Source organism: Medicago sativa, chromosome 1 (genome assembly GCF_051527215.1).
Source record: "Medicago sativa cultivar Bolivia chromosome 1, Bolivia_mono, whole genome shotgun sequence".
Taxonomy (NCBI): Eukaryota; Viridiplantae; Streptophyta; class Magnoliopsida; order Fabales; family Fabaceae; genus Medicago; species Medicago sativa.
In genome coordinates this window covers 24,708,640-24,829,788 of record NC_140749.1, presented here as the reverse complement: position 1 = coordinate 24,829,788, position 121,149 = coordinate 24,708,640, and the positions used below count along the sequence as shown (strand labels likewise).

Genomic DNA, 121,149 nt, shown 5'->3' with positions numbered 1-121,149 from the left:
TCCCTCAAGATCTTTTATCACTTGGAGGCTTATTCACAATAAACTCCCAACATATGACAACCTTAGAAAAAGGGGTTGCTATATTGTCTCTGTTTGTTGTTTCTGTATGCAAAATGCTGAAACTACCCATCATATCTTCTTTGCGTGTCCTGTTACTATGAATCTTTGGGACTGGCTGAGTAAAGGTACAGGTACTGCACTGGACTGTTCTAGTGGTTTACATTTGATTCTGGGCACAGTGACATCTGGAGGTAAAATGGTTCACCAGATCTTAAACTCTGCTATCATTCACACAATATGGACCATATGGATTGAAAGAAATCAAAGACGCTTTCATGATAAAAAGCAGGCTATGTCATCTCTTTTCAACTTTATCCTTGCAGAAGTCAAACTCAGTCATAGCTTAAATCTAGTAAAGGGAAACTCCACTATGATTGATTATAGAGTTGCCAGGTTATTCAACATACCTTTCAAAATCAAAGTCATCACTCCTACACAAATTGTCTCTTGGAAGCCTCCCACAAATGGAGCTATTAAACTCAACTGTGATGGCTCCTCTATTGGAACTCATCCCTGTGGTTCCATTGGGGTGGTGATTAGAGACTCCAATGCTAACTTTCTAGGGGCTATATCCAGCAACATAGGCCATGATTCTCCCCTAGAAGCTGAATTTTCTGCTTGTATGTTGGCCATTGAGAAGGCTCAAGCATTGCACCTGAATAATATCTGCTTGGAAACTGACTCTATAGGAGTGGTCAAGGCGTACAACAAAGATGTTGGGGTACCTTGGCAAATGAGGGCCAGATGGCACAATTGTATGAGGTTTTGTAAGAGCATTACTTGCTCTTTTGTTCACACTCTCAGAGAAGGAAACATGGTGGCAGATGCTTTGGCAAAGAATGGGCAGGGCCTCTCTCTATACTCTACTCAATGGTGGCCCTCACCACCATATTTTATTGCCCCTCTGCTTCTAAGAGACCAACTTAGTTTGCCTTTCTATAGATTGGATATGACTTGACTGCCTCCTCTCCCTTATGTTGTGGGAGGTTTTAGCCTGTTTGGTTTTCCTTTTTGTTTGCCCTCAGTATTGTTTGTTGTTATGGTTTTGCTGTTCTTGTCTTTCTCTAGGACTTTCTCTAGGTAGCTCTCGGTTTTATGTGTTTGTTTTGTTTTGATGGATTGGTGTTTGTAATAGGTTCAGGCCTCTCCTGGTTATCAATATATTCCTAGCTTTATCAAAAAAAAAAAATAGAATAAGTTTTTTTTGAAAGAAGAAAATAGAATAAGTTGTCAAGGATAATTCAATTTTTTTATTTTCATATCATCAATAGTTTTTTTTAAATAAAAAAATAAAGATGAATTGTAAATGTCTGCAATAAGATTGGTAAATGTTGTACATACAAAGTAAATGTCATGTGCAGTTTGTACATTTGTAAATAGACGATGAATGTTACTGTACTCTAAGGCCTTTTTTGAAGAATTTTCAAGAAAAAACAGATCCTGGATTTTGAATTCTTTATATTTGACCCTCGCTTTGTTAAAAATATATTTTGGTGATGTATGGAAATGTCTGAAAATAACCCTTGTAAATAGTTAAAATTTATGAAAACAGCTTTGTAAAGAGTTTTTTTTTTTATTTTTTAGGAAACTTTGTAAAGAGTTAAAATATGCATAATCCAAAATTACAAGGAATCTATAAATTTTTTACAAAAATCATTTTTAGAGCACACGCCAAATTACATGGACTATTTGCGGTATTGACCCAAAATAAAAAATTTAAGTTGGAATATGTTTGTGGTACCTGTGATCTGGTGAGTCTGAAAACCATGGTTGAATAAGGGGGAGAGTTAGAGAAAGACAGAGTTCTATGTTTTTTTATTTTACAAATTTTTATGAATAACAATGTGCCATACACTTAACAATGACATGTTAGATGAATGACCATTGACCATGTAAGAACTTTTCATATGAAGAATAACATTAATACTTAAATTAAAGGAAAGTACTTGGTTGGTTACAAGTATTTTTAAATAATAAACATTTTATTTAAAAACTAAATAACATATATTTTAATAATGGTGTGTCCAAATTATATATCTAAATATTTGTGACTATGTAAGACTTCCTCGTAAACAAATATCACAATGTCACATGATGTCCGTCCAAATGATAAGTTTAATGAGAATTTTAGATCAATTAAAAAAAATAAAGGCTAAAAGAAAATGGGATTCGGATCGTCTCCCATCAGTTTTCTCTCCCACTGCCTCTCCTGCCCAGTTATAAGCCGTTGGATTAATCATTTTTTGGTTACTGCTGTTAGATTAATCCACTGGTTGATAAACAAAGAGTGAAATAAAAGGTATTAGAAAAAGAATAAAGAGGGAGATCAGTTTGCACAGTGACGACTGACGACAGCATGCCAAATGAAGCTGCTTTGACGTCTGTTCACCATGACGACGTTTACCGGTGGGCGGCGGTGATGGGGCTGAGACACCGACCATTTCTCTATGTTTCTCCAATCTTATTTTCCTTTTCTGATTTTGTGAATAGGGAAAATGTTGCAATTTGCAAATGTATCTTTCAAGTTTTTGCTGATAGAGATGAAGGTAGATTCCATATGTTTGTATCCTGGGTGGCTGAAATTGATGTTCTTGTTGACAGTGATGAAGATTAAAGATGGATCTCATTTGTTTGTCTTTTGAAAATGGAACAAAATCCTAATTACAACTTTGTTTTATGTTATATTATAATTTTTAATTGGCTCAACAAATTATACAAACTAAATTTCTTCAATGCTCATACAACATTCACGGCACATAGGTATGATATTTGAGGCAAAAACAACAATGAAGTTATTCTGTAAAATTGAAGAATATGAAGTGGAATCAGGTTTCTCTCTCCTCTAATTAACACTCTACCGTTAGATTAATCAAATGGTCGAGAACCGCACAGGAGAGGCAGCTGGAGAGAATATGGCAGGAGTGGATCCATTTCCAAGAAAATGGGCAAACATTTCCATAAAATAAAAAAAAATAAAAAATAAAAACAACAACAACAAAAACCTGTGAGGATTCATTTTGGTCTCGTTAATTTTTTATGGCTAAAATTAGATCCTGACAAAATTTAAAACTCAAATTAATATCTAACATTTTTATACTATACTATAGATGATGACGGAACATCATAAGGTATTTTAGGCTATTTTTTAGTTATTTTCTTTGCATTTGAAAGCAAATGAGAAGTCATTTAGAGCAGTAGTAAATGGTTTGAGGGGATTTTTGTATTGTCTTTATTTGAGTCGTTATAATTCAATTTTATCCTAAATCATGCAACTTCATATGTGTTTTTAGTGAAAAATCATGTAAATCTGCAAAACAAGACATTACGTGAAGGATCGAGGATATGAAGATTAAAGATCAATGGTTCTTAAAAGGTATTTGAAGATAGGGTTGGGAATAAGGCAGGCCAGGCTAGGCTTTGATAGGCCTGAGCCTGGCCTACGAAAATTTTTGCAAGCCTAAGTCAGGCCTATGGCCTTTCATAGGCCTATTTTTTTGGCCTGGTATGGCCTCATTAAAAGTCTGGCCTGGCCTGGAAGCCTATTTACAGGCATACTTCATATTAAAATCATTAAATATTCAATTTTCTCTATTTTTAAATAGACCTAATTGGCCTTAAAGCCTATATCATTGTAAGGCCTCTTTATCACTCTAAGGCCTTAAAAGCCTATTTCATTATAAAGCCTTAAAGCCTATTTAAAAAGTCAATTATTTGAGTTTTTTTCTTGATTTTTATGTTTAATATAAATTATATTTTAATATAAATAAATAAATTATAATAATATGCATAAATAGACCGGCCTATCAAGCTTCGTAGGCTTTTTTTTATGCTCTAAGCCTGGCCTATTTACTCAAATAGGCTTTTTCAAAAGCCTATGCCAAGCCTTTTACATAAACAGGTCAGGACAGGCCAAGCTTAAACAGGCGGTCGTAGGCCCCTGTTGGCTAGCCTGGCCTATTCCCAACCCTATTTGAAGACAATACAAAGTGAAGAAAATTCATTTCAATTTCCAAAGCATTGAAAGACGGAAGAACGTTTGAAAAGGGGACGTAAACTGCAAAATTCGTAAAGGAGATGCAGCCAAAAGGCACCAACATCCAGTCCATGCGCCACTGTGCATGAGACGGCATTTTCTATTGCCTCATGCCCCCCTACACCTCACTCCATGCGCCCTGCACATGTGCACAGTCAATGAGTACTGGTTGCTTGGTTTTTGAGTTATTTTTAGTGGAAAACCCTAGTTTTTCTCTCTTAACCCCTAAGTAATTATGTACCATAAGTAAAGACTCTTGCACACTCTTATTAATTCAGAAAGCTAGTAGTACAAGGAAAGGTTAAAGCATCAGAGCTTCAAGGCAGATGATCTTCATCCTCTTCTTGTTCTCTCTATGATATGTTTTTCTATTGTTTTGTAATGATGTTAGTTGTCATGTGCAACTAAACCTCTTTGATTAGGGTTCCAAGATGAACCTCTTCTTATTTGTTGGATTCCATTAAAAAAAATATTTAGTTTATGATATAAAGTCTGATTTAATTCTTATATGTTCATTTCTATACGACATATTAGATGGAGCTTAATAGGATTGACAACTCTAATTATGTCTGACCCCAACAATAGTAAATTGTTTTGTTTCTAAATTAAATTCTTTTAACCAAATCTAAGTATGAGTTTAGGGTTATAAGTCATCTTAAGAAAACACTGCAATTGTAACTGGTTGAATTGCGACGATGTTAAAATAAATTTTCACTGATTTATCACGGGGTCATGTTATACTTTCTTAAATCCAAAAAAAAACAATTCATAAACTAATAAATCGAGTTAATTTCAAAAAAGATGAGGGGGTTCAAGGATTCCTTAATCGTTATTATACCTCTGAATCACAAAACCTAATCTCTTATTTTATTTTATTTTATTTTAATAATAAATTCCTCTAATTATGAGTTGAACGACAATCCGTGTAGATATTTGAAGACAATTTGGTGCACTTGTCAATCATACACCATCAATAGACAAATTAGTTCTTTTAATATTATAAATCAAAAACTAGTTTTTCTCGATATAAAATAAAGATTAAATTATATTTTATTTTCATCAAAGAAAGACAGAATTGGATTGTCAAATAATCGTGAGAATCAAAATATATCTAATTAAAAATAAAAAAAATAGACATCCACAAATTCATATTTTTTGAAATAATCCACAAATTCATATTATATTCAAAAAAAAAATAATAACACCTAGAAATAGAATTCTTTCAAAAAAAAAACACCTAGAAATAGAAGATGAGGATAGGAAAGAAGCACGTCAACAAGAATCACATGGAAAGGGTTAAAAGCAAAACACTGTCCCAAAAAAATCATAGCAACCAATGAAATGAAGAACCTCAGATCATGGATTGTCCACGTTGTACCTAATCCATCCTTTTCATAAGAAAATCCACGTCACTCATGTGTCTTTGTTTAGTTTCTTCTTCTTCTGTCCATACAACAACAAAAAAAGGAATCAAAAGATTCATTCACTTTCCTTCCTCACCTCAAATCCACCACTTTGCTGTTCATATTCAAAGCCAATAGAAAATTAAATCCCTAAGACTTCTAGACCATAATTTAATTTGTTTAATAGATTAAATCGTATATTTTTTGTACATAATTCAGACACAATTGAACTAACTGATAAATAATTTAATAAAATAAAAATAATAGACACAAAAATAAAATAAAAACCGATTAAACCATTGAGATTCCGTTCAGATTAACAGATCAACTTCAACCCATTTAAGATTCAATTGGTAATGATTTAGTCATCAACGTTGCTGATTCGAAGACATTCGATGACTTTAGTTTTGTAACTTTTGTAGTCATTCTTCCATTTAATATTATTGAAGTGGATGTTATGAGTTTGTAAATAGATTCATCGTTTTCTATTTTAACGACATGAAATTGTATTGTTTTGATTTACCGATTTGAATACTTTACTTTGAGGAGAAAAATACTAACATGTTAATATTTGTGTAAAGAAACAATCGATCAAGTGATAGATTCTCAACAAAATACTACATACTAACATTTGTTGGACTGATTGGGTTCGATACTATGAAACACGGACACCGACCCGTCGACACGGATAATAATTTGAGAAAATGGTATAAATCAGTGTAATCTTATATGTTCCGTATGATTTTTATCTAATAATTAAAAATCTCAAAAATATTAGTCAAAATTCCTTCTTTGTCAACAACATCCTCCATGAACAAAAAAAATCTAAAAAAATCCATGCTTATATACTTAACCACTATTGAATAACAAAAACTGAATAGTGCTTCATATTCTTTCCAAAAAAAATTCAGTAATGGAAGCAACATCAACTTGCTTCTTCTGTGGTAGAATCCCATCAAAATCCAAACTAGCTTCATCATCTTCATTTGGATCATTTTGTTTATTAACACGCAACAATATTACTACAATCATGTGCAAAACATCATTGAAAACACACAACCGTGTAGTTCAAAACATCACAAACAGCAATGAAACAAAGGCTCCAAGCACCACAAAAAGAAGAAGAAGGAGAAGAAAAAACGATGCAGCAGCAATAGAAATTCAACTACCCTTTGAGAATATGAACAAGAATCTTCACGTGCATGAGAATATAGGTGACCCTATTGGATGGAAAGATGTTGGAAAAAGTGTGGTGAGTTGGATACGTGAGAGTATGAAATCTATGGCTTTTGAGATTGCTTCTGCTGAGTTACTTGAAGATTTGGAGTTTTCTGAAATGAAACAAAGAATGGGACCAGGTCTTACGTTTGTTATTCAAGCACAACCTTATTTGAATGCTGTTCCTATGCCACTTGGTCTTGAAGTTACTTGTTTGAAAGCTTGTACTCATTATCCTACTCTTTTTGATCATTTTCAAAGAGAGTTGCGTGATGTTCTTCAAGATATGCAGAGTAAAGGTTTGGTTGAAGATTGGCGTCAAACTCAGTCTTGGAAGTTGCTTAAGGAGCTTGCCAATTCAGGTTTTTTCTTTCTCTGTGAGCCTATTAGCTTATTAGAGATTATCTGTTGACATAATCACTTGTAAGATTGTTTAGGAGAGCTTATAGAAAGATAGAAACAGCTTCTGACATGTCTATAAATTGTTTTCAACTTAGATGATAAGCTCTATAGCTTGACTTAATTTATCTTTTGTTACAGAAATAGCTTGTACATAAGCACTTATATGATAAGCGCTTATCTATTTATCTAAACATGGTCTTTGTCATGACATAAACATGTTTTATTGTTCAAAATATCTGACTTGCTTTGACATACTGTTAGTGCATGTACTAAAACAACATGAATAAGATTAAGGACTAATGATATGTTTGGAAGAGGTTATTTTGAGTTTATTTGGACTTATGCTATTAGTTCTTGTGTATTTCTTTGGAAGATGTTACAAAGTAGTTTTTGATATTTATATAAGGGTCTTCAAGGTTATGAACTTACACTACCAGAAAACCGGTGATTAGCCACGGTCAAAGGCGTGGCTAAACTATTGTATAACCGTGGTTAAGGAATGTTACCACGCAGACCACAACCGTGGCAAACAAGGGCGTCGCTAAACTTTAGCCACGGCTATTCCATGTGTTAGCCACGGCTAATTTTGTCGTGGTAACCTTGTGTTAGCTACGGATTTGAGCTCTTATAGCCACGGTTAACTCGTGGATAAAGAAATGAAGAAGGTCTGTTATACATACAGTTTGCCACAGGCCTATCCGTGGCTAAAGTGTTTTTTTTTTTTTTAATAATTGCTAATTTTTCAGCTTCAGCATACTAGCCAAAATGCAGTACAGTATATAAAGACAATAGTAGCAATACTCCTGCTTGGGATATAAGTAGACATTAAACTAACAAGGTCAAGAGCCAATTTCTTAAAGCAATATGTAGGGATCAAAATACAAGTTGCAGTCATATAAAATGTAGTGGAATCAAAATTACATTCTTAACATATTATAGCATGACTAATATACTAACAAGGCCAAAAGCTAATATACTAACACATTCACTACTGAAGCTAAAAACACAAACAGAGTCCTTCATTTAGCAGTCCAAAAAACAGCATGTTCCTTATTGGTTTAATTACTAGAACTGGTACCTGTCAAGTAAAGAAAATTGAAAGGAAGAATTGGTTAATTAAAGATCAACAATTGTATAATGCTAATTATAATGTAAACTAGAAACACAAGATATGATTATTATGAAGAAATACCTTGGTTGAAACTTGGTAATTCATCGCCAAATTTTTCTTGCAAAAAATTGGTGAGAAATGCCAAGTGACTTTGAGCTTGTGTAAGCTGCTCCTTAGTCTCTTCATATCCAGTTAACTTTTCCCCTAAAGTGTGTACTTGCTTCTTCAAATCCTCAATATTTTGGCTAGAGCTACCAACATTAACAAATTCAGAGAAACGCTTGCGTGTTCCAAATACCTTAGAGGGGCAAACACCAACACCTAATCCACGCACTCGACCTGAATGCTCAGCTCCATACACTTTTCCGACAACATCATCTGGATAGGCATTAATCTTTAAGGGAACACCTAAAGTAGCAACACGCTCTTGATCTTTGAGCAAATTCTCTGATATCTTATCCTATTAAAAACAGGTAATTAGCTACCATGAAATATCCAAATAGCAGGCTATATACATCAAGAGTGATGTTATATCTCGCGACCCAACTAGATGCAATTTCATATGCTCTGATAATTAAATAATGCAATTTCAGCATTACTCTTAAATTAAATATTGTGTCACATAGAAAAGAAAGCAATGACTCATTCAAATTAAATAGTATCCAGACAATAAATATAGAACCAATGCCCACCCAAAAAAACATGAAAAAACTGCTAGTGTCATAGCAACATGTTCTACCAACACCCACCCCAAAGATGACAAAACATAAACATAACACGTCATTATCAAATTCAACTATAACTGAAACTGAAGCCCTCACACACAAGATCAAGGGGAACCTGGAAATTTTGCAGAAAATACATTTGACATCTCCAAACAACTTATTTGAATCTATGTCCCGTCTAATCTAAGTCTTTAGAACACATTCATTAAACTAAAACAAAATTATAGAAAAATGAAAAGGAAATGCAATCAATTTACTTACAGCAATAACTTTTCCTTCGTCACTCACAAATTTTCCGTGCTTATTTATTAATGTTGACAAAATAACCTCACTGCGACATACTGGTCGTTTTAATCGTAGCTCCTAATAAAATCAATACAATAAAAGTTAACCATTAATTATCATATATCATATAACATACTTAAACTTTACTATGATAAAGTAATATAGAACGCTCTAAACAACTTACCATCTGACGACCCCTTCTTGCATTGCTCTTACTACCTCCAGCATGTGAAACTTTCAGCTTCTTGCGGTTTCTTGTATTTTGCTCACTTATTTTCTATAATTGTTAAATATATTAGTCATTTTATACCTTCAAAGTGAAAATATAAATATCTTTTACATATTTTGTTAAAAAATATACAATGAACATCTATACCTTCATTTTGTCACTAGTATAGTAACTCACAAAAGTTGCCCATTGAACAGGAGGAACACTAGAAGGACGATTAGCAAGTATCTCTTCTTTACTTTTCCTGGGATAAAAGTGATCACACCTTAACTTGTATTTATAGGCCCTCCATCTTTCCCCTAGTGCACTCCATATCCAATTGATTCCAGCAGCATAATCAAATTCAAAACGATCCTTTAAATATTATATTCATCAATCAATCAGTAATAACAAGAAATACAATAAAACAATTAAAGTAATGGTAATTTTAGATAACAACCTCGATAGACTTCCATTGTGCCCGACCATTCTCGATTGGCATCAGATCCCATGTTTCAATAGATACAGGACAGAATGCTGACTTTGTAGCAAGTTTACCTAAATATCTCACAAGTAGATTTGAACCATCATCAATGCCTGGTCCGTCACCACCGATCTCCACCATAACTTTCTTTGTCTTTTCCAAATGCCAAACTTGGTTTGCTACCATTCTTCGAATTGTAATTTCATTGGTAATAGTATCTAAAATTATGTACATGAAGTGAAGTAAATAAACTTAATTAGAGAATAAACTTAATAGTGCAACTAACAAATTAGAGAATAAACTTAATAGTACATTTTTCGTGCAACCAACTAATTAGAGGATAAACGTAATAATGTTACTTTTACCTCTAACTTTGACAAGTAAGGGCTCCTCTTTTAGCTGCGGGACTGTTTCATTTGGGCATGAAGAAGAGTCAAATATGTCATTCTCAATTGAGTTATCTGTCATGTCCACATTGGTAAATTGGTCATCCAGTTGATCGTCGATATTTTGTTGGGGCTGGTCTTGTAAAGTCTCCCTGTCATTTTGATTTTCTTGTCCTTGTAACCTTTCTAACAATTCGTGTCCTGAAGTATTCTTGCGTCTTCTACCCATATCAAATCAATACCTATGTATACATGGTTACAATTCATGTCTTGAATTACTCATTTCAGCAACAAAAAAAAGTATAAAATTGTGAATAAATACTAAAACTAAATGAAGCACATTATCAACCACAATTGAAGAAGTATGTTCATAAGATTAATCGCTACCTACCACTAATACAGCACAAAAAGTCTCATATAAAATTCAAATTTATACTAACAAAAAGTCTCATATAAAATTCAGAACTGGTGTAAGGACTTTGTTCCATTGGTTTTAGTTTAGAAATAAGTTATGCAGTGCAGGAGAACATTCATTGTGACAGTCCAACAATAAAATGCAACTTAAATAAGTTATGCAGTGCAGTCCCCTGAACTTTCCTCCACCACAACCAAACCAAAAAACTTTCCCTCTTTATTATAACACAACCAACAAAGGGTAAAACTCGACTACGCCGCAATTTGAGAATAAGTAATAGCTTATCCTTTACTTCAGAAACAACATTAACAATTTAAGGGTTTCAAATCTAAGTTTAAAATATTGAATAACACAAAAAGATCAAACCTAATAAGTTTAAATCATCAAATAATAGCAACGATCGAACTTAATAATTTCAAGTCATACAAATTCAACTTCTCAGTGAAGAAAATATAAACTGAAGTAATACCAATGCTAAATACAACTTTTCACAGAATAATAATCACAAAAAAAATGCTAAATACAACTTTTCACAGAATAATAATCACAAAAACTAAACGAACAAGAGAAAGATAAGAAATCCTTACCTTGAGCAAGATCAAAGTGAAACCAGAAATTTAATAACCTGTGTTAAAAAACATGAAAAAGAAAGAACAAGTTAAAATCAAAAGAAACATGGGCAAAAATCAAAGAATCAAATAAAAAGACAGAGAACCTAGAAATGGGTTAGAATGGGTTAGTGGGTTAAGGAATGAAATGAAATAAAAACACAGAGAACCTAAAAATTTCATGCTCCAAACGATGAATACAGATTGAAAATCAAACTTGAAATAGCAAAACAGAGATAGATGAATACAAATTGGAAATTACAAAGGTAAGAAAATTGAGATTTGAAGAAAACTAAAGTTAGGGTTCGGCTGGAAGGAAGAAGAGAGAAAAATGATTCACCTTGATTCCTTATGTGAGAATGCTGGATGGACGGCGCTTAGTAGGTGGAAGGAGGTTAGGGTTTCATGTTTGGGGAAAATGAATTTTGTCTCTCTGTTTCACGTTTTTGAGGGAAATGAAATGAAAAAAAAATAATAAATGAATGAAGGAGGGAGAATGAAAAAAATAGGCGCGGAGACAATTTTAGTAGAGGGGGAAACCTGAATTGGGATTGTTGACTTAGCCACAACTTTGACCGTGGAAAATGAAAATTTAACCCGTGGCAAAATGAAATGTTAGCCACGTTCACCATACTGTGGCTAAATAACCGTGGCTAATAGCCGGTTTTTTGGTAGTGTTATTAGTAAGCAACATGAAATACTTAAAGAAACGGTTTATCCGAGGTGTATTAACCTATCAGTTTGCCCTCTTCAATCAATTTCAAACCAAATTCTATTTTAATTTGAAAACAGATTCTGTTTTTTAGAACTTTGACATTAGACTTTATATGATAAGTGCTTAATTAAACTGTTGAAATGTTTTCTAATGTGACCAACAAAAATATAAGATGTGCGTAGAAAATTATTTATGATACTAGTAAGTCTATTGCTTTGACAACGCGATAAGATTGAGAATGGTTCAATTGCAGCTCAGCACAGGGCAGTTGCAAGGAATGTAACACAGCCTAAGAGTGTCCAAGGAGTTTTAGGAATGGACAGAGAAAGGGTCAAAGTGTTACAGCAAAGGATCGATGAATTCACCCAAAACATGTCAGAACTTCTCAATATTGAAAGGGATGTTGAATTGGAGTTTACTCAGGAGGAATTAGATGCTGTTCCTAAACAAGATGATGCTTCCGATCCGTCGAAACCGATTGAGTTCTTGGTTAGCCATAGCCAGCCTCAGCAAGAGCTATGTGACACCATTTGTAATTTAAATGCCATCAGTACCTCTACAGGTATTCTCTTTTACATGTAATGATAATTATAAATGTGATCCAGTGGATGTATATGTTCTAATCATACTTGTGTAAATAAATAAGCTATAGATCAAACATCTATTCAATGATGCATGAATATTTTTTTAGCTTAACTAATGTGATGCATGCATAATTTGCTATTCTTACCAATTGTGTGTAACTTAAAAGGCCTCTATGATCATTTATGAACTTTTTAAACAGGATTGGGAGGAATGCATCTGGTGTTATTCAAGATTGAAGGAAACCACCGATTGCCACCTACCACTCTTTCACCCGGAGAAATGGTTTGTGTGAGAACATGTGACAGCAAGGGTGCAGTTACAACTTCTTGCATGCAAGGAGTTGTGGAAAATCTAGGTGACGATGGCTATAGCATTACCGTTGCTTTAGAGTCACGCCATGGTGATCCTACTTTCTCTAAACTATTTGGAAAGAATGTGCGCATTGATCGTATTCAAGGATTGGCTGATACACTTACCTATGAGGTACTGATTTCTATCATGTGATTTTTTTGCATACAGCCAAAACATTTTGTTGCTGTAATAAATATTTGTGAAAGAATGTCACAAATTTTATGTAAGTTGAAATTAAGAGGTTTTCTCTAGTCAAATGAGGGTATATTCCCTTGCCGCTTCTGTTCATCATTATCGTTCATATTTGCAAAACCATCAATATAACTTCACCTATTTGGCATAAATTTAGTTTCCCATATGAGCTAATTATTTTTCTCTTATTTCGTTCATTCTTGATCATATACGCCATGTATTGCAGTTCAAATAAGTATCTTCTTTCTTATTTTGTTCATTTTTATCATATGCAAAATGTATTACAGTCCAAATAAGATTCATGTTCGTATATATAATATGTACTTAAGAAGATTCGTTTGATGTGTTTCCAGCGCAACTGTGAAGCCCTAATGCTGCTTCAGAAAAATGGTTTGCAAAAGAAAAATCCATCAATTTCTGTTGTTGCAACTCTATTCGGCGAAGGGGAAGATGCTGCATGGCTTGAGAAGAATAGTTTGGTAGATTGGGAAGAAGAAAAAACAAATGGAGTATTAGGAAGTGAATCCTTTGATAAATCTCAGCAGAGAGCAATTGCGTTAGGTTTGAATAAGAAGAGGCCACTATTGGTTATCCAAGGACCTCCCGGTACAGGCAAGACCGGTTTACTCAAGCAAATAATAACATGCGCCGTGGAACAAGGTGAAAGGGTTCTTGTCACAGCACCTACCAATGCAGCTGTTGATAATATGGTTGAAAAGCTTTCAAATGTTGGAATAAATATTGTTCGAGTTGGAAATCCCGCTCGTATATCAAAAACAGTAGCATCAAAGTCCTTAGGAGAAATTGTAAATGCGAAGCTTGCAAGTTTTCGCGAAGAGTGTGAGAGGAAGAAATCTGATCTAAGGAAAGATCTAAGACAATGTTTGAGGGATGATTCATTAGCTGCAGGCATACGCCAACTTCTGAAACAGTTGGGAAAGTCGCTAAAGAAAAAGGAAAAGCAGACTATTATTGAAGTTCTATCTAGTGCTCAGGTTGTGCTTGCCACCAATACCGGAGCAGCCGATCCCATGATTCGAAAGCTAAATGCTTTTGACTTGGTTGTCATAGATGAAGCTGGACAGGCAATTGAACCGTCTTGCTGGATTCCTATATTGCAGGCGAAACGATGCATTCTTGTTGGTGATCAATGCCAACTAGCTCCTGTGATATTTTCTAGAAAGGCATTAGAAGGTGGTTTAGGAATATCGCTACTCGAGAGAGCTGCAACTCTGCATGAAGGGATTCTCACCACTAGGTTAACGACACAATACCGTATGAATGATGCCATTGCAAGTTGGGCTTCGAAGGAGATGTATGGAGGATTATTGAAGTCCTCCAAGACTGTCTTTTCTCATCTTCTTGTAGACTCTCCTTTTGTTAAGGTATTAAACTCCTAATTGATATCTCCATTCTCTTTGTGAAGTGAAGGCTGCTATTTACATCTTGGGCCTTGTTTGGATAAGCAGCTTAATTACGCACTTATCATATATGTGCTAAGTAATTTCAATAACAAAATATAAAATTAAGTCAAATTGTTTTCATATTATTATAAGTTGTTTCCGTAAGTTCTCCTAAATAGTCTCACAGGTGCTTATACTAATAGATAAGATCAAATAAATCAATCCTAATAGGTCCTTGCTCTAACTATAGGAGTTTAGAGATGTAACTCAAAATGGTTTGAGTTATTTGAGAAAGTTATATGAAAACAATTTTCTAAGTCAATATTATCTCTGTCCATATACTACATGTACTTTTTGTATTGCTTATTTTTATTACATGAATGGAAAGTCTGACCTTGATGTTGTTGCAGCCTACATGGATAACACAGTGTCCTCTACTACTTCTTGACACTCGAATGCCGTATGGAAGTCTTTCAATTGGTTGCGAAGAGCATCTAGATCAGGCTGGAACAGGCTCGTTGTATAATGAAGGAGAAGCTGATATAGTTTTGCAGCATGTATTTTCCTTAATTTATGCTGGTAATGATATTTGACTCTGTTGATAGTAGTTGATATTTCTATTATCGTTTTCTTTCCTTTTATTCTTTGATCCAAGAAAAAGAGATTTTCGCATTCCATTTGACATTTCTGTTTTCTGACATTAGAATTTTCTTGCCAATTTGAATCTGAAATTCAGGTGTTAGCCCAAATGCTATTGTAGTTCAGTCCCCATATGTTGCTCAAGTTCAACTTTTGAGGGACATGCTTGACGGGGTTCCTGAAGCTGCCGGTACTGAAGTTTCCACAATTGATAGTTTTCAAGGTCGGGAAGCTGATGCTGTAATTTTATCAATGGTATGATCTGAATCCAAACTCTACAACCACGGTTTCAACAAATTTTTTACTTGGTGAAAAAAATAAAATGGGAAGAGACGATACATAATTCCCTATACTTGATTTTCTTTGTTTCATAAGTGTTGCTGGTATTTATCTCGTAAAAATATTCATCATTGTTTGGTCTTGCTAGTGAACTAACATAATTGGACATGTTTTTTCATCTTTTTCAAAAAATATAATAAAATAGGTACGATCAAACACATTGGGAGCTGTCGGATTCCTTGGCGATAGCAGAAGAATCAACGTTGCCATCACAAGAGCGCGCAAGCATTTAGCTGTAGTCTGTGACAGCTCAACTATATGCCACAACACGTTCCTAGCAAGACTTATGCGCCATATTCGACACTTTGGTAGGGTGAAGCACGTAGAACCAGATAGTTTTGGAGGAGGGTTTGGACTTGGCATGAATCCAATGTTACCTTCTATGGATTAGTGTTGCAAGTGTGACAGTGCCTTGAAACACATTTAGAAATGCCTATAAGCAATTGTTTGAGGGGATTTATATTTTTATTTTTTTGGGGGGTATTCATAAACTGGTTTTATACTTAATCAATACTTGTATAGCAATTTATAAAGTCAAAATTTGTGTATCAAGAAATACTCATGCATGAAAATTATGGAAGAAAACTTCCACAATAATTGTAACATGAGACAATGTATATTTTTCATCATTCTATATGAATTGAACCATAGATGCAAGTGTTATGCATGATACTATGGGGTAAAAATTGTTTGATGGACCTGAACTCATGACACCAGTTGTAGATAAGGGCAGTGATTCAAAGGAAAATTTAATTCAATCAATATGAATTGTTGAACGTACCTACTTTGGACATGAATGTTTCATGAATCTCTATTATAATATTAATCATACAACTTACAGCAATGGTCAGCATTAGACTCAAGTTAGTCATATCACGGCCACCATAAGTAAATGGTAAAGTTTTTTCTTTCTTTGAAAGGTAAATGGTATTTCAGGCATTATTACTGACGGCTACAAATTCACCATATGTTGATTTTTCCTTTCTATCACATGTAGAGATTGAGTTACAATGGCATTCTAAAAGATGATGAAAATGACATTTTAGTATTTTCAAATTTTCAAAAATTATTCATTTGAAATTCACAATGAGGAGAATTAAACAAACGCGCTATTTCTGTCATTTATTTTAGAAATGAAAACATAATGGAGAAGTAAATGGGATGTAGAAAGTATAAACAAACCGCAGAACATTGCTGGATAATGTTTGACAAATTAATAAATTGTCAATTGTGTTGTTTGGCAAATTAATGACTTTCGCAACTCCCAGAAAGTGAATTGGAATACTGATGTCTTGCATGTGAACACATTGCAATGGCAGTTTAAGCTTAGAATTCACTGCAAGACAACAGCAATACAAAAATATATTAAGAGTAAGATCACTTCTAGTTCATTGTACGTAAGGTTCTTATTGTCTTTTATCATTTCCCGGCGGCTGCTTCAGCAGGAGTTTTGGTCGTCATCTGATCAACTGCATGAACTGCACTCTGAAGCTCCTCCCATATGGCTTTATAGACCATCCTTTGCCTATTCACGGCTGATTGTCCCTCAAAGGCTGTCGATATAACATCAATGCTGCAAAACGAAACCACAAATCAGAGCTATCAATCAAGCAATAAAATCTGGTGTGCCAAACACAGCTATCAATGTAAAACGCCTCAAGGATAACTTTTATCAATGAGGATGTCAAATGTGTTCAAAAATATTTCAATTTCCAGTTGAGATTTGGATTTTTATTTTGTGCTACTCGATTTCATCCTCAAACTTTGGAGAAGTGTGTATGTAGCTGAATGGTGAGTAATAAACAGCCGCAGATGCGCCAGCCTTATTGTCATGTTATTTCATTAGAGGATACACCGAGCTTATTATCTAGTTGGTTATTTAATACCAAACATTAAGTCTCATACAACATCATGTCTTATTGTCAACTGTGCAGCAAAACTTTCCCAAAATTTTTAATGAAACTTTTCTATCACAAAAATATTTAAAAAAATAAAAAAAATTGAAGCAGCCTTTAAATGTTATATATCTACAGATATTTCAATGGCTGAGACTTGTGATGAGATTATGAAATTGCCTTTAATTTGGTGCAAAACAAAGGTCTTTCAAAAAGGGTTTCCTTAATAAATATGCAAATGGATTGACATAGTTGCCATTTGTTCTATCACACCAAAATGCCACTATTCCTTGTACATCACATCACACTTGCGACTTCAGGTAGTCGAGACCACCTTTCAAGCCTAGATATGGAAATCAAATCGTTTGTGAGTACGGCTTTGAGGGTCAATAAGAACCCTCTTTTGCACCTATTATTATTATTAGATCAATACATACTTGCTTTGGGAAGAAAGATGAGATCCTGTCTAGTTGTCCCACTTTTATGAGAGAGAACTATCAAAACCTTATTCAGGCAAAATGTACTTACAAGAAGCAAAAGCTATTAGCACGATGTTGGTCCTAAATTCTTTTTCCAGATAGTGTGATTTGAATCCACTCTTAATTTTTCTACATAAGCATGTTATTGTGAATTCCATGTTTGTCAAAAAGTGGTGTTTAGGTTAACTTATGCACGACATTTCCAAAGGCAATTTTTACATTAACCAATTATTCCAGAGCAAGTAGTACTTTTTTCCACAAAAAAAAGTGTGCTTTTGCTTTTACTTCCCACAAGGGGTGTCACTATCTGTTCATTTCAACGCTAGAAATGGTATGTCTGCAGAGGAGATTTTCCATCAATCATCATGTGCTAACTACCATCAACAAAACAAGCAGCTGAAATGAAAACTGCCATCTATATAAGACTTCTTGCTCCATGATCAAAATATTTCACTTAGGTTTTGGGAAACTGCCATCTATATTGCATTTATGGATTTTCTAGTTCTCTGCATTATCTGTTTTAAGGTAGTTAATAATTTTTATGAACAAATTAGATAGATTTTTTAGTTTATTGAACAATAGCCTCATATCACTCTGCTGTTTCAGTTTCACTGTTTGGAGGATACTTCATCCTCCAACCAATGGTTGCTTTCTCTCTTTACTCTTACAAAGTTTATTCTTTAAGTGATACGATATTTTCATCAAAGTATCAAACTCTAGGTACAAATCTAAAAGTATACGACTACGTAAATTATACTTTGAATGTCACAACTAGTGTTTTGCCATGTTATAGAAATTAGATAAACTTAAAGTTTCACCTACAGTCATCCATGGAAAGTTGCCCTGAAATTAACCAGTACATTAACCTTTTGTAGAATGTACGTTTAACCAATCCAACCATTGAATCATATTATATTATCTTGACGATCATGTATACAAAACTTCAGACATTCATAGGTATATAAGATGTAATTTAATAATAGATATTTCAAATTTACTAAGGTTGTAACTATCATAGTTCGTAGTGTACATGGAATCTCAAACAGTTTTTGAATTATATGAAATTTTGTAGATTATCTACTTATAGTGAACTTTCAATTCAACCATTTAACTATCAAAATCAACAGATACCAACTCTCTTTTTGCATGTATATACAATGGTAACCACAAAGTTAGTTAACAAAAAAACAGAGACTGCATACCTAACATGCCGTCCATCACCATAAGCATCCTTTACAGAGACTGCTTCTGCATTGAGTTGTTCCTTTATCTTTTGGAGCAAGCAGCAAATTGACATTGAAAGAATAAGAATGAAATTAGACCCCAAAAAAGAGATAACAATTAAGTTCTACGTTATTGTAAGTAAGTATAAGAAATAGTAAATCACAATATTTTAATTCAAAATTGTAGGACGATTTGGTTGCAAATTCACGAGACAGTAAAGACCATCAATCAATTTAGAATTTATCTTAGAATTTGATGATTGTACCTAGATAGTAAAATAAAGATATAGAGGCCCTAAATAAATTTCTGGCAAAATAAATTTCTTCCTGTGTTTCTGCTCTTCTCCTCTTCTTATAACACTGCTTCATTAGGGAAATCTAAAGAAGCACTTCTTTAGGGAAATCTAAAGAAGCAATGATATAAGAAGAGAAGAAGAGCAGTTTAATTCCAGTTTGGGAGATTGGAGGGATGGGGATTAAAGGGAAAGAGAGATAAATATTCCATATCTTTTAAAAGATTGAGTTTGTAGAGAATGATAAATGAAAGTTTATAATGATATTAGTTTTAAGAGTATTATAACAATATATATTAATCTTGTCTGTGTTAGTTTTGTTATGCATAGCCGGTCCCAAGCCCAGGTAAAAGGAGAGGGTTGTATTAGACCTTGACAGTCAACATAAAACTTTGTGGAATCTCTAGTGTTGTTTGATTCATGTAGCCGACCTCCACTTAGTGGGATAAGGCTTGGTCGTTGTTGTATAACAATATATATTGGGTTTGAAGAATTTATTTAAGCCCTCCAAAATTCCCCCTTAAATACATATTTTGAGTTCTCCAAATTAGGGGGATTTTGTTTTATGAAGAAAAACGAAACCCCCAAAGCCCTCCCATCCAAAAATCCTCTATTCCTTCCGCTTCTTCCTTTTTTCTCCAAGCACTCTATATACTTCTTAAACTCCCAAACAGACCCTAAATAGTAACTGGATTAGAATCCATATTTACACTTTCATTTTAATCCCATTGTGTCTCCGTATACTTTCTCTTGGTACACTAGGTGTGTTTGCGTGTGAATTGAAAAAATCCTAGAGGTCCCGCATAGGAGAGTTTACACACAACACCACAAGTATTTATATAGTGGAGGTAGGACTCCCAAAGGGTGTGGCACACACTTTCGTTAACGGGACATGACACAATCAACATGAGCAGCACACGTGCGCCATTCAAGCTTGGGATATTAATTTTTAATGACCCAGAACCTTAAGTTAATAAATTTTTGTATTTTTCAGTACACGTAAGCATGCGTTTCGCACACGCCTGCGCGAGCCCTCCATTAGTCAACTGCTGGCCGCGTTGCTCCTTAAAAAGGTGAAATCACATCGTTGATTTTCTAATGATCAAATTATCTCAGGCATCGGTTTTGTATAGCTCTTCGCCTATATAAAGAGATCGTGAAATTAACAACAACTAGCAAGTTTTCTCTTTTCTTACTCTTTATGCTCGACGCACTTCCAAGCCACCTTCTCCCTCTTTCTTTTTGTCCCCTCTGAAAAAGTTAGAGTGGTCTTGTACCATATTGAGTGGTCTAAATAACATTGAGGATGTATTTATATTTTCTAGAATGGATACTACAGTGAATACAATGAAGTAGGAAACCGATACAGTTGTAACTGTGTTTATTTAGCTTGGGGACGTCGTGGTTGATAGTTAGCTTGCACGAAATGTCTTAAAAGAGTGCCATAGTCCGCAACTCATCCATTAATTTCTTCTTTTTGAACTTTGTTTAAATAGTGTTCCATTACTTTCAAATTTCAGTATATTGGTAGATTTTCGTATTATTCATTTTGCATCAATATCCCAACCCCAGCCCTTACAGATTAACAATTTCACTATTTTTGATAATATTGTTAATAAAGGAGACTAAGTCTTAGAATTTCAGAAAGTAATTGAGAGACAATTCATCGAACATGTAGGGGGCAACGAATGAAACGAAATGAAAGAAACAATACCTTTTGCTGCATGGATTGAATGAGAGGCAAATCAATAGAACCAGCATCGTTTACATTAGTAGCGCGTGAAGTAAACTTGCGAATAGAAGCAACAGAGGTGAACAATAATTTCTCATCATGTTTAGGAATATCGCGAAAGAGAGTAGTAGTTTGTGAAGTGGATCTGAGGAACGAGATATGATTACGAAAGAGAACGGTGGATTTGTTGTTACTGTAAGGTCGAACCAAAACGGGAAGAGCTTTGCGGAGTAAAGTGGTGGGTGCTGAAAGTGAGAAAACGTGTGCCCGCATTTTTATTGATTTCTACGCTGTGTTGCTGCTGGGAGGGGATTACTGTTCTGTTTTGTTTTGTTTTCAGACGATTTCTTTCTTTCTTTCTTTGTTTACCAACTTGTTGGAGATTCAATTCAATGCTCGATCGATAGATAGGGTCATCCTATGGTGCTCAGTGTGCACCACCGGATAGATATTTTTTGTTTTATTCCATTTTCAAATAAATAAATTGTCATTTCTTCTTTCAAAATAAAAAATTGTCATTTCGTTCTCCTATGGTTCTTCTTTCAAAATAAAAAAGAGTAAATTACACTTCCCTCTCCTAAGAGAAGCTTGAATTACACTCCCCTCCCCTCTTATGTTAAAATATACACTCTCCTCCCTTAAAAAATAAATTTTATACCCCCCTCCCCTATAAGATGCTTGAATTACAATTGTCTCCCTTAATAATTAAATATGCACTACACTTTAATTTATTTTAACATAAATAAATATTTTTATGATATATACTAATATTGAACCATCAATTAAGAAAAATAAATTCATTTCTTTATAATTTAAATGTCAATGATAATTAAATTTGAATATTTCGCTATTAACTTTATAATTTAGAGTATAAAATTAACTTCTAAATAACCATATTTTATTGTCTTTGGTAATTTACACATATTTTAATTTTATTTTGGTTTGTTTCATAATTTATAATATGGTTTAAAAATATATGTTAATAAAATTGTGAATAAAAAATAGCAAAAAATATGTATTCAAATTTTGATTTTATTAAAATAGATCTGCAATACTATTTTTTTTAAATGTGTTAGATTATTATTATTTTGCTAGATTATTAGAAATAAAAAAAAAATTATTGAGAGAGTAAAGTGTAGATTTTAACATAAGAGGGGGGGGAGATGTAATTCAAGCTTCTCTTAGGGGAGGGGAGTGAAATATTTTCTAATATGTTTTGAATAAGAGGGGAGGGGAGTGTATATTTTAACATAAGAGGGGATAAGAGTGTAATTCAAGTATCTTTGAGGGGAGGAGAGTGTAATTTACTCAATAAAAAATTGTCATTTCGTTCTCCTAGTGTTTAGACTTTAGACAGATTGTATATCTGTTTTTTTTATTGTGTTAATTCATATAAATTAAGAATAATATTTTATTTTTGGAGGAGACAACAATAGTTTTTATAAAATTTTAATTAATTTATTACATAGATTGCTATTCTCATCATCATCTTTATCATAGATTCTTACAAAGCATTTTAATTAATCCCTTCGCATAAATAAGGTCAGTTTAGTATCAAATTATTTTGTTTTTTAACAATGTTGTTACATTTCTTAATTTATTTTGAATAACATTAGGGTTAATTGTTTAAAAATGATCCTGTAAAATAAAAAATACATATTTTAATACTGTAATTTGATATTCTTCTTATTTTTGACTCTATAATGTACGTGTGGTTCAAAAAAGTGATTTAGAAATTGAATTTTTTTCATGATTTTTTGTAGGCATCTTTAGGATGTTAAAACATGACTTTACACAAAAAGTTAGATTTTTTCGACTAGGGATGAATTTTTATTCTCCGTTATTATGAGTTTCTTAAATAATTCATAATTAATTCGTATCTCGTTTAAAAACTCCAAAATTTCATGGTGAAAGTTCTTATGATGTTTTAATCATGCCTACAAAATTAAAGAATGGAATTTGACCCGTGAGTATACGTTTACTCGGAACGAAATTGCAATTTCACACATTTTGGTTGAAAAATAAAAATAAATTGAAACATCTTTGAAATACTACGAAAAATTTACAGATCCTTTTATGTATTTCTATAGATGTCTCTGCAAACAACCAACTCAAAATTAAATTTTTTTAAGTTGGGGTTTTCGTTGTTTTGTTTTTTGAGTTTTTGGCGCTTTAAAAATTCATAATTAATTTGTTTTTGGTTGAAAAATAAAAATAAATTGAAACATCTTTGAAATACTACGAAAAATTTACAGATCCTTTTATGTATATCTGTAGATGTCTCTGCAAACAACCAACTCAAAATTAAATATTTTAAGTTGGGGTTTTCGTTGTTTTGTTTTTGAGTTTTTGACGCTTTAAAAATTCATAATTAATCTGTCTTTAGTTGAAAACTTTAATTTTTTTACGTAATGTCATATTTTAACATCCTAAACATGTCTGAAAAAAATCATGAAACATTTCAACCTCTAAGTAGCTTTTTTGAACTTCAACTATATTACAAGGTCAAAAATAATAAGAATCTCAAATTACAATGTTATAATATGTGTTTTTTATTTTACATGGTCATTTTTCAGACTTCGCATATATTACAAGGTCAATTTCAATAATTAACCCAAAATATTATACCCTTTAACAACCATCGTTATATTTATCCTTTCAAAAAAACATCGTTATATTTATGATGATGGAAACTTTTAAATCGACATTTGTTTTAAAAGAGAGGGCAATTAAATTAAGAGACATGCTAACCATTTCAATTAATGAGAATGTTACATAGTGTCTACGGAACATTGGTTAAGCAATCAAAACAAGTAGTAACTTTTTTGTAAAAAGTAATATAATTATTACTTAATCATAAGTCAAAACATATATTTTTAAAACAAAGTTTTTATTTATATCTACTTTAATAATTGCTTTTAAAGCACCGGTTAGAAAACCTTTGGTTTCTGACCAAGAAAAACCTTTGGTTTTTTATTTTTACAAACCCTTTGGTTTAATACTCAAGTTCATACAAAATCTCATATACATATATTAAATTTAAAATGAATCGTACGTCTTCTCACCTACCCTAGATACGAAAGGTGTGCAAAGCACTACGTTATTGTTTTTGTCCATTTTCAATTTCACCAATGATCCTAAAATTTAAAGGGAAATGTTAACATTATTGTATTATATATTTTGACTAGAACATTATTATACATTTTATCATTAAAAATTTTATAGATTTCACTGAATAATATAAACTAACATTTTCTTAATACTGGTTGATATAAAATTGCAGTTTATATTGAAAAAAAAGCAAAAGAAATGTAAAAAAGTACCCCCTATATTATTAACACATGTTAGTTGGCTTTTTCTTCACAAAATCAATGAATTTACAAGGACCACAATCAACACTGGGCAAATACACGATCACCAACTTCTGTCTACTAAAACCACCAACCATGGCATGCAAGTAATTGGCCCAGCACTAAGGCCCTACCAACCAAAAACCACCAACCAATTAATGACTATATATAAATATCATACTATTTAGGACCTAAATATATGATGCATTTAAAAATTTGATGTTTGTTATTTGATCGATCATTTATAAATATACAAAGAAAATTAGATGTTGACACGAAAATTAAAATAATAGAGAAAGAAAATAAAAATATAATATGAGTATGAAAAAGAAAGTTGTCACAAAAGTTCTTACAAAATAATGGTACAACTATCATTTTTTTTCTTCAAAGTATATAATTAGAGCGCCCTTCAGAAAATAGAATATTAGAGCGAGTATTCCACTTCTCAGTCAAGTTTTCCATCTAATAAATATTTTTTGGGGAATATTTTTCAATCTAATAAATATCTTTTTCTTTTGTTAAATAGTCTTGGACCTAAAATTTCATCTTTTTTATAACGAATAAGTGAAAAATATGGAGTTCAAACCATGATCCTATCTATATACTACAATATCTCTGTCAAATGAGCTATACACACGGAATTGATTTTCTTAAGTGATCCTTGTTCATACAAAGTACAAACACCGTCTCATTAAAACCATAAAAATGATTTTTCCACCCGTTTCTCCCATTTATAAGGAAATATTGGTCTTCCCTACAAAAAAGAGAGGAAATATTGGCCTCAGCCCTGAAAAAAAAAATCGTCGAGCAAGAAAAACGTAGTCCACTGCTGTCTCAAAACAAAATAGTGTCGTTTTTTTTTAAAAAAAATAAAAAAATAGTGTCGGTTGGGTGTCATATTATATTACAAAAGAAAAATATCTCAAAACATTATTTCATCCCTACTTAATTTATTTTTTGAAGAAGATCCCTACTTAATTTATAATTTCTCCATTAAGAAAATAGCGTGGTATTTGACATATACTAAAATATACTAGGGACGAAGAAAAATATAGCTTTATTATGTTGTTAACAAAAGGCAAATGCATCCTTAATATTTGTATTAGATTAGTTTTTTAATTTTTTTAGTTTTAAATTGGTCTTTTATGTCAATAAAAAATAATAAGTCAGTCCTGTAATATTTATTTTTTTAGTAAAGTGCTCCGTTTTTTCATCCAACTTTGTCAAAAATCAGTTACATGATCAGTTAACATTGATGTGGAAGATCTAAAAAGTGTTTATCACACCAAACATGATTACTTACATACTTTTTATTCTTATTGTTTCCCTTCAATCCTAAAATTACATATGAACATTTCAACAATAAGTTTATAAATCAAGTAATCGATCGATTTTGTTTTGAAACTAAGAATTAATAATACCCTTATGAACCTTAGTTTTGAGAGTGTTGAACTTGGACCTACCAACTTGGCAATAAACACCTACATAAGCACTTTTTATGACTAGGTGCACACTTTCACTTACATAAAGGACCAATTGAAAACTGAAAAAACAAAAAGGACTAATTCGATACAAATGTTCAACTTAAAAGACTTAATACATTTGACCCTAAAAAAATTATTCTAACTTTAACTCTTAGAATAAATTCTCTCTCAGTCTCTCAAAAAAAAAAAACTCTTGGGTGAAATTCTAGTTTTAACTATTTGTTTTTTTTTTTTAAGAAACTAAATCTAAAAGGACTAATTCAATACAAATTTTAAACTTAAAAGACTCCATAATACGTTTGACTCTAAAAAAATTATTCTAACTTTAACTCTTAGAATAAATTTCTCTCTCAGTCTCTCAAAAAAAAAAAAAACTCTTGGTGAAATTATAGTTTTAACTATAATTTAATATCACGTGGATTATTCTAAAATTCAAAGTACTCTATTCTATTTTCTATTCTATATATCATGTGACTATTTTTAGTTAATTTTCCGTTTTTATTGACAGGGAATAATAAAATAGTCAAAAATAATGAAGCGAAAGGTAAAATTGAAAGAAAAAATGTTACACCAACACAAAATATTTTTTTATAGAAGTTCGAAATAATTTTTTTAAAGTGCCCAATATTGTTCATATTTTTGTGGATTGTTCCTATTTTAAAGAGATTTAACTATTTTTTTAATTGATAATTTAAATCTATTATATACTTATATATAAAAAGGGATATCAAATTTTTGGATGATTTGTTCACTTCTAGTTATACCTTAAACAAATTTATCTATAAAAATGTTATATTGTTCGTGTCTTTGAAAAAGATAAGCATATACATTATATTTGCTATATTTTTTGTGTCATTGAAAAAGATAATAATGAGTTCTTACAATTTGAAAGGCATAAACATTTAGAGTTATAATTTTAATCAAAATAAAAATTTCATAAAGTGTATTGTTGATAATTTACACGTGTAGCGAGGTAAAAAAGCCGACATACATGCATAGAGAGACCGACTGGACGATAGTAATGTTATAAAAAAGTTAAATAGTTTAAATGAATGATTAAAATAGAAGAAAACAAGTCAGCACAAATAAATCTTTGATCCCAAGTTCTAGTTGGTATTGACTTTATTTCCTCAAATTTTACTCTTTATGAAATTTTTCCATATTTTTATTATTTTACACAATCAAATAAATCATTGTTTTCAAATAAACTAATAATTGTAACTTGACTCATTTTTGCATAGAAAAATCAAACATTTGTGCTTGTATGCACCCTTAGAAGTTGGAATGACAATGAATAGTGTTATGGAGCAGTGGCGGAGCCAGGAATTTCATAGAGTCTGGGCGAAAAATATATGCAAAAAAATTTAAAAGAGAGGTTCGTCTTTTTTTGAACAAAATTACAATTTGAATTAAGAGGGATGAAATATTACCTGCCAAGCTAGATAAAATTAGGAGGTAAATGACCTTTCCGAGATTTCTTTGCGGTGAATGTTCGAATAATATCAATGTCATCAAGTGATTTGAATATCTCCCGCTCGGTGTAACATATCATCAAGTCATTTAACCACTCATTGTTGATCTTGTTGCGCAATTTAGTCTTGATAATCTTCATTGCTGAAAAAGCTCTTTCAACGGATGTTGTCGACACCGGCAATATCAAAGCCAACTCAATGAGTTTGTAGACCAATGGAAATACCAAATGTTTCTCAGTTTGAACCATCTTCATAGCCAAACTTTGAACATCTTCACAAGAAGAAAGGGAAGCATGCCTTTTCACTTGAAGTACATAAGTGTCAAGTTGCTCCCTTATTGTTACACGGTCATCATCAGAAAAGTCAGCATGATAAATATCAGCAAGACGAGCAAGCTTATCAACATCAAACTTGGAGAAAGAGTTCTTGGGGTCAAGACATGGGAAGAAATCAAGGACAATGTTACTTCCTTCACTAAAGCGATGATCCATCTCCACACATATTTTGTCAATATCAATATCAATAACAGTTCCTTAACAATTATCTTTTGAAATCAATATCAATAAGGATAATTTGAAATCAATCAATATCACTAGCTTTTCCTTACCAACTATTAATCAAATTTTCAATTCACATAACAACTACTAATCTCAATTCACATAACAACTACTACTAATCTTTTACTGTAGTAGTCATTCTAAGTTCATTCAAACTTCAATTGCAAATAATCATTCACAATTTCCCATTCGAACTTCATAGCTTTTCCCATTCAAACTTCACATATTTTTCAATTCACCTAACAACTTCTACTAATTTTTCAATTCACATAACAACTACTAAATTTGTCCTTCAAATGATCAATTTTTCAATTGCACAACCAATTTTACAATATTTCTAAAACCCTATAACAAGGAAAGAAAGGAAGGAGAAGAAGAGATTACCTTTAGAGAATTAGAGTGAATGAGAAGAAGAGATTAGCAACCGAGAGAGAGATGAGAGAAGAGATTAGCCGAGAGAGAGAGAGAGAGAGAGATGACCCAGGGGCGGTTTCACGCGTGCCAGAGAAGCCGAGAGATTAGCCGAGTGAGTACTACCGAGAGAGAGAGCCAGAGAAGAGTTTGTGTTGTGTTGTCACGCGTGGTGTGATGTATTTGCCCAATTTGCCCAAATTTTTTTTTTGAAGTGTGTAAATGGGCCTATAGGTTGGGCCTAATGTGAGGAAATTACGGATCGAGCCCGGGCGACCGCCCGGGGTCGCCGGGCGCTAAATCCGCCCCTGTTATGGAGTGATAAAAAATGGTGGCTTGTGTTGAGCAGCAACCCATTCATATGCAAAGTAGAGGTACTTACAAACAATCTGACGCTTAAGTCATCAAAGGAGATTTAGATTGAAGGCATCATTAACTTGAATGCTTGTTTGAGGATGTTCTACTAAAGTAAAATGTTGTTTGAACTTCAATGCCTTAATAAACTCCTGAAACTTGTTGTCTATGAATTGTGTCTCGTTGTCTGTGACCATGACGGTAGGGATACCAAATTTGGCTAGCATGTTTCTTTTGAAGGATTAAAATTATGTTCTTGGCAGTTATTTTGGAAAGTGCTTCGACCTAGATCCAGTTTGTGTAGCCAATGCTTCTTGCATCACAAATTTATTACCTTATTTCATTCGGGTGCTTTCTATTTTCAAAAGAATGTTTACACATGTGTTTTGTTTACGTGAACAAGTTGCACTTCCTGAGCCCGATCAAAAATGCTTCATACTTCTATTGATTAATCAATGTTGGGAATGATAGAGCCAATGAGACTTCCACAATTAATCCTTATTACTTTTCGAGGATCACGCATGTGCCACTTCATTTGGAGTTGGAGAACCCATCCACACAAACAACCCATATGTATTTCTTGTCCTCGAGGGTTGTTGTCATTTTGGTAATAAAATCAGCAAGCACTCGAGCTTTGAATGATTTGCACGCTTCAAACTTCATGTTGAATTTTGAGTGTTCGAGTGATCACCTCATCATTTTTTCGGCCATGTCTCGTCCTAAAATCACATGTCTAATTGGTTGATATGTCTTTACAACACCACTTATTTAGAGTGATATGAAATGATGACTTGTGTCGTGCAACAATTTTTCAAGATGCAAATTGGAGTATCTGCAAGCACTCTAACACTCAAGTTAGTGTAAAATAAAAAAAGTGAGCGGTATTGAAAGGATAAAAGTTGTGTACCATATGTTGGTGGTGAAAGGTGCCTTTTATAGACAAGGGATATGTGTTGTTGTGAATTATATGAAAGGTTGTTACGATCAGTGCTCCATCAATGAAGGATTCTGGCGTCAAATAGGAGTCGTTCATGTGTTACAATTTTGTGGAATTTGAAGCTAGTCCTTAAGGTTGTTACTGTATGAACTGAATTCAAACCTTATTGGGTCAGATCTCAATCTATTTAGAAATTTCATCTAGAAAATTGCTTTTTTGACATGAAATACTTCCTATTGACACAAGCAATTTACCAAAAAGCCCCCAACGGTTGTTAACTACCGCTGAATTCTGTATCTTAAGAACGCAGAAAACTTCCAGTAAGTTACAAGCAGTAAGTTACAATTTCAAAACAACACAAACTCAACTTCACCCCACCTTCAATTGCACGGATTTGAGGCAAATTTCTTCAAGTAATTAACAAGTAAGTACCTTTCTTCCTATTTACATGTAATGTAGGTTGTTTAGGTTGTTAGTTTTCATAATTTTAGCAAAATGTTTAGGGTTTAGGTTAGGTTTAGGTTAGGTTTAAAAATTGCAAATTATGATAGAATTAGATGTTGTTTAGCCTTGTTTATGCTGACATTGTTGTTTAGAGTATGTTTAGGTACAATGTAGTTGAATTTTATGTTGAATTAACATTAATTGTGCTAGTATTTTAAAATGCACTTAAGGTGTTTGATGAAATGCCTAAGTGAAATAATCTTGCTTTTTTGTGATTTTTTTCAAATATGTTAAATTTAATAATGTATATATGTTATAATTATTATAATTTGTGATTTTTTTTCTTCCAAATATGTTAAATTTAATAATGTATATATGTTATGTTGGATTTTGACAACATTATACTTTATAAAGAACTTAAAACTACTGTGAGTAATACATGTATCTGCACAATGTTCTGTTACGGATTCAATATATTATTAACTAGTGGGAAGGTGATTAAAATGCTCATGACTGATAGTAACATTTGTAAATATGAGATGTTTTAAAATATGTGTATGTGTACTTCTAAATTTTCTTTGGTAAATGAATGTAATGAATTGAGTTAATACATAGAATTGAGTTATGCCGTCTAAAGTTAAAAATTATATGAGTATAGTTATGCTGATATGTAGACTGATACAACTGGTAGTGAATTTTTCAGGTGGAGGTATATAATGTGAATATGTGATATGCCTCTCAAACATATATTAATATGGTTTTTTTTTATGAATATGTGAAATGTCTAAGTTGAATGATTCTAAGTTTGAATTTTTATGAATGCCCAAGCAAAATTTGTTACATGTTAAATGCCTTAAGAGTATATAGTTTTTAAGGAAATGCTTAGATACATTCAACTTAGGGATATGCCTAAGTAAAATTTCGTACATGTTACATGCCTTAAAAATATATATTTTTTGGCAACTTATTTGTGTTTTTTAAATTTGTTTTGAACAAATATGGCTAGGGATGAGGATGAGCGGCAACGGGTTATTAGAGAGGATAAGATGCGCAAAGGTAAAGAGGCGAGTACCGCTAGCGCTCGGAGAGAGAAGAGGGATCAAAACCCCTATGTCCCTAAGACTCGGAAGCGCAGGGACCCGAGGATAGATGGAGAGGGCTCACAGGCACAGATGGATTACTCCTCCCAGGTGGTTGATCCGACACCAGCGCATGATTATGCTGGGTATGCGGATGAGAGTTTTGTTGGATATGATCGGATGGAGGAGAAAAGAATGCTTTTTCAGCCGCTGCAGGACGAGGCAGAGGATGAGGGGGTGCCACAGGATGTTGTGGAGGATTATCTTGAGGCAGATAATGTAGTTCATAATGGTGAGCCTGAGGCGGCGACTCAGCCACGACGTCGTCGTGTTCCGTTGATACCGCCGTATCCTGCTGGAGAGCCTCCCTTTCCTGGAGGACCTGAGACCACGACACTGTTGTCCGACTACGCGAGGCACGTGGCAAACCCTCTTTGGGTGAACCATAATAATGTAAGTGTTTAAATTGTTTAAAATTCTTTAAATGCTTTAAAGTGATTATTTAAAATAATGTAGCGTAAGTGTTTTAATTATTAAATAATATGTAGCGTAAGTGATTTAGTTATTTAAAATAATGTAGCGTAAGTGTTTGAAATATTAAATATTATGTAGCGTAAGTGATTTAGTTATTTAAAATAATGTAGTGTAAGTGTTTGAATTATTTAAAATAGTGACAATGTCTTAATTAATTTGAATTTCAGATGTGGTATGATGAAGTGGGTTACAAGAGTATAAATGCAGGGAAAAGGATGAAAGAGCTTGATAAGCCGGAGGCGGGTTTGAGGTGGTTTTTGGAGCCTGTGGAGGGGTCTGGCCTCCATGGTTTGATATACACTGGGTATTCGACTGTGACCCATGCCATGATACGTGCTATGTGCGAGAGGTGGCACACGGAGACCAGTAGTTTTCATCTACCTGTGGGGGAGATGACGATCACTTTGGACGATGTACATAATCTCCTACACATTCCTATTCACAGCCGCATGCTGGACCACGAGGAGGCAATGGATCGGGACCGTTTGATTGATTTGATGACCAGGTTGTTGGGCATGTTAGATGATGATGCCAGGGCTGAGGTTAGGAATGAATCTGCTGGTCATATCAGTTATCTCGCACTGAAGTGGGTTTATGAGGAGCACCTGACAGAGGCTAGACGTCTTGAGGAGCCACAGACGAGGGAGGAGCTGCAGGAGAGAACCAGGAGGAGGGCGAGGTGTGTGAGGAGTTTCCTTCTATATCTCGTCTGTTGTGCGCTGTTCACTAACAAAATAAACAGACACATCGACTTGATATATCTTGATTGCATGGCGGACTTGGGGGCGATTGGGAAGTGGTCATGGGGAGGGATGACCTTAGCCAACCTGTACGATTATCTGGATGATTCTGTTATCTTGAATAACAGAATGATGGCTGGTTGTACGACTCTTTTTATGGTAATAATTTAATATTTATCTTAATTTCTTTATGAATTTATTTTATAAATTTTATTATCATGTTATATTATTTTATAATGTTTTAGATTTATTGAATATTTAACTCGAATAATTATTTGTGTGTATTATTTATTTTGTTGCATGGATAGATTTTGGAGCATTTGCCAGGTCCTTACGCAAGGAAGCCTAACCCGGAGTGGAAGCCGGGTAGACCATGTGTTGGGAGATGGCTTACTAGCAAAGGGCACAAAGATGTGCACCATTACCGCTTACGCCTGGATCGCTTGGAGGTGGATGACGTCAGGTTTTCTACTTATGGTGATCACAGAGACGTGCACCCATTTCAGCTCCTGTGCACTTACTCAGGATGGCTCATGTGCGGGAAGGAGAGGGTGTACCGTCATTTACCTGAGCGGGTAAAGAGGCAGTTATCGTTTGTGCAGGACGTTCCCAGACATCCGTCGGATGTCCCTCCGGTGCCTACGCTGTTGCTGGAAAATGAAAATGGGTTTCTGGAAAATGATCAAGACACGTAGCGGCAGTTAACAACCGCTAGCTTCAGCTTCAACGGTAGTTAACAACCGCTGAGTTCCAGCGGCTGTTAACTGTCGGCGTATCATGGAGCGGTTGTTAACTACCGCTGGGGGTAAAAGCGTCATTTACTAGTGTCAGTAGGAAGTATTCTATGTCAGAAAAGCAATTTTCTTTCATCTATTTAGACTTGCGTGTTCAGACCCAATATAAAAAAATTGGCTTGGGCCGTCCAAAACAAACATGCTCCAATCTAGAAAATTATTGTTCACACTTGTCATAAGGCTAAAAAAGACCACAAAATAACCAAAATGACCCTCGGAAGTTAATTGTTGTCGGTTTCTTATTCATCGGCAATTAACTGCCGTCGGTTTTAAAATCTTCGGCAGTTAACTGTCGATACACTGTTCCATCAGCTGATAACAGGCAACTACTCCCCCAACTCACTATTTCATCATCAACTTTCTTACCTCTTCGATCTATACCCCAAAATCCAATTTTTTCCCCCAATCTTGCTCCAAAATCATTGAAGCATCAATCATAGGAGGTTTCAACACACTTTTGACGTAAAAAAAATAGGTATTGGTCATTTTAATCCGTTTATTTTTGTTGATTTTGCTGTCAGTTTTGGCAAAAACACTAACATGCACGTATCGCACTTAAGTGCCGAAGTATGGGAGCATCGGCAGTTAACTACTGATGGAATTCAGTAGTTAACTACCGATGCGATGACTAAAAAAATGGTAGCTACTACCAATTTTTTTGGATTTTTTGTTCTTTTTTTTGTTTTAATTCATTATGTTATTGATGTTTATGCATTAGTTGGTTGTTAATTGATAGTTATGTGTTGTTTATTTATAGTTATGGTTGAGAACGTGTATAATGATCCGGGAGAGACAAAACCAATTTTTGTCGAAAATTCCGAAGATGTCAAATCGCCTAAGGCTGAAATAATTATGTGGGGGTATATGCGGGTGAGGATCGTTATAAATGCATCTTAAATGGCTTGTATCCTCACACAAATAGTGGTGGTATTGCACTTGTTGATAAGTGGTTGACGCTTCCGGACATGGACACATCGTTGTAAATTATTACAATAGGGTTGTGGTCTTTGTTGACAAATCATGAAATTGGAACTTCAGAATCTTTTTTCCCACTAAGAGGGCTACCACCGGCTAAGCAAAAAAACTCCATCATGTACCTTGGCTTAATTCCCAATCTTTTGTGGTTGTTTTTTTTTTTTTTTTTTATGGTTGTTCGCTACCTCCATCATCTACAGAGTGGAACAATCACAAGAGTAACGATGCATCGACTTGAGAATTGGAGTATTTGGATCAAAAAGCTAGGTTCTGAGATCTCATGAAGATTGAAAAGGAAGAGAAACCGCCCCCACCAAAAAAGGAGTCAAACCAAGCCAAACCTATTTTGTGTGACACTCCTGAAAAAGCAAAGCAAGAATTTAAAGTTATTGGGGAAGATGAAGAAGATTCAATTTCACTTGATGCGATATGACTGATTTTTTGTCGGTGTTCATCCTTTTTTTTTGTCGATATTACACCGGCATATTTTTGGGATCGATATTGTAACACCAATTTTTTGTGGCAAATATATAACTAACATTATATAATTTATATAAATATATGAGTTTTATGTGGTGGAACTAGTGCAATACTTTTTTATTTGTTATTAATGTTTACACATTTGATATATATGTCTATGTTTCCGTCAATTTATTGCTTATTACGTTTCGTTTAATTTCATTCTAATGTATGATTTTTTTCATAATGCTTTTGTAAAGTTAAACATGTCCGAGGTTGCACAAATGGAAGACCGTGTTCGATACTCTGCTTTTAAAAAGACGATTAAGGTTATGATAACTCCGACCGACACTATCGATGATTAGAAGGCACAACTTAACAAATATTTTGAGTATCTTGGTGAAAATCAGTATACACGTCACATATTTGCTCTGATGCCTTGCATGGACTTGGGAGAAGATAAAGATGAAGACATGTGGAAAACAACGATCTATGTGCCTTGACTTATTCGTGACGATAGTGGAAAACAACGATCTATGTGCCTTGACTTATTCGTAAGAAAGCGGCCTGTTCGCAACTCAACCCAGTAATATATTCGGTGGTGATTTCCTTTTTATTTAAAGGTACTTCTCTAAACTCGAAAAGAACACGATTTCCCCTGTTCCCTTTCCACTTGTTTCACGTAAACAAACACATGAGTTAAACTAAAAATAACATTATGGTTTTGGGTCTCTTTCAAATTCGATTTTGAAGTTATCTTAAATTAAGACAATTTGAATAATTTTGCCTAATTTATAATAATAAGTCAAAAAAATGTAAATACGATGACAACATATGTGACATGAAAAATTTGAAAATAAAGATAAAATAGTAGTATTATAGTAACCGGTAAGGCAGTGCCACCAACTACACAAATCCTAATTCACACAGATCTATCTATAAATAACCAACTAACACTTCCTCTCATTCCGCGCTCTGCCCTCCCCTTCCTCCGTAACCATAAGGTGCGATTCACTTCTTTCTCTCCCTCTGTTTCGTTATTCTCTCTAATCCAATTATCATTCTCGTTAATCCTTATTAATCCCGCATTTACCATTAATCTACTCTTTCTAATCTTCATATACCTGATCCACAACACTATCAATTTTCTGCTTAATTTACTCTTTCTAATCTTCTTTTTATTTCTTCTTAGATCTGTAAGCTAAAACAAAATTACCATTTCAGATACTTATAATTTTGCTAATCAAATTACTTAGTTAATTGTAAGATCTACCTGATCTAATCATTGATTAATTTATCAGTTAATCAATTAATTACTTTTTGATTTTAGTTTTGGTTTTGATTTTGTCGGTTACTGATTCAGGAGAATTATTAAGTAAGTAAGTAAACAAAAAGAGAAGAAAATGAAGGTGATAGACAAAATTCGATCAGCTAACTCGGATCCAAACAAAGTAGTATTTTCATTCGAGTTTTTTCCACCGAAAACCGAAGATGGAGTGGACAATCTATTCGAAAGAATGGACAGAATGGTTGCACACAATCCGTCATTTTGCGATATTACATGGGGAGCTGGAGGAACAACTGCTGATCTGACGTTGGAGATTGCGAATAAGATGCAGAATATTATCTGTGTTGAGACTATGATGCATCTTACTTGTACTAATATGCCGGTGGATAAGATTGATCATGCTCTTGAGACGATTAAGAGTAATGGGATTCAGAATGTGCTTGCGCTTAGAGGTGATCCGCCTCATGGACAGGAGAAGTTTGTTCAGACTGAAGGAGGGTTTGCGTGTGCGCGTGATTTGGTATGGTTGGTTTTAACTCTAGCAATTTTTGTTAATTAATCATGATTTTTGAGATAATATATATTGAAATGATATTAGTATTGTTTAGATGTCTTTTACTGTTTTTTGTTATTGTTTTTAGTGTGGTTTTAGATGCATGGTCGAGATATGAAAAGGGATTTAGTATACTTGGATACTTTGTAACTGAATTGATTTTGCCTTTAAAACTTGATTTGATTAGATGAAATAAATAAAATTATATTTTTTTGGTAGGTTGGAAAACTAGTACAACTTTTACAGAAAAGTTGTTTCTAGAATGAAAAACATCCAAATATTTATGACTTTACTTAAATTTCAATTTTAACTGAATCAATTTTGTGAAATATAGTTTATTTAAAATCAGGTATGTGAAATGCTCGCCCAAATCTGGACTTTATCTGTCTTGATGTTTCAAGTGATTGTTCCTTTAGGCACTGTGCGAAGATTTAAGAATCATATTTAGTTGAAACACTCTTTCATTTGTAGTTCAAGTTTTTTGAATAATTTGTGTATCGGTTACTATTATAACATTTCTATTTTTGCCATGGATGGCTGCATATTATTGTGTGATTTCAGGCCTTAGCTTATGCTCAACTTTACCCATTGGACTTGATTTATTTTGTGGAGAATAGCATGTGTTCAGTAAATAGATTTTTGTTTAAGCTATTTTCTGAGAAAATATTTTCATGAAACTCTTCAATATGAAAAGCTTCTTAGTTGTGAACAGACATACTTTTTATATAACACTGCTTGATCCATCTTGGGAGATGACTTCTGAAAATACGATGCTATTTTTTTCGTACTCAGAAGATTCTTTATGCATTGATATTTTCAAATATTATTGCTCCCAACATAGAAACTAATAAAGAACCTAAAAATGAAAAGAAACACCTTTTAGAAAACATAGTTTCAAATATATAGACAACAGTTTCCAATAAGTTATGGAACATTATATTCCATTCATACTGATGATAAAACCCGAAGCTTACTTTCATGAAATTTGACATACATGTCGGGTCTTGAGTCTTGATTTTGTGGATGCTGATACTTTTGTAGGTTCAACATATCAGAAGCAAATATGGTGACTACTTTGGCATTACCATTGCTGGTTATCCAGGTTTGTTGCTTATGTTATCATTTGTTCAACTTTATTATCGCTTTCTTCTTCGTGCTTTTCTGCTCCTCTTCTCACCATCATTTGCTCTCATTAATATTGTCTTTCTCTTCAGAGGCACATCCGGATGTTATCGGAGCTGATGGGTTGGCTACAGCGGAAGGTTATCAAAGTGATCTTGCTTACTTGAAGAGCAAGGTCAGAATGCACCCTTTTGATTGATCAAAAGTTATATATTTTTTTAGCAGTTCTAGAATAGAATTTTTAAGAATTGTTTAAATCTATGACTAGCATGCTTAAATATGTAAGATAAGAAAAAGATAAATCAGAAAAGTTGTATTCATTTATGAATAAAAGTTGCTAGTTTCTTCCTTTTAAAAAAGAAAATGAAAATGCAAAACTAAAGAGGCAGGGGTGAGCTGCAGCCAAGGGGGTATTGCAGGGAATTTTTGTTCATCTTTCTGTCTTATTTCTGGCATCCTTTTCTGAGCTTATGTTCCTTTTATAGGTTGATGCTGGAGCAGATTTGATTGTCACCCAGTTATTTTATGACACTGATATATTCCTCAAGTTTGTGAATGATTGTCGCCAAATTGGGATAACTTGTCCTATTGTGCCTGGAATTATGCCCATTAACAATTACAAGGGATTTATCCGCATGACTGGTTTTTGTAAAACAAGGGTAAGCAAAAAAATGTTATATAGATCTTCCAGCATTATGTTTTCTAAAAATTCTATTATCTCAGGGATCATGCGTGCCTCAAATAAGGCATGAAAAGTAACTTGATAGTTAAAGATTTGTTAGATGTTTTCTTTTTACTCATGTATTTTGTCAGTCAATGTAATGGATTGTAATTACTAATTATAATATATTGTTTCATTTTTTAACGAATCTAGATACCTGCTGAGATAATGGCTGCTTTAGAGCCTATCAAGGACAATGAAGAAGCTGTCAAGGCTTATGGAATACACCTGGGAACTGAAATGTGCAAAAAGATTATGGCTCATGGAATTAAGACACTGCATCTTTACACGCTAAATATGGAGAAATCTGCATTGGCGATTCTAATGGTTTTCTCCTAATTCATGCAACTTCTAGCTTGTGTTATTGCATATTGTCAATTTGTCATTAACCAATTTTTATTTAAGATTGAACTGTTTGTTTAAAGCACATGACTGGTTTTATATCTAAAATGCCCCCTTCCCGCAATGCAAGAGCCCTTTGGGCTTGAAGTGTGGCAATGCGCACATACACTTACCTTGTGCAGAAATGCAATTTTTTATAGTATGGATGAAACAAGGATCAAGCTCCATCCCACGTAGTTATAGATATTCTAATCTAGTGTTATATCCCAAATGCTCGAGCTGATGGCTGTGAAAACATTTGAATAACTGTATATGTAACATTTTTTTCTTCATATTATTTTGGCTAGACTTTACTCAAGTGGATATTGATTTTATTGCTTGCAGAGCCTGGGCTTAATTGAAGAATCCAAAATTTCTAGATCCTTACCTTGGAGACGCCCGACAAATGTTTTCCGTGTGAAAGAAGATGTTCGCCCAATCTTTTGGTATACTATTGTTGCAGTTATTGTTTTGTTACCAAGTATAAGAGGCATGTTTGTATTTGTTTGAAGCATTTCTCACATTTCTATCCAACAATTGTAGGGCAAATCGCCCAAAAAGCTACATATCAAGGACCATAGGATGGGAACAATACCCACATGGGCGTTGGAGTGATTCCGGTAACCCGTCATATGGCGCATTAACTGACTATCAGGTGCAGATGGCACTTCATGATTTTAATATGTTGATGTTACACTTTTATTTTCTTTCACTGTTCATATAAATTTCTTTACAATGTGCAGTTCATGCGACCACGTGCAAAGGACAAGAAGCTTATTGAAGAATGGGCAGTTCCCTTGAAAAGCGTTGAAGATATTTATGAGGTAGAATTACTGTAGTTGGTATGTTGCTATGTAGCATTCTTACCAACAGTTCAAGATCAACTAAATTTTGTTTCATTGTTACATATCAGAGATTCAGATTGTTTTGCCTGGGAAAGTTGAGAACCAATCCTTGGTCAGAACTTGATGGTCTTCAGCCAGAGACAAAGATCATAAATGAGCACCTGGAGAAGATCAACACAAAGGGCTTCCTCACCATCAATAGCCAGCCCGCAGTCAATGGGGAAAAGTCAGATTCTCCTATTGTAGGTGGGTGGAAAAATGTTCTGTGTCCATGCATGATTTTTTCTGAATAAAATTATGACAATTCCTGATTATAATGCCTAGTGAAATATTGAGGGTATTAATGTCATCCGTATTATTGAATTTGGTAACATGAGCTAGACTAACTTTTTTTTCTTTTTTTTTTTTGACATATTTACTAGGCTGGGGTGGACCTGGTGGTTATGTTTACCAGAAGGCGTACTTAGAGTTCTTCTGCTCCAAGGAAAAGCTGGATACACTTGTTGAGAAATCCAAGGATAGACCATTCCTAACTTATATGGCTGTTAATAAAGAAGGGATCTGGAAGTCTAATGTAGGCCAAACCGATGTCAATGCTGTGACATGGGGGGTCTTCCCAGCTAAGGAAATAATACAACCAACCATTGTAGATCCTGTCAGCTTTAACGTGTGGAAGGATGAGGCTTTTGAAATTTGGTCAAGAGGATGGGCGAGCTTATACCCTGAGGCTGATGCATCCAGGAAACTGGTCGAAGAGGTTAGTTTTTAGACCAACAAATCCTTTAAAGCTTGAACATAACTTTCTTATAAATAATATAGGATCTGTTTGATTCCCAGAGGGCCGATCGATTCACTTCATAAAATCTGTTTCTCAGTATTTTAAAAATGAAATGTGAAAAACGTGTTGTTTTTGTAAAACTGTTTTTATTTTATTGGTTTTAAAATAAAAAGTCAAACAATATGATACTTGTTTTAGAAAACTAAAACAACCAATTTTTTAAAAATTCAACCATACACTGAATTGACTAGACCTTTGCGTCATGGTTCAACTTTTTTGTACTGTTCTAACTGCGATGAAACCATGATCCAACTGTTCAAATAACTGAACCATAGAGAGTTCCAGTTCATGGTTAATCAATTGAACCATTTGGTTCAAATTTTGAAACATTGAATCAAACAACCCCATATATTTCATGTCAGCATTGTATTTTGTTTTTGGCTGTAGAGGCTTCAGAGTTTTGATAATTCTTTGTAATCATGTCACAGGTTGGCCGCAGCTACTTCTTGGTCAGCTTGGTCGACAATGATTATGCCAATGGCGATCTTTTTGGTGTGTTGGCTGATTTCTGACACGAGCTTCTTAATTAGTCCTTTAAACGAAGCCAGTTCTGTTGCTCGTCAAGTTTTTCCTTTCTTTTCTTTTTTTCCATTGAACGTGATTATTCATATTATATAGATGATTTTATGTTGGATTGTCAAATTAATTGTTTGGAATATATGGCAAACATCATAATGTTGTCATGTTTCAGACTCATGAGTAATCTGTAATTTCATAAATCACATTGACTTGAAAACAAGTCGCTCATTCCTTTGAATTTCATTCCTTTGAATTTCATGGTTGTATGTGACTGAATTTTTATTTATAAATATATATGTGAATGGAAGTAGAAGAAGAAAATTGAAGTCGTATGTTTTGCAAGGAGAATCTCTTTTTTCTTTATATCTTTCTCTATTTCTGCCCTCAATTAACGAGATGCGAGATGTTTGAAATAGCTAATCCAGAAATTATTGTGGATTTATCACTTGATACAACTTATGTTGATATATTTTTTAGTTTATTTTATGCCAAGTACATCATACGGTCTTTTAAGCATATGTTTTTAGCAAGTTAGTTTTTCAGTTTTGTTTCCAACAAATTTATTTTTAAGTCATAAAACGGCTGCGTGATTACCCTTTTTTCCCATCAAACTCTGTTTAAAAAGTGTTTATTTGATCATTTAATTCTAGAGGGGCAGGTCCATAGGGTGTTTATTGACACATTTCTGCACATTTTCTTCTTCTGTCTAAATTCAAACCTAATCTAACAAATAAAGATTTCATCAACATTTTAAATCAACTAATTAATTGATTTCGTTTCAAACAAAAATGGGATAATACACATGAAACCTAGTTTTGAAAGGAATGAATTTGAGCTTGCCACTAAATCTTTGACAGCCATGAGATAAATTGTTAATAGAGTTGGGTAAAAGGGTAATGGTGTTATATTCCCTCCGTTTCAAAATACATGTCAAAGTCAATCATTTCACATATGCCAATGCATAATTTTGACCGTTAATATCTTTAATTATCTAAAGTAAAAAATTATAAAAATTTAATCTTTTGAAAATATTTGTCGAGACAAATCAAACAACATCTTATATGCTAATATTTGTATTTATACATTAGTGAAAAAGTATGGTCAAAGTAAGTCAAGTGAATAGTGCACATTGCAAAAATTGGACATGTATTTTAAAACGGAGGGAGTATTTCACAACTTAATGGCCATTTATTATTTTTGAAATAATTAACTTGTTATAAACAACTAACTTAAAAGACCGCAAAATTTGTCAACAATACCATGTAAATCAGTGCTTAATTTTACTTCGTTGTCAGTTTGTTTAAAATAAAAGTTGTTATCACGATGAAAATAGTTTATATAAGTGCTTAATTTTACTACATTGGAATCTTTTCTTTTGTGTGTGATCAAAACACGAAAATTGCGCAACACAAAGAGATTCCTTTAAAACAAATCCCATAATAAAAATTCTTCAAAAGTTAAAGTTTGTCCATGGACCAACATTTTTGCTTTCCAAAAATATTTTGAAAAACAGAAACCAACTTATAAATTCTTCTGTTGAAACTATAATATATAGTACTTATAAATTTTTTCCTAAATTTCAGCAAAACGAAACTCAATAGCAAGGTAATGAGCAAAGATACCAACCATAAAAAATAATAATTGAAAACTTGAATTGGTGGGGTGTGTCAAGCCAATGTTATAGTGCAACACATTAGCGACACAGGAGAGGACTAGCAGCAAGCAACTAAAGTTGCCCCCTAAAAAAGTAATTTAATATCATGTGAACCATTGGTCCACATATTAGATATTAAACTGATAAGAACAGATACTACACTTGATCTTAGTCAAAAGGCCGAGAAAGGTATGAGTTGAAAGATGAACTTGGTGCTGCTTTTATATCTGACATGTTCTCAGTTGCTTTCTTGATTGCTCGATGTGGGACTATTTCTCATTCTACGCATGTGTTGCCAACAAAGAGCAATTTCCAAGCAGAGCATACGCAACATAGAGCCCACCAACGCATTTCACCAATTCATCCACTAGAATAATTAAAATGCAGATTAAATCCTACGGAACAGTGCAGAAAATTTGAAGCAAATGCTGTTCAATCTCAATATTCATTCAACATGAACATCATAGATCAGTATAGGCACCATTTGATCATTTAAGCTTCAACCATATTTAAAACTTGTTTTCTTAACCATCATTGTTTATTAAATTCATTTGGCCTAAAAATTCTTTAACATATGTTTTTGCTGCAGGTTAATAAATTCATTTCATGTATATATTTAGTGGCTGATCCCCCCAACAGAGATAGAAATTCTGCTAGAAGGTCCAAATAAAAATTGTTGTTCAACTTAATTTAGTTGAATCATTGTATTTACATTTTAGATTTAAACTGAATGGACTAATAGTATAGGATTATTTATAGTTCAAACCGCATTCACAAGCTAAATGATTTTATTTTATTTTCACAATGAAAAGCTTATAGCATTTCATTAATTAGAATATCGCGAATAGAAGTACGAATATCGATGAAAATGCGGAAACTAGCTAAAAATAAGGCCGTTTTCACTAACACATGAGCAACCTCATTGACTTGTCTCCTAAGAAACTCTACGTTAGATTATATCTATAGTCTTGTATAATATAACTAAGATCGGACAACCCTAGACGTTTATTGTGGAATTTATCAACCACACACTTTGAATCCAATTCAAAATCACCTTCTCTGGCTGCAATTCGTTAATACATTTGATTGTCATTAGCTAGAGCAAAATTTCCTTGAGATTGATGTTGATGTGTTTGGGTTATAAACGATTTCACAAATCAAAGGTTAAAGAGGAACAATAAATGAATCTTTGATAGCTCAATGATGAAGATGAAGAGAAGAAAGTGAGGATTTTAGAGAGGGTTCAAATTGAGATTGAAGAGAACGGAGAATGATCAATCCAAGATAATGAACAAAATTGGATTCCCCTACTTTTTGCATACGTGAGATACAAGGTCGCATACATGAAAGTATGATTCCACACTGATATTTTCGACGACAACACATTGATTGTGCATACGTGAAATCTTTTCTTGTGTGTACGACCACGAAAAGTGTTTGTGTTCAAAGAGTTTCCATTAAAACAAATATAATGACAAAAAATCTTCAAAAGATAAAGTTGGTAATGGGCCCTTACATTTTTTCTTTCCAAAAATAATTATTTAAGAAAAAACTTTTTCCAAATAAATCTTTTTTTTGGAACTATCAAATAAGTTCTAAGATAGCATATGAATCAACGTGGGACACAGTAGCCATGTGCCAAATTTGAACCAGAATAAAAATTTAAACTTGGATTGGTGGGGTGCGCCAAGCCAATGCTATAGTGCAACGCATTGGCGACACACGAGAGGACCAGTAGCAAGCTACTAAAGTTGCCTCACCCCCTCAAAAAAGTAATTTAATATCATGTGGACCAATGGTCCACATATCAGATATTAAACTGATAAGAACAGATACTACACTTGATCTTAGCCAAAAGGCCGAGAAAGGTATGAGTTGAAAGTAGGACTAGCTGCTGCTTTTATATCTGACATGTTCTCAGTTGCTTTCTTGACTGCTCGATGTGGGACTATTTCTCAATGTACGCATGTGTTGCCAACAAAGAGCAATTACCAAGCAGAGGAAATGCCAACATAGAGCCCGCTAAAGCATTTCACCGATTCATCCATTAAAAGTTGCACCAGCTTGGTAATGGTAGTGGTCATTGATGCATAAGTAAAACTAAAGTTGAAGAATTAAAGATCAAAGTTAGAACAACAACTGGTTTCAAAAGAGAAAAGAATCAATAATAATCGCAAACAGTAGACAAAACATGTCCGGTAACGAAGTTCGGGCTAGTGTCATACCCAACAACTAAGATCCTTGGACCTTGGAAAGGAGAGGGATTCACCGAGTGATTTCTCTTCTCACAATTCTGATATCTATTGGTTCTCTTACTGATCTATACACATTCCAACTATCCTGAGAAACACTAAGATAGATATTGATGAAAGAATCACCACTAACATAAACCATAGACAAAGGACTGCTCCATCGGATTAGTCAGTCCTTAGACTAGTTACCGAGTTTCCAAAAAAATAATTGGGTTGGGAAGAATTGGTTGTGACCTTGAAGACGGTATAATTTCGTAAGAGTCATAAAATTAAAATTAGAGGTACCAAATATTTGAAGATGAATATTAACTTCAGAGTACCGAGTTCAATTTCCGTGTTCCATAAAATAGGCATTAGTGTCACTTTAATTAATAAAAATGTCTTTCTTGCCTAATTTTATTAGATTTTTTTAACACGTTTCGTAATTAAACTCAAACTGAAAACAAAAGAAAATATAACTTGACTGGATGTCATGTCACATGTCTTGGAGCTTTTCCTAAGCAGATGACTTCTAATGGTCTTCCTTTTCATATCCACCCGCCAAAACATTTTCAAATTCCGTTTTTTTACTTTCAGATTCTTCTTTTTAGTCTCACTTTCCTCACGAACACATGTCTTGTCACCAAATCTCAGCACTCCCTTATTATTATATGCTTCAAACTCTTATGATCGTTAAACACCGTGAACTTGACACAATATAGATCATGCTTCCAAATCTTCAAAGAAAAAGAATTGCAGCCAACCCTACGTCATGGGTAGCGTAATTCCTCTCATGGATCGTCAATTGTCTCAAACAATTGGCTACTACGCAGCCTCCCTGCATCAAGGCACATCCCAAACTAAGGAAACTAAATAACCTGCATACTGTCTTAGGGATTTCCTTACTTCTGCTTCGACTTTAGAAACATTCACTAATATCCCAACTCTATTTATCACATGCCCCAAGAATTGAAATTCACTAAAACATATTATAGATCGATTTACTCGAAAAACTTTTAGAAAACTATGGTTTCTGGAATTAGGAGTCTATATTGACTCTAAAAAATTTCAACACATACAATTATGATACCTCTAAAATAACCAACTTTAACAAATGAGTTGTTGAAGTAGGAGACTATGGTTTCAAACAACATCTTCTATATCTATATCATCAGTAAATCCACTTCCTAGACTGGTATGAGTTGAAGAATCCCTCCTATTATCAATGTCATTCTCATTGGAAACATGTGATGCCAACTCAAGATGGAGAGCCTCTTCTAGTTGACATAATACATAACCCATTGGTGGTCTGTCCTCCCGACGCTCCTCCAAGCACTTCCATGCCAACTCTAAAACCTTGTTTAGAGAATCCATATTCACTTTGCCAATCAAATATGGGTCCATCATTTCATGAAAGATACCCTTTTTATCGCAGCTTAATGCCCACAATGCCAAATTCATCTGTTGCGTTGGAAGGGCATCATCTAAAGCAGGTTTTCCACATAACACTTCAATCAACACCACTCCAAAAGAGAAAACATCTGATTTCTTAGTTAGAAATTTAGTCCTAAAATATTCGGGATCAACATAGCCAAAACTACCCTTTACATTAGTTGTAATGTGACTCTTATCAAGAATAGGACCCTTTTTCGATAGGGAAATGTTAACTAGTGCCCCCGGGCACTGGTTAAGGACCTTAAATAGTAACTTTTTATAAAAGTTTGTGTAATCAGTGCATTGGAAATTGAAAACTTTTAAGTTTTGAAAAAATAATTTCTTAATTTAGCATGCTTAACGAGTGCCCCGGGGGCACTCGTTAACAAGACCCTTTTCGATATGCCAAAATCAGCAACTTTTGGCACAAGATTTTCGTCCAAGAGAATGTTTGTTGTCTTCACATCACGGTGAATTATGCTTTGTTTAGCTCCAGTGTGAAGATATAAAAGTCCCTTTGCAGCCCCTAAGCATATCACTAGGCGTTGCTTCCAAGATAGAGGAACAAAGTCTCTCCCATATAGATGACTGCTGAGAGATCCATTTGCCATGTAATTGTACACAAGAATCAGTTCCGAGTCTTTGTTACAACAACCTACAAGAGAGACAAGGTTTGAATGACTAAGACCAGACAACAACTCAATCTCGTTGTGGAATTCACCGAGACCTTGTCTAGATTCAGGATTTGCTACTTTGATAGCTACTACTTCCCCATTTTCAAGTGTTCCTTTATACACTTTGCCAAATCCTCCTTTTCCAATTATTAGCTCAGCGTCAAAACAATTCGTTGCTTGTTTCATCTCATGCAAGGTAAAATGTCTCGGAAGCACAAAATTAGTTACTGATTTCTTCTTCCTCCTGCGAGCTTTCAAGTAATAAAATGATAGTCCACCAAATGCTAAAAACGCGAAAACACACACACTGCAACCGGTTAAAATGATGATCCACCAAATCCCTAGCTTTCTACTTGTTTGCAAACTTATTTTTGGTGAATGCGAAACACTAGAAGGAAAACTTTGAAAAGAAGAAAACTCATTCAAGCCACTTGCGTTGTTGCTAATCTTCAATATCTCGACACCACTCATGATTGCATTTAACGTTTCTTTCATTGTATCGGGATTAACACTCACACTCAGTTTCAAAGTGTTTCCTGAGGCGTGCGAGATGAAGTCGTAGTAATATGGCATAGCAAGTCCCTTGGTTTTTGATGAGAGAGTGAGATTTCTAACAGCAAATGCTTCGTTTATAAATAAATCGAAAGCCATATTGTTGTTTAGTGAATTGCTAATAATGTCACAGAAATGAACCCGAACAAAGTACATGAAGTTCAGATCTACGATGAAGACCCAGCTTAAATCGGTTCGCTGTGACTGTGATGCAATTTTCAAGGTTCTGGCTGTAGCATAAAGCAATGGTGGAGCACCAATAGAGTATTTTATTGCAGCAGGGTTAGTAGAAACAACAAGATCAGAACTAGTGGAGCTGTTTAAGGGGTGGTAGAAGTAATATTCGTCATTCTCCCAAATCCTTCCAAGGGTGTCACTGAAAGATGCACCACCAATACTGACTCTGTACACCGTTTCAACGATAGATTTTGAAAAATGTTCAAAAAAGCCTGATGGATTTAGAGTTACTACAATTTGGTCAGGGAAGAGCTCATCTGGTATAGAGATAACTTCGATGGCATTAATAAAGCCGAGTGAATTGTATTGAGGGACGAAAGTAAGTGATAACTTGTCTGATGTAATGTTGATTGAATACTCCTTCATCAAATGAGAGCTATTATAGTTCGTGAAAGTAAAATTATTGAGAAGCACAATACTATCAGCGGTTACTGTTATCGTGGCAAAGGTCATGTTCGGGTTGGAATCAGGAAAAGGGTGAAAATAGAGACGGATCCAATGTCTCCCTTGTTGTTGAATTTTAAATGTATATGATGTCGTATCAAAGAAGAGTCGAGCTGAGTTATAGAGTGGTGAAAGGGTACTGTTGAGTTTCGAAGTAATGGCTAAAGATTTGTTGGCTATTATTTGAAGGTTTGAATGTTCGAATTCAATATCAGGTGTAAAAGTTCGACCCTGAAACGTGATATTTTGGGAAGAACCACAAGCGATCAAATAATTATCGATGGGATTGATTGATGCAAATGATTCCCGGCATGCAATGTAAAGTAAAAGAATTAGAACAAAAGGTGTATACTTAGGAACTTCTGGCATTGCCATATTTGTTCCTTTTATGGAATATATATTGATTGTAGTAAATCACTACTGAAGCTCTTGTTATATAGACTTTGTTTGAACAATTCCTATAAGAGCATCTCCAATGGGGGGTCCTTACTTAACAAGGACCACTCCCCGTTAAGGACCCTCCATTGGAGGAAGAAAAATTGAGTCCCCGTTAAGGAATGGGCAACTATATAAGGACTCTCTCTCTCCTGGGTAACTAATGGGTCCCACGTTTAAAAAAGTAATAAAATGTGTACTACTTGGTCCCACTTGCATAAAGAAGTAATAAAATATGTACTACTTGGTCCCACTTGCATAAAGAAGTAATAAAATGTGTACTACTTGGTCCCACTTGTAAAAATTAGTAATAGATAAATTATTTTTGTTTAATATGAAAAGATAGTGGGACATATTTAAGTATTTTTCATTGGAGTCCTTATTAGTGTATTGTCGTTGGAGTCATTGAGTCCTTAATAGGTACTTTTATTAAAAAATTATAAATAAGTGATGTGTCACGTGGGGTCCATTTAAGGAGTCCTTGTTAAGGAACTACCATTGTGGATGCTCTAAGGCTCTGAAGACATATTAAAGAGTAGTTTATTATAGCTGTAAAGCACAAAAGAGGATGGTTCTAAATTGTGATTAGGCCTGAGATTATAGTATAATAATTTATTTAAACCCCAATTTCCATGTATTTGGAAGATTTGAAAACCAATGCAAACAAATTATTATTATACTACACACGTTATATATCTCATTATTTTTACTTATTTAATCACAGGTAGTCTTATTTTGACTTTAAACCCCATGTTCAAGTATTTCCAAGATTTGAAAACCAATGCAAACAAAATACATATATATACACACACGTTAGTGTTATTTAATTGCAGTTAGTCTTATTTTTACTTTTCTCATTACCAACAGTATTTGGAAGATTGCTTATGTGAAACAGACATTTTGTTTTTTTAATAAAAAAATTCACGAAATTAGCTGGAACAAATTGATTTCCATTAGAAGCCCAATTGATTCTTCAATATCCACGTCAACAAATGGTAGCATGAACAAAACTTCCTTGATCATCTCGAATACATATGTCAGTACCAACCTTGTTGTGAAACTCCGAAAAGGCTGCATCCACATTGCATTTGTAGCGTCGACCAAGACGAGGTTTTGTCCATGACAGAATTTGCAGCAATCTTATGACGCCTTACTGTTTAAGTCCTGGACCAATTGGTGAGTAGAGTAGCAGCATGTGCACTCACAGTAGCCGATGCCTCTACTTCATTATACCAAATTTTGTTGTTCCTTTATTTCCTGATTGAAATTCTGCTCCAGTCTGAGAGTGTGAAGTATGGTGTTGAATGAAATTCCAAAGACCAGCTCTACGCCAACAAAGCTCACTGTAATGAAATTTGAAAAAACTCATGATCAATATCTTCGATACCATTTTCGCATAGCGCACAGTTCGGAAGGTAAACTAGCTGTCAACGTAACAAAAATACAATAAAGTTTAGACATAAATGAACAAGGAAAAAAAAACTAATGGCAATAGCTTGCCTTATTCAACTGGACTATTGTTATACTAATACATAACTAGCTTAAAATATATGATCATATATCAGTCGTCACTAAAGAATGAACTAGCTTGCCTTATTCACTATGAGTTGATTCTTTGTTCTCCAAGAAATCAGTATTCATATATGGCTTTGGTTTTAGAATTACAACTACACAGAGTCTTGTCTTGGTTTTCCAAACCAAAGGTCATGAGTTATAGGACAGAGACAACCTGACAATGTGGTAAGAATGATTGACGACCTTCCTCTTGTAAGATCTGATCCATATGTTAGTCATAGAGGTGAAGACTTATAACTACTATAAAACTGAATTTGCAACCTTATTTGCAACACTGAATTTGCAACCTTATTTATTGAATACCATATGAAACAAATAAACTTAGGCATCATCAAGTAATTGCTAGTAGCAACCAATCAAACAAATATTTCATTACTTATATAACCCAATGCCTCTTCACAAAGCCAAGCCAATACATACTACGTGCCATATAGGGATAGATTTGAACCACAATAAAAATTTAAACTTGAATTGGTGGGGTGCGCCAAGCCAATGCTATAGTGCAACGCATTGGCAACACTCGAGAAGCCTAGTAGCAAGCTACTAAAATGGCTTCTCCCCCTCAAAAAAGTAATTTAATATCGTGTGAACCATTGGTCCACATATCAGATATTAAACTGATAAGAACAGATACTACACTTGATCTTAGCCAAAAGGCCGAGAAAGGTATGAGTTGAAAGATGGGCTTGGTGCTGCTTTTATATCAGACAACTTCTCCGTTGCTTTCTTGACTGCTCGATGTGGGACTATTTCTCAATGTACGCATATGTTACTACTAGGCCAACAAAGAGCAGTTACCAATCAGAGTAGTATATTACAGTATATGCCAACATAGAGCCCACTAAAGCATTTCACTAATTCATCCATTAGAACTTGCATCAGCTAGAAACAATCAATGGTAATGGTAGCTGTCATTAAAGCATAAGTAAAGCTACACACCAATCCTTAATTTGTTCAGTAACTTTCATTAGGCCAGCTTAAGCATCTTGAATTTCTTGGCCTCAGTAACCACACCTCTACCGATCCTTTCAAGTATATTTCATATATGGCTTTGGTTTCAATTTCAAATATGACAACTACACACAAAGAGTCTTGTCTTGGTTCCCAAAGGTAATGTGATGAGTTATAACTACTGTTAAACCAAATACACAGCAAAGAAGTTGCAACCTTATTTATAGAATACCATTTGAAACAAATAAATTTAAGCATCATCTTAACAAGCAAGTAATTGCTATTAGCAACTAATCAAACAAATATTTCATTTCACAAAAACTCAATGTCTCTTCACAAAGCCCATCGATTATCACATCATATAATCATTTGTAATAAATTATTCATGTTTTGCTTGCTTGGTTTGTTTCATAATAAATTATTCATGTTTAACACCTTTTCCACTCGGATGATGCAAACAATATCAACAAGTCGTATCTTCCCTTCCATTTTTGACGGCAAGGCAGATGCTTCTTCAAACAAACCCTCTTATAAAACCTGTTGATCATAATTGTGTACTTTACAACATTTAGATTGTATCCTTTAATCAAAAGTTCTTGAAAAAACTTGTTATGCATCCTTAAGTCCTACCATTGCACCAACCATCAATAAACATATGTACAACTTCGGTTGAATGCCTTGGTCTTTAATTTTTTTTTTACTAACACAACTGCCTCGTCAAGATGATGAGTTTTGCACAAAGCATGTAATAAAAAAAAAATTCCAATCCTTCAAATTTTTAATTTTTTTTTCCAAATTTGCACGAGCCATCGATAAAGACTATGGGCACAAGTCTTAACACACTCACAAAAAAGAAAAAGGTAAAATTAATTTTGTAATTATTTTTTAAATAATTACAAGAATAAAAGGTAGAATTAATATTTGGTGTGTTTACGCTATTATATTTGATTTTGTGACCGTACAAGATTAATATGAGAAAGTGATAAACTTTCAGATTTGCAACTAGAGAACTTAATTAGAGGATGTTCTAATATATTATTAGATGGATATCTTTAAGATAAAATTAATTTTTTATATTCCATTTTGACTCGTTAAAAAAAAATTTATTTTTGGATTGCAAACAAACGTATATTCTTAAAACTTTTATATAGATAATTTCTAAATTATTTTTTTTAATCAGTAACAAAGTCCCTCAATAAAAAAAACCAAATCATCACAAAACAGTATTATTATATTTCTTGAATTTAAATCCTCTAAAAAGAATAGAGTAAGGTGAGTAAATTCATGATTTGTTATGATGAATCTATAATGTTTACTTTTTAATTTGCTAATTAATATTTTTTACTGTAATTAATAGTTGATATTTCCGTAAAAAAAATAAAATATTAGTTGATCTTGTTTACTTTGTAATCTAAGTCTAAAGTAAATTGCTTACTTTAGCGGAGTCGAATGCCAAACCCATGAATAATATATTTTCATTATTATAATTGTTTATTTTATAAAACATACATTATATCATTAGCAAAAAATAAAAAATAATACACTAAAATAAAACTTAACATTTTGACATTTTTGCCGGTTGATAAAAACTTATGAACACATTTTTCCTTCTTTATTCTACGAAAAAACGAGAGATAAAAAAGGAACGTGCAAAAAAGACAAACACTTACGACCACGTCAGTGCTAATCTGCATTATAGTACTATATAATAGTAAAATTGAATACCCATTTTGGTCCCCGACAAAATGTGTAGGGGTCAAATTAGTAATCAACAAATAAAGTAACCTTATTTAGTGTATGTTTGATTTTGCGGTGACAAGAATTAATTTTAAGTGAATTGATTATATAAAATTGATTATAACTAAAAGTGAGTTGAAAGTAATAAAGTGATTTGTGTTTAATTCTATAAGGACTAAAAGTTGATACATTCATATAAAAGTGAGTTGAATTTTAAAATTACGTGTAAAAATCAGTTATAGGATAAAAAAACTACAAATTCTAACCTCAAAAGAATCAATTATAATAACAAAATTAATTCTACTCGAAAAAAAACCAATTATGTCAAAATCAATTTTACATCTCCATAATCAATTTTGTCCCCTTTAAAAGTAGAGTCAAACATACACTCACTCTTTGAGATTAAATCGAGACAATTTAATCATTGAATCAGTTTTCAATCTTTGGATACCACCGATTTAATTTTGTATGATCATTTTTTAGTCAAGAACTAATTTTACATTGTGCTATTATTGTTGTTTTTTTTTGGGTACAATTATTGTTGTTTTATTTCAATGTAAAAAAAATTACAATTAAAAAAAAAACAAATTTAAAAAAACAATTATATTTGTTGTTTTATTTTGATGTAAGAAAAAAATTTACAATTAAAAAAAAACAATTATAAAATGAATTTTTTTTATATATTGGGTGAAGTAATGAAGTTGGGATCGAAGGTGAGAGTGGGTTCTCCACTTGACTGAGAAAGTAGCGCCGAATAGCTGTGGGAGAGAAAGGAAGTAAAGCTTTGATAATAAAAGAATACAAACGCAAATTAGAGATCACATTAACAACACAAAACCAACGCAGTGTAAGTAAGATTCATCTTCTTTCTTTTTCTCTCATTTGATTTCACGTTATTTAAGTTTCTCCACACACGCACACAACGTGTTTGATCAAATGTTTCACTGAACTCACCCATTTATTCACCTCCTTTTTATCAATGCTAATTTCTCTGAATCCAATTATTGAGTTCTGTAGATTCAAGTGACAATACTCCATTGCATCACACACTCAAAATTGCACCTTAAACACGGTTTGTTTTTTGCATTTGGATGAGTAAATTCGGAAAAATGAGATTTTTTTTGGGTCCTGATTGACAAATCCGGCGGGATATTGTTTTTATGAATCATGGGGTGGGAGAAGAAGCTCTTAAAATTTGTAGGGTTTTTTGAACTCTTGTGTTGTCACTTTTCACACATTCACAGATGAAATCTGTTTCGCAACGAATTGTCATTATTTGAATTTTTTTTTTAGTTTTTTTAGTAAACTTTTGATGTGCATAGTATTGACCAGTTGCATGCTCAGGAACTGAATCAAGACAATTAGTGTGTTTCCTATGTCTGAAATTTGAATGAGTAACTATTCATATTTTCTTTTTTTACAGAAGAAAGAAAACAATCATGGTGCAGTGGCAGAGGCATATTTTCCCTATTCTTCGTCGCATTCATAAGGGACTGGAGCCTGCCAATCATTCGGCTACAAACCTTGCACTTTATCACTCTCGTTCTTCTCTTTCACAAGGTTAAAACTGTTTCTGTTCCCATTTTTATATTTTTTAGTTGTCTAGTCTCAAGTTATTCAAGTTTGTAAGGGTTTATGGGGAACCGTTTTTTTTTTGGTATTGTAGGTCAGTTACAGAGGCAATGGTCAAAAGGTGTGCCAAGTATCTCGAGGCCATTTGATCACCGTTTTCAATATCAGGTAAATTTGTGTTTCAATTGCGCCATCATCATTGATGTATTAGTTCCAGTGTTGTCAAATAGTTGCTATAGCATAGATGAATTTGAACAAATTGGCATTTTTCAGCGATACACTATTTAGTAGAAGGTTTTGTCAAATAGCAGCTATATCAACAATATAGTGTTGGAAAGTAGTGGGTTTTGAAAAAACAGCTACTTTCTGCGACCCATGATTTTCAATACTGGTTAGTTCACAAGTTTGGGACTTTGGTTTAGTTGGAAGGGAGGGCATCCTATATTATCATGTATACAAAAATTCATTTGATGTTACCATGTTTGTTCTAGCTGTAATTTATGTACTACTAGTAACCCAATTAATTTTAATCGGTCTTAACAAATTTCTTAACAAATTATTCACTAAGGGTCTGTTTACTTTGAGAAATTGTGTTCTGTTTTCTGTCACTGTTTCCTGTACAAATGTTTGAAAATAAGGTGATATTTTGTAATTAAAAGTGAAAATGGAAAACGTTTTCTCAAAGTAAATTAGCTCTGAAGTTTTCTAGAAAACATTTTCTCAAAGTAAATAAGCTCTAAAGTTTTCTCCTATAGATTAAGTGGAAGTGCTTTTGATAGGAACCTGAATTCACAGAAAAGAAACAACTGTATTATTGAATTGAAAATAGATGTATATCAGAAGATAACCCTTGTAACCCCAGAGCAAAAGCTCCTCAGAGAAGAGATATTTCTCTCTCTGCCTAAACCATAAGGCTTTTATCTGAATAATGATCAATCCCTCTTTCTGGCTATCCCTATCCTTTATATAACTCTCATTCTTCTCTAACAAATTAGCCATGTCATCAAATATAGCCAACTCCTATTTAACACGTTTTTTGGGCTTAGGCCCAAACCCAGTACCTAACAGCTTTTGTTCCCAGTGATTGAGTTTTCCTTATTTATGTCGGTTTGAATATTAAATTATAAATCTATCTATAAAAAAAAAATTAGATTATGAATCTTGTGCATTTAAAATTGATTTTGCCGAGGGTTTCCTCAAGCAATTTAGTGAACATTTGACCATTAAGAGTATTCTTTCTTTATAAGTGTGGCCTAAGGAAGCTAATACTTACAATCTCTTCTAGAATATGTTGATCTTTCATGTTCATTGGTTGAAGAATTTCACTCCTAGCGGTTTCTTTAGTAAGCACTTTGTGGAGTGTATTAGGTTTGTCTCTTGAGCCTTCCTGACGACAGGGTTTACAAGGTTTGAACAAGAAAAAATAGGTTAAGATTATTTGGTTGGAACTGAGCTTTCCTTGCTGTTTTGTGGTGGATCTGGTTGGAGTCTTGGAGAGGAATTCTTGGATTTTTCAAGGTGTTTCATTGTTTGTTAAATTGTTTTTGGGAACATTAAGGTTGTTGGCTTCTTTTTAGCGCTTCGCTCATTCAGAGGAGTTGCTGTTCTTGACTAGACATGCTGTTATTGTAGGAACAAAACAAAACTGATAAATGGGAATAATACGATCATACTTTTCTTCTTGCTTCTTTCTATACTGTGTCAACCTGTTTTTCTTGGACTTCATGATCATACTTTTATTTTAGAATTACATAGACAAGTTTGTTCAAATTTATCTTCCAACTAACCAAATCACAATCTTGGGTCACACTGAGCCTGTGTTGGTGTTATTATATCTCTGTTAAAATTTATTTTGCTACTGAAAATGTCTTCTTATTTTCATGTTTTGTATTTTATTATTTGTGTTATTCTATTTCAGGGAATTTCAAGCTCTACCCAGTTGCTAAAAAATTCATCTGAGGAAACACCTGTTTCGTCGCCTTTAGTTCCAGTTTCATCATTCGGTAGTTCACAAGGTCAAGAACAAAATACGCAAGCTATTGCTAAGGCAGATAAAGTTCAAGCAATATTAAAGAAAATAAAGCAGGTTTGAAATGCCTTATCTCTTCATGCTCTTGATGGATTATTTTGGTTTTCTTGTAGGCATGATTGGATGCAAGTGCTTTACATTCAATTTTATACTATGGGCATATTTGATAGATTTTAAACATCAGTATATAAATCTCAGTCCTGAAAAACTGATAATGGAATGTACTTTGTATGAAAAGATTTTAATTTATCACTAAAATGGGCATTAATGAAAACCTGGTTTTCATATAATAAATAGGGAAAATGTAAAGAAATTATCATCATTTAATGATTTAGATGGAGAAACAGTTTCCACTTTATGTAATCTTTTACTTTAAATTACACTAGCGTGCAGACGGGCATCAGCTTGCTTGTTTTTCCGCTTTTCTCAAAGGAAAACCTCTGTTGACTTTTATCACAACAAATATTTAGCTTGAAATTTTTGACAAAATTCTGTCATTACTATTATTTGTTAATATCATTAGTTTAGATTTGATTTGTTATGATTTATTTAAGAAATAGATAAGATTTAATCAAAAAATAAATTAGGATTATAATATTAGATTAAATTTGATTCAAATTTGAAATTAGAACAAAATTAAATTATTTAATTAGGTAAAAAATGATAAAATTGTAAATAAAAGAATTTACATCTTGGGTAAAATTGGAGCCAAAAAGCTACACCAAAACTTGGTATTCCCTTTATATAGGTATAAGCTAAAGGAGAAAGTTGCAACAACTAGAAAAACTAAATCTAAATTAATTGAACGAATAGAGAATAATAGCATTAAATTAAATATGATAAAAGTAGTTTGTTTTTGCTTATATTTAAGACCAACAATTATAACTTGTTTGTTGTTTATATTTGAGACTGGAGGGAACATCTTGAAGTAAAAAATGGAAAATAGACTGATAAGCAGAACTTCAGTGATCTGCTTGGCCCTTTGTGCATCTCAACTCTTGCCTAGCCTCAATTTATTCGTCACCCGTGACTTGTTAGAGAGGTTAAATACATAATCTGTGGAAATTGCAAACTTATATTCTTCTTCGAATCTATCTCTAATTCAACCTGATACCATCATTGTGCATATGTAAACAGAGATGAAAATGAGATACAAAGAAGAAAGAAATAAGAATAGACATAACCCTAGCACTCACCCCTCTCTTTCTCCCTTCACAATGGCCATATCCACACACATTATTCCCTCTATTTCTCTCCCATTCCCAATTCCCTTCTCTGCACTTCCCTCTGCCCCCTTTTCTCCAAGTTTCACACTGCCCCTTCTTAGTTGGATGCGTCAAAATAACATCTACTTGTTAAGAAACTGTTATTTTAATCAGTTTGCAACATTTTTTTTTTTTGCAGACAATTTCGCATTTAATTTTCTAGCTTCTGAAATGCCTCCCTTGTAGATCTTGATTGCTCTTGAAACTCAAAAAATTATGGTTTATGTTTCAAGAGTTTAATTTATGTTCATTTTTCAACTGTATTTTAGAGTCCAAAGAAGGTCAATTTGGTTGCTGCTTTGGTTCGTGGTATGCTTGTTAAAGATGCTTTGCTGCAGTTGCAAGTGCTAGTAAAGCGGGCTTCAAAAACTGTATATCAGGTATTAACACTAGTTATTATTCTTTGTCACTTAATTTGACAAGACAGTAAAAGCTATGTATTTGAATTGCTTTCTAAGTTCTTCTGGGGCATTGGTTTTTGTTCATCCTTTTCCACTTCTAGCCCTTTTCCTTTTGTTTTTTATTTTGAGTTGGGACTGTGTTACTGGATTGCACTTGCATGACATAACCAATTCAAGTGTGACACGTGGCAATACAATTTCTTTAAACATAAAAATATGTGAAAGAGAGAAAATAGTTGAATTGGCTTACGTGTCAGAAGTGGATTGGTCAATATCAGTGGCATTCCCGCATTTAGTTTGAAGGAATTGCAATATATACTGCCATATATATTTTATTGTTAGATTTCATTTGAGATCTTTCTGATTTTAATTGAAGAAGAAGGTTCTTCCACTATTGCTCTTTATATGAAAAGCAAAATTGTAAGCATGCCTTAAAGTTTTATTCAAATTGCAGGTTATTCATTCAGCCCGAGCAAATGCTTCTCACAATCATGGGTTGGATGCAGATCGCCTCATTGTTGGTAATATTTCTTATGCTCTAAATTGTTAGTGGTGAAGTTTTTTTGTTGCCTTGTGTTTCTCTTTACTGATGATGCGAAATTCATGTTTCTTACAGCTGAAGCATTTGTGGGAAAGGGAGATTTTAAGAAGAGAGTTTCCATCCATGGCAAAGGAAGATCTGGAATCATGCACAGACCAGAATGTAGGCTAACTGTTGTACTAAGAGAGATTACCCCTGAAGAAGAGGCAAAAATTGCTAGGCTGAAGGTTCACAATTTTAAGAAGCTAACTAAGAAGGAGGGAAGACTTGTGCCACACCAGCTTATTGAGACCACTCCTGTTTGGGGACGAAAAAATAAATCTAGCAGTCAAGACGAGACCACTCCTGTTCGGGACCGAAAAAACAAATCTAGCCATCACAAGACCACTCGTGTTTGGGACAAAAAAGAAACAAATCTAAGCCATCAAAACGAGACCACACCTGTTAAGGGCCGAAAAAACAAATCTATCCGTAGGGGCCGAAAAAACAAATCTAGCCGTCAAAACTCAAGTGCTGCAGTTGCATGAGCCTTATTTAATTGCAAGTTTCATGGTTTGATTTATGTGTGCAATAGATTGTTGTGCATCATGTTGAAATTGTTGAGAAATATGCAGACTAAGGTTTCATACCGAGACTAGTTCCAAATGCCTAGATTATGTATTAGAATTTTGTTGCTCCTTGTTGCAAATAATAAAATTTTGTACTTAACCATGATCGGTATTATTCTCATTTATCAGCTTTGTTTTATTCCTACTTCCTACAATAATGGCATGTCTTATAGTCATCGACTTGATTCAGTGAACCAGAATACATAGTGTAGTGTATGATTGAAATCAGCAAACCTATTGAAGGCTATAGTTGTAGAATCAACAATAACCCAAAAACTAAGCTTGAACTTGATAGGGACAATTTTACGTCACCTCGTTGCCTCAACTTTATCACATTCTCACGAACTTCCCCCCCCCCCCCCCCCCCCCCCCCGTTTTTGAAGATGAACTTTGCCTTTTTATCTCATCTCCTTGCTATATATTGTTGTTTTGATCTTCACCGTATAGTCTTTACTGGATTAATCATTTTCAACCTCCAAAATGTCCATGCAGTGCTATGGACGCTTGGCAGCGCGGCTTAAATTAAATTCTCCAGTCGAAAATAAACCTAAGTAGAGAACATAACATGATTAGATCAAGCTGCAAATGAACATGTATCAGGTCGCAGTTAATTTAATATATCTTGCTCAAGGTTACTCTATTTATTGTCCATTTATAAGAGACAAGTGACAGCCTAATGAGATCCTAATGAGATCCCCTAAATAAAAATGAGTAATATTTGCGTCTAACTCTCTCATAAACGAAGTAAAACTGGACTCACCAATATATAGCAAGGAGATGAGATAAAAAGGCTAAGTTCGTCTTCTTCAAAATAGTAAAATAGATAATGAATAGCAAGTATGGAAGACGAACTTTGCCATTTTTATTAGGTTTCTAGTCAGGAGTTACTCAAGTATGTAAGGGTTTATTAGGACAAACCTTTTTCTGATATTGTAGGTCAGTTAAAGAGGCAATGGTCAACAGGCATGCCAAGTCTCTCGAGGCCTTTTTATCAGGTAAAATCGTGTTTCGGTTTTTGAATGACAAATGTTAGTATGCTATTTTTTTTTTAATTACAAAATGTTGTCAAATTGTGGCACTAAAGTATAGATGAATTTGAACAAATTGCCATTTTCTATGGTATGCAATTTAGTACAAAATGCTGTCGAATAAACTGTTGTTTTCAGCGATCTGCGATTGACAACACTGGTTGGTTTAGAAGTTTGGTGCTTAGGTTTAGTTAGAGTGGATGATATATTATATTCTCATGTATGCCAAAACTGATTTGATCTTTTTGAGTTTGTTTCCAGTTGTGAGGTATGGATCACAATAAACCAATTAGTTTAACCACTGTTCTATTTACACTCCGTTTCATGTACAAATCTTTGAAGATAGGAAACAAATTGAAAACAAAGTGAAAGTTTTGTAATTGAAAGTCAAAACAGAAAATGAATTCTAAAGAGTTGCCATTTTGGATTTGCTTAGATTACATTGCCATTGTCGACCGTGTCAACCTGTTTTCTTGGACTTTATGATCATTCCGTTTTCTTGCTCAAATTTATCTTCCAGCTAACCAAATCTCAGTCTTAGGGCAACTGAGGTTGTGTTAAAATTATTATACATCTGTAAAGAATTATTCGCTACTGAAAATATCTTCTTCTTAATTTCATGTTTTGTATTTTATTAGTGGCATAATTATATTTCAGGGAATTTCAAGTTCTACCAAGTTTCTCAATAAATCATCTGAGGAAGCACCTGTTTCGTCGCCTTTAGTTCCGCTTTCATTAGTAGGTAGTTCAAAAGGTGTTACTAAGGCAGAAAAAGTTCAAGCAATACTAAAGAAAATAAAGCAGGTTTGAGATACCCCATGTCTTCATGATCTTCACAATTGATGGATTGCTTTTGATTTTCTTTTATGTGTGGTTTTGCTGTAAGTGCCTTACATTCAATGGTAAAAGAAGTTTATAATACAGGACATGTCAAATGAGGAAGTGGGAAGGTCAAGAGCTAAAAGAAGTTTATTTTCAAAATTGCAATATGCATGTGTTAGGGGTTACTTGAAGGTCACGTAACCACTTGCAAAAGTCGCAGAAAATCTTGTAAACCGTAATACATGATAAAAACAATAATATTAGAATGAAGTTGTGTGACTATAAAAGATGTATATTTTCAGGATGGAGATATGTATATTTTCAGGTATATTCAAGAAATCAACAAACAAAGCTTTTTAAAAAGAGCTGGGATATGTAAGGGGACAAAATGGTATTACAAAACTCTAGTAAGGAATCCACACAGTCACACAAACCGGAACCCTTCAATCAAATATCGGATGAATCCGCCTATCATAAACTCGAAAACTCAGATCTTAAAAGCAAATTCAATATGTGTACTTCATGAGCTGGTCAGGTAACTTCGAATTCCCCGACAGCAAGCAAGGAAACTCTTAAGACCGAAAATATGTTTACTATCTTATTTCTTTTTCTTCAAAAAAAAAAAAAGTTTACGAATGTACATTTATATAGACAGGAGTCTCCTAGTTAATCCCCAATTACTAGGGAAGATTAATCAATACAATAAATTGTGAAGATAAAACAAAACAGTCACAACTTGTCAATATCTCAACGTAAACTAAATCCCATAAATATCTAGCAGATCTCTATCTTTATTTGCCCGTTTAAGCTATGTAAGACATCATATATGTCGTAGATGCTTAATTTGTCTCCAGCAATGAATTCATATACTATGTTGTTCACCTCAATAAAACTGACACCCGGCGCCTTTTCCACACCTGCATCCCGCATAACCTTCCTTACCATCCGAGATTCACTCCATCTACCAAGCGAAGCATATGTATTGGACAAGAGTGAATAATTCCCGCAATGGCCAGGCTCCAACACAGTGAGATGGCGCAAAGCTTCTTCGGCTAGCTCAGCATCACCACATCTAGTAGAGGCAGCAAGAAGTGATCCCCATATAGCAGCATTTGCTCCAAAGGGCATCTGCAAAACCAGTTCTTTTGCTTCTCGAAGATGGCCAGCACGCCCAAGCAAATCAATCATGCAGCCATAATGCTCAATTTTAGGTTCAATTCCATATCTAGACCTCATAGATGTGAAATAATCACGGCCTAGTTCAACCAACCCAACATGGCTACAAGCAGAAAGGACGGCGATAAAGGTGACTTCATTTGGCTTGACTCGACCCTCTTTCTCCATGCAGGAAAATACACGAAGGGCTTCCTTTCCTAGACCATGTAAAGCAAGCCCGGCGATCATTGTTGTCCATGTTATAATTGTTTTATGCTTCATATTCTCAAACAATTCTAGTGCTTTCCTTATGTTTCCCGATTTGGCATACATGTCTATGAGTGAGTTGTAAAGAGGAACAATCTTGCTCAATTTGTGTTTTTCAATGTAGTTGTGAATCCACTCTCCCAAGTGTAGAGCACCCAAATCAGCACATGCAGATAGCACAGCCAAAATGGCAATTTCATCTGGCTTTACATTCTCAAGCTGCATTCTACGGAAGAGCTTAATTGCCTCATTGGGATTATGAGCCTGCATAGACATTTGGTAAACATATTAGAACAGTACAAAACTGAATATATGATTCTATTCAATGTTTGACATCCAATAAAAATTCACTCTTTTACCACACCACCTCACTTCTGTAACTGTATTTTTTAAATTTTAAATTAAGTGAATGCAACGAAAATAACTTGATGCCAGTACAAAACTAATTTACACTTCCAGTGTATATCCATTAAACTCTTCTTCACACATTAGTTTAAGACAGTTTAAGATTTAGATTCTATCTAGTCATGCACTCACACAGTCGCCATTAGATAAAAATCAAACGTTTCAAATTCGAAAATGTATCTTAACAGTCAAAATTCCAAGCTCGTTATTTTGGATATAAAATACTCAGCCCAATGCACCGATTGCGTGAATGGAAAATATCCCAACTATACGGAAACATTACCTGTGTGTAACCCGAAATCATCGCGGTCCATGAAAAAACATCCTTATCTCTTTCAGACATAGAATCAAACAGTTTCCTTGCATTACAAACATCACCAACTTTAACGTAAGCAACAATCATAGCATTCCAAACACAACCATTTCCTCCAAACTCATCAAACACCTTCCTTGCAGAACAAACATCATTATCACCACAACAACAAGAATACATCTGAATCAACGAACTAGCAACACTGACATTCTTATCCAAACCAGTAACAACACCAACGCAATGAATCTGTGTCCCCAAACCAACATCATTCAAACAAACAACAGCTTTCAAAACATAAGGCAATGAGTAAGAATCAAACGAGAGTCCGAGACGACGAACGGAGCGGAATATCGAAACGGAGAGTTTAGGGTTTGATGCGGAAAGTGCGTAGATGATGTTGTTGTAGACGAAGATGGGAAATGGACGGTTGTGATTGAAGGTGAAGATTGAGTAGGAGTAGGATGGGAAATTGAGGGAAGCGGATTTGTGAATGAAACGGGAGAGGTTGATGTCGTTTTGGAAGAGAGCGTGTTTTAGGATGAAAGTGTGGGTTTGTTGAAGGTGGGTTAAGGTAGTGCATTGTGAGAGGAGTTGTTGGAGTTGTTGTGTAGTGTTTGAGAGTGTTCGAATTATGGGTGAATTCATTGGTGATGATGATATGTGAAATCATGATGTTCCATGTTTTTGTTTCTTTTGTTCTCTCACTCTTCAACAATATAACCGCCAAATTCAAACCAGTTTTGAAGGTGGGGTTTAGTATGGGAATGGATAGTTTTTTTCCATGATGGGAAAGTTGCATTTTTAGCCATTGATATAATAGTTTTTTATTTGGATGGCCAAGATTAATTACCTAATAATTGTTAGACTTAATTAAGCCTTTGGTCCCTTAACTTATTTTTGGATTTAAGTTTGGTCCCCTAACTTTTAAATGTCTCAAATTGGTCCCTTAATTGTACCTCCGTTTACTGAAGTGGTCCCTTCTGTTAGTTTTTGCCAAAAAACGTTAAGTTTGTCCATGTTGGCATTACACGTGTGCATAACGTTAGAATTCTGGAGAGTTAGAGAGAGAATGAAGAAAACGTAGAGAGAGAAGGAGAAGAAAACGTAGAGAGCGAAGTTGAAGATTGAAACTGAAGATTGAAGAAAATCTGAAAACGAAGTTGAAGATCGAACTCGAATCGACATTCCAGGTTTGTTTCTTCGTGTTTTATTCGTTTTATTCGCGAATAAAATGGTTAAAAATGTAGTTTTTTTTCTGATTAGGGTTTCGAAACTCTCTCTAGGGTTTTGAAATTTTCAATGAATTTTTTACTTTTAAAGGTTAATTTCATCTTCTTCTTCGTGAATCTCAAGTTAGAACATGTTCTTCTTCGTGAATCTCAAGTTGTATGTCTGATTAGGGTTTCAAACATTATTGGGGGTTTTAAAAAATTTGAATGAAAAAGGGTTAGAAATGTGTTCTGCATGCATGGATTTGGTGTATATATTGTTTATTCCTTCTTAAAAGTCGAATATTATACTGTTGTTTATTCCTTCAAAAATCTCAAGTTGAATTTTATACTGTTGTGTTGTGAGTGGCACTGTCTTTTTCGAATAGTATGTGTGTAAAATTGATTAGGTTTTTTTTCCCTTTGTTCCCTTTGTTATATGGTATAAAACAGATGGACCAGGTATTTGAGTGTGTGGTACATCATGCTGGGGACTTTAGTTGCTTTATGGACCCTGCTTATGTAGGACCAGTAGAAACACTAGATTGTGACCCAGACTTTTTTTGTTATTTTGCTCTGTTATCAACCTTAAAAAGATGTGGTTATGTTAGTCTCAAGTCTCTGTGGTATCATGACCCTGCTATGCAAGATGGGTTTATTCCTTTGAATAATGATAGTGGCTGTAGAAGGATGCAAAGTATTGCACTTGAATATGATAGGGTCCATTTGTATGCTGTCCACCCAATGTCACAACCTGATGTTGTAACCCTTGACCCATTGATAGAATATCCTTGTATGGCCCCACCTGTCCCACCTGTTGTCCCACCTGTTGTTAATGAGACAAATGTAGGTCCCAATGGTGTAGGCCCCACTGGTGAAGGTAAAGATGCTGATAGTGGTGTGAGTGGTCCCAACCCTGATGTGAATGGAAATGGGCCTGAGTTGGACTTAAATGACTTAGGCCCAATGACTGAGGAGGATGATTTGTTTGGTGAGCATGAGAATGGGCCTGGATTGGATGAAGGTGGGCACAATGGATTAGGCAATGAAGAGGGTGATGTGAATGTGGGTTCTGATAGGGAAGATAGTGCCTTGAATGTGTCTCTTAATGACTCAGATGTTGAGGTGTGTGTAGCAGGGGATTTAGACAGTGAGGTAGGTGGGAATGAAGTTAATGACACAACTGCTGGTATAAATGCTAATGTGACTGCTGAAACTGTGAATGTTGATACTGTTTTTGGTGAGGGATCTGGTGTAAGAGAGAATGAAGCCACTGTGAATGAAGCAAGTGTTCAAAGTGAAACTGTTGTTGGTGAAGGATCTGGTACTGCTAAGAAGGGGAAGAAGAAGAAGGGGGATCTGGTAAGAGGAGAGGAAGGGGGAGGCCTAAGAAAAAGAAAACAAATGAAGAACCTGTTTTTGAAGATGATATAATTGAGAGTATTAGGAGATCTGTTAACAATGAAGGAGAAGTAGGTCAATCTAGTGTTGTGGGGGACAAGGGATTAAGTGATGTGGAAGAACATAACTCTGATGAGCTGGATAGTGGGTCTGATAGTGAAGAAGATGGTGTAGGTAACCCTAAATTCCCAACTTTCAAGATGCCAGTCAGTATGAAAGACTATAAATGGGAGGTAGGTACTTTATTTATGACAAAGGTTGCTTTTCAAGATGCTGTTAGAAGTTTTGCTGTTGAGAATTGTAAGGATTTGAAGTTCCTTAAAAGTGATAAGAGGAGAATTAGAGTTGGTTGCAAGGGTGAAGGCTGTGAATGGAAAATGTATTGTGCACATATTCTAGGTGAGGAAACATGGCAGTTGAGGAAAGTTACAGTTGATGATCATACATGTGGTACAGAATTTAGAGTGAGGATGATGAACTCTAAATGGCTAGGTTGTAAACTACGCACAAGAGTAAGAGAGGATAGGGACATAAAGGTTACAACTATTATGGAGAGGGCACATCTGAAGTGGGGTGTGGGTGTTTGCAGAAGCAAAGCTTATAGGGCAAAGCATTATGCAGTAGAATTTGTTGAAGGTAACTTTAGAGAACAATATACAAGGTTACATGATTATGGTGGTGAATTACTTAGAGCCAATCCACATTCATCTGTAACCATTACTAGTACCCCTTATATAGGGACTGAGGCTGACCTAGAAAATCCTGAAGCCATATTTTTTCCTCACTTTCAAAGAATGTATGTGTGTTTAAAGGGATGTAGGGATAGTTTCTTCAATTGCAGGCCTATTATTGGTCTTGATGGGTGTTTCCTTAAGACCCCTTATGGTGGAATGCTATTGACTGCAATTGGAATGGATCCTAATGACCAAATACTTCCAATTGCATATGCTGTTGTGGAAGGAGAGACTAAAGAATCATGGATGTGGTTTCTAGAGCTTCTCATAGCTGATTTGGGTGGCACAAGACTATGCAATACTTACACTATAATTAGTGACCAGCAAAAGGTAAAATAATTATTTCTTTTTCATGATTCAAATATAAGTTATTAACTGGATATGCCTTAATTTTAATTGTTGTGTTTTTTCATGTCTTATGTTGAACAGGGACTGTTGCCAGCAATTAATACCTTGCTTCCTGAAGTTGAGCAGAGGTTTTGTGTCAGACACCTCTACAACAACTTTAGGAAGAAATTTCCTGGCAAAAAATTGAAAGAGTTGATGTGGAGGGCTGCAAAGTCAACATACAGAAATGCATTTGAGAGGGAGATGATGGCAATCAAAGCAATTAGTGAGGAAGCATTTAATTATCTGTGTGAGATTGATCCAAGGCATTGGACTAAGGCAATGTTTAAAGGTGATTCAAAATGTGACACACTAGTCAACAACATTTCAGAAGCATTTAATTCTGTGATTGTTGTTCGAAGGTCCAAGCCTGTTGTTTCAATGTTGGAGGATATCAGGGTCTATGTGATGGAGAGGTGGCAGAAGAATAGGGAGAAAATTGCCAAGTATGCTGATGGTGAGGTACTGCCAAATATAAAAAAAAGACTTGAAAAGGAATCTGCTTATGCAAATAACTGGATAGTAAGGTATGATCATTCACTTATTTTATTTATGGAGAATTATGGAGACTTTGCAATTCTCTGTTTGTAATGTACTTAATCTTAATGTAGGCAAGCTGATGATCATGATTTCCAAGTTATACATATTTCAAACACTGGAGACAAATATGCTGTAAACTTGTTGCACAAAGTATGTGATTGCAGGAAATGGCTGTTGACAGGACTTCCATGTTGTCATGCCATTGCTTGCATGAAACACAAAAACTATAGGATAGTTGACTATGTGCCAACAATATTCAAAAAAGAGCAGTATGCTGCATGTTATTCCAGCATGATTCATCCTGTCAATGGCCAAGACTTATGGATGAGGACAGAATGCACTGATCTTCAACCACCACCTGTGAAAAGGCAACCTGGTAGACCTAAAAAGAAGAGGAGAATGGATGCAAGTGAGCTGATGAGAGACAACTCACAGATGAAGAGAGCTTCTTATGGAATTAAGTGTAGTAGGTGTAAGCAAACTGGACACAACAAGTCAACATGCCCACTACCTCCACCACCACCTCCACCACCAACAGATCAGACACAATCATCTCACCCACCATCTTCTCAGGCAAACACTACACAGCCTCAGACACACTCACAGTCATCTCAACCAGCTCAACCACCATCTTCTCAGGCACACACTGCACAGGCTCAAACACAGTCACAATCATCTCAACCAGCTCAGACACAGTCATCTCAACCAAAGATTCAGAAGAAAATCAGATCACCTAGGAGGAGAAAGACTATGGACCAAGCACAACCATCTCAGTCACATGCTTCTCAGCCACAAGCTTCTCAGTCAAAGGCATACCAAGCTCAGACAACAATGAGATCACCAAGAAAAAGAAAGAATGTGTCTGATGTTGCTGCAACTCAACCAACACAAAATAAAGGAAGGAAGGGGTCAAGGAAGGCAGGATCTGCATCTCAGCCTTAGTAATTAAGCACTAGAAGTCTTTTTGAATGTAATATGTGCTATTAAGCACTTTTGAATGTCTTTTTGGTTAACTGGTATTAAGTAGTCTAGTAACTGCTATTAAGCACTTTTGAATGTCTTTTTGGTTAACTGGTATTAAGCACTTTTGAATGTCTTTTTGGTTAAGTGGTTAGGCAATGTTTATGCACTTTTTAACTGTTAAGCACTTAGTGCTGTAACATTGCTACTAGCACTTATTAAGCAGATTTTAATTTCTTTTTGATGTATTATGTGTTGTAATGCACTTATGAATTTAATGGAATGATGTGCTATTAAGCACTTTTGAACCTTATAATTTCGACACCTTATGATACAGCTTGTGTTATAGCATTTTGTAACTCAACTTCATTCTAGCATTTTTAGCAGTTCATGTTAAAGCATTATATGAACATTATATGCTTAAACTGATCAGAAACAGACTATTACAGCTTGTGTTATAGCATTCTGCAACTCAACATAATTGCTTATGTTATAGCATTATGTACCAGCTTAAAACAGAAACAGAAACAGACTACTACAGCTTGTGTTATAACATTCAAACATTATATTCATTCATCATACTCAACACATTACATTCATCAAACACATTACATTCATTCATAATCAACATAAACATTACATTCATGACAAGACTTTAAAACCACAACATTCATTCATAACAAAACCTAAATACATCATTGTTCCTATTTCAAATAAAATCCATTCAAGATGGATGTGCTTTTGCAAGCTAACATTGTTCCTAAGACCAACACAATCCCAAAGCATACCAATCCAAAAATTATCGCCATTATCAACCACTGCCTTGTTCTTGATAAGTCACTCTTCAACTTGTTTTTCTTCTTCTTCTGTTTTTCCATCTTCAACTTCTGGTTTTCAATCTTCAAATCCCTTTCATCCATACAATAATCTTCATCAACTAACCAAAAGTAACTGCATCCTTTGTCACTCGAATTTCTATAGTTTCTACAACCCCAGAATTTCTTCCCACAATTTGGATTCAATGGATCAGTTACAGTTCGAATGACAGCATTTTCTCCACACCTACAATTTGGTACTGACCTTCTCCTCAAACTAGACCCAACCGAACCAGATGCATATGATGAATCATGAACAGGGACTGTTTTTGTACTGTGGTTTGACATTTTTGGCAGATCTGGACAATGAACAAGAAAGTAGTTGGTGGGAGAAGGAGGAAGAAGAAGAAACACGATGGAGAAGAAGATTGGGTGAGGAAGAACCCTAATTTTCTCACTTCTTTACCCTTTTGTACTGCTGACATGGTTCTCCTTGTAATCAATTGATAGGCCCACGTGTAATGCCAACATGGACAAACTTAACGTTTTTTGGCAAAAACTAACAGAAGGGACCACTTCAGTAAACGGAGATACAATTAAGGGACCAATTTGAGACATTTAAAAGTTAGGGGACCAAACTTAAATCCAAAAATAAGTTAAGGGACCAAAGGCTTAATTAAGCCTAATTGTTAATACTTTTTGATGGTTATTGTGTAACAAAAAAGCAGACCCCACCAAATAATTAAATATCAATTTTGCATTTATTTGATTTTTTGATTTTTTTTTGTAATAAGACGTGGACCCCACCTCATTCTTTCTACTCACAGAGTCACAATGTTGTTGTTCTTCATTTACCATCTCATACTCTCCTGAGTCTTTTCAAACTCAAACTCAAACTCAAAGCACAAACAAAATAATTAAAAGAGGTGAAGCCATAATTAAAATCATAAAAAACAATTAAACTTAAAGAACTATGCATCAATTTTTTTTATCAGTTTCATCTTCTATTTTTAACTTTCTTGCTATATTCAATCAAATTCAACTTAAAAAGAGAGAATTACTCCCCTTATAATTTTGTTCCTGAAATTTATACTTCTTCAACCACCATGAAAGTACATAGGAGCATCATCTTAAGAACAGAACCAGAGTGGCACATAATAACCATGAGAACTAGACGTTCACATTGGAAAGGTGGTGGAAATAGCGATAAACAAGAGACAATGAAGGTGCAAATTGTACTGTGCAAACTATTCAACCTATCAATTGTAGTGTGCAAACTCAGCAGCAACACCCATGGCAAGATGATTGAACGTTAGAGATGTAGATGGAGAAAGGGGAGGTGCAGTAGTAATGTATTAAAAAACTAATTTGATTTTTATTTGTTTTTTTCCTAAACAAGTTACCTACTGCCAGCTGTCCTGAAAAATGGCACTTTTCCATGGTGAGAAAAAAGTTTTCATTCCCAGGCTAAATGCCACCAGTTTTGAAATAAGAGTGTCTATTTAAAAATTGTATTATTTAATTATTATTAATTATATTGTGTTTGTAATCAAATAAAATGCTAGGATTGACCATATCTATTTTTACTGGATTGTGTTTCTATTGTTCTTGTGAGCTTAGCTCAGTTGACATAGACAATGCATAATATATGCAAGGTTCGGGTTCAAACCCCGACCACCACCAAGATTGTGTTTCTATTGATGTATTAATTATTATTACTATTTCAACTACAATCTGACATCTAGGATTGCTATAAATAGGGCCACTTCCTTCATGTATCATCATCAATTGAAATTGAAATATATAACATTTGAGTTTCTCATTTGAGAGTTAGAGAGTGGATTCTCTCTTGGTTTCTGAGTCAGTATATGTAAATTATGGATCATGGGACACATTTTTAGGCTTATGGAATTTTAATTGCTTCATATTGGTCTTTTTTATTCTAAGACTCAATGCTATGAATTGTTTCAGTTTCTTAATTGGTTTTCCTGTTATGTCTTTTAATTCTTGTTTTTGAGTGCATGAAATAACTATCTTGAAAATCTAATCGATTGTTTGATTTGAGAAAATATGAATATGATCAGAGAATCTCCTTGACCAAAAGAAGGTGAGGGAATCTCACATGTTAGATGAGACTCTCCGAGATGGGACTCCTAACAATGCACTACCATTCAAATGCCAATGTCCTCCATCACTTTCACTCCACAAAATTTTACTCAGTGACACTTCACTCAGCTTTTCTGGTCAAAATCCACCACCACTAAGAACTCTTCATAGGTAACCCTTTCTAGGAAGTTAATTTTCTTAATGAAAGCACCAATATTAGTATTGTGATTCTTTCTGAATAGGGTTCAAAAACCAGAAGAAAAAGATTAAGAAAATTTTGGAATTCTTCTCTACCAACTCCATTATATCTGTTTACATACATATCAAGAAACTTATTTTCCTAAAGTGAAGCATCTTTTGCCAACTGGACTTTACACAATTCCTAAAAGAAAGAGATGCTAAATACAAACATACAAAATTGAAATGAAAATAATGCAAAGACTTGGTCTGATATCTTTGGTTGCCAAATATAAGCTGCTCCTTTCCTCTAGCCAAAAAAATCATGAACCACTCTAGCATCAAAGTTGCAAAGGAGAAGATCAGTACACAAAGATTGAATGAAAATTGCAATTTGAATGTACATTATTATTTGTTACTACTTTTTTCATTTCTCAACTATAAATTCTTGAATCTCTATTCCGGTATGTCGAGCCCCTCCTTGTATTCTCAATAGAACTTCATCTCCAACTTTTAGTGATGTCACTGGAAAAGCTGTTTTTAACGGTTTATTTCCTGAATAGGGAAACAGACAACAGTGTGAAATTGAAGAAACTAATAGAAAATAAAGATACAAATTGAATTACCTTGTACGGGACAAACTAAAGCAACTGTTTCTGCATTCTGCAAAAGTATGCTGATTATTTGATTGTCTGAGTCTGTCTGAAATGACAGCAAACAGAAATCTTAGAAATTGAAATAATCATAAACTGAGTTGTCAACAAGATATGAAATGAATCTTTTGTTCTTTGTTGCCACACTATGAAAATATTGCTAAAGACAACTAGAAATAGATGGAACAATTGCCATCTTACTTCGTCCATCCATTTCAAGTTCTCTTACATCTATAGCGAACGAAATCATTGTGTTGACAAGTTAGCATTTTTGAGAGAGTTTGTAAGTGTTATACATGGTGGGATTTAACTCTGAATTTCATCAGGGTTTTTTTTTTGATATAGGTTTATTCTTCCTATTTTCAAATTCAGATAATTTTTCTTTTCCATTGATTTGGTAGATGTCCCCCCATGGTTTTGAATTCATTATTTTTTCTCTTTTGATCATGAAATTTTTTAGTTGCTGTGGATTGATGGCTAGATCATGAGTTGTTAAAATAGTTAAAAATATGGATCGCAGAAAACAAGGAAATATGGATTTATGGTGTAAAAAACACGGAAATATGGGTGCAGTTAAAAATATGGATTGCAGAACCACCATCACAATAGAGTAAGTCATCTCATGATGCTAGAGTGAAAATAAGGAAATATGGAAATATAGATCATGAGTTGTGAACAAATTCATAAACGATGTAAAAAATTATACGGAAATACTTTTCCAATCATCTTTTCCACTAATTAGGAGTGATAAGGAAGTTTGGTTTTTGAAGGTAGGAACATAAGGGTTAGATAAGGGATTGTGGATTCAACTTCTCCATTAACATTTTTAAAAACTAATTACTACTACCTCCCTCTCATATTACCTGTCTTTTAAGATTCTGCACACTTCTTAAGAAAATTATTGAGTGTATTCATTTTCATGATAAAATAAGCTTCATTGACTTAAGTACTCTTATTAACAAAGTAGTTAGTGACAAGGTATCAATCGCAGAAAATAGTAGCGGTTTGATCAAATTCTGCTACACTGCAATGCTATAGCTCTGCCATTACTGCTACTCCCTCCATTACAAAACATAAGCAAAAGCGAGTCAAACAAAATTGATGTACTTGGTTTAAAATTTGGTCCAAATACATCAACTTTCTTTGACTCACTTTTGCTTATATTTTATAATGGAGAGTATTTTACAACACTTTGTACTAACGAGCAACAAAAGGGATTTGTTCAAATTTCGCTACTTTATAACGCCGCTATTTGACAAAAACAGTAAGATGAATAGTTAGGTATCTTGAGATACAATTAATAAGGGTAATAATAGAAAAATATAATTAATGTATTATTAGTACTCTAATATTATAAATAATGAGACAGAGGAAGTAACACTTGACAAATCAATTGTTTTCCAATAGTGATTTGTTCAAATTCCGCTCTACTATAGCACTGCTATTGAAAAACAATGGTGAGTTGATTAATTAGGTGGATTGAGATACAAGAAGGGTGTTAGTGAAGAAAAGATAATTAATGTTTCTTATGTGTTCTAGAAGGAAAGTAATGAGACAAAAAAACAAATTCTAAAAAGGATACTTAGTATGAGACGGATGGCATTTGAAATATTTTCCAATAACTAATGGATACACAAACCTTTGCCTCCACAAGGATTAGTGGTCTACTTTCTATCTTTACACGGCCAACAATTGCAATTCTTTGCCGACCCTGTTGATCAACCACAATCACTTCTTTTCCTGATTTTAATTCTGACAGGTAGGATGTTCTACCGCCTGGAACAGCAATGTAGGCGTGAACTGGTCCCTGTTATTACAAGTAACTGGTGAAAAGGATTCATCATAGAGTTTCTCTTGGCAGAAATTCCATAACATCAAACATTCATCTTCCAAGGAGGTAGAGAGAGTAGAGAACAAAAAATCTGAGCCATGAAAGACTAGTTTGGTTAAACAGATTAAGCTCTTGTCATATAAGTGCTTATACATAAACTATCTCTAACAAAAGATAAAATAAAGTTACATTGTTTACATATATAAGCTATAAGCTATTTTCATAAGCTATCTTGGAGACTTTATGGAAATAAGCTGAAAACAACTTATGAACATATCATAAGTAGATAAGCTCAAATAAGTCATATTGAAGATGAGAACTACACACATCAACACAAACACTTTTCCTTGAATAAGTTTTTTTAAGTTTGAGCCAGAGAATTGAAGGCGCAACTTACCGCATTCACCCGAAAAGGTCTGCTTGCAATGTAATTTGACTCCAAGCATTCTGAATGAACAAGAAATAATCCTCTAGCAAAGGATCCAACCTAAAGAAAGTTTTTGACTGTTAAGAATGGCAGCTTCACTAGATTAAACAACAGCCATCAAAATGAATACATACGAGAAGTCCTTCACCAGGTCTCATAAGACTGCAGAGATCAACACAAACACGATCCCCCATTCCAGCAACTTGAATTTGTGTCACAGTGGCTTTGGTCAAATTCAATACATTGCTTTCTTCTGTTCTTCGGTCGAAATATTCCTGAAAGATTTAAACTGAAAGTAAGAGGTCGAGCCTCAATACTCAAGAAGCTTCAAATGGAGGACGGATCACCTTAAGCTCAAGAATAGGCTCAGCATCTTCTACTTTCAAAACTATGCCATCTAAGCCATGTTCAAGTGCCTACAAAATTCAAAGGTTGCAACTGTAAGGAGAGTTAAAACTGAGACAATATTTAACCAAACCGACCTGTAACACCCCTACTAATATTTATATACCTCAAGAAATGTCTGAGCTTCGGATGCATTATCAGAGATGGCAAATACAGTCTTTTGGCTGTTTTGGAATGCAGCAATTATATTTTCTGCAGGAATTACCTGAGTGAGCAATTGTGTACAAAGAAAGTTAACATTTTATACATTATTGAAATTGAAAATGGAACAAGTTTTTTTTTTCTTTTTTTTTTCCAGCAAATATAAACAACCACATTTCTTCAGGTAGAAAGTAAGTTGATCTCATCTTCCCTCAGAAAATTGGTAGTAATAAACTATGCATAACAATATGAAAAGAAATTCTTGACTTTGAGATAATCATTAAATTTCAAAAGAATTTTTCACTATTCTGAAACATTCATGCAATTTATATCATATTTTTTTTTGAAGAAGAATTTATATCATATTAAATAGCATAATTCATTATCTAGACACAGAATAATCAACGGATGACAGGTGTGGCATTAGCTAGTCCTTAAAGATGGCAAATGCTGGGGTGGGGAAGAGTCACATGTGGTCTACGGTGGACCGATACTTGAAAATTGCTCAAAACATTGACAACAACCGACCTCACCACCTTTAAGCAGAAGTCCAGGGTCCACCACATCCTTACGGGTGAGAAAATAACTTGATTAATATTGATTCAGCAAAAACAAGGAAAACTAATATCAGGTAAGTTTTGAAGCACTAATATTCATTTTCCTTGTTATTTGCCGAACCGGCACAGATTGGGTTGATGTTTCAGTTGCGAGGAAAAATAATATCAGAAACTTTAATTAAGAAACGCTGCACATTATTAGAGTTTCAAACGACTTTCAAGCATTGGTCCACCGTACGGACTATATGAGCACTTCTTCATACTTGAAACGACTCTAAATGATTCTCACAGCAGTCTGAAACATACCTGCCAATCAAGTAAATTAACTACGATGTTTTCTGCTTGCTCATCCTCAGGTCTAAGTCGTTCTAGTTCCTCCGGTGTCGAAACGTCAAAAATTGTGGCTACCTTTTTATTTTGTGCATCCAAAATATCCTTCTCACTAGCAAAAAGAGGACAGATGACTGCAATGGCTGTACTCCATCATGGCCAAAATTCCAAATATCATAAAATTATAATTCTGTAATAAATTAATATCAAAAAATAGAAATCATTAAAAATTTACTTGTCCACTTTTATTTTAATGAACTCCGGCAAAATTCAAAATCACCAACATAACTCAAACTCTATTTTGATCATCACTAAAAACCTAAATGTGAAAAACATTTCCAATCATGTATCAACAAATTAAGCCAAGCATTTTACTATCGCCAAAATATCTTCCTTATGAATGTCATTCCAAGACATTGGATCAAATTTGTAGTCAAAGATTAAAATGAAAAACAAAAGGGGAATTCTAATAAAAAATTTGTTTCAGTTTGTTTTAAAAAAATAATATTTTCTTTGGAGTAAAAAGACCAATGTAATTGAAGACTTCAATTTCACAAACCACTTAAGTATTTGGTTAATTTCATAACCAAATTGTTCCTCCTCTCCTAAAATTTTAAAGACTAAATAAATTAGTGATTCACTTTGTTATATTACATATTTCTATGACAACTATCCAAGGGGTGTGGGTGTGGCTCAGTAAGTTAACCAGTGCTGAGATTATGAAGGAGGACCAATGTTCCTGATAAGGAGGCTAGAGGGGGACCACAATGAAAGCTGAATTTTCAACGCACCCCCTCACGCTCGAACCAATGAGCCTAAAGTATGGACAATGCGGGATGCCCAACAAGAGGGCTTCAGGCTCTGATATCATTTTAGAATTTGATGTCAGCCTAACTCAACCATACAAAACCGGCTTGTATGGTGAGAGCTGCCCAAGCTTTACAAACACTACACATGTCATATCTATAGGCAATGAGAGACTAAATCTACCCTTCGCGCCCAACATAGCGAAGGTGTTGGAGGTTACAATGAAGGCAACTCAAATTTCGCAATTAGGAGGCTAGGGGCAGACCGCAATGAAAGCAGAATTTCCAACACTAAGTAGAAACACAATGGATGAAATTTAAACACAAAATGGAAACAAATAACAAAAGGGTAATGTGATACTAAAACAATTGGATTTAAAATATAATGGAAAGGGTTAGAGAGAAAGTGTAAGCAAAATACATGACCAATCATTGGCAAGATGAGGAAGATTAGATGGGAAAATGAAAGTATTCCATCCTCTTTCAACGGCTGCAGTCATAACCTGCTTGTTCTTTGTCCATATCCACACTTTCTTTGATTTTTTGTTACCAGTATCCTCCAATGGTGTCCAAGAAGAAGAAGAAGAAGAAGGCATTGTAGAAGAACAAGGTTTGAGGCGCAAACGTGTGTTGGAAGTAGAAGGTGGTGGAGTGAATTGTGCAAATCCAATTTGCGACAGTAAAAACATCTTATTTTGTTTGTCAGCGGTGTCTGTCAGCAAACTCAACCAACCAACAACGTTATTAGTTCATCACTTCATTTCTTTGTTTGAGACACATTTTTACATTCAATTTCTTTTTTTATTTATTTATTGATTTAATTACAATCTTGATCTCATTCATTTATGAAATTAATCTTTTTATTTTAAAATTACTCAGTTTTGTTCCCGTGAGCTTAGCTCAGTTGATAGGGAAAACTACTCAGTTTTATTCTTCAACCAAATTTTTGTACTTATAAAATGGTGAAGTTTAAGTTGTCGAAATTGAAGTTTATAATGAGTTTTCTTGCAATTTCTTTAGTGTTGGTCATTCTAGGTTATTTGATCTTGCATCATTTTCTTTTAAAATATGTCAAATCGACATTTTTAAGTATACAAAACATGATTCATGATGGAGGAACCAAAATTGGATGATTTTAAAATGAGAAATGGTATTTAAATAATATTTTTTAACAACTTTTGTGACAACTTTATCTCTCATACTCACATTATGTTTTTACTTTCTCTCCATTGCTTTGGTTTTTGTGCTAATACTCATATTTCTTTGTATATGTAAGTTGTCCCACGTCAACAAAAATGGTTGTTCAAATAACACTCTTATTTTAAAATAGGAGGACCAATTTCTTAAGTAAGTGAAAATAGAGGGACTAAAAAATTCTTTATTAAAATATGTTAACAACCATAGAAAAGAATGTCCTAAACTCTCCCCAATGGGGAGTCTTAACTTTCTCTCTATAAGAATAAGTATCCTTCCATTGTTCCTAAATACATGTCACAGTTGACCACTTCATACATGCCAATGACGAACTTTGATCATTAATATCTTTATTTTTCTATGATAAAAATTTATTAAAAAAATTATATTTTAAAAATATTTATTAAGATAAATCAAATATTTATCTTATTAAAGTGATATGCCAAACGAACACACATAATAGTCCTCGTGAGCTTAGCTCAGCTGGTATGGACAATGCATAAAATATGCAAGGTCCGGGGTTCGAATCCCGGCCACCACCAAAAAAAAACGAACACACATAATATCCTTCTATAACTATACCAAAATGTGTCTCTACAGCACTTGTAAATTCAATTTCTCCACAGTAACATCAATGCTGTTAAAGACTGGCCTATGGGACACTAGAGAAAATGTCAAGAACAAAATTTAATCCAAGAGAAAGCTGAAGTACGCAAGTTGTACCATAAAGAAATGAAGAAAAAACCCTGCTCTACACATTGGAATTGTTTTACTTCCATATTTTGGATTCAAGATGATGGTAATGTCAAATTTGCAGCACCAAGTCGATCATGAGAAGATTGTTTGCAGAAGCACTTCCTCAACCTTTTTGAATTCAAAACAGTCTATACTTGCACCAAGCATCATGAAGCCTCACTAGAATCTTCTGAATCTGACATATCAGCCATCTTCTCAAGCGAATCTAGGTTGCCAGCTTCAGAAGTTGTGTGTATTCTGAGTTGCTCAGCATCATCACTGAGGAAAAAGAAAACAAAGAAACATTTCTATCTGAGCATGCTACTTTAGTATTATAACAAAAGAGACAGTACTGTTGATAAAAAAGTTCAAATGGATTTCTAGCATGCTGTACATTCATAGTATCTTCTGTCTATCTTTAACGAGATCTATATTTATGTGAGAATGCTGATAGAGATATCAAGTTCTTTAAGAAACTTCAAAGAGAGGAAGCAGTAGTTAGAAGTAAAATGTAAAGCGTTGATTCTTCTCACTTTTTTTTTTCTGCCAGTCAATTTAACTAGCATGAAGCAAAACAACAATAAAAACCAAGAATAGAGAGCATACTCTGTAACCCCGAAGATTTCCTTGACAACTAAGGAGCTATCTTTTGAACAGAACTCTGGCAGCTGGAATCAGAATAACGGTAGAAATTATAATCAACTCATACAATAAAACATAACAGACACAATAACAAGAATAGACATCAACCTTTTGCCTAAAAAAAAATATAAAGAATCAGAAAATTTCAGAGCAGCAAGCAACTAAATTATTAATGTAAAAGGTTAATACATGTACCCAAGAGTTAACAAAAAGGCTTCTTCCTAAAACCAGAAGATAGAACCACTCCTATCCAGAACAAAGTGTGATCTTTTGAGCATTTTCCCAAAATAAACATCGCAACAACCATAACCTTTACCTTTTAAGTGGCATGAGCTATATGGATCAAAAGACATCATCATGTCCTATTACGAATCATGTCTAATGACATCATTTAAATCCAAATAGTTCTTGATGCTTTGAACCATATCTTTATGTGGTCAATCCCTATAACTATCACTAACAATTGAATTATTTTTTTTATCTTATCTACCATCTTCATTGTCACCTCTACAGGTCTTCTTCGCACATGTCCTCTTGAAACATGAATTGGGCCTAAAAAACCAATTTGTAAGGTGAGGCCAGCCCAAGCTTTATAAGCACTACTTAAGCCATATATCAAGACATTGCTTGACAAAATTCACCCCTTTACACCCAACACAATGAAGGTGTTGGAGGCTGCGATGAAAGCAACCCAAACGCCACCATTAGGCGGCTAGGGGTGGACTGTATTTAAGGCAGAATTTCCAACATGTCCAAACCACCAAAGACGGGATACTCTACCTTCTTTTCCATAATAGGTGCTATCCGAAATTTCTCTCAAAAAATCATTCACAATTGTATTTCGGCTTGTGACCTTCTTTTATATACAGATTTGTTGTCTATGAAAGGATTGTATGATCCAAAGGTAACCTGATCTAGTGAGTGATACGGGTTACAGATAGTTTACTAAATTAAACTTATTACACATTGACTTTAGTAGCCGAAGATCTTCCATCATTGGATGAGTCTAACTGTAGATATCCTATAAAAAAAAGTTTTCCAGATGGAAGCCTATTATCTAAATAGATAAGCTTCCTACGCTGGTTACCTGCATGAGGCCGCTTGATATCATATCTTACCCCACCCAGGTTGCTTCCGCGTCACCCCCAGTTGCTTCATTTTGGATCCCTGAGTGATAGAATAGCTATAAGCTATCTGTTGTCAATAGCGGTCGCTATCGCGGCGCGGCCAAAACGCAACGCAGCGCTACAAAGCGGAGCGTTTGGAGAAAGCATTGGGTGGAGCGGGCACAATTTGGGTTATGTGTAAAATACTGGAATGCCCTTCACTTAAAGCCGTTTGGAGGGTTAACTTAGAAACCCTAAAATCACTCTTCTCCCATCAGAAGCAACTCACAACCTCTTCATCGTACGTACAACAACACAAAAGCAAGCTCTTTATCTCTGTTCTCTTCGTAAAAGCAACCTCTTCATTTCTGAAACAGGTTCGTTCATACTTCATCATCTTTTTTTTCTGCATTCATCTCTGTTTAGAAACACACCCTCTTTGTTTCTCTTTCACAAATATTTTTCTAATTCCCTTTCAGGAAGGGAGTTTTGTTATTCTGTAATTCTGAAAGGGTGTTTTGTTGATCTCTGTTTTTGTGACTCTATGTTGATCTCTTCTCTGTTCCAATTCAATATGAAATAGATAATGGCAAGTAGTTCACAAGCATCATCATCCAATGCTGTCGATTCCAATGCTCAATCTGTTGCTTCCTCTGTTGAGCTATTTAAACCATCCCTTCCTGACATAGGATGGAATTATAATAGTTTAAGGGACAAGTCTAATACGAAGAAAGTCACATGTGATTATTGTTTGATAGAGTCTGATGGTGGAATTTCTAGGGCCAAACAACATCAAATGGAAGTAACAGGAAATGTTAGAGCTTGCAAAAAGACACCAGAGGAGGTGAAATTGATTTTAACTGCTCAGGAAGAAAGTAGATTGACAAAGGTGAAATTTGTTTCATGTGAAGTTCATGAAGATGATGATGAGACAGCGCTACTTCAAGAAATATCGAGGATGGTAAATGGGAAAAGGCCAAGGACTGAAGTGGGGAGTATTCCGGCTGCCAAGCAGGGTACTACAAAAGGCCCATTGGATACATTGTTCTACAAAAGTCCTGAGGTTACATTGGGAAAAGGAAAGCAAACAAATATGAAAGATGGTTTTAGTAAGAAAGCAAGAGAAACAACTAACTAATATATAGTTCGCTTTTTTACCTAAATGGAATTGCGTTCAACGTTGCAAAATCAAAAAGTTTCAAATGTATGGTTGAAGCAACTGGTCAATATTGACCAATTAGGACCATATTGACCAACTGCTTCAACCATCAATTTGAAACTTTTTGATTTTGCAACGTTGAACGCAATTCCATTTAGGTAAAAAAGCGAGCTATATATTGGTTAGCCATTTCTCTTGCTTTCTTACTAAAATCATCTTTGATATTTGTTTTCTTTCCTTTTCCCAATGTTACCTCAAGACTTTTGTAGAACAATGTATCCAATGGGCCTTTTGTAGTACCCTTCTTGGCAGCCGGAATACTCCCCACTTCAGTCCTTGACCTTTTCCCATTTACCCATCCTTGATATTTCTTGAAGTAGTGTTGTCTCATCATCATCGTCATGAACCTCATGAAACAGATTTCACTTTTGCCAATCTACTTTCTTCATGAGCAGTTTCACCTCCTCCGGTGTCTTTTTGCAAGCTCTAACATTTCCTGTTACTCCCATTTGATGTTGTTTGGCCCTAGAAATTCTACCATTAGACTCTATCAAACAATAATCACATGTGGCTTTCTTCGTATTAGTCTTGTCCCTTAAACTGTTATATTTCCATCCTATGTCGGAAAAGGATGGTTTGAATAGCTCAACAGAGGAAGCAACAAATTCAGCACTGGAATCAACAACATAGGATGATGATGGTTGTGAACTACTTGCCAAAGCTATTCCCTATTGAATTGGAACAGAACAAAGATCAACATAACAAAACACCCTCTCTGATTTACAAAACAAAACACCCTTAATGAATTACAAAACAGAATTACAGAATAACAAAACTCCCTTTCTGAAAAGGAAAACAATTTCTGAAAAGGAATTAGAAAAATATTTGTGAAAGAGAAACAGAAACAGAGAAGGTGTTTCTAAACAGAAATTAACGCAGAAAAAAAGAAGATGATTAAGATGAAGTATGAACGAACCTATTTCAGAAATGAAGAGAGGAGAACAAAAATGAAGTGATGAAGAGGTTGCCTTTGCGGATAAAGAGATGAAGAGCTTGCTTTTGTGTTGTTGTACGTACAATGAAGAGGTTGTGTTTTGCGGCTGTGTGGAGAAGAGTGATTTTAGGGTTTCGAAAATTACTAAATTAACCCTCCAAACGGTTTTAAGTGAAGGGCATTCCAGTATTTTACACATAACCAAAATTGTGCCTGCTTTGACCTTCTATTGACCCGCTCCGCTCCACCAATAGCACCCGCTTCACCCGCTTTCTCCAAACGCTCCGCTTTGTAGCGCTGCATCGCTTTTTGTCAGTTTTGGCCACTCCATGCCGCGATAGCACCGGTAGCGGCCACTATTGACAACAGAGAAACAAGCCCACCTCACCTTGATGAGTTTCACTAAGAAACCGGTGGGTGCCTATTTGACTAACATAGGGCTCTGCCTTGTGACTCTCTACTGGTTAGCATTAAATCTCTCACAGCAGTATAGGTCTTATAATTGTGCAATAAACGATTAATGTTAAGCTTGTGTGTGGTCTTTTTGTATCACAAATTACACTGAAGTATTATTATGTTTCATCCACCTTACTTGAACTCTATGGTTTACATCTCTCCCTATTTTCTCTTCATTTTGTATGATGGATTCAAGATATTAAAGCCATAGGACTGGTGGTATGGTATATTATCAGGCTTTCCACATCTCCCTAAAACAATTTCAGTATTACTGGCCCATAATAATAGTTGAGCAAATCCGGAAACCACAGTTAAGATTATCATATCAGATGGTTCTGAGGACTACACATAATTACTGACGTTGTATTTTACATACAGAATGAAAGACAAAGAATTATGTTAAATAAACTTTTTAAGGCGACCTACCTCAGATAGATAGAAGACCTTTCCAAAGAGGGCCTGAACAGCTAGTTTTCTCTTGAAACCCTTTTCAGTATAACCTGATTTATTCATTACAATAGGCCCTAAAAATCATTGAAATAAAACTTATGTCAGAGAATAGAAGTAATAATGTCCGAACTTCTGCATTTAACTAGATATCAGCAGGAAAAAATGATTTCATGGACTGGATTAGTTTCTCATGTTCCGTGATTCTGTATCGGTCCTTTTTTATTTACAAGTAACTTGCTATTATTTACATGCGTGTTAGCTTTGAAACAGCTTAATAGTAATGGTAAACCAGAGTATACAACCCAAATATGCTACCAACTGAGAAACATTATTGTTCACACATAGTTACAATTTCACGCATATTATCAATAGCACACCATAGTACCGACAAATTCGACTAAAAATCCCTCCTATTTTATCCAAATTCCTTTTTTCTCCACTGCTATTTTATCCAAATTCATTATTACTGCCAATATTGGTGGTTATTCAATTTTTACCAAACCTACAAACATAAGGATGTATGGGTTGATTTACTGGGAAGGGATGAAACATGACATTCAACAGTTTAAGGCAGCCTGTGACATTGGTCAGATAAATATGTATCAGAGTCTATCCTTGCAGGGATTCTGCAGCCTTTAGCAATTCCGACCAACATATTGTGGGATCTTAATGGATTTCTTTCACAGGTTACAAAAATGGTAAAGATACAACTCTGCTGGTGGTTGAATCACTAACAAAAAATGCCTACGTTATTTATATATTTCATTCTTTTACCACTACGGATCTAGCAGAGACTTTTCTCAAAGAGGGGGAAGGGGTTCAGTTGCATGGTTTTTCAGCATCAATAGCCTTGGACTTTGGCAAGGTGGCATGCTTGACTAAGTTGTTTCACTTAGATGGTACCAAACAAATTCTGTTTTATTTTAATGGCATATGGGGGGGATTGAACCCTCTCCCTCCTAATCACTCCACTTCTCAATTCCTCCACCCCAACCACCAAGCCAACCTTGTATATCAAAAACAAACAAACAAATTCAGTTTGATTTATCATCTAAAATCCAATGGCCAATCAAAAGTGATGAATAAGGGCCTGTTTGATTTAGTTTTGCTTTTTAGTTTTTAAATACTCTTTTGCAAATCAATCTTTAAAAACTATTTTCAAGAAAAAAAGAATTAAAAAAATCTGTTTGGCAATCTTAGATTTAAAAATTGTTTTGAAGATGAAAAACTTAAAAACTTGTTTGGCAATCCTGTGTATTTTTTAGAAAAGTCAAGGTTGATTTATATTACATTTTTGCCATTAATGAGAAAATGGTAAATTCTCCGTGTTTTTCTAATTTTGGAGTTTTGGAAACTGAAAAGCAAACCCCATATTTGCTGTTTTGGTTTTTTTACTTTTAAAAACAGAAAAATGAAAAATAGTTTTTAAAAACAGTTTTACAAAATCATACATCCAAACAAGTTTTAAAGTTTTTATTTTTTAAAAACTACAACAGTTTTTTAAAAACTAAATCAAACAGGCCCTAAGTGTTTGGAGATCTATTTGACATGCTTGACAGGTAACAAAACCAAACAATGGCATGAATGACCAAGACCCTTCAATGTTACCCAAAGGAAATACTATTCCCTCGGTGGTACTAATGAATAGGACTTTTCATTGAATTTCCTGCATTTTGAAACCATTTGATTTGAACCATTAGGGTTGGGTGGGCTAGTGGAGTAGTGGTGGTGAATTGTTTGGGTAATTTGTAGAGTCATAAGTTTGAAGCTATATGTCACAATTTTATAAAAAACAAGACCATTTGAATTTGACATCATGGACCCAGATATTGAACCTTTGTTAATATAAAGAGCAAGCCAGAGAAAAATAATTATGCTCACGAATCACTACAGTTCATCAGAATACTTTTCTACACAGCCTAAGCCAAAATAAACTTCCATGCACAAGGATTCCTCAAATGAAAAATGTGTCCTGTATTAAGAAGACATTACCTTTGTCTCGCACAATTCTTCGTGAAATTTCATTTAGAATCTCAGCAGCTTGTGAGTCAGTTAACGAAGAAGCTCTCCTTAGTTGAATTAAATCAGCTACAACATCAGGGTTGAATGGTTTCTCATTCAGAGCATATCTGATATATTTGCGCAAAATTTCCTCCAAACCAAAACCTGTCTGGATATGAATTTGCAGTTGTTACTTAAAATCAGATGGCCACATTTGCACAGGAAGACAAAAGTATAGTAAGCTAGCAAACAGAAACATAATTTTCAATGAGATTTTCCCCAGCCGGTAAAAAGAAAGCTAAGAACTATTTTTTGATCTAGACAGATGGCATGATAACTATACCTATATTACTAATAAGCCACAAAGGTGGCTACATAATTATCTACTCAATTGCACTAAAGAAACAGCTGAACTGAAAAACATATGATTAGAAAACAAAAAAAGTACAACAGCAAGAATTTCACCGAAGGTTAGACAGGCAAAAGATGCAATATGTGAGACTCAGAATTGACTAGAAAAAATACTATCACGATGAATTGATGATGGCAGTTTTATTCAACACCAGTTCTGTATTTATGGTATTTTAGTGGAATAATTAATCTCTTCAATTATTAGTCACAAATTTAACAATTGATCAATAACCCCCAAAAGAAAAAGAGGAGCCATACACCATTAAACAACAAGCAGCGACCACATGCCATATTCAAAGTTTAAAAAGGTCGGTGACTACAATATAAACCTGCAAAATTAAGGGTTTTTTGTCGCTGTGACTACAAAGTGAACACAGTTCAGGGCCACATTTCACTAAGATTTTTCACAAATATTTAGGATTGTGAGGCAAATAGTTCTATATTGCAGTCTGAAACCACAATTTAGAGGTCTACTACACAACAACATAACCAGAAATTTAAAGCATTGACCATAGTGTATCGTTAATTAAAAGGGCAACCCGGTGCACTAAAGCTCCCGCATACGCATGGTCTGGGAAGGGGTCCCCCCATTTGGTGTATTGTACGCAACCTTACCCGGTTATTTACACAAGAGGCTGTTTTCAAGACTTGAACTCGTGACCTTTAAGTCACATGACAACAATTTTACCAGTTGCGCCAAGGTTACCCCTCATAATGTATTGTTGTTTAAACAAAATATTTGTCAAATTATACACCTCACCTTATTCTCAATAGCCTTGAGATCATCAACCTTAATTTCATCTCTTCCTCTTTGCAACAACTCATCCACCGACTTACACAGCATTGCATTTTTACCAACCTGCAACAAAGAAACAAACAAAACATTACACATTCCTTTAATCACAATCTACGAAGCACTAACACAGACACTGAACACAACGCTGACACATAGACACTACAGTAATTTTAAAAGAAATTACAGAATTGAATATAATCACATGTGTCAATGTCACGTCGGCCTGACACCGAACACGTCTTCCATCAGAAGTGTGTGTCAGTACTCAGTGCTATCACAATCAATAAATACAATAAGAACAAGAAACGAACCAATTTACGGCGCTGCGCTTTGGGAGAACCAAACTTCTTAACAGTTTTAACAAACGCAATAACAAAAGTAAGACCTAGATAACCAAGCGGAACAGCGAGAATCCACGGCAACGAAGTGGGACCCACTCGTGGACCAGGAATTGCTTGTGTAACTGAACCGGTGAATTCAACAAGGTCAAGAGCTTTTTCTTGAATCCATGGAAGTTCTTCCTCAACTTCAACTTCAACAATTTCTTCGTTTTGTTTGGATTGATTATTAGGGTTAGTGTTATTGGAAGAGGATTTTGATGAGGATGCTGAAGCAACGGTTGAGATTGAAGATGAAGATAAGAATAAGAGTGGTTTTTTTGGGTGGAGTCTTGGGAAAAACAACGGTTGAGATTGAAAGGGGATTCTAGAGAGATTTTTGGTTGGAAGAGGGAGAAAGTGTGAAGTGAGAGAAGAAGTGAAAGCCATTAGAGGGAAATGAAATGAAGAATGAATGTGAAGGTTCAGAGGTTAATCCTCTTTTCTTCGGTGGTTTATGCGATGTAATGTAACCGCAGGCAGGGTTTATTATTTCTTTTAAGTGCAACTAGATTATCGACCCGTGCGCCGCACGGGTCTTATGAGCTGAAAAACATTCACTAACAACTAAAATGCCATAATTTAAAAAAAAAATGAACATTACATTATATATTATTGTATGAAATACTAAAATGCAACAAATAGTCGATGTAGTCAAATAATCACCTAAGTGATATTGTTTATATCAAACATTATAGAATATTTTCTCATAAACAACGTTGGATGTAAAAGCAAAATCTTCAACATCTTCATTAGTGATCAATATTTTCAACCCTTCTTTTGAAGTAACTCTCGATATAGCAATATACAACTGTCCACGTGAAAATACAGGCGTTGGAAGATATATGCCAACAATTTTAAGTGACTGACTTTGACTCTTGTTAATAGTCATTGCAAATGATACGGGCAAAGGAAATTGCCTTCTTTGAAACTTCAAAGGAATTCTCATGTCCGATGGCGTTAGAGATAATCTGGGTATAAACTTTCCCCTCGACTTACGGTAATTAACTATATAAAATTTATATTAGTAATATTATTAATGTTTTTTTTTAAGAATATTATTAAATTATCTATAATAATATAGTGATTTCATTAATTATTTATGTATATGCAAAAATTTGTTAAATATTTGTACCTCGCTTGTTGTAGAATTTATATGCTTATATCAGCAAAAATAAGTTTTTATGTCCCAGTATTAGAAAGTTGATATGAATTTTTTTGAAAACTCTTGACTATTATCGAAATACCAACATTAATGTAATGTTTATATTAAATATTTTTTACTTTATATAAAAATGTACTCGTTGTGGATTTTACACGCTTATATTCGTGTAAACAAATATGTTAGCTATGTTTATATTTTACATTCACGAATATGTGTCCCGTATTTGTTTTTTATATTTATCTCTTTGTGAATAAACAACATAATAAAAACTCATGTAATAAACTTCAATGACATGAAAATAATGATTTACGATTTAGCTCTAGTTTTCAGCTCTAGTTTTATGATTTAGAAACCTTTTGGCTACTGTATTTTTATAGAAGTTCTGAAGTATATTTTCCTAATCACAAATTCCTAGTTTTCTTTATCATCCCCTTTTATCCCAATTGAATTCGGTGCCGTTTTACAAATCTGTTTTGCTAAGTATTTTAATTTGAATTGCTTTCTTGTTGCTGCACTTATTTATTTAATTCCATTGATGCCTTGTTTCTTTATCATATATTCAATTCCATGTGATATTTAACAAATACTTTAGTTACAACCAAATAGATCATTTTTACACCAAATTCCATGTGATATAAAGGCAAAAGATTGAGCCACACCAAATTTATATTTTTTTTAAGTACAATTTTCCTGATTCTTATTCTCAAGGTATAAATTACATATTTTAGTCATACAAACTCTCAAATTTAGCAGCACTACACACAATCCTTGACTACTTCTATCAGTTCATTTCTTTTGAGTTTCTAATACCACTTGTCAATTGCCAAACATTATCTCTTAGGACAAAGTCTGCTGCCACACTCTTGGAACTTTGATCAAAATTCAACCGCATTTTTCACTCGAGATAAAAGGCTTGTTGAATTGTTTCTCATTGTCATTTTTATGCAACGTCATTTTTACATGTGCCCTGCAGCTTTGCATAAAACATGGTTGCTAACACAAGCTACTCCACAGTCAATCCATCCTTAAAGTATTCCTCCCAACTCCTAAGAAAAGTATTCCTCCCAACTTGAAACACCTTAAATCCATCCTTTAATTATACCCACAACCATGGTGCCTATTTGAAGTTGTTAGCATATGTAAAGTAATAAGCCTCACAACAATAAAAACATTAGGTAATGAAACTGACAACAATAAATCATTGTAAAGAAGGCTAGGCTCTAAATGCTGAAATTAATAGTAAGGAAGTTCTATACAGTAGCACAAATTTTCTGAAAAAATTATAATGGCTAGGCATGCTTTCATAGTTGAATCCATCACAAAAAGAAATTCTTCTTGTATTTGCTCTATTCTTCATGTTTACTTCACATAGTCTTGTTGCATAAAACTAACATTATTTCTAAATAGTTAATAGGACAAAAAAGAAAAATCATGCCTACTACCCACAATCACTTTTTTCTAGAGAAATACCTAGTCAAGCCTACTCCTTCATAAGTTCATAGAAAATATGTCTTAAAATGGGGACATTAAAAGGGTTTGTTTTAGTCAAGTTGAAAGATAATTAACCTATACAATTTGAGATATATTTATCAATTACTTCAATAAAAATTAAAGTTTCATCTGAAGAGAAACGAAAAATCTATTAAATAATTTATCTTTAACACACTTAAGAAAGAAACAGTGAGAATGGCTTTTATAAATCAGACATAAGTTTATAAGTGAATGAAAGACCATGGTCACACCATATATCCGTGTAGAGAAAAAAAATCCTTAAGCCGTCACAATTTTGAATGAAACTACATACCTAGATAATGCCAGCACAATCAACTTTGAAAAAAAGCAATCATTTCTGCCAAAACAATATCCATAAGCGAAACATTCAGATCGATTTATCAGAAGAAGTAATCATTTTGATGGCAAACATGTTGGGTATGGAAGATTAAATGAATATGTAAGGATGTGTTTCAATTCATTCTGATTTGTATGTATATATAGCAGAAAGGGAAGGGTGAAGAGTGCTACGTTGAATTGCTTTGGAAATAGCTAAACCTTTGTTGAGTGGTTATTATACGTGTTATGTGCATGGGGAATAAAAGCAGATTTTGTTTTGAAATTCAAATTGGAAGCTAACAGTGCTAAAACCATGCCTTAATAAATGCATAGGAAGTGGAATGAACCTAACAAATGGCCGGCATAATTTGAATTTCAAATTTAAGATATTGAAGGAGGGAAATATTTTAGGGTTTAGAGGATTAGCATTAAATGATAGGTAATTAGAGGGAAATTTTTAGGTTTAGTTGTAGCTAGACCTAATAAGCTTTAAGAATAAGTGATTTTTGGATTCTGCTATAAAAAATTTCAATTTTTTTTTTCAATTTTTTTTTTTTGTAAAATTTGTAATACTTTCTTTTTCTTCTTTTCAATTTATCAATAAAAATTTGTAGGGTTATGTCTCAAATAAAAGTCTAAAGATAGACCTATAATTTTTAGTTAAATAGTGTAGTATTATCTTTAAAAAAAGGATAATTAGCAATTGGTCAAATAATTTTTTTTGACACTACCAAAAATGCTAAGGTCACAATGGTAAAATAATTAGCAACTTAATTAGCTTCCCAATGCGCATGGATGGTTGACCATGAAGACTGATGACCTTTTTGTGTGGTAAGTGAGACCTATTAAAAATACCTCCTCTCTTGTTACATAGGGAAGACACCAATAGACAAGAGAATAGGTGGGAGGTTGAGCATGAGTTCACCCGTTAGAAATACCTTCTTGGAATGTGGTTTCAATGACCATTTTTTTTTGTTTAAAAGGTTTCCTGACCTTTTCCTTAAATTTGCACATGATAGAAAAATTCTTTTAATAAACATGCTTTTAAACCATTTGCTTTTGACACTTTCGGTTTCCTAGCATGAGAGGTTGTTGACCTTCTACATAGAGTTCAAAAGGTCATGCATAGCAATGTCATGTCTACTAGGTCAATTAATGTTGTGTTCACGAGGATTGATTTTGCCATCCAAAAAGGTCTAGTGGCGCAACTTGTTGCCCGCTTGCCTTCTTACAATTGAGATTGATAAAGAATAGCTAGAAAGCCATCCATACTACGAATAACCTCCTAACACTTCTATCCGGCATGCATATACAGGCCTGTGCATTCAAGGGAGGGTAGCTATTGGTAAAGACAAAAAGGAATAATTTGACCATCCTCATGAGAAGATTCTTATAATACTTGGTAACCATAGATTCAATCTTCCTTTGATCACTAATCCACACAATATTGTAATCCTGCAAGAGATCATATATATTCTTACCATGCACTGTGACCACCCAATGAAAATATCAAGTATTCCTATCCCTATGAGCTATGACCAAGTCATTTCAACCTCTATTTCTGAAACCACAGTAACACTTTTTTGTTTTGTTTTTTGAAGGAGACAAACTAACCCACCGAAATTGGTATAAGGAAAATCGAATCTGAAACCTTGAGAGGAATACAATTCAAGATTTCAAGTCAACAATACTAGACCAACTCAAGTGGGTTCACAATAACTCTTCTTGATAAAGAATCTGTTCATACTCTCACCAAGAATTAGGTAGCAGTACAGGTAAATCTCTTATTAACAGCTTCCACTTTTTAACCTCTTCCATTTGCCTGACATTTGCAAGCTAGTTGAATAACAAATTATACGCCTTGAGAAAAACTAGCACATATCGGGGACCATATTGCAAACATACTGCATATATTTCATTCTACACTTTGATTTGGTCTTGATAATCTTTAGCATAGCTTGTTTGAGAATAGATCAACCATGTCCATAAGTATAAGTTGGTCTAGCCCTTTTTTTACAGGAATGTTTCGAGCTTATACAGATAGTTTTTGAATTATTGTTTTTTTATTTGCAAAATGTTTTAATCCATTCCCTTAAGTGGTCCAACATTAAACGTCGAATGTACAACTCGCATGATCTCGAGTCTATGTTCTATTGACCAATTGAAACGCAATTCTCCAAGTCTTATTACAATATGCAACCAATGATCTTATGTATAGTGCTATACTTACAAAGATATATTATTTACTATGTATTGTTACAAATAGACCTGTACATCGACAATAATGAAGTCTTATCCCATTAAAGGGGGTTGTGTTACAAACAAACCTATATTACCGTGAAATCACCAACGCATTAATCCATAAGCAAACATTACCATTTCATGGAAATTGGAAATTTCCGCCAGCACTTTTTCCAGTACTACCCTCGGCTGGGCTAATGGCAATCCAAAGCAAAGAAAGTGTAATTGCAATGAGACCTGACCACACATATACAATGGTGGGTGTCTTCCCTCTCCTTCCCATCAATCCTTTTGCAAATGGATACAAATGTGCAAGAACCCAAAAACTAAAGAATGCTCCTCCTATAAACTTACTCCATTGTGGAACAGCACTATAAACTGTTCTAGAAAATGCAACCCCAATGGCAATCACATTTACCATAGCAATGACAATTGGAGGAATCATTAGAGAGGTCCATTTGACAATATACAAATCTGCATAAATATCATCATCATCTTCTCCTCCTGATTTGGATGTCAAAGTAAAAGAAATCTCAATGCCTGCTATAACTTTTAGTAGTCCTTGTATCACAGCAGCCAAATGAGCACTAGTGCCAGAAATGAGCCAAAATTGTTCGTTTCTCCACCATTGCTCCAACTCTACACCGGACCACTTAACCTCGAGAATTGCAAGCGCCACCAAGCACACGGTCATGAGGAGCAAGTAGATTAAAAAGGCAACACTGAGGGTTTGCACAATAAAATATCCAGTGAACAATGAGAGTGCCGGGAGAAAGCAATACACAATGAGAAAGAGGGAGGTGAAGGGGTAGATTCCAACATTGAGGTATGCAAGACGTTGTAAAAGTTTTAGGCGCTTACTGGCGAGGAATGCATTGTTCTTGGAGAAGAAAATCTCAACAGAACCTGTGGCCCATCTTAGCACCTGGTGTAGTCGATCGGTAAGGTTAATTGGAGCTGATCCGCGAAATGCATCTCGCTTGGTCACACAATATACAGAACGCCATCCACGGTTGTGCATGCGGTAACCTGTAACGACGTCCTCTGTCACTGATCCATAAATCCATCCCACTCTGTCTCCCCATTCTGTCTTCTCTTCGTACCTACATGTAATATGCTGTATCTTTAATAAGATCTAATAAAATTATATGTAACTTTAGATAATTAATAAAATAGGAAAGTTAGCAAGAAATTTATATTGTTTTATTTAATTGCATTATGTATATGTTCTATTTTGTTTAAACGTGGGCGTGTTGGGCTAGATACGCACCAACAAGAAATCACAGAGACAGCTTCAGCTACAGTACTAGCTTCGAGTGGGTCACGAGGACGCGTCAGCAAACCTGGTTCGCGTCCATACTTTATGGAAAGATGATCTGCAAGAGGGCGACCATGGATCTCAGCCACAGGTATGCTCTTAGCCAACTCGACTGAATTACCGAAGCGTTTAGGAAGCAAGTCTACGTCTAGATAATAATCAAACTCACTACTCCTTTTAGTATTCAATTCCATTGTTGTCTCAGAATCTTCTTCGGCAGAACGTTTTTTGGATTTTTTCTTTTTTTTGAAAAATTTCTTTTTAGCTTTTGTCATTTTCCAATCACCCGTGGGAGGGTCAAATCCGTACAATGCAAATCTCCTGAACATGCACCCGGTTCCCACATAGAATGGACCTTGGAGACCATCAAGGGCTCTCATGTTCCCGTCAAAGAACACGGTGTTGTGATTGGCATAGCGATCTGAGGGATCAATACCTTCAAATCTTTGAGGGAACTGAATATAGCATATGTCTTCGCCACCTTTGTCCATCATGAAACACATTCCTTCTTGTACTGCCTTGCAATTATAGATATAGTGATCACAATCAAGGTTGAGAATGAATGGCCCATTTGATAGGACTGCAGATGCTCGAACAAGTGCATTCATGGCACCGGCTTTCTTGTTATGATCATAACCTGGCCTCTTCTCTCGAGATACATAAACCAACATTGGCAAACGTGTATCTACGTCACTGAAATCAATGATGTTGTTGTTTGCACTTCCCATTAACGGATCAGGACTTGGAGGCTTTAGCATCACCTACTCATATACACGCATATAGTTAAATTAAGATATATAATATATACACTTGCGCGCACACCCCCATACACATGAAATGTAAGTGTAAGTTTATGATCAAATTTATTCTTAGATATAATACACAAGAAAATACCTGAAGTATTCCAGAATGGTCACCTTTAGCATGTTCGCTAGAAGAAGAAGCCCACGTACCAGGCCAGTGGGTGCCATCAGCCATCCAGGTAGCCTTTATTACCTTGATAGGCTTAGAAGGATCAGCCCCACTCTCCTTGAATTGCTTCATCTTCTTCATTTCCTCCCTTGCGTTAAATGCATCAGATCTTCTCCTAATTGAATCCGGAAGGCCATTTATACGCACCTTGAACTCATCATACTCCCTCTTCACCCTTCTTCTATCCTTCACAAAATCTAATCTGCTCTTGTTCTTAGTTGGATCGACATTTGAGGCAAAGTAAGAATCAGGATTCCTTGGCTCAATATTGTGTTTGCGACAAAAGGGAACCCATAAATCAGCAAAACTTGCCGCCTCAGCCATGGCCTCAAATGTTAAAAGAGCACCTCCATCATCTGAAACATAACAAGCGAGCTTCTCCACTGGATAATCAACTGCTAATATGGAAAGAATGGTATTGGCAGTTACAAGAGGCGGCTCCTTATCAGGATCAGCAGTCGACACAAAGAGGTCACAACCAGGCAGATCAGATCTTCCTGTGGGATTTGTTGGGGTTACATTGTGAAATTTCTCATGAAGGACGGCTAGGTCAGTGCTACGATTAACTGGACAAAGCTTTGGAATTTGGTCAAGTATCCATGAAAAGCCGAACCATATTTCACAAGTAATTGACATAATCCACAACCATACTGCCTCTCTATTTGGATGTGTCACTCTCCAATGTAAAAAGAAGCACATCACTACTAAGCGAACAGCAATAAGCAACCTGCAAATTAATGAAATATATGCACAATCAAATGCAATTATAACTAAATCGCTAAGATATACATTTAATCCTATAGTAATTATTTTTAGTTATATACAACATTTACATATTACATATATAATAACCAACCTATATGGACTTATGATGCCATTTGGAACTGATCTTTTTCGGCACAAAGGCTTCCAAGGCTTCTCAGAAGAATCAAATACTCCTTGATGCATACCATCACCTCCATTTTCATCATCTGGAGGCCAATAAGCATTACCAACTCCATAGGTACCTTTGGTCTCAAACAACCATTTATTGTGATCAAATTCTCCATTTTGATTTCTCTTCATAACTGACATATTGTTTTTGGAACCAGGTGGAGCCGGTAATGGTAGTGCTGCATTGTCATAATCTTGGGCATCATCCTCGTATTCTCCTACTTTGTAAGGCTCCTTACAACCGGGGCACATGCCGGTATCGTTTTGGGCATCTATAAAACAATCTCTACAAATCTTGTACCTGATAAATTGGTATTATTATATATTCTAGTTAGTTTTTATTGTCACAATAATATATACTATTAGAAAATTTGAATTAACGAAAAAAATTTGAGACAGTAAAATTGATCATCAAATTTGACGTCTCTAACCTTTAACGATAAAATCAGAGACGAATTTGACAATTTTTTGTTTCTAAATTTTTGTAGCTATTTCAACTTTTTCTAATAATGATATTTGAAAGAAATGAATAAAAAAATATCAATTTCGACACACATATATACATGCATACCTACACTCACATGGAGTCACATCATTTCCCCTCTCATCCTTCATAACATTTCCAGCACAAATTGAACATTTAGATCCTTTAGCCCCTGCCATTTGAGGATGAGTCACCTCAGAATCAATTACTCTATCCATCAGATGAGCTCTTGTCACGCTATTGAATCCTCCGGTAAACAAAGAATTGGAAACATATTGTTCTTCAGCTTTCATTGCAACAGAATTAGTATCCATTGGTTGGTTATCAGGAGTGGGAGGAATATGAACAGTATAATTCATATAATCTCCTGCTACATTTGAAGACATTTCAATGTCTTCTTTTGACAAATTAACATATCTTCCACTTGATGTTCTTCTTGCAAATTTTATACTTGGCTTCCCGCCTCCTAGTTGGCCCGCTTCTCCCGATCCTCCAGTATTACGCAAAGAAGATTTCTTTGACGGTTGGTTCGTTGATGAAGCCATTTCTTTCAATTTATATTGCTAAATCTACACCCTTAAATAGATATTCGTTCCTCGAAGAATTAGTTTCTAGCTTCGAGCTGGGGATACCTTTGGCTATCAAAAAAGAAAATCTACAGGCATGAATCATATGCTATGCATGTAGAAGAGATATGATTTATATAGATTTCTTAAATTACCATTGTGGAATCAGTTAGAACCTATCCAAATCCAATTTGAAAACCCATCATTTTCTTACATTCCATGCAACAAGAAAGAATAAGAACAATGGCTCAAATTGTTCCTGGTAGGAGAATAAAAACTGTTAGATTAAAGAACTTTGATTGACAATGAAACAAATTTTGTTAGATTTATGGTCATAAACAAAGTCCTTCCTATAATGTTGCTTTCATGGTTCTCATTTCCTGATTTTTAGGAGTGTGTTATATATATGACAAACAAACATAATAATATTTCATCCCCTAAAAAGCATATATATTTTTTAGGGAATATACAAGCATATATGAAAAATATTTTTTTAAAGGAAAAATAGATTTTTAAATTCAATCATTTCATATCATGATTTTTTTGTTCAGGTTTTTTTTTACACTTTGTTATTTTTTTGACATAAAGTGTTTCTGCAGCATTTTTATTTTATGTTCGTGAATAAATAAAAAAAGGCATGACCTGACCAAAAAAATAAAAATAGTGCATTTTTATTTTATTTGTTGGTTTATTTGAAAGAAATGATTTTTATTTGGTCTTGCTAACCGGTGTCCTCAGTGCAATGGTTAAGGAATCCTCAAATAAAAATTTTGTCTTGAAAATATAAAATGTTACTTTTGATCAAACAATGATTACACAACTTTTTCATGAAAACTTACTTGTTTTGGATGTCCCCTTGGGGCACTGGTTAACATTCTCCTTTTTATTTTCATGTTATAATAAAGAGATGACGAGGATGTCCCCACGAGTTTAGCTCACTTCGTAGGGACAATCCATAATATATGCAGGGGCGGGGTTATAATTAGAACTTCGGATATCCTCACTTCTCTACGTTTAAAAAATGTGTGAGCTTCGGCCACTAGGTTACTTAAAAAAAATGATGAGGATTTGATAAATGTAAAATATTAGTGCAAAAGGTTTTCTTTTTAAGAGGATCGTAGAGCAAAAGTTTAATTGTAACAAAAAAAAAAAAGAGCAAAAGTTTAATATGATGAGTTTGTATCTATGATTTATTTTTTTAAAAGGAGTTTGAATGATTGTTGATTGATTTGTTATAAATATTTATCATAAATGTGAGTTTTGGAACTATCAAGAATATAACTTGTGTTCCAACAGTTTCACGACTAAGAAGATGTCACGTCTAATTAACACTTTAATGTGTTTTATATGATTCGATTTGATTCGGTTTTGAGTGAAGGTATTGTCCAAATCGATCAAAAACATACAAATTGGTTTGGGTTGGATGTACTAATTTTTGGGATAAATTCCAAACCAAACTGATAAACAATAGGTTGGTTTGAGTCGAAATGAATATCATTTACACTAAAAAAAGTATAAAAATATTTGAGAACTTTGTCAAATATTAAAAAATTCTAAATTTAGAACACTTTAATAGCTGAAGTTTCACATCAATTTTTTTTTTTTTTTTTAAAAATGTGCAACCAAGTTTCACAGACCAATTATTCCAAAAGACAGTCAAAATATTAAAACTTTTAAAATAAAACACTTAAATGTTTGTTTTCATTTCTTTTTTCTTTACCTTATTATTTTGAGGGGCTCTCTTTATGAAGCATGAGAGCCCCTCAAATAAATGTTTGGCCCCATCATGGACTAGAGAAAGGGTTGATCATCCATACCTTTTATAATGGTTTGTTATATACCACAAAAATGATTGTTGATGCAACTATAGGTGGAGCTTTAATGAACGGGAACATGAAGATGCTTATAATCTGATTGAGGACATGGCTCAATCACTACCAATGGACAAGCGAGCAAGCCATCACTGCTTCAGCTTAGCCAAAAAAAGGAGACAGATATGTACGAAGTTTCTGCTCTTGATCATTTAGTTTCTAAGGTGGACGTACTGTTTCAAAAATTTGACAAACTAAATGTTAGTGCTGCATCACCTTCTTTTAATGTACCACCTTGTGAAATCTATGGAATTGAAGGTCATACTGGCGTTGAATGCCAATTAGATGTGTCTACTGTAGGTTTTTGAGCAAGTTAGTTGTGCTCAAAAAGGGGATCCTTTTCCAAACACTTATAATCCTGAATTGAGGAATCATCCAAATTTTTCTTATCAAAATCCTCTAGGAAATCCCTTTATGCAACCGACAGTAAGTACACCACCAACTTTTGAAAATAATCAAAGAGCCCCTCAAAAATCTATTTTGGAAATTTTGTTACAAAATTTTGTGATGTCTCAATCAAAACAAAATCAAGAATTTAAAAACCAAACTAGATTTTTGAATGATTCTCATTAAATTGACATCAAAAGTGGACTCTATTTCTACTCACAACAAAATGTTGGAAACCCAAATTTCTCAAGTAGCCCAACAAGTCGCTTCTTTTTCTAGATCCTCCAGAATATTTTTTGGACAGCTTGAACCAAACCCTAAAGCTCGAATGAATGTTTTCACCCTTAGGAATGGAAAACAACTAGAGAAACCCAAGGGAACTGGTGAGAACAATGTGAGTGAGAAAGAAGAACCACAAAAATGAGAGGGTTGTGATTGAAATAGAAAAAGAAAACAAAACACCTTATGCACCACCACCATACCAGCCTAAAATATCATTTCCACAAAGGTTTGCCAAATCAAAATTGGATGAGCAATTTAAAAAGGTTGTTGATTTTTTTGGAAAAGATCTACTAACATTTCTTTCACTGGTGCTTTGTCTCAAATGTCTTCTTATGCAAAAATTTGAAAGAAATTTTATCAAAGAAAAGAAAGATAGAGGACAATGAGACAATAGCTTTAACTAGAGAATGTAGTGCTATAATTCAAAATAAATTGCCTCCAAAGTTTAAAGATCATGGAAGTTTTATCATCCCTTGTGTGATTGGAAATGAAAGTATTGAGAGGGCCAAGTGTGATTTAGGGGCCAATGTGAGCTTGATGCACTTATATCTTTTCGAGAGGTTTGACCTAGGAGAGTTGAAACCTACTAATATGACACTGCAATTAGCCGACTACTCCATTATACATTCAACTGAAACTCTTGAGGATATTCCTATCAAAGTAGGAATTTTTTTTTATCCTGGCAGATTTTGTTGTGATAGAGATCGAGGAGGACTCCCAAGTTCCAATTCTTTTAGGGAGACCTTTCCTCGCCACTTCAGGTGCTATAATTGATGTCAAACATGGTAACTTGGCATTCAGTGTAGGTGAGGAAAAGGTTGAGTTTGAAACTGCTAATCTCAAATAAAGTCTTTCCATTCAGCACTCTTGTCGTATGATTGATGTTATTGACCATTGTGTGAAGAAATGCTTTTTAACATCATCTGCACACGATGGTCTGCATGGCCCAAACTGAGCAAGAAAAATATATTTTTATCCGTCAAGCTAGTGACATTAAAAGAGTGTTACGTGGGTGGCAACCCACATGTTAATGTTATTTCTTTTTGTTTGTGTTTTTTAAGGATAATAAAAGAAGAGCAGTTGAATAAAAGTCAGTGAAGGGGCACATGACATATATGTCCCAGATGCAACATTTTCATATCCATCAGGTGCCTCCGCCAGCAGCGTTGAATCATGTGAGATTTCTTACCCCTCTCATCATGTTTTTATTTGAAATCATGGAGGGCAATGCTTAGTCTAAGCACATGGGAGGTATTGACTTTGCTTTCTTTACTTCACTGTGTTCTTTTAGTAGTTGTTTTTAAATTGTTTTAGTGGTTGTTTTGAATTCTCCATGTTTGAGTCTTTTTGAATAAGTTGTTTTAAAGTAGCACCTTTTAGTAGTATTAAAAAAAATAAAAAAAATAAAAGGACGAGTTCTATGTGAATTTTTGCATGTAAGCACAAACTTTTACTTTTAAGTGTTTTTCTAAATCTGCATTAGCTTTATTTTGAATTCTTCTCTTTCAAAGAAACACAAAGTTGCAGACTTTGAGTAAGTGTGTAGATAGTCGTTTTAAGGAACAATAAGAACCTTGGTAATAAACATAACTTTAAATTTCACAAAAAGTAGTATAAGTTAGTGTGGGAAAAAGGGATCAGAGCATAAAAGAAAAAAGGGAAATGTTAACCAGTACCCACGGGGTACTAGTTAAGGAATTATAAAAGGAAATTTTTTCTCAAAAATTGTGTATTTTACTTTTTGAAACTTGAAAAAGTGTTGTTTTTATTGTTGACTTTGTTTTTTCTTTCCTACATGACCCAAGAAAAAATAATGAGTTAGGATTGCTGCCAAATATAGTGTAGGTGGTTCTAAAAACAAAGAGAAAGATTTTCTCTGATAAATAGTGACTCTGCGTTTTCCCATGAAAAACAAACACCAGGTGACTAAGAAAAAAAATTCCACCTAGGTTATATGAAATAATTGTGTCATTTTAGTCGTTAGTTTATTAACAAGGTAAGGATTTTTCCTCATAATGCTCTTTACATAGGAGCATGAAGAGCATGGACTTCTCACACACCCACACACACACTTGGAACAATTGTTGGGTTGAAAAGAATCATGAATAACACAAAGAGGGATGTGATAATTAGACCCCTGAGATCAAAGTCTTTGAAAAATAAATTTTGAAATTCTCTTGAAAAAAATGCTTCTGCTAAATTGTGTTGCTAGTCTTGATTGTTCTTATTGCTTGAGGACAATCAAAGATTCACGCATGGGGGAGTTTGATTAATTTTTATTTAGGGTGTTTTTAGCATTTAAATTCAATAATACCTGTGGAACTTTGGTCTTAATTTAGAGCCATTTTACTACAAAAGATTAGTTTTTATTTTCAGGATAAAATAATGAAGAAAAGGCTGAATTTTGAAGACCATAAAATGAGCACAACCCGTGCGCCCATAGCACACGATTGTGCACCCTATTTGAAGAAATTTGAGGAAATTTTTTTGAAAGTTGAGCACAGTCTATGTGCTTACCTAGCATGACCATGCGCCCTTCCTAGTGTCCAGAATTTCAACAATTTTGAAGGCAAGCACGACCGTGCGCCCTCCAAGCACGACCCTGCGTCCTTTGTAGTTAGAAATAGTTGTTAAAACTCTTCGAATTCTTTAGTTATTAGCCTGTAACTCGTTTTCAATCCATTGTACGAGGCTATAAGTTATAAATAGAGCTAATTTATGAGGAAAAGGAACATCGTTCACACTTGTAATATTGCTACAAAGTGGAAATAAAAGTTCTTACTTTTTGTTTAAGTTTTGTTCTTTATTTTTCTGCACTTTACATTCTTGTCTTCTATTTTATGTCTTTACAATTCTTAGTCAATTATCATTATGTCTTTTATTTCTATGTCTTTATATTTTAATTCTTTGTCTATTATGATCATGAGTGAGTAACTCTTCTAGTCTTGGAATTGTGGGAATAATCTAATGATTTGATCCATATACAAATCCAAGTCAAGACTCAGTTTTATATGAAATTGTTTTCTAATCTATTCTCATGGTCTTTAAATTTGATATCTAATATTAAACGAAAAACCGAAATGTGAAGTTTAATTTGATATCAAATCAAACTTCAAATATCAAACGAAGAACCGAGAGGTGAAGTTTGATATTGGAACAAATGAGATTAGACAAGACTCTAAAAAATCTGCAAAGATATGTATGAAAAAGGGTCTAAATGATAATCAACCATGAGAATATGCTTGATTATTGTTGAGATACGTTCATGTATTCTGAGAGGAAACAAGATATACCAATTGAATGTCTTGTCCTTAGAATCATTTCATTATAGCATAGAGAAATAAATAAGGAATATAATGGATTATAAACATTATGATAAAACCATTAATCCCATGGCGCTTTTTAATATCTGAATTTTAAACACAAAGATTGCTCTTAGCAAACTTATTCCATTTCAGCTAATCAAAGCTAAGAATTAGATTGATAATCGCATAAAACTTCCTATGAATCGATACTTTTTTATTTCTACTCGATAGAACCGTAGAGACTATCAATGACGAGTTAATTATTCTTATCTGATAGCTGATGGCGAGTTTATAGTTTATTGGTCGCCCTTTAAGGCTATAAACTTTTCCGGTCCAAAGATAAATTACTTACATTATATATTTCATATCAGATGATAATTTTACATGAAAACATGTTATCTACATTAAAATTAATCTTTAAATAATTATGGGGCTAAAAAATGTTTAAAATTAGATAATTGTAAATATTCTTTTACCAATAAAATTTGTAAATCGTTTTTTTTATTAAGTAATCTAGTGGTTAGAATTTTTATCTTTAAAGAAAAACGTGGAGAATCGTGTGTTAGAATTTTGACACACATACATATATAATGCAATGTCGTTACAAATTGAGTTATGATTACATGAACAAGTTTGTAAATCTTTAATTAATATGAAATATATTGAAATTTTTCAATTAAATATTTGCAAAATATTAAAGAGACATCATTAGAACTACAACTCCAAAAGTAGATTCTTAAAAAAAAAAAAAAAAAACTCTAAAAGTAGTAGATGTAAGATTATGCTTGTTTTTTTTAGAAGATGCAAGATTATGTTTATAACACACTCCTAGAAACAAGGAAATGAGAACCATGAAAGTAGCAATATGGGAATGACTTGGTCTCTCACCATAAATCCATCTTCTACTTTGGTAGTAATTTGTTTTCTAAAAAAAATTTCTTTCATCGTTAATCAAAGTTCTTTTTTCTCTAACCATTTTGTTTTCCTCCTATGAATAATTTGAACCTTGATTCTTGGTCTTCCTTGTAGATACACAATGGGGGAAAATGGTGGGTTTTCAAATTTTATTCAAATTATATAGGTGTAGATTGGTATCAAATATGATTTTGTGTAGGGTCTAATTGTTCCAATGATGGTAAATTGAGGAACAAATTGTATTTCTTCTTATGATATAGCTACATGCATGAAATTGCATGCATGTATCAAATTATATAGCTGTAGATTTTCTTAACTCTTAGGAAATAAATCAAATTATATAAGTGTAGCAATATAAATTGAAAGAAATGGCTTCATTGACAAACCAACCTTCAAAGAAATCGCGAAATGCTAGCGGCGAAAAACCAAGTATAAAATTTGCAAGAAGAACATCAAGTGGGAGATATGTTAGTTTGTCAAAAGAAGACATTGAAATGTCTTCAGATGTATCAGGTGATTATATGAATTATACTGTTCATATTCCTTCCACTCCTGATAACCAACCAATGGATGGTACTTCTGTTGCAATGAAAGCTGAAGAACAATATGTTTCCAATTCTTTATTTACCGGAGGATTCAATAGTGTAACAAGAGCTCATCTAATGGACAAAGTAATTGATTCTGAAGTGACTCATCCTCAAATGGCAGGGGCTAAAGGATCTTCTTGTTCAATATGTGATGGGAAGGTTATGAGGGATGAAAGAGGAAAAGATGTCACTCCATGTGAGTGTAGGTATGTGTACATATGTTAAAGTTTTGCAATAAGTTCAAATAACGACGAAAATTATAGAAAAAAATAAAATTAGTCGTTAAATTTTACGAGCGACAAAATCAGAAATGAATTTTTGAATTTGTTTATTTCTAAATGGAAAATGCTACTTTTCAAGAAAAAAAGCTTCAAGAATTTTTCAAGAAATAGTTGGCAAATTTTAATTGGATGATTTATTTGTCCACTTCCTATTTTTCAGCCACACCTCCTTGAATTGTGGCAAATAGTGCATTGTGATTGGCTATTCTTTATTCTTGAAGAATTCTTAATGTTATTTTTCTAGAAATATAGCATTGCTCTTTCTAAATTCTAGTCGTTATTTCAACTTTTTAATAGGTATGTGTGTGTGTGTGTGTGGAAATTGATAATTTGCATTCATATCTTGCAAATATTATTGTGACTTGTGCAACAAAACTAACAAGATTACAAAATAATACCAATTCTATCAGGTACAAGATTTGTAGAGATTGTTTTATAGATGCACAGAAAGAAACCGGCACGTGTCCCGGATGTAAGGAGCCATACAAAGTAGGAGAATACGAGAACGATGGCCAGGATTATTCAAATGGAGCATTGCAATTACCAGGACCAAACGGTTCCAAAAACAACATGTCACTTACGAATAGAAATCAAAATGGAGAATTTGATCACAATAAATGGTTGTTTGAGACCAAAGGTACCTATGGAGTTGGCAATGCTTATTGGCCTCCAGATGATTCAGATGATGAGGCTGCTCTACATGAAGGAGTATTTGATGGTTCTGAGAAGCCTTGGAAGCCTTTGTGTAGAAGAACACCAATTAAAAATGGCATCATAACTCCATATAGGTTAGTAAATGTAATGTATAATATTTTATGAATAAAATATGCTAAGCAATACATATGTAATTGTATATAACTACGTATAATTATTATAGGATTGTGCATATATATTATAATTGGACCTGATTGTGCATATGTATTTTATTTACAGGTTGCTTATTGCTATTCGCTTGGTAGTGATGTGCTTCTTTTTACATTGGAGAGTGACCAATCCAAATGAAGATGCAATATGGTTATGGCTCATGTCAATTACTTGTGAGATATGGTTTGGTTTTTCATGGATACTTGATCAAATTCCAAAGGTTTCACCGGTTAACCGTAGCACTGACCTTGTCGTCCTTTATGAGAAATTTGATGCTCCATCCCCAGAAAATCCCACAGGGAGATCTGATCTGCCTGGTTGTGACCTCTTTGTGTCAACTGCTGATCCTGAAAAGGAGCCGCCTCTTGTAACTGCCAATACCATTCTTTCCATATTAGCAGTTGATTACCCTGTGGAGAAACTCGCTTGTTATGTTTCAGATGATGGAGGTGCTCTCTTGACATTCGAGGCCATGGCTGAGGCCGCAAGTTTTGCTGATTTATGGGTTCCCTTTTGTCGCAAACACAATATTGAGCCAAGGAATCCTGATTCTTACTTTGCCTTAAAAGTCGATCCAACCAAGAACAAGAGTAAACTGGATTTCGTGAAGGACAGAAGAAGGGTGAAAAGGGAGTACGATGAGTTCAAAGTGCGCATAAATGGCCTTCCTGATTCTATTAGGAGAAGATCTGATGCATTTAATGCAAGAGAGGAAATGAAGATGATGAAGCATTTGAAGGAGACTGGGGCTGACCCTTTGGAGCCTGTTAAAGTAGTAAAGGCCACTTGGATGGCTGATGGCACCCATTGGCCCGGCACTTGGGGTTCTGCTTCTAGCGAACATGCTAAAGGTGACCATGCCGGAATACTTCAGGTATTTACTTATATATTATATCTAAGAATAAGTTCAATCCTGAACTTTAACTTACGTTTCACATATCATAATTTAAATGTATGCATGTATATGAATAGGTGATGTTGAAGCCGCCCAGTCCCGATCCGTTAATGGGAAGTGAAGACGACAAGATCATAGATTTCTCTGAGGTAGATACACGTTTGCCGATGTTAGTATATGTATCTCGAGAGAAGAGGCCAGGTTATGATCACAACAAGAAAGCTGGTGCCATGAATGCACTAGTTCGAGCATCTGCAATCTTGTCAAATGGACCATTCATTCTCAATCTTGATTGTGATCACTATATCTATAATTGTAAGGCAGTACGTGAAGGTATGTGCTTCATGCTGGACAAAGGTGGTGAAGACATATGCTATATTCAGTTCCCCCAAAGATTTGAAGGTATTGATCCCTCGGATCGCTATGCCAATCACAACACTGTATTCTTTGACGGAAACATGAGAGCCCTCGATGGTCTTCAAGGTCCATTTTATGTGGGAACCGGATGCATGTTTAGGCGGTTTGCATTGTATGGATTTGACCCTCCCTCAGGTGATTGGGACACAAAAGATCCTAAACATGAATGTACTGATGAAGTCTGTGAAACTACACCGGCCTTGAATGCCAGTGAGTTTGATCAAGATCTAGATTCAAACTTGTTGCCCAAACGATTTGGTAATTCTTCCATGTTGGCTGAGAGCATACCAGTCGCTGAGTTCCAAGGTCGCCCTCTTGCAGATCATCCTAACGTTAGGTATGGACGACCAGAGGGTGTTCTTAGGAAACCTCGTGACCCACTCGATGCTACTACAGTGGCAGAATCCGTGTCTGTCATTTCTTGTTGGTATGTATACTTTGTCAAACACAAACATTTAAGTCATAGAAAAGATTTTTGTATTTATATACAATATTATATATGAGAAGATGTATTATTAGATCATATGAAAACATTTAACTTATGTAATTTTATTACATAATTAATTAAAAATATATTTATTTCATGTAGGTATGAAGATAAAACAGAATGGGGAGAAAGAGTGGGATGGATTTATGGGTCAGTGACAGAGGACGTGGTTACAGGGTACCGCATGCACAATCGTGGATGGCGTTCTGTATATTGTGTAACCAAGCGAGATGCATTTCGTGGATCTGCACCAATTAATCTTACTGATCGACTACACCAGGTGCTAAGATGGGCCACAGGTTCTGTTGAGATTTTCTTCTCCAAGAACAATGCATTCCTCGCCAGTAAGCGCCTAAAACTTTTACAACGTCTCGCTTACCTCAATGTTGGTATCTACCCCTTCACGTCCATCCTCCTCATTGTGTATTGCTTCCTCCCAGCACTCTCATTGTTCTCCGGATATTTTATTGTGCAAACCCTAAGTATCGCCTTTTTAATCTACTTGCTCACCATGACTGTGTGCTTGGTGGGGCTTGCCATTCTTGAGGTTAAATGGTCTGGCATAGAGTTAGAGCAGTGGTGGAGGAATGAACAATTTTGGCTCATATCCGGCACTAGTGCTCATCTGGCTGCTGTCATACAAGGACTCCTTAAAGTGATTGCTGGAATCGAGATTTCTTTTACTTTGACATCTAAATCAGGAGGAGAGGATGATGATGACATTTTCGCAGATTTGTATATAGTCAAATGGAGCTCCCTGATGATTCCACCGATTGTTATTGCTATGGTAAATGTGATTGCCATTGTGGTTGCATTTTCTCGAACCATTTATAGTGCAAACCCACAATGGAGCAAGTTTATAGGAGGAGCATTCTTTAGTTTTTGGGTTCTTGCACATTTGTATCCATTTGCAAAAGGATTGATGGGAAGGAGAGGGAAGACTCCCACCATTGTATTTGTGTGGTCAGGTCTCATTGCAATCACACTTTCTTTGCTTTGGGTTTCCATTAGCCCACCCAAGGCTACTGATGGACAAGCTAGTGGTGGAGATTTCCAATTTCCATAAATTGCTAATGCTGCTTGCTTATGGATTTGATGCCTTCGTGATTTCTTCGTGATATATGTATTTTTGCATGTAACAGTGTTAGTAATGTATCTATGTAAGTCTAGCTCCAGATATTTGATGTGTCTTTGGTTACATATTATAGGACTAATTAAGTAAATTTCTTTTCTCTTGATTGGTGATAATGATGCAGGCTTGATTGGAAAAAACATGGAAGTAAATGAGATTAAAATGATTTGTTGTGATATATTATACTATATTAAAATGATGATAATTTGATGCATTTTATGAACAAATAACTTTAAACATGTTCACTATAGTGTACTGTTGGAAATTAGTTAAGTAATGAAGTTCATAATGCAAAGAGATTTTCTGAACTGTGAAGTACATCAACATGTTATCAAACAATTAGAATTCACAGGAAAAATTACATGCATGGCAACATGCAAGTCATGGGTTTGAAACTGATTTTAGGAACAAATTATTTCAAGCAAAATCATGTGTTAATCATAATATGAACAAAAGACACTTAAATCTTTCACATGACATTCACAGCATTTTCTGTTACTAAATTTTTCCCTGCTAAACCGACCACCCCCAAAATCAAAGACTTTCACTGACAACTATAACTTATCTTGGAAAACAAGTCAAAACATTTGAACAATTTGGCATATAATTCAGAGCGACTCGTGATCTATGTCCTTAATTCGCAAGGTCAAATGCATTAAAACTGAGATGGAGAAATGGATTGATGCATGGACTAATCAAAGTTCAAATTGTGATGTTTATAATTTTTATGGTCCATTTCGAATTCAAAAGGGTTGCCAATTTGTAGCAGTTTGGAAGGGTTCGAACCAAGATACAAACAAGATTGGAATGAACAAAATTGGACTAATGGATGTGTTAGGAAGACAGGTTTAGATTGTGAAATTGCCAAAAATCAAAACAATAGTTTAGATGGTAATGAAGCATATATTCTTTGAAATTGAATATGGTAAAAGTTATAAATATTACTTCTGATATCGCGTTCTGGGGAATACTGCAAGATGGTAAGGAAATGGCGATTAACAGACTATCAAGATCAACTAGACAAGGACTAAAACAATTAACTAACTAATTAATAAAGTTGTAGTAGTGATTCCTAGGCTTTAGCTCTGCAATCTTGTAAGGCTTTTAAGCTGCTGTATTGAAGGAGATGAAAGGATTTTGATGTATGAGTTCATGCCGAACATGAAGTTTGGACGCATATGTTTTCGGTTAGTTCTTTCATAGTTTTACCTCTAGTGAGTTTTCATAAAAGTTTCAGAATTTAGTTCTTCCAGAATATGCAATGCAAGGAGTATTTTCGGATAAATCAGACGTCTTCCGCTCCGGAGTTTTGCTAAAAGAAATTGCTAGTGGAAGACGAAACTCAAGCATTTATGAACATGAATATTCTGACTCTCTTAGGATTTGTATGTCTATACTTGCAAATAGGTTTATTGATATTGAACTGATAGAACTTTTGTAGACTTGCAATGGAGGGAAGACAATGTTTTATCTTTAATAGAACCCTAATATATGATCATAGTCATCAGAAGAATATTTTCAGGTACACACATATAAGACTTTTTTGGTTGCAGTGATTTCTATGCTTAGCAGGGAAATTATGGGCATTCCTCCTGTAAGGCAACCAACATCTCTTTTAAGGCAGAATATGATGAATACAGTCTCTGTGAACATGATAAAGCCAACATTGTTGACTATTGAATGTCATGGCAATTTGTCAAGTGGTAAAGCTAAAGCCACTTTTGTTGACTTTAGGCATGCAAGCAAAGTGAAAATTTGGTTTGTCTTTGAAATTTCAAATATGGTGCCTATCATGCCAAAAAAATAGAGTAACAAATTGTTAGAAGACAATTTCAAATTGCCTTGCAATTTCAATCATTCAACTTTCGGTGCAATTGTCAAAAAAGGTTGGTTGGCATGTTAATCACACGGTGCAACTTGTTGAAGCAATAAGCTTTTCCTTCTATAAATAGCCATGCCCGTAAACCATTTCATGCATCCCAATAGAGAGAAAAAAATAGTTTCTTCTGTGAGGTTTCTCCTAGGTTGTGTTAGTTTGTATTCTCCTATTTATAAGAGAGAGTGGTAATTGTACTCTCCTTGTATTTAGAGAGAGGTCTTGTAATTTCTTCCACTTAGTGAAAGTTCTCTACTCTTGCCCCGTGGTTTTTTTCCCCTTATTTGTTGAGGGGTTTCCACGTAAAATATTGTGTGTTCAGTTCCTCTTTTCTCGTCTCTTATTTTAGTTGCGTGATAATATTTTGTACTCTGGTAACTAACAGTGGTATCAGAGCAGCTGGTTCGTAGTTGTTATTCCGCTGTGATAAACTAGTGGTGTGATAAGAAAAATCTTAGTATGCTCTGTGGTTGCAGTTTAAACTGATCTTCCAGATCAGAAAATAATTCTTATTATTCCGGTCTAGTTTGAAGGAAAAATATTTGGTGTAAAACCATGGCAGCGAAATTTGAGATAGAGAAGTTCAACGGGGAAAAAATTTTCCTTGTGGAAATTGAAGATAAGGGCAATTTTAAGAAAAGATAATTGCCTAGACGCAATAGATGGCAGACCTGCAGATATCACTGACGAAAAGTGGAAAGAGATGGATGATAATGCCGTTGCCAATTTGCACCTAGCAATGGCAGACTCGGTATTGTCAAGTATTGCTGAAAAGAAGACAGCAAAGGAGATTTGGGATACTCTAATAAAATTGTACGAGGTCAAATCACTCCATAACAGAATATTCTTAAAGAGAAGGCTCTACACTCTTCGAATGGGTGAATCCACATCCGTAACGGATCACATCAACACCCTGAATACGCTATTTTATCAACTCACGGCTTCTGATGTTAGAATAGCGGAAAATGAGCGTGTTGAACTTCTACTTCAGAGTTTACCAGATTCTTATGATCAACTCATCATCAACATTACAAATAATAACATAGCTGACACTCTTCACTTTGATGATGTCGCCGGTGCAATCCTTGAAGAAGAATCCAGGCGCAAGAACAAGGAAGAAAGGTCAGAGAGTTCAAAGCAAGCAGAGGCTTTGACGATGACGAGAGGCAGATCAACGGAACGTGGCCCCAATGGGAGTCAAAATCATGGTAGGTCAAAATCTCGAAGAAAGAAGAATATCAAATGTTACGGTTGTGGCATGAAAGGGCATGTAAAGAAGGAGTGTTGGAATATCAAGAAGAATGGAGAGAAGAATTCTGAAGCTTCAACATCTCAAGGATGTGTTGCAAGTACCTCAGATGACGGGGAAATCCTGTATAGCGAAGCAGAAACTAGTTCTAAAGGCGGAAGACGACTCAACGATGTCTGGATAATGGATTCAGATGCAACATGGCACATGACTCCACACCGAGATTGGTTTTACTCTTATGAGCCTATCTCGGAAGGGTCAGTGTACATGGGAAATGACCATGCCTTAGAAATTGCTGGAATCGGTACTATCAGATTAAAGATGCATGATGGTACTGTTCGAAAAATACAAGGAGTGCGTCATGTAAAGGGGTTGAAGAAGAATTTATTGTCTGTTGGACAATTGGATGATCTCGGGTGTAAGATCCACACTGAAAATGGAATCTTGAAAGCAGTGAAAGGCAATCTTGTGGTGATGAAAGCAGAAAAGATCACAAGTAATCTTTACAAGCTTTTGGGAGATACATTGCAAGAGGCGGATGCATCAGTTGCAGCAGCAAGCCAAGAAGAAACAACGATGATGTGGCATAAAAGACTAGGCCATATGTCAGAACGTGGCTTGAAAGTCCTTGCGGAACGCAATCTCCTTCACGGGCTCAAGACGGTAAATTTACCATTCTGCGAGTACTGTGTGATAAGCAAGCAGCATAGATTGAAGTTTGCTAGAGTAACTACTAGAAGCAAACACATACTAGACTTGATACATTCTGATGTGTGGGAGTCACTAGAATTATCTCTGGGAGGAGCAAGATACTTCGTGTCATTCATTGATGACTATTCCAGAAGATTATGGGTGTACCCGATCAAGAAGAAGTCAGATGTGTTTCCAGTATTCAAGGCATTCAAAGCACAAATAGAGCTTGAAACTGGGAAGAAAATTAAGTGCTTAAGGACAGATAATGGAGGAGAATATGTAGATGGAGAGTTTTTAACATTTTGTAAACAAGAGGGTATTGTAAGGCAATTCACTGTTGCACATACACCTCAGCAGAATGGTGTGGCAGAGCGGATGAATAGAACTCTCCTAAAAAGAACAAGAGCTATGCTAAAAACAGCGGGAATGGCCAAGTCGTTCTGGGCAGAAGCAGTGAAAACCGCATGTTATGTAATAAATCGATCACCATCAACGGCGATTGATTTAAAGACACCGATGGAGATGTGGAAAGGAAAGCCAGTAGATTATTCTTCTCTACATGTGTTTGGTTGTCCTGTGTACGTAATGTACAACTCCCAAGAAAGAACAAAGTTGGACCCAAAGTCCAGGAAATGTATCTTTTTGGGTTATGCTGACAATGTTAAGGGGTACCGCCTGTGGGATCCCACTGCCCACAAGGTTGTTGTTAGCAGGGACGTAATCTTTGCAGAAAATGAACTGCAAAGTGAGCAGAAAAATGACAGCACTTCTAAAGAGACTGCTATAGTGCAGTTGGAAGAAAAATCCAAAGAAAGTGATTCTTCTGAAGCTGAACCGGTGCACGAAGAACAAGAACCAGATGAGGTCAATGATGGTGTTCGTCGTTCAACGCGTCAGACGCAGAAACCAGTTTGGCAATCAGACTATGTTATGACGAGCCACGATGCATATTGTCTTCTAACTGAAGAAGGTGAACCTTCTACTTTTCAAGAGGCGTTGAAGGGTTCAGATGTTTCTCAATGGATGACAGAAATGCATGAAGAAATGGAGGCCTTACATAGGAACAAGACATGGGAACTTGTTGAACTTCCAAAGGGTCGGAAAGCCATTGGAAACAAATGGGTATACAAGATCAAACGTGATGGCAATGATCAAGTGGAACGGTATCGTGCAAGACTGGTGGTAAAAGGATATGCTCAGAAAGAAGGTATTGACTTCAATGAGATATTTTCTCCGGTTGTCAGACTTACTACTATCAGAGTAGTGTTGGCATTGTGTGCTGCATTGGATTTACATCTTGAACAGCTAGACGTAAAGACTGTTTTTCTTCATGGAGAACTTGAAGAAGAAATTTATATGCTCCAACCGGAAGGATTTAAGGAACAAGGAAAAGAAAACTTGGTTTGCAGGTTGACCAAATCTATGTACGGTCTAAAGCAGGCGCCCAGATGTTGGTACAAGAGATTTGATTCTTTCATAATTAGCCTCGATTACAATAGGCTGAGTTCAGACCATTGTACGTACTACAAAAGGTTTGATGATAATGATTATATCATTTTGCTGTTGTATGTGGATGACATGTTGGTGGTAGGCCCCAACAAAGATTGAGTCCAGGAATTGAAGGCACAGTTGGCTAGGGAGTTCGATATGAAAGACTTGGGACCAGCAAACAAGATTTTAGGGATGCAAATTCACCGAGACAGAAAAGACAAGAAGATTTGGCTTTCTCAAAAGAATTATCTAAGGAAAGTCTTGCGCCGCTTCAACATGCAAGACTGTAAGCCAATCTCTACCCCACTTCCTGTGAATTTTAAATTATCCTCAGGTATGAGTCCTAGCAGTGAAGCGGAGAGGATGGAAATGTCTCGAGTACCGTATGCATCGGCGGTGGGAAGCCTTATGTATGCCATGATATGTACAAGACCAGACATTGCACAAGCAGTGGGAGTGGTTAGTAGGTTTATAGCGGATCCGGGTAAAGAGCATTGGAATGTTGTTAAGAGAATCATGAGGTACATTAAAGGAACCTCAGGTGTTGCAATATGTTTCAGAGGATCAGAGTTAACTGTCAGGGGTTATGTTGATTCAGATTTTGCAGGTAATCATGATAAAAGAAAATCTACTACTGGTTATGTGTTCACGCTTGCTGGAGGAGCAGTAAGTTGGTTATCCAAGTTACAAACTGTTGTAGCTCTGTCAACGACGGAAGCTGAGTACATGGCAGCTACCCAAGCGTGCAAGGAAGCTATTTGGATGCAAAGGTTAATGGAGGAACTCGGGCACAAGCAGGAACAAATTACTGTGTATTGTGACAGTCAGAGTGCCTTGCACATTGCAAGAAATCCAACTTTTCATTCAAGGACGAAGCACATTGGCGTTCAATATCATTTTGTTCGAGAAGTAGTGGAGGAGGGGAGTGTGGATATGCAAAAGATTCACACCAATGATAACCTAGCAGATGTAATGACAAAGTCGATCAACACTGACAAGTTTGTATGGTGTCGATCCTCATATGGCCTATTGGAAACGTAGCAACTGAAGTCGGTGGGAGATTGTGAACATGGTAAAGCCAACATTGTTGACTATTGAATGTCATGGCAATTTGTCAAGTGGTAAAGCTAAAGCCACTTTTGTTGACTTTAGGCATGCAAGCAAAGTGAAAATTTGGTTTGTCTTTGAAATTTCAAATATGGTGCCTATCATGCCAAAAAAATAGAGTAACAAATTGTTAGAAGACAATTTCAAATTGCCTTGCAATTTCAATCATTCAACTTTCGGTGCAATTGTCAAAAAAGGTTGGTTGGCATGTTAATCACACGGTGCAACTTGTTGAAGCAATAAGCTTTTGCTTCTATAAATAGCCATGCCCGTAAACCATTTCATGCATCCCAATAGAGAGAAAAAAATAGTTTCTTCTGTGAGGTTTCTCCTAGGTTGTGTTAGTTTGTATTCTCCTATTTATAAGAGAGAGTGGAAATTGTACTCTCCTTGTATTTAGAGAGAGGTCTTGTAATTTCTTCCACTTAGTGAAAGTTCTCTACTCTTGCCCCGTGGTTTTTTCCCCTTATTTGTTGAGGGGTTTCCACGTAAAATATTGTGTGTTCAGTTCCTCTTTTCTCGTCTCTTATTTTAGTTGCGTGATAATATTTTGTTACTCTGGTAACTAACAGTCTCTTCTAAGGAAAGAAATGTATTGTACTCCAATAATGCTTTGAGTATCACAGACATTTGTGGAAGAAAAACAATTGAAGCTTTTTGTAAATGATTATTCAAAGACAGTTATTGATAATGCTTCAACCTTGTATATTTACAATGTAGACATAACATAATCATTAGATTCATATCTTACCTAGTAAGAAAAGACTTTTATTATTAGAAATATGAAAGCCCTTTTGCTTAGTTTTCTCAAAAAGTTAGAAAGCTTATGTGTTCTATTAATTCTCAACAAAAGTAGAGACTATTTTGACTGATATTTACCCTAGTGGATTCTCTACAGTGGCTGCAGGATCTAGTTAATTATCATGGCCATTGAAAAATAAAAACATAAAGAAATAAATGCAGAAATCAAGATAGATAAAGTGTTTAATGTTATTGTTGTTCACAGTGGAGAAAACAAGAAAGATTTCCAATGGAAAAAAAATCCATTCCTCATATTTTGTCTATTCACTTGTTGAGTTCCAGGGACAAATTTATTTGGAAGGTTCTGGGACATGTGCCTCCACGGTATATTTTCACATTTTTTTATTGACATTAGGCTTTGTTTGGTTTGTGAATGAAAGTGAAAGGAAAGAAAGAGAAAGGAAAGATTGTGTAAGGAATGAAAGAGAGTAGAAAGTGAGATGATTGTTATGGTTGTTTGGTAGAAGAGAAAGTAGAATAGAAAGTAAGAGGAAAGAAAGATATGTGTTTATTCATTGACATAAATACCCTTGTATATTAATAAAATATTAATATATACAATATATATTATACAAACATGTCAAAAAAAATAAGAGAAGAGAAAGATGAATATTTGTATGTGTATTGTTGTCACAACATTATGTATCATTTTTTGTGGACATTTATATATTGTTTATTTCATAAAACGCATGCATTACATATTGTTAATATTATATTATTAAATAGGGTTATTTTTGTCTTTTTAAGCAAAACATTGTCTCACCTCATGTTTCCGTTCAATCTAGGGAAGAAAAAAATTTTGGGTGGGTCCCACCTAAAACTTTCTTTCCTTTCTTATTTGTTGGGGTTCCAAACAATGGAAGGAAGATCTTTCCACATTCTTTCTTTCCCTCTTCTAATCTTTCCACTAAACCAAACACACCCTAAATATGATACCTTCAAATATTAACCGTTAGTCTTTGTCAAAATATTATTCTGGTTCTAATCTTTGTAAATATATAATCTTTTGTTTTAATTTTGGTGTTTTATTGTAACCAAAAATTTTGGGGTGTGTTTGTTTCTAAGTTATATTGGTAGATTTCTAGAAATAAAACGACAGAAATATACTCCCTCCGTCCTAAATTACAAGCGAAAAAAACTCATTTTCTTTGTCCCAAATTATAAACAAAAAAGATCAATTTTTATCATATTTAATTATGTTTTCTCAAAAAATTATCTTTTCCAAAGGAAAATTAAATGCAAAGTGCATTAAATTTGCTCTCTTTTTCATTTTCTCTATAATCTAACTACCAATGAAAATTGTTTTTACATCTTCCTATAAAACTTATTTCAAAGATAACACAAAAAACTATGTTACAAACTACTATGTTTTAGTTTTCTTAATAAGTGTAATTTATTTATTTTTTGCTTTTAATATAGGACGGAGGGAGTATTTGCCTATATTTATTACAAGTTTACTAAATTTTATTCCGGGTATAAAACGTTTCTGGGATAGAAAATTTTCCCAAAGAAAATGGTGGGAATAAAGTGCCCACGAAGATGAGAATAAATTCATATGTAATTACCTATTATAATCTTTTTTTTTGGTAATAAAAGTGGGCTGACGCCCAGAAAACGAAAAAAACTACAAAGTTACATGAATGTTTCTAGGCATACTAGCCCCAGAAATGTCTAGAGACCTCACTAGGAGGAGTATCCATAACATGAAAATTAAAAGAGTCCATAGAAAAACTAAGATTGGCTAGCCAATCAGCATTCCTGTTTCCTTCTCGCCATGTATGATTGAACTGCATCTGCCAATTCAACTTTAAAAGCTCCTGTATACGGCGCACCAAGGTGGGCGGATTGCCATTTATATTGATTTTCCCTGTGATCATGTCAACCAGAGTTTTTGAGTCACTTTCCACTTGAAGATGATGGAAACCATGTCTCCAAGCAAGCTGCATTTCCAAGTACATTACCCACATTTCAGCACAAAACGTGTCACAATTTCTGATTTTGCGAGTGTACCCTTTAAGCCATCTACCATCTGAGTTCCGGATTAGACCACCACAACCAGCTAGACCCAAGGAATCCTTGTATGCTCCGTCACAATTAAGCTTAACCCACCCCTCTTGAGGTCTTTCCCAGCCAATAAAATAGTGTCGTATTGGTGGGTTTTCAAAGGATGGTGGGAGTATTTATATATGTCTTCAACCATTTTGAGAATAGCATATGTTGGGTCAGTCGGACGCCGAAAATCATCCTCAAAAATAGTTTTGTTCATCCACATCCCATATGTGCCAGCAAGCCACTAAAAAAATTGTTCTCCACTTTTTATTCTGAATACCATGCAGATGATGATTGATATTCTTAAAGATTCAATCCCTGCAGTTAAACGAAAAAAATTTAGAGATTTGATTTGAAGGGACTAACCTTATCCAAGTTTGGGTTGCTATAGGGACTAACCTATTATAATCTTTATCTTTATGGTTCCCGGAAATATTATAATGTTAAGTGAACATCTTTTTTCTAAATACCTTAAAATAAAATTTTCATCTTTATTTTTCAAAGAATATTATTTGTAAAAATAAATTTAATAAACTTGAAACAAACACACCTTATTTTATTTTAGTCTCTAACTCCCCCTGAAATCTATTCATTTTTAAATTGGTCTATGTAATATCTATTCTATTCGTCCATTCTCGTCTCGTACCACAAAGCATTTGTCTTTACTTTTACTCTTCCTTCACAAAACAAAATTACATTGCCCTCAAAGAAAAAAAATAGTTACAAATTCGGTATCATTATTAATCGACCAAAACTTAAATTTGAAAATTCCGTCACTCTTTTTTTATTATGAAAACTAGTTTAGAGACCCGGCGTTGCCCGGGTTAGATATTAATTAGAGACCCGGCGTTGTCCGGGTTAGATATTAAATAAGTTTTATAAGTTTGTGTGTACGAATACACGTGTCAGTATATTAGATTGAATTTATTTAAATTTACAATTATAATAATATCATAAAAATAAATATAAATATTTCAAAAAAAATTAAAAATAAATATAAATGATGAGATGAATGTCCAATGCAAGAATAAAAAGTGTAACAAAATCAATAATGAATTAGTCCAAGTGGTAATAGTTTTGGGTCCTTTAAACATGGACTATTACTTTCCCACCCTATTGCCTTCTCCCGCGCCCTGTAAAATTTCTAAAAATGCCCTTGTGCATTCCGGATTTTAAAATTCGGATTCATGTTTACTATTTTGGATTTTATAATCCGGACAATTCTTATGTATAATCAGCCATCAGACTCTCTCACATTTCAACAGTTTTGAGTTTTCCTTTTAAAAACAACAAAAAACTAAGTAAAAAATGGTAAAAACCTATCAAATAAAATCATAAAAATATAAAAATAGTACCAAAAAATTCTAAAAATCAAATAAAACTAATGGAAATTTTTTCGGATTTTTCTGAGAATATGAAAAATTAATAAAAATGAAAAATGGTTCTAAACGATGGAATTTTAGATTTTGAGGGGCGGAGTCCCGTAAGAAGTCCCTTCTATGGGAGTCGTGGTCCTTGAATTTTTTCTGATTTTCTGGCGATGTTTCGGAGCAACCCGATCAAGTAGCCCGAAAACCCGATTTTTGTTAAATAAAATATTGGTTTTTTAAAAATAGAAAAAATAATAAAAATATTGAGAATGAATGTGGAAGTGACATGTGGCATAAAAAACCTTACTTTATATATATACTATTGATTCATATGTAATTACCTATTATAATCTTTTTTTTTGGTAATAAAAGTGGGCTGACGCCCAGAAAACGAAAAAAACTACAAAGTTACATGAATGTTTCTAGGCATACTAGCCCCAGAAATGTCTAGAGACCTCACTAGGAGGAGTATCCATAACATGAAAATTAAAAGAGTCCATAGAAAAACTAAGATTGGCTAGCCAATCAGCATTCCTGTTTCCTTCTCGCCATGTATGATTGAACTGCATCTGCCAATTCAACTTTAAAAGCTCCTGTATACGGCGCACCAAGGTGGGCGGATTGCCATTTATATTGATTTTCCCTGTGATCATGTCAACCAGAGTTTTTGAGTCACTTTCCACTTGAAGATGATGGAAACCATGTCTCCAAGCAAGCTGCATTTCCAAGTACATTACCCACATTTCAGCACAAAACGTGTCACAATTTCTGATTTTGCGAGTGTACCCTTTAAGCCATCTACCATCTGAGTTCCGGATTAGACCACCACAACCAGCTAGACCCAAGGAATCCTTGTATGCTCCGTCACAATTAAGCTTAACCCACCCCTCTTGAGGTCTTTCCCAGCCAATAAAATAGTGTCGTATTGGTGGGTTTTCAAAGGATGGTGGGAGTATTTATATATGTCTTCAACCATTTTGAGAATAGCATATGTTGGGTCAGTCGGACGCCGAAAATCATCCTCAAAAATAGTTTTGTTCATCCACATCCCATATGTGCCAGCAAGCCACTAAAAAAATTGTTCTCCACTTTTTATTCTGAATACCATGCAGATGATGATTGATATTCTTAAAGATTCAATCCCTGCAGTTAAACGAAAAAAATTTAGAGATTTGATTTGAAGGGACTAACCTTATCCAAGTTTGGGTTGCTATAGGGACTAACCTATTATAATCTTTATCTTTATGGTTCCCGGAAATATTATAATGTTAAGTGAACATCTTTTTTCTAAATACCTTAAAATAAAATTTTCATCTTTATTTTTCAAAGAATATTATTTGTAAAAATAAATTTAATAAACTTGAAACAAACACACCTTATTTTATTTTAGTCTCTAACTCCCCCTGAAATCTATTCATTTTTAAATTGGTCTATGTAATATCTATTCTATTCGTCCATTCTCGTCTCGTACCACAAAGCATTTGTCTTTACTTTTACTCTTCCTTCACAAAACAAAATTACATTGCCCTCAAAGAAAAAAAATAGTTACAAATTCGGTATCATTATTAATCGACCAAAACTTAAATTTGAAAATTCCGTCACTCTTTTTTTATTATGAAAACTAGTTTAGAGACCCGGCGTTGCCCGGGTTAGATATTAATTAGAGACCCGGCGTTGTCCGGGTTAGATATTAAATAAGTTTTATAAGTTTGTGTGTACGAATACACGTGTCAGTATATTAGATTGAATTTATTTAAATTTACAATTATAATAATATCATAAAAATAAATATAAATATTTCAAAAAAAATTAAAAATAAATATAAATGATGAGATGAATGTCCAATGCAAGAATAAAAAGTGTAACAAAATCAATAATGAATTAGTCCAAGTGGTAATAGTTTTGGGTCCTTTAAACATGGACTATTACTTTCCCACCCTATTGCCTTCTCCCGCGCCCTGTAAAATTTCTAAAAATGCCCTTGTGCATTCCGGATTTTAAAATTCGGATTCATGTTTACTATTTTGGATTTTATAATCCGGACAATTCTTATGTATAATCAGCCATCAGACTCTCTCACATTTCAACAGTTTTGAGTTTTCCTTTTAAAAACAACAAAAAACTAAGTAAAAAATGGTAAAAACCTATCAAATAAAATCATAAAAATATAAAAATAGTACCAAAAAATTCTAAAAATCAAATAAAACTAATGGAAATTTTTTCGGATTTTTCTGAGAATATGAAAAATTAATAAAAATGAAAAATGGTTCTAAACGATGGAATTTTAGATTTTGAGGGGCGGAGTCCCGTAAGAAGTCCCTTCTATGGGAGTCGTGGTCCTTGAATTTTTTCTGATTTTCTGGCGATGTTTCGGAGCAACCCGATCAAGTAGCCCGAAAACCCGATTTTTG

At 34.4% G+C, this 121,149-nt stretch overlaps 14 protein-coding genes, 1 long non-coding RNA gene and 3 other non-coding genes across 21 annotated transcripts; 6 read left to right on the top strand and 12 right to left on the bottom strand.

The window, feature by feature from the left end:
• The first annotated feature begins 6,372 nt into the window (after positions 1-6,372).
• Positions 6,373-16,256, top strand: LOC146953850 (P-loop containing nucleoside triphosphate hydrolases superfamily protein). Its single transcript, XM_085711957.1, has 7 exons — positions 6,373-7,076; positions 12,307-12,615; positions 12,838-13,121; positions 13,535-14,566; positions 14,995-15,163; positions 15,321-15,478; positions 15,708-16,256. Exons 1-7 carry the CDS (start codon positions 6,410-6,412, stop codon positions 15,951-15,953), a joined length of 2,865 nt encoding a protein of 954 aa, XP_085568083.1. The 5' UTR covers positions 6,373-6,409; the 3' UTR covers positions 15,954-16,256.
• LOC146953851 (uncharacterized) lies at positions 7,948-12,017 on the bottom strand. 2 transcript variants are annotated; one of them, XM_085711968.1, is made up of 10 exons: positions 11,879-12,017; positions 11,679-11,771; positions 11,318-11,355; positions 10,295-10,557; positions 9,906-10,147; positions 9,614-9,820; positions 9,422-9,514; positions 9,214-9,315; positions 8,309-8,687; positions 7,948-8,194 (listed from the first exon to the last, which is right to left on the bottom strand). In XM_085711968.1, exons 4-10 carry the CDS (start codon positions 10,542-10,544, stop codon positions 8,175-8,177), a joined length of 1,293 nt encoding a protein of 430 aa, XP_085568094.1. In that variant the 5' UTR covers positions 10,545-10,557; positions 11,318-11,355; positions 11,679-11,771; positions 11,879-12,017; the 3' UTR covers positions 7,948-8,174. The 2 variants fall into 2 exon arrangements, with proteins under 2 accessions (XP_085568094.1, XP_085568090.1); XM_085711964.1 differs by lacking the exon at positions 11,879-12,017 and having other exon boundaries at positions 11,679-11,836.
• A 477-nt stretch (positions 16,257-16,733) lies between the features above and the next one.
• LOC146953849 (BolA-like family protein) lies at positions 16,734-21,521 on the bottom strand. Its single transcript, XM_085711974.1, has 3 exons — positions 21,167-21,521; positions 19,139-19,206; positions 16,734-17,135 (listed from the first exon to the last, which is right to left on the bottom strand). Exons 1-3 carry the CDS (start codon positions 21,455-21,457, stop codon positions 16,982-16,984), a joined length of 513 nt encoding a protein of 170 aa, XP_085568100.1. The 5' UTR covers positions 21,458-21,521; the 3' UTR covers positions 16,734-16,981.
• A 5,831-nt stretch (positions 21,522-27,352) lies between these two features.
• LOC146953848 (uncharacterized) lies at positions 27,353-28,011 on the bottom strand. Its single transcript, XM_085750040.1, has one exon. The coding sequence runs from the start codon at positions 27,979-27,981 to the stop codon at positions 27,457-27,459; it is 525 nt and encodes a 174-aa protein (XP_085606166.1). The 5' UTR covers positions 27,982-28,011; the 3' UTR covers positions 27,353-27,456.
• A 3,180-nt stretch (positions 28,012-31,191) lies between these two features.
• Positions 31,192-33,241, top strand: LOC146953847 (protein MAINTENANCE OF MERISTEMS-like). The gene is made up of 3 exons (XM_085742896.1): positions 31,192-31,725; positions 31,974-32,705; positions 32,855-33,241. The coding sequence occupies exons 1-3, from the start codon at positions 31,192-31,194 to the stop codon at positions 33,239-33,241; spliced, it is 1,653 nt and encodes a 550-aa protein (XP_085599022.1).
• Positions 33,242-35,744: 2,503 nt separating this feature from the next.
• LOC146953846 (methylenetetrahydrofolate reductase (NADH) 2-like) lies at positions 35,745-41,362 on the top strand. Its single transcript, XM_085712002.1, has 12 exons — positions 35,745-35,778; positions 36,138-36,582; positions 37,657-37,717; positions 37,830-37,912; positions 38,223-38,396; positions 38,612-38,785; positions 39,185-39,285; positions 39,383-39,494; positions 39,583-39,663; positions 39,753-39,930; positions 40,107-40,441; positions 40,951-41,362. Exons 2-12 carry the CDS (start codon positions 36,178-36,180, stop codon positions 41,032-41,034), a joined length of 1,788 nt encoding a protein of 595 aa, XP_085568128.1. The 5' UTR covers positions 35,745-35,778; positions 36,138-36,177; the 3' UTR covers positions 41,035-41,362.
• Positions 41,363-42,698: 1,336 nt separating this feature from the next.
• On the bottom strand, positions 42,699-42,888 carry LOC146953845 (U2 spliceosomal RNA). The gene has a single exon (XR_015025086.1). It is a non-coding gene; the product is annotated as a U2 spliceosomal RNA (small nuclear RNA).
• Positions 42,889-44,371: 1,483 nt separating this feature from the next.
• LOC146953844 (U2 spliceosomal RNA) lies at positions 44,372-44,567 on the bottom strand. Its single transcript, XR_015025084.1, has one exon. It is a non-coding gene; the product is annotated as a U2 spliceosomal RNA (small nuclear RNA).
• A 1,373-nt stretch (positions 44,568-45,940) lies between these two features.
• LOC146953843 (receptor-like protein kinase THESEUS 1) lies at positions 45,941-48,725 on the bottom strand. Its single transcript, XM_085711995.1, has 2 exons — positions 46,753-48,725; positions 45,941-46,570 (listed from the first exon to the last, which is right to left on the bottom strand). The coding sequence occupies exons 1-2, from the start codon at positions 48,640-48,642 to the stop codon at positions 46,070-46,072; spliced, it is 2,391 nt and encodes a 796-aa protein (XP_085568121.1). The 5' UTR covers positions 48,643-48,725; the 3' UTR covers positions 45,941-46,069.
• Positions 48,726-50,751: 2,026 nt separating this feature from the next.
• Positions 50,752-50,947, bottom strand: LOC146953842 (U2 spliceosomal RNA). The gene has a single exon (XR_015025082.1). It is a non-coding gene; the product is annotated as a U2 spliceosomal RNA (small nuclear RNA).
• Positions 50,948-53,673: 2,726 nt separating this feature from the next.
• On the top strand, positions 53,674-59,484 carry LOC146953841 (uncharacterized). 2 transcript variants are annotated; one of them, XM_085711984.1, is made up of 7 exons: positions 53,674-53,812; positions 54,389-54,525; positions 54,632-54,705; positions 56,456-56,623; positions 58,101-58,211; positions 58,687-58,753; positions 58,849-59,484. In XM_085711984.1, the coding sequence occupies exons 2-7, from the start codon at positions 54,405-54,407 to the stop codon at positions 59,298-59,300; spliced, it is 993 nt and encodes a 330-aa protein (XP_085568110.1). In that variant the 5' UTR covers positions 53,674-53,812; positions 54,389-54,404; the 3' UTR covers positions 59,301-59,484. The 2 variants fall into 2 exon arrangements, with proteins under 2 accessions (XP_085568110.1, XP_085568113.1); XM_085711987.1 differs by having other exon boundaries at positions 53,674-53,816.
• Positions 59,485-61,529: 2,045 nt separating this feature from the next.
• LOC146953840 (Pentatricopeptide repeat (PPR) superfamily protein) lies at positions 61,530-64,104 on the bottom strand. The gene is made up of 2 exons (XM_085711980.1): positions 63,342-64,104; positions 61,530-62,917 (listed from the first exon to the last, which is right to left on the bottom strand). The coding sequence occupies exons 1-2, from the start codon at positions 64,014-64,016 to the stop codon at positions 62,006-62,008; spliced, it is 1,587 nt and encodes a 528-aa protein (XP_085568106.1). The 5' UTR covers positions 64,017-64,104; the 3' UTR covers positions 61,530-62,005.
• Positions 64,105-65,082: 978 nt separating this feature from the next.
• LOC146953839 (uncharacterized) lies at positions 65,083-68,781 on the top strand. Its single transcript, XM_085742890.1, has 4 exons — positions 65,083-65,941; positions 66,019-67,044; positions 67,144-67,628; positions 67,713-68,781. The coding sequence occupies exons 1-4, from the start codon at positions 65,087-65,089 to the stop codon at positions 68,581-68,583; spliced, it is 3,237 nt and encodes a 1,078-aa protein (XP_085599016.1). The 5' UTR covers positions 65,083-65,086; the 3' UTR covers positions 68,584-68,781.
• Positions 68,782-71,788: 3,007 nt separating this feature from the next.
• On the bottom strand, positions 71,789-77,624 carry LOC146953838 (3-dehydroquinate synthase). Of its 2 annotated transcripts, none has more exons than XM_085711946.1 (10): positions 77,271-77,624; positions 76,020-76,186; positions 75,122-75,220; positions 74,958-75,026; positions 74,745-74,885; positions 74,581-74,670; positions 73,992-74,159; positions 72,326-72,401; positions 72,122-72,254; positions 71,789-72,034 (listed from the first exon to the last, which is right to left on the bottom strand). In XM_085711946.1, the coding sequence occupies exons 1-9, from the start codon at positions 77,536-77,538 to the stop codon at positions 72,127-72,129; spliced, it is 1,206 nt and encodes a 401-aa protein (XP_085568072.1). In that variant the 5' UTR covers positions 77,539-77,624; the 3' UTR covers positions 71,789-72,034; positions 72,122-72,126. The 2 variants fall into 2 exon arrangements, with proteins under 2 accessions (XP_085568072.1, XP_085568075.1); XM_085711949.1 differs by having other exon boundaries at positions 72,139-72,254; positions 77,271-77,620.
• Positions 77,625-78,590: 966 nt separating this feature from the next.
• LOC146953837 (ribosomal RNA small subunit methyltransferase J) lies at positions 78,591-87,641 on the bottom strand. The gene is made up of 6 exons (XM_085711939.1): positions 87,105-87,641; positions 86,758-86,856; positions 85,578-85,755; positions 83,562-83,659; positions 79,385-79,446; positions 78,591-79,057 (listed from the first exon to the last, which is right to left on the bottom strand). The coding sequence occupies exons 1-6, from the start codon at positions 87,558-87,560 to the stop codon at positions 78,946-78,948; spliced, it is 1,005 nt and encodes a 334-aa protein (XP_085568065.1). The 5' UTR covers positions 87,561-87,641; the 3' UTR covers positions 78,591-78,945.
• A 1,324-nt stretch (positions 87,642-88,965) lies between these two features.
• Positions 88,966-90,370, bottom strand: LOC146953836 (uncharacterized). Its single transcript, XR_015030039.1, has 2 exons — positions 90,140-90,370; positions 88,966-89,452 (listed from the first exon to the last, which is right to left on the bottom strand). It is a non-coding gene; the product is annotated as an uncharacterized LOC146953836 (long non-coding RNA).
• A 1,956-nt stretch (positions 90,371-92,326) lies between these two features.
• Positions 92,327-97,003, bottom strand: LOC146953835 (cellulose synthase-like protein D4). Its single transcript, XM_085711935.1, has 5 exons — positions 96,201-97,003; positions 95,553-95,930; positions 94,619-95,423; positions 93,677-94,485; positions 92,327-93,509 (listed from the first exon to the last, which is right to left on the bottom strand). Exons 1-5 carry the CDS (start codon positions 96,656-96,658, stop codon positions 92,546-92,548), a joined length of 3,414 nt encoding a protein of 1,137 aa, XP_085568061.1. The 5' UTR covers positions 96,659-97,003; the 3' UTR covers positions 92,327-92,545.
• A 6,481-nt stretch (positions 97,004-103,484) lies between these two features.
• On the top strand, positions 103,485-108,218 carry CSLD4 (cellulose synthase like D4). Its single transcript, XM_085711845.1, has 5 exons — positions 103,485-104,232; positions 104,718-105,095; positions 105,241-106,045; positions 106,144-106,910; positions 107,073-108,218. Exons 1-5 carry the CDS (start codon positions 103,808-103,810, stop codon positions 108,034-108,036), a joined length of 3,339 nt encoding a protein of 1,112 aa, XP_085567971.1. The 5' UTR covers positions 103,485-103,807; the 3' UTR covers positions 108,037-108,218.
• Positions 108,219-121,149: the final 12,931 nt, after the last annotated feature.

Excerpts from the sequence above, each read along its gene's own strand:
- LOC146953850 (XM_085711957.1), top strand. The coding sequence starts at position 6,410 with ATGGAAGCAACATCAACTTGCTTCTTCTGTGGTAGAATCCCATCAAAA. Across the intron at positions 7,077-12,306 it reads TAAGGAGCTTGCCAATTCAG|CTCAGCACAGGGCAGTTGCA; the intron begins GTTTTTTCTTTC and ends GTTCAATTGCAG. Across the intron at positions 13,122-13,534 it reads CTGATACACTTACCTATGAG|CGCAACTGTGAAGCCCTAAT; the intron begins GTACTGATTTCT and ends ATGTGTTTCCAG.
- LOC146953851 (XM_085711968.1), bottom strand. The coding sequence starts at position 10,544 with ATGGGTAGAAGACGCAAGAATACTTCAGGACACGAATTGTTAGAAAGG. Across the intron at positions 9,821-9,905 it reads CACAATGGAAGTCTATCGAG|GATCGTTTTGAATTTGATTA; the intron begins GTTGTTATCTAA and ends TAATATTTAAAG. Across the intron at positions 8,195-8,308 it reads ATTACCAAGTTTCAACCAAG|GTACCAGTTCTAGTAATTAA; the intron begins GTATTTCTTCAT and ends TTTACTTGACAG.
- LOC146953849 (XM_085711974.1), bottom strand. The coding sequence starts at position 21,457 with ATGCGGGCACACGTTTTCTCACTTTCAGCACCCACCACTTTACTCCGC. Across the intron at positions 19,207-21,166 it reads TTCAATCCATGCAGCAAAAG|ATAAAGGAACAACTCAATGC; the intron begins GTATTGTTTCTT and ends TTGCTCCAAAAG. Across the intron at positions 17,136-19,138 it reads GGTGATGGACGGCATGTTAG|CATTGATGTTATATCGACAG; the intron begins GTATGCAGTCTC and ends TTCGTTTTGCAG.
- LOC146953848 (XM_085750040.1), bottom strand. The coding sequence starts at position 27,981 with ATGGATCATCGCTTTAGTGAAGGAAGTAACATTGTCCTTGATTTCTTC.
- LOC146953847 (XM_085742896.1), top strand. The coding sequence starts at position 31,192 with ATGGCTAGGGATGAGGATGAGCGGCAACGGGTTATTAGAGAGGATAAG. Across the intron at positions 31,726-31,973 it reads TTTGGGTGAACCATAATAAT|ATGTGGTATGATGAAGTGGG; the intron begins GTAAGTGTTTAA and ends TTTGAATTTCAG. Across the intron at positions 32,706-32,854 it reads GTTGTACGACTCTTTTTATG|ATTTTGGAGCATTTGCCAGG; the intron begins GTAATAATTTAA and ends TTGCATGGATAG.
- LOC146953846 (XM_085712002.1), top strand. The coding sequence starts at position 36,178 with ATGAAGGTGATAGACAAAATTCGATCAGCTAACTCGGATCCAAACAAA. Across the intron at positions 37,913-38,222 it reads TTGCTTACTTGAAGAGCAAG|GTTGATGCTGGAGCAGATTT; the intron begins GTCAGAATGCAC and ends TTCCTTTTATAG. Across the intron at positions 39,664-39,752 it reads GCGTTGAAGATATTTATGAG|AGATTCAGATTGTTTTGCCT; the intron begins GTAGAATTACTG and ends GTTACATATCAG.
- LOC146953843 (XM_085711995.1), bottom strand. The coding sequence starts at position 48,642 with ATGGCAATGCCAGAAGTTCCTAAGTATACACCTTTTGTTCTAATTCTT. Across the intron at positions 46,571-46,752 it reads ATTTTGGCATATCGAAAAGG|GGTCCTATTCTTGATAAGAG; the intron begins GTCTTGTTAACG and ends CTATCGAAAAAG.
- LOC146953841 (XM_085711984.1), top strand. The coding sequence starts at position 54,405 with ATGGTGCAGTGGCAGAGGCATATTTTCCCTATTCTTCGTCGCATTCAT. Across the intron at positions 54,526-54,631 it reads TCGTTCTTCTCTTTCACAAG|GTCAGTTACAGAGGCAATGG; the intron begins GTTAAAACTGTT and ends TTGGTATTGTAG. Across the intron at positions 54,706-56,455 it reads ATCACCGTTTTCAATATCAG|GGAATTTCAAGCTCTACCCA; the intron begins GTAAATTTGTGT and ends ATTCTATTTCAG.
- LOC146953840 (XM_085711980.1), bottom strand. The coding sequence starts at position 64,016 with ATGAATTCACCCATAATTCGAACACTCTCAAACACTACACAACAACTC. Across the intron at positions 62,918-63,341 it reads TGATTTCGGGTTACACACAG|GCTCATAATCCCAATGAGGC; the intron begins GTAATGTTTCCG and ends ATGTCTATGCAG.
- LOC146953839 (XM_085742890.1), top strand. The coding sequence starts at position 65,087 with ATGGACCCTGCTTATGTAGGACCAGTAGAAACACTAGATTGTGACCCA. Across the intron at positions 65,942-66,018 it reads AGAAGAAGAAGGGGGATCTG|AGTATTAGGAGATCTGTTAA; the intron begins GTAAGAGGAGAG and ends GATATAATTGAG. Across the intron at positions 67,629-67,712 it reads GCAAATAACTGGATAGTAAG|GCAAGCTGATGATCATGATT; the intron begins GTATGATCATTC and ends ATCTTAATGTAG.
- LOC146953838 (XM_085711946.1), bottom strand. The coding sequence starts at position 77,538 with ATGTTTTTACTGTCGCAAATTGGATTTGCACAATTCACTCCACCACCT. Across the intron at positions 75,221-76,019 it reads TTAATTTACTTGATTGGCAG|GTAATTCCTGCAGAAAATAT; the intron begins GTATGTTTCAGA and ends TTGCTCACTCAG. Across the intron at positions 72,402-73,991 it reads TAATCCTTGTGGAGGCAAAG|ACAGACTCAGACAATCAAAT; the intron begins GTTTGTGTATCC and ends CTGTCATTTCAG.
- LOC146953837 (XM_085711939.1), bottom strand. The coding sequence starts at position 87,560 with ATGGCTTTCACTTCTTCTCTCACTTCACACTTTCTCCCTCTTCCAACC. Across the intron at positions 86,857-87,104 it reads AAGCGCAGCGCCGTAAATTG|GTTGGTAAAAATGCAATGCT; the intron begins GTTCGTTTCTTG and ends TCTTTGTTGCAG. Across the intron at positions 85,756-86,757 it reads TCAAGGCTATTGAGAATAAG|ACAGGTTTTGGTTTGGAGGA; the intron begins GTGAGGTGTATA and ends ATTCATATCCAG.
- LOC146953835 (XM_085711935.1), bottom strand. The coding sequence starts at position 96,658 with ATGGCTTCATCAACGAACCAACCGTCAAAGAAATCTTCTTTGCGTAAT. Across the intron at positions 95,424-95,552 it reads GGCATCATAAGTCCATATAG|GTTGCTTATTGCTGTTCGCT; the intron begins GTTGGTTATTAT and ends ATTAATTTGCAG. Across the intron at positions 94,486-94,618 it reads ACCATTCTGGAATACTTCAG|GTGATGCTAAAGCCTCCAAG; the intron begins GTATTTTCTTGT and ends GTATATGAGTAG.
- CSLD4 (XM_085711845.1), top strand. The coding sequence starts at position 103,808 with ATGGCTTCATTGACAAACCAACCTTCAAAGAAATCGCGAAATGCTAGC. Across the intron at positions 104,233-104,717 it reads GTCACTCCATGTGAGTGTAG|GTACAAGATTTGTAGAGATT; the intron begins GTATGTGTACAT and ends CAATTCTATCAG. Across the intron at positions 106,911-107,072 it reads GTGTCTGTCATTTCTTGTTG|GTATGAAGATAAAACAGAAT; the intron begins GTATGTATACTT and ends TATTTCATGTAG.